Source organism: Populus alba, chromosome 13 (assembly GCF_005239225.2).
Source record: "Populus alba chromosome 13, ASM523922v2, whole genome shotgun sequence".
NCBI lineage: Eukaryota > Viridiplantae > Streptophyta > Magnoliopsida > Malpighiales > Salicaceae > Populus > Populus alba.
In genome coordinates this window covers 15,524,178-15,667,688 of record NC_133296.1, presented here as the reverse complement: position 1 = coordinate 15,667,688, position 143,511 = coordinate 15,524,178, and the positions used below count along the sequence as shown (strand labels likewise).

The window sequence follows — 143,511 nt, the reverse complement described above, 5'->3', positions numbered from 1 at the left end:
TCTTTTAAAAAACAATAGTATCTTCCCATTTGTAATTTTATCGATTTTAATTATTATTCTTTTAATTATCATTTATTTTGCTTTTTATGCTTCTTGAAATTTAGCTTTTTTTTAATTTTATCATTGAGTATTTTATTCCATTTGATTTATCCGATTTGGTCCTCCTATTGTTAATTGTTTTTTTTCTATGTTTAATATACTTTTCTTGATTTTTTTTTTATTTTGTCCCTTATCATTTTATTGCATATGTTTTTTTAATTCGATTTTGGTTCTTTTTATTTTGATTTCTATTTTTTTTTTATCTTTTTCTTGATTTATCTTTTTATTTTTATTTTTTCCCTCAACATTTTATTTCATTTTGTTTGTTTGTCTTTTTTTAAATTTAGCTTTTTTTCAATTCTATCCCTGAATATTTTATTCCATTTGATTTATATGAATTGATCTCCTACTTTTGATTGCTTTTTTTTTTTTTGTTTCATATACTTTTTCTTGATTAATTTGTTTTTCAATTTTCCCTTACCATTTTATTGCATATTTTTTTTTAATTTGATTTTGGTTCTCTTTCTTTCGATTTCTATTTTCTTATCCTTTTCTTGACTTATCTTTTTATTTTTATTTTTTCCCTCAACATTTTATTTTATTTTGTTTGTTTTTCAATTTTGGTCCTCATTCTTTCAATTATGTTTTTTTTTTATTCTTTTCTTAATTTATTTTGTTTTTAAATTTAGCCTCTAATTATTTTTCTTTATTTTGTTTTTATACCATATTATTTGAGTTTAAAATTGTTTTACAATTCAAAATTTTACTTTATATTTTTTCATGATTACCTTCTTACAGGGTAATCATTATCTCATGACTAGGGCTCGATTAAGTTTGGCATTTTTGGGGTTGTATATTAAAATTAATTTTTTTTTTCAAATTCATCATTTGATAGTTTTGTTACACTTTTTTTTTGTTAATTTATCTTGATTTTATATTCCAAATAACAGATTACTCAGGCTGACTCGGTTTTTTTCCTTTAATTTCATTCTTTTATTATTGGCCTTTGAGTTTTGTGATTTTTTTTTTTTTGTTTTCTTTCTGTTGGGTTATCTTGAGTAGGAGTTAGTCAGGTTAGCTTAGGCTAACTCATGTTTTCTTTATCAACATTTTTTTACTTAAATTTGATTTTTTTTTTTTTGCTAGGACCTTCTTTTAGAAATCTATTTTTTTTTATCTTAATTTCATGTCGTATATGGCGGGTTAGTCGAGTTAACCCAGATTGACTCGAATTTATTCCCCTCGACTTTTTTTATGACATTGATTTTTTTTTTAATTTTATCATTTGACATTAAATTATTGGCCCTTGACCTTTATTATTTGTTGCTTTTTTTTTTTTTTTCCTATTAGGTTATCCTAAGAGTGATTAAGTAAAGTTAGCTCATGTTAGCTCGGATTTTTATTGAACTTTGGTCTTTTTTGTACTAGGTTCTTCTTTAGAAATTCTTTTTTTTTTTTTTTATAATTCTAACCTCATATTGTGAGGTATGAGTTAGTCAAGTTACCCGGGTTAAATCGAGTTTTCTTCTTTGATGTTATATTTTTTTTAATTTCATCTTTTGGCATAGATAGTTATTAGGACTCGAGTTCTTGAAATATCACCTTATATTTTAAGTTCTTAAATTAAAATAATTCATTGAAATAATGCTTTATAAACTATGAAAATAAACCATATAAAAATTAATCGAATGAAACTTATGTTTTTAACTTGGGAAAAAATATCATACCCCAACCATTTTGCTACAAAGCTAGCTCCATCCACTTGTGGGAACCAAAAATTTTAACAGTATGATGAGAAAGACTTTCATAACGAATGGCACTATTCAATTCTTTTTTTTCACTGATGAAGATGTTCTCAACCTACTTTCCCATGCATACCATGTACAGTAGCTTCTTTCCTAAACAAACAAAACTCTCTTGTTGATTAACGTTTGACAAAGATATATCTCAACTGTCGGCATTTTAATAGAATGGAAAGAGATTACCAGCACAGAAATGGAGTTCTTCGAAGAAATGGGAGTGATTTGAAAAGATATAAGAAATGTGTATATTTCTATAAATTTCTCACCATAATAAAATATACTTCATAAGTTTTTTTTTTTTTAATGTGTTTGCACTAAAATAATATTTTTTATAAGTTGGTTATAATATATATCATTATTATTAGAGAATAATATAAATTATATGTTGAAATATTCATTTAACAGTTTAAGCTATTGCATTAAGATGATTATTTGACATGATATCTCACTATTTTATTTATTTAATAAAAATTTAGTATAAGATAATGTGAATTTGTGCAAGTTTCAAGTTTAAAAAAACTTTTTATTTAATAAAATATATTAAAAAAATAATATAAATTATATATTAGAATCTTGTTTAATAATTTAAATTAGTGAAATGAGATGAGTTTTTTTTTTTTTTTTTATCATCATGCTGATATTTAATGCATGGTAGTAGAATTTTGTAGTTCGATTATTTTCACTGTGTGATTACCCAAACTTGTGTAAAGGAACAATATGGATCATTGATATCGCACACAATCGTGCTCGTACACAAATGCAAAGGACTTGTGAATTTGACCTCTCAACAACTGATCAGTTCAGTACTTGAGCTTTTACCATTTTCTATGCAGAGCCATGCTTCATTTTAATACGCAGCAACTAGATTAGACAATTTACCAAACTTTTTTGGATCGATTTGATACCGACATGCCCAAGAAAAAAACCATGAATGTTGAACATTTCTATGAGAGGATTGCGAAGCCAAATTAATGACAAGTATTAAAGTGGTAGCTTTTTATGGTTGTAATTTAAAAAATTAAATTTTTTTTAAAAATTTAGTCTTTTAATAAAAATTTCAAAAGAGGATTTTCAATAAAATAATATAAAATAAAATACTTTCAAAACTATGATCAAAGCAAAATATAATTTTAACCGTATCAAATCATATTCCCAAGTAAATCCTAACATAGTTAAAAATCACTACTATCATATCAAGATCTCTAGTTTAAAAATCTTCCTCTTCCTTCTCTTCTTTTAATTTCCACGGTTGGATGGTTGGATATTTAGGTTTCAAGAATCTTTTTATACACAATGACATAATCAATCTTTTTAAAATTGATCCAGATAATGAACTAATCAAAGTATTAAATTATGAGTTAGTGATTAAACTGATGGGTTATATATGAGATCATAACATTATTTAACTATAATATACCATATTTTTTTTTTAAATGAAGGTACCAAAACAAAACCCACAAGATATAATTTCATTTTAAAAAAAACAAAAACTAATAGGTCCAACTAGCTTAGGTTCCATCAGATTTGGTCAAGTTTTCACATGTTTAAGCTTGATTTGATGAGTTATTTGATTAGATGGTCAAGTCACTAGATTTTCAGTTGAATTGAATCTAGGCTTCATAACACTACTCATACACGAGAAAGAAGTGATTTTAGTTTTTTTTTTTTTAATTCAAGTGGTATATGATGATTAACTAGAAATACATTTAAATTTTACATGCAAGCTAAATTTGAACTCAGTAAATAATAATATCAATATCAGTAAAATTAGCACTAGTTATCTAAGCACCTTCCTAAATATAATAATACTTAGGACTAAACTTAGGACTAATTAACTAATGGAGAAACCTCAATCCTTAACCTATAACCCAATTGTCATTTAGCCCTTAAATAAAAACCTTTTATCGAATGAGTCCTTCATGTTTCAAATTTAATTTCTCCATTGGGTACTTGTGTCCACATCTTTTAATCTTTATGAAATAAGAAAAAATGCCATTTTGAAAACTATTCTACGAGAAATATTAATGGAGATGGAGAAAAGGACACAATTGAGAAACACTTGAAACATTAAGTACCCAATTGATAAATGTTTTGGCTGATAATGAAATTAAGAATTTCTCAATATATTAGTGACTAATTTAAGATTTCCTTCAACAAATCTATCCAGCACGCCACCCATAATTAAGGGATCTTCAAAGATTTGATTTATGTTTTTATATGGCGTGGCTTGTACTTCATTTTTTTTTTACCAAGTTCATCGATCCTTTCCATGATTACAAAAAACTTGTCTTTCTTACCAGGATAATTATAAATTGTTCAATGGCTTCAATTTTAACATGCATGATGACAATAATCATGCAATGCCTTCCTCTCTTTGATTCTCCTATAAGTTGATTCAACATTTTGGATGATAATTATGGAGTTAATGATCATTACTTTCTTGATATTGCAATACCTTTTCTTCCTGGTGGGTTGAATGGGTACGTGTTGGTACCTGTCTATGTCTAGTAACTGTTCTTGCACACTCTTGCCTGTCATATAGTCAACCGCTATAGAACCCTAGTTCGAATAACAAATCAGAATTACTCTTATGCGTATGATATTGGTAAGTTTTCTAGAGTACTACCGCCGGACAAATATTAAAGTAACTATAACCCGAGTTAGATGAGAATAATTTGATTAACTTATAATCTAGATAATAAATTTGGATAATCCCATAAAAATTAATAAAGTTTAAGGTTCAAGAATCTAATTTTCAATGATAAAATTAAAAAAATAATAATAATAATAAAAAAAAAAAACTTAGAATCAACTCAAGCTTACTCGACAACCTGTTACCCACAATATGTAATTGGGCTAAAAAAAATATTTGTTTAGTAAAGTATGTGGAATAAAAAATAAAGTTAAATCAATAAAAAAATAGAATAAAACTTGGATTAATTTGATTAAACCACAATCCATGTTAACCATGCAAAAAAAGGGAGGGATAACAAAGTTCAAGGCCAGTTAATCTAATGTCAAAGAATGAAAATTAAAAAAAAAAAGCAATATAAAAAAAACATTGAAAAAAATACACTAAGTCAACCCGGATTAACTCAATTATCTCACGATCCGTGATATAAGATCAGAATAAAAAAAATTAAATTTAAAAATAACAGCCTATAAAAAAAGACCAAAGTAAAATAAAAAAAAATTAATATAAAAAAAAATCATCGAGATAGTTAACCAAACATTTGTCTATTTAGTAAAATGAAGATATAAAAATAAATTTGCCTATAAAATAATTTTAAAATGAATTTTTATTATTTTAAAATAGTAAAGATACGAGGACATGTCCTCTCTATCACAATTATTTTTATCTCTACTATTACAACACAGTAACCAAACATTGTATGTCAACGGTTTTTAGGTTCTTTGAGCCACCCCAAAGATTTTTACCCCGGTTTGCCTGTGGTCATGAACTTTCGTTCAGGCATCGTGGTGGAGGAGGAGGAGGACTTCTCGAGACTCCCATGGACAAGAATTATTATCTCTCGTCATTATCAATGGGAGCATTGAAAAAAGAATGGAGGTTTTGAAGCAGACAGATTAAGCATGATGATTAGCCATACAAGAAGCACTTTCCAGCAACATTTAAGACTGTCGGCACACATATTGGTGACCCGAACTTGGAACAAAATTAGTGATTAGCATCAAATTAAGGAGCAAAAGATGGATTAAGTATTTCATGCTGAATGGGGTAATACTTATCCAGAATTTGAAATCAGGCATGACTGGATTCGTCCATGTACAAGAGATGAAATAATGACTCTTTTGGATCTTTTTAGGCACAGAGCTATTTAGTTCTAATTCCTGGATTCTTTTGCTGCTTTACTTTGTTTTTGTCATATTAGGGAATAATATAAACCATATAAATATGATCTCATTTAAAAGTTTTAGCTATTGGGTTGAGAATGTTCCTTAACATGGTTTCAGAACTTTGATGATCAAGCGGTTACGAGTTTGAATATCACTATTTTTATTTATTTAACAAAAAATTAAGTATAAGGTGATGTGAACATGTGTAAGTTTCAAGTTTAAAAGGCTTTTATTTGAGACTATGTATTAAAAAATAATATAAATTATATTTTAAAATCTATTTAAAAACTTAAAACCCAACTGAAAATTCCTCAACAACTTTAAACTTTCGATGATTTAGACTAAAGAAGTTTATGGCCAAATTCACCCTGTCGTGTGAGATGTGCCTTTCTGCCCATCTTTTCATGTAGCAAGTTTGGGCGAGCACGAGGGACCGAAGATAGCCAACAATGGCTTGACAAAAAAGTAAGCACAAGCCATCGTTGTCTTTTAAGATATCATTGTAGACATGTGGAGGTGACATTTTCGTTTTTGAGCGAGCTTATTGCGAGGAATTTTCCATGCCCTTTAGCCTTTATTTCCCAGAGATGAAAGACAGCTAGCTAGTGAGACAAAACAATGGTGGGGAGCACATTTATCAAGGAGGTGAGAAGGTAGCATACCCTAACATAGTAGAAAATTGTAACAATAGTGTAGACTATGGATGACCCAAAGTTCCAATACAAATAGTACTAATTAAAAGGGCAATGATCGATTAGATCAAGAATTTTCAGGGTAGAATAGCTTGCTTTTCTAGATACTGCTGAGTGTTACAAAATATCTTGGTGATTTTAAAAATAAAAATAAAACGTCATATTCTAATTTTATAATACCTATAAATTCTAATTGATTTTCAAAGATTTTTTTATTAAGAAGTTAGTTATACTAAAAAAAAAACATCATATCAAAAGTAAGCTGTATTATTATTTAATTTAATTTAATAATAAAAATATATATTATACATATATGCTAATATTTCGCCTAAACTAAGTACTTGTATTTATTAGAAGTAAAAACTCTTAGGATAGTGATTTGGAATTTAAGCTTCATAACAAAAGTCTAATCCTCACACCTAGGTTTTGTCTTGATTATTTTTGTTATACAATTCAGATTAATCCATCATAAATTAATTATTTAACAAAAATATATCGACCATAAATAATAACTAATGTTTCAACTAATTCAATTAATATGAACAAGAATAATCAAATACAGAAAAAATCACATGCACATCTTAAATTTATCCAAAACAACATACAAATCATCGTGTATCTAAAATCAATAAACAAATCAAAAATTAATCTTAAGAAAATAAATCACATATTAAGGTTTAAAATTGAACTTTACAAGTTATTGGAGTCAGTTGGGAATGAGAAAAAACTACTAGAAAAAAAAAAAAAAACAATATTGATGTATGTACTTCACAAATTGTCAGGGTAAAGAGTCACATGGATTACTCCATGATGAGCACGACTCTTTTTTTCCTGTTGGTTCGAGTGATGCCATCCACCTCCATCGGAAATGGGATATTGGAGGCTAGAAAGGCTATCATGCTGTTGATTTTCTAGGTTGTCCACAACAACAACTTTAGGTGGCTAGGTTTTTTTGTGTTCTTGTTCTCTCTTTACTAGATCTTTGTTTGGCTAAATGTTTTGCAAGAGTCCCTCATTTAATCTTGATGTGTGTGTCCCTTCTTTGTTTGAATGTCTCATATTCATATTGATTAAGATCCTCTATAAATTAGGAAAAAACTACTAGGGAAAATTAATGTTGGACTGTTATATTGTTTCCTTCTTGATTATGAATTTCTAATTAATTAAATTTACTCTTCTTAATGTGTAGGATCTCTTTTAATAAAAAAATTTAATTTTGGCTGATCCTTTAATTTATTTTTTCTTTTTTCTCTTTTACATATTTTCCCTATTATTTTTTAGTCTCTTGTTCTCTCTTTCTTTTTATTTCACTTCCTCAACTATTTTTTTTTATCATAATAAAAATTAAATTAAATACCAAAAATTAAATTAGATATATGAAAAGATTGGGGATAAAAAACAGGTTATGACATTGGATGACATGAGAATATTGGATGAATTCATGTAGTCTAAAATTTCTTAGTTTAGTTCTCAACATAATAAAGGCCTTAATAAGGATGTGATAATGATTAGAGTATTTTTATTACTGACCTTTAATGCACCATAACCCAAATTCTTTCACTTATAACAACATCTTAAGATTGCATAGGTATGAATTGTCAAGATGAAATTGTAGAGGCATGAATTTCTTATTTAAAAAATTCTAGTCAATTATAAACCTTGATTCTAGCTTAAAAATCAATATGTAATTAAAATCTAGATACTACTTTATATCTATATATGTATTACCTTGTATTAATAAAAAGTAAGCCTTCACACAAAATTTTTAAAATAGTATCAGAGCATGATTCTGATCTAGTAATCTGTGGGTTATGGGCCTACCACACTTTCATTGCAATTGGATAATTAATTTGATCATATACATAATTTATATATGTGTTATCAACCACAAAGACTATAATAAAGATAATTAATTCAGGATTCATAGACCACATGACATTCAATGCAAAAGATTATAATGACACCATACTATCAAAGCGATCTAGTATTGTTAATTCCAATGGTGTGACTTACACAATTACAGAAGCTAAAACAATTGTCATCTCATCATCTCTATCATTATCCAACTTTTTACTTGTTCCTTTTTCCTTGAACAAATTAATGTTTATTGGACATGTTGTTAAGGAATTACAATATTGTGTCCTAGTGTATCATAAAAACTGCAGAAATTGGACATGTTATTTTCACCAAGGAGATCATTGGTTATGATACTAAAAGCAAAGACTATATTATATGGATGGTCTTTGTACTAGAAAAGCAAATAATGTACAAGGCTCATTACACGTCCAACAAAAAAAAATCTGGTTATGATATTTTATATGAGGAAATCCATCATTTAGCTATTTAAAGCATTTATTTCTTAGTTTATCTTCCAATTTGAATAAGCCAAATTTCAAATATGATACATTTATCTTAGCTAAAAGTCACCAGGTATGATATTAGTAAGCTCTTATACTATGTTGTTTACTCTAATCCACTTGAATGTTTAGGGATTTTCATAAATCCCTACCTTTTCTAATGTTTCTTGGTTTATCACTTTCATGGATGAATGCACTCGTGTGACTTGACTCTATTTGATGCCCGTTTGGCACTGCGGTTGAACCTGCTTTTCGGAAAATTTCAAATTTTTTTTTTTGCTAAAATTGAGTGCGGTTTGTACTTTTTGGATCGTTTTGATGTGCTGATATCAAAAATAATTTAAAAAAAAAAAAAAAAATTATTGGCATGCTTTTCAGCACGAAAAGTTTTTTGAAAAGCAACCGCTACCACACTCCAAACACCCACTTAATGAAAAATAAAAATGAGGTATCAAGTTTTTTTCAAGATATTTCATACCATGATTTAGAATCCATTTTCATCTAATATTCAAATTATCAATAATTATAATTGTAGAGAGTATGATAATCATGAATTTTATAAATACTTCCATACATATTGTTTTCTTCATAAAACATCTTGTGTTTAAACACCCCAGCAAAATGGTATTGTGAAAATAAAGAATAAACATATCGTAGAGACAGTTAAGGCACTATTTATTAGAGCCTATTTTTCACAATATGACTAGAATAAGGTATTTATCACGACAATATACCTAATAAATTGAATGCCTTCAAATATGTTTGATTTTTAGACTTCAACCCATATTAATGCAACTCTTTTAATCTTTAATCATGTTACCTTTATTTATATCGATAAAAACCAACACACAAAGCTTGATCCATTTGTTGTTCGTTGTATTTTTCTAGCATATAAAACATATAAAAAAGGATATCATTGATACCATCCTCCTACCCAATGCATGTATGTCATTATGAATATAATCTTCTTGGAATTAGAATAATATTTCTCATCTTTCTCATTCTATATATCCTCTTTAGAAGGAGATACATAACAAAAAAAAAGGATGAACTTATACTTTAACGGTGTATGAAATAAAGGTATCAGCTTGGGACTAACCCAACAATAGGTTACTAATACAAGAGAAAAGGAACCTCCCCTTTTTATAAGTGCTTGAAGACCAATTTTCTAAGAATAATTCTAGGGAAATACACTCAACATCATCTCCTAATATAATAGATAATTATATTGGATATAAACTACTTTTCAGTTATAATCATGAGAAACTACTAAATCAATATTCTTTAGAATATACAGTAAATCCAAGTACCCAATAACCAACCATATATCTTTCTATAAGCTACCATAACCATTACAAACTTATGTACACTAGTTGTTATCTTATATGTTCCTAGCAATTTGCAATAAGCCCTTTCTTTCAAGAGTGGACTTGGACAATAATGATAGAAATGGAGGCATTACAAAAAAAAAATTCAAATTTGGAGTATGGTTCCTCTTGTAGGATGCAAATAGGTGTTATTTTACCAAACATAGGGCAAATTGGACTAGTAAAAGGTTTAAAACAAGACTCGTGACAAAAATATACATTTAAACATATGGTATAGGTTGTTATGTGACATTCTCTCTAATAGCAAAGTTGAATATAGTTTAGGTTCTAATGTCTCTAATAGCAAATCTAGATTGTCCATTACATCATTTTGATGTAAAAAATGCTTTGATAATATATGTTGATGATATGACATCTCACTTGGATACACTATAGACTCAACAATTGAAGTAGTATGTAAGTTGCAAAAAGCCACATATAGGTTAAACAATCATCTCGTGCATAGTTTAGACAATTTAGTTCAATTATGAAAAAATTTGGATCCAAAAGAAAATAATATACATCATACAATGTTTCTTAAACATAAATGGAAGAAGGTAATAGCCTTTATAATATATGTCAATGATATAATAATTACAGGCAATGATGTAGAAGAGATTTTAAGAATTAAAAAAAAAAAAAACCATAACAGCTAAATTTGAAATTAAAAACCTTGAGGGATTAAAATATTTCCTAAGCTTTGAAATGGCCAAATCAGTAAAAGAAATATTAGTATCATAAACGAAGTATATAATGGACTTGCTTTCAAAGATAATCATGCTAAATAGTAAAACTAGCTGACACTTTAATAATACAAAATCATGATCTTAGAGAATATCCCGATCAAATTCTCGTTAATAAAAAGAGATGTCAACGGCTAGTTAGAAAATTGATCTACTTGTCCCATACACGTCCAAATATTATCTTATATTGTACACTTGATAAGCTAGTTTATGCATATTTTTAATGAAGAAACATATGAATCTAGTAAACTGGATTCTTAGGTATTTGAAACCAGCTATTAGGAAAGGACTAATGTTCTAAAAAAATAAGCACCTAAAAGTTAATGGGTATACAAATTCAAATTGGGCAAGAATCATTACAGATAGGAAATCCACATTAAGAAATTTTACTCTTATGAAGATAACCTTATTTCATGAAGAAGTAAGAAGCAAAAGCAAAGTTTAGATGAATGATCAAAGGGTTGTGTGAGATGTCATGGCTAAAAATGCTACTCATTGAAATTGGCTTCATATTAAGTGGTAAATAGTATTATTTTATGAAAAAAAAAAGAGCCATAGAGTTAGCTCATAATCCAATTCAACATAATCGGATAATTATGTTAACATGTAGATCAAAACTTTATTAAGAAAAAACTCAAAGTAAAGATAATTCAATTCTCATTTGTAAAATCTAAAGATTAGTTAGTAGATATATCTAGCATCGAGGATACGACACCCTAACTCAAACTAGAGGTAGAGCAATATAACAGATTCAAGCCATACAAGTAGGTGAGGAGCACATCCTAATCACAGTAACCTCAAGAAACCACAGAGCATCACCGTGGAATTAGATCGGGCTCCACCGATCTGCTCTGTTTCTTCCCCCGATCTGCTCTGTTTTCTTCCCCCTACAGATCTGAGCTCCACCTCTCTTCCCCCGATCTCATCTGCAGGCTCCACCAAACCAGCCTCTCAGCCACAGTCACCTCCATATTCTTTTATCATCACTAAAGACTGGAGAAAGATGAAGAAACGAAACACAAGCCATCACTAAGTTAGCATGAAGGGAATGACGCGGACATGAAGGGAATGTGAAGAGAGATCGGAGTAAGTCTCTCTCTTTCTGTACTGCTACTTCAAGCTTGAATTGCTTTGCTCGTTGCTAGATGATGCTGTCTGGTTTTCTTTGAGAGTTTGGTTTTCTCTGCTTCTAAGTTACAGCAGCTAGATCTCCTCATCATTGATGTTTATGCGTGTCACTCGCTATATGAGAATCTAGTATGTTTTGCTGAGTGTTATGTTCGGGAACAAATATTGGGCCATTAACCTTTTCAAGCAGTGATGGAGTAGGAGTGCAGTTAAGAACACACCCTAGCTGTTTGACAGAATGCCGATGAAGATGATAGTCATTTTAGTGTTGCTGCTTGTAACAACCCAGGAGGTGGTGCTAACCAGAGAAAGCTAAACAATAATGCTGTAAGCATAGAAACAAACAATAAAAAATCCATAAAAACTCAGAATGCTCCCCTCCAACAAGCCTCCAATTCTGTCTATCCTCCCCTCCCCCTCAAACAAACCTCCAATTATGTCGATCCTCCCCTCCCCTGCTTCCAGGTCTTAGCAACCTGCTTCAAACCTCCCCCTTACAATCCAACCACACAAACACCTGCTAATGCCCTTATTAATCCCGCCACCCTGAACTTTTTGCAACCTATATGTTACACAAACAACAGCCAAAACAACAAGCACTTACCTAAAACAGCTCTCACTCCCTCTGTCTCTGCTAAGATTTATTTGAACGTTTCCCGTCTTGGCTTGATTACCAAGATCTCAAAAAGGCTTTCTCAAAGATAAGTCCTGTCACCAACCTCTTTGTTTCCAGGAAAAAAAACAAAAACAAGGGAGACGGTTTGGTTTTGTATCTTTCTTCTCCCTTTTAGAAGATACAGACCTTTGTGATAGATTGAACCTGGTATGGTTCGACTCTTTTCAAAATTCGTGCTAACCTAGCAAGATTTCAAAACACCTATAGATTCCAAGAAAAAGACAGTCCACTCTACAAAAGCCAGAAATCAAAATCCCACCCAAACTAGCCCTTACAGACAACAGGACCTTTGTTGAAGCTCTTTTTGGTCCAACAACCATCAAAGAAGACTGTGATGTATGAGTCCACTCAGGATGACAAGGAATGGCTGTTGAGAAGTCTGGTCGGTTCTATAGCCACAGAAGTGGACTATGCAAAACTGGAGCATATGGTTTTGAAAACTGTCAAGAAGGCAATTGGATTTCGCTTCCTAGGAGCAAGCCAAGCAGTTATCACCTTTACAGACAGAGAGACTATGGAGAAAGAGAGTTAACAAACAGTAGCTCTGCCTTGGCAAAACTACTTCTCTAGTATCAAACCATGGAAGAGGGAAGTAAAAGCAGTGGATAGATTTGTTTGGGTGTCTATTATGGGACTTCCTCTAATTGGCTGGAACCGAAGATGTATTGAATCAATGGTTGAAGATGCAGGCAAGATGATTGGTTACGATATTTACAAAGTGTGAGTCAAGGTTCACTTATGGGAGTCAAGGTTCTTTTGTGCACAACCTCTTTCACGACTTTAAACAAATAGCTTTCACTGATTCTAGACGGAGAGAAATTTGATATATCAGTCATGGAAATGAAGCCAGGTTTTAGCCCCATGCTTACCACAATTAAATACTCAATGGATACATCAGGCACTGAAGAATCAGATGAAGAGTCATGCAGTAAAATCACACCTTCAGAGGAGTTTCCGCCAGCCATTATAAATGAACCAGAAGCTGACCGAACCTCAACAGAGCAACATGACAAGGACATGCAAAATGACCCCTCTCTCATTCTCTGCACAAGATACACTGAATCACTCAACAACCAAGACCAAACTGACACAACATACAAAACCTTCTGCCTCTTTCCTGAAACTAAGGAAACACTCAAGCTACAAACAAAAAAAACCAGCAACTACACATTGCCTCTCACCAATTGTCCTTTATAGAGCCATGCTACGACACCATCAAGGAAAAAATTCAAGTGGTAGAAAACCAGCTACAGCAACTCAGATGACTCAGCATCAATATCCTTTTCGAGAGTGGGCCTCGATAAAAAACAAACACAAACTAAAGCCTCCTCTGTCCAAGTTACAAGGCCTACCCGAAACAAACCAGACCCATGATACTAGCCAAAAGCCGGAGCCACAATACACATCAGCAATCTTTCTCTGCCTTCATACGTGACCTAGCAGAAGCCACAAGAAAGTAGTGGAAATGGAGTTGGAAGGAAAGATGAAAGATAAAAAGCTTAGAAGAGCTAGAAGGGTTGCGCCTAAATCTTCTTTCAACAAAAAAGAAGAATGTGTTGAAAGTTAAATCTTTTTGCAACTCATATACCTAATGGAGCACCCAACCTTTTTGCAATGAAGGTAACCAACACCCAAAACAACACACCTCTACAAGACACCACACCATCCCCTGCTATTAAGTCATCCAGCATTGGAAAGAACCATAACTATGCCTCCACGGATGATGAAACCAGTGTCATGCATCACCATTTACCACCCCTGTTGAACCCTCAAAGCAACCCACAAACATTTTCAGACGCAACCATTGAAAACACAAACGAGAAAAGCAGCAAAACAAGAAAACTGAAGTTGTTGCAAGCCAGTGGTAGTGTTGCTAACACTATGGAGGATTGTGATTCTTCTGACTCCTTAAACTCAGGAATCCAACAAGGAAATGTTCGGTTTCAGATCACTTGTACGAAGCATCAAGACAATGGGTTTGACAGTGAAAAGGAGACTCAAGAAATGATACAAGATGTTGTGGCTCTAGGTTTGGGAAACCCGCAAGAACTAAAAGGGTTCAAAGAAGAAATAATGAGAAATATTGATAGAGAAGTTGATGAGTGGACATCAGTTAACCAGTTGTAAGTTCTTTATCCTGATAAGTCTAGCCTGCCTTGGTCTTTTGCTCTTTTTATGAATATCTTTGCTTGGAACAGCTGTGGTTTAGGCATGTCACACAAGAAAAATTCAAATCCGGAATAGGCTTTATAAAAAATAATATTGGCATCTGTTTTCTTTTAGAAACAAAGAAAAACAAACTGTTGTGACTCCTTCATTAGAAATCTGTGGAATATTTGCAACTGTCAAATGGGCTTTTCTAGAATCTATAGGGAAATCAGGAGGGATTATAGCAATGTGGGATAGCTCTGTCTTTGAAGTTAGCTCGGTAGAATTTGGGGGGCAGTGGATCAGCCTATGCGGCACGCATATTCCCTCTTCCTTTACTTGTATGATAATTGGTGTATATGCTGCATCTTCAGTGAAGGACCGTGCTAATATGTGGGAAGAAATCACCACTCTTAAGTTTGCTTTCGAACTGCCATTGGTGGTGCTAGGCGACTTCAACGAAACTTTACACGCTCATGAGAGAAGTAGTGGTCACCTCAATTCTTCAGGTTCAACTTCATTCCGCAAATTCATATCAGACTGTGAACTGGTTGAATTCAATTTGCAAGGGCATCGGTTCACTTGGTTTAGGGGTGGTTCTATGAGCCGCATTGACAGAGCTTTCGCTTCCCCGGACTTTCATCTACAGTTCCCGTCTCTATCTCTCTGCCGCTACCCTAGAGGGCTGTCCGATCACTGTCAGCTGATTCTCCAAAGCCCGGAGGTAGACTGGGGGTGGAAGCCGTTTCGTTTCATAAATTGCTGGCTGTCGCACCCTTCTTTCTTAACAGATTTTGAGGCCCTCTGGTCTGAAAGCTGCAAGGAATTTCCAGGTGAGTTTAGTTTGATTAAGAAGTTGGGGAACATGGGAAAAAAGCTGAGACAATGGAATAAATCCACTTTCGGGGATCAAAATTTAAAAAGCTTGCAGACATCCAGAACTCCATCACAACGCTTGAGAACTTAAGCGAAGTGCGTCTCTTATCGGAGACCGAAAAAACAAAGCTCCAGGGGCTGAATTCTGAGCAATGGGAAGTTAACAGAAGGGTGGAAGATATGTGGAGGCAAAAAATCTCGTCAAAATTGGTGTAAAATGGGGGATAAGAACACTCGTTTTTTCCATATATCAGCAAGTCTAAGGAAGGGCCGCAACTACATTAGTAAGATTGATCATAATGGCAGTCATCTAGTCTCCTCAAATGATATAAAAGAAGGCGCTGTCAACTTCTTTTCATCCTTGTTTCGCAAACCAACATGCAAAAGAATTGAAATGGGAGGTTCGGGGTTCTCTAAAATTTCAGAAGCCAAATCAATTTGGCTAGAAAGACCACCTTCAATGGAAGAAGTGAAGCAAGCTGTGTGGGACTGTGATGGTTCCAAAGCCCCTGGCCCTGATGGTTTCACCTTTTGTTTCTATAAAAAGGTATGGAATATCATCAGCTCAGAGGTTTTATGTTGGTTAAAAGTTTTTTCAGAACTGGTAAACTTCCAAAGGGGTATCAACTCTTCTTTTGTAACTCTGATTCCGAAATCAAAGGAGCCGAGCAGATTCTCCCATTTTTCGTCCGATAAGCCTGATTCACGGGCTATACAAAATAGTGGCAAAGCTACTGTCCACTAGGCTTCGTCATGTCATGACAGATGTGATCAGTGTTAACCAGTCTGCATTTATTGCTGGGCGTCAGATTCTAGACGGGTTCATGATAGCAAATGAGGTTGTCCATGGTGTGCGTAGCAAGAAGAAGCATGGTCTCTTATTGAAGGTAGATTTCCATAAAGCCTTTGACTCAATTTTATGGGAACATATTGACACAAAGTATGGGATACATGGGTTTTTGGCTCACACTGGAGGAAGCTGATATTCGAATGCTTATCCACTTCAAAATTAGCCATCTTGATAAACGGTTCTCCCTAGTAGAGAATTTAGTTTGGAGAGGGGTCTCAGGCAAGGGGACCCACTCTCTCCATTCCTATTTGACATTGCAGTTGAGGGATTGACAGTTTTTATTCAATAGGGCATCAGCTTCAGGTTACTTCAAAGGCTTACAGACTACCCCAGGTCATTACTTAACTCATTTGCAATATGCCGACGACTCTCTGATTTTCTTGCCAAATGATTTTCCCTCTCTTCTACATGCCAAGAGGATTCTACGTTGGTTTGAGATCATTTCCGGACTGAAAGTTAACTTCTATAAAAGCTCACTAATAGGTATCAACTTGGACAACGACTACACCTCTAGCCCTGGCAAACTCAGTCTTCTGTCGTAGTGATACTTTCCCGGTTAGGTACCTTGGACTACCTCTTGGAGCCAATCCCAGCAGAATCTCTACTTGGAAACCAGTGTTGTCCACTATCAGAGCAAAAGCTACTCACATGGAAAGGGAATTTTTTGAGGCATGGCGGGAAGGTTATGTCTAATTAAATCAGTCTTGAGCTCTCTTCCTCTGTTTTACATGTCAGTTTTTGCTATGCCAAAGGGTGTTACTAAAGCCATCTCTTCTCTAACCCCGGTCTTTCCTTTGGAAAGGAAGCTCAACTTCTCATGGCCTTTTTAAGGTGGCTTGGCATAAGGTAATAAAGGATAAATCTTCTGGTGGTCTCGGGTTTGGGATCCATCCACAACAAAAATCTGGCTTTGCTCTTTAAATGGATATGGAATCTAGACAATGGAGTGGCAGGAGGCTGGCAAGAACACATTCTTCTAAAAATACCGACCTCACTTTATAAATGGTATCCCTGAGTTTGCAGGTTCTTTATCTCCAACTTGGCATGGCATTGTTTCGGCAATCTTCTCAACACAAAACATAGCCAATCTTTTTACATGCAAATGTCGGGTTCAAGGTGGGTGACGGGAGGAACATCCGGTTTTGGACTGACTCTTGGCTCGGCTCTGCAACCAATCTCCAACTCTTATTCCCCAGACTTTATAACCTCTCCTTGCAGCAAAACACCAACCTTGCAGATATATACAATTTGACAGATGCATCTTTAAACCTTTCCTGGAGAAGAACCCTTCGGCCTCGTGAGATCTGCCAAAGGGAGAGCTTGATCGCAGAGGTGCAGCGTGGTCTCCTTTTCTCAGATGGTGCAGACTGCAAGTTATGGAAATTCCACAGCTCTGGCATGTACTCAGCTCAATCAGGTCGCCTCTTCTTTGATAGTCTATCGGTCACTGAAAATAATCACTCCCTTACTCTGCTATGGAATGGTTTATGCCCCCCCAAAAGTGGATGTGTTCATTTGGCTTCTTCTTCATGGAGGTTTGAGTACAAGAAGTTTTTTAGCTGAGAGGAGAATCATAAATTATGAGGAATCTCACTGCCCATTCTGCTGCAAGGAAACCGAGACAATTAATCATCTTTTCCATTGGTGTCCTATAACATGGTCTCTTTGGGGTCGTTTCTTGAAATGGTTCGGGTGCTCAGGTTGTCTACACAAAGACCCAAATCAAAATCTGCAGGAATGGTCCGGATTGATTAATGGAAAATTTCAGCGTCGTGCTATTACACTCCTCTGTAAAGGTCTGTATTGGTCAATTTGGATAGCGCGCAACCGCCTAATCTTCGAATCCAAGGCTCCTGATTGGGATATGATTTTTGATCTCACTTTTCACCGTTTGGCTTTCTGGTTGAAGTCCTCAGTTACAAATTTCAGCTATACAGGCTCAGATCTTTTTAGAAATCCTGAATGTATTATGAACTGGACTAACTAATTAAGTCCCTCATCACTTTGGTCTTTTCTTTCTTCATATTCCCATTGTATTCTATCTTTCGTTCAGCCCCACTTACTTGATGGGGCTGCTTATTTAATATATAATTATCTCGTTTACTATCAAAAAAAAAGTTAGTAGATATATCTTCAGTAAAAAAAATTTATAGCTCACTTTACAAGTTAGACATTAATAAATATGTAGGCACGGAGTGTTAGAAAGAAATGTCAACATTGTAAGGTTTGAATTTTTTATTTAGAAGATATTAATCAATTTAAAGATCAATATGTAAAAACTATGTAAAACCTAGATAGTACTTAATTTATAATCTCTCTCTCTCTCTCTCTCTACATATATATATATATTGGGAGACAACATGGGTTGACTGTATTTGACAAGTAAATCTAAAAAGAGAGATGTTGTGTGTCTTTTTATAATTGATTCCGATAGGATAAATGTAAAAGGGTAACATAATTATGTTCGTTTGTGTAGCCTCCTTTATTTTGTCCACAAATTGGATGTCCTAACATTCATAGATTTTTTTTTTCTTTTGGGTAATGATGTGATAATATCTTTGAATTAATTTCAAAATTTTAAATACATTATTTCATATAATTTCTCCATTTAATACAAAATGATAAAATAAAAAAATGCCACCAACATTATAAATATTAACTCTGTTTATCCTGTAGAAAGGAGTTGGATTTTATTGCTATGAATATTCTTTTGACTAGCAACCCCATGCACAAAAGGTAAGGGGAGAAAAAATGGCAGGCAAATCCCATCGATAAGATCATCCAATGCCATATCCAAGATATCTTCCAGAAGTTGCTGTGGCTTTGAAACGACTAGACGAGGCCTTCGTCGTGCCCCTCTCCCAATTGGCTACATTGCCATATATCCGGTAAGATAGAAGTTGTCATTCATCATTTTCTTTAATTTTCATTTCTTTCTTTATTTATTACGATAATTAAAAAAAAATTATTTCATTTTCAACCATCAAAAACCCAGAGTTCAAGCCATATATCAGATTTGGGTAACAAGACATAATTTGATTAATTGGTATCAAAATAGATGAAAATAGACAGAGAAAAAATATTCGATTGAAAAATTTAAAAGTAAGCAGGACCAATAAAGATAGTAAGGATATAAATATGTTTTTATCACCACTGTTTTTTTTTTTATTATTTTTTAAGAAAACAACTAAATACTAAGAATACAGAGGATTTAATAATGTGATTTATTTGTTTGGTATGGTAATTTGGTCTCCAAATAATTTATGAAGAAATAGGTTCAAAAGGGAAATCCCTTTTACATACGGGCTAGCAAATAATCTATATGTGATCTAGAAATTTGAAATGAATGAATCCAGTCATCCAGCCCAGTTACTTCATTGTTAGAGTTATGAACCACTTTCTCATAGTTCTTGGCCCAAAATCATCGAAGAAAATTTGCTCGAAAAAATTATTTAGAGACAAAATTAGCAAGAATTTGAGACTCCATTTCTTGTTCATGTTTCTTCTTGTTTTGAGGGACAATTTCATCCATACTTGAAACTTACAAAAATCACTTTATTGTGCAATTCAATCTAACTCAACACTTATTCCATAAAAAAAGAAAAAAGAAAAAAAAGATATACGTATATAAGAAGGAAACATAAACAACAAAAAAGAATAAAATTTTTTTTATTATTTTTATGTAGTCTGAATATAATTGTCTCTTTCATAGTCTATTTATCAATTCAAAATGGACCTATGAAGTAAATATTGATAGTTATTCCAAGAATACTCTAAGATTTTCGGTATATTTTGGCCCGACTTATAGCATGTTTTTTACAATCACATATTTTGAGGGATTATTTAACAGTTAAAGTTTAAAATACCTTCATAAATGGAATTAATTAAATAACTATATATGTCAATTTTTTTTTAAAAAGAAACCAACAAGATCTGAATATAAAATTTAAAATTGAAAAAAAAATTTCAAATATAAAAGCATGAAAAGACATTATCGTGATGATCCAACTCATTTGTGTTAACGGGAGGATGAAGAAAAAAATCTCATAAATACGCCAATCTAGATATAAACAATCTATTTAAGAAAATTTAATTTTAGTATGTAAAACTTAATACAATGATACCTTAATTATAAAATAAAATAAATACTTTTCAGTAGTATAACATGATGTGAGAAAATTGAATAGATATTAGGGAAAATGTGGAAAATACATTTGTTAAAAGAGAAATTAAAAGCTCTCCTTGACTTTGACGTTGTAAACGGCTTTCACAACACAATGTTCAAAGTCTTCAGAAAATAACAATGAAGAATCCATAGTTTGCTTCAAATTTCAATTTATAACCACCCGGTTATTTATTGTAATTTTCTCAATCAATGGCTGCTATTTATATATTGATTTACCCGGGTCAGAAGGAAGAAGCTTGTATTTTATTTTTCCACGTAAAACCATGGCAGAAAGGGATGTGAAGATTGGCAGAATTTAATTGACTCGATTAGTTAACTCGTAATTCAATTAAAATTTAATTTGATTATAAGTTAAGAAAAAATTCAGAATAATTTTCTTTAAATTTTAATAAAAATCTTGAAATAAAGTTATTTTATATTGATTAAGGTCAATCTAGATTAATTCTTTTAATTCATTACTCAAGTTTTACATAAAGTTATGGGTTAGGTCAAATTTAATAACATAAATTTAAAGGAAAGAACGGTGGAAAATGTATGGAAGTAAAGTGATGTATGTATAAGAATATTCATTAGGTATCTTAAATAGTGGGTTAAATGATTGATTAAAGATGTTTATTTTCTTTTTCTTTTTTATTATTTTTTTGAATTCAAATTTTAAGATAATATTTAAAATAATTTATTCAAAAAATATATGATAAATTTTATGATGCTCCTATCCACTTTAAAGAAAAAATAAAAATAACTAGGAGAGAAAAATTCTAAGTGGAGATATTATTACCACTTTTAGTAGGTCATGGGTTTTATTTTTTTTTCCTCTTATTTATTTATTTAGTTAAATACGAAAGTGCTTCTGACTTTTTAATTAAAAAAAAAACATTATGAAAAATCTAAAACCCTCATTGACAGCAAGCTTAACTTTTTTTATTGTAAGGATATTTTTGTTATTTTACTATGCATTTTAATTGTTTATTATTTTTATATTTGATCAAATATCAAATTGTCCCTCAACTTAAATTGTAATAATAATAAAAAATAATAATGAAATATAAAAATACCACCTGACACAAGATTTTTAATATTTTGTTTTCATCTTGATTGTTTTACGTGCAATCAAAATTAAAAAATTTACTTATTTATTTTGTTTGTGATAAATTTGAAAATGATAAATGAGCCATTAAAAAAAATATTAATACCCTTAAAAGCTCGGCAAAGTTTTTTTTTGGGTGAAGTGGTAAAATTACCTTTACACTATTCTACTAAATAATAACAATGAGTCAAGAGCTATATTAATTTTTTAATGCCAAATAGGTTACGAATGAATTTTACCTTCTATAATAATAATAATAACAATAATAACAACATTAAGGGATGGAAGGAGGATGGAACTTGGTGCCAATTTGACCAACAATCTTGGATTTGCTGTAGCTTTTAGGTATTTTTAGGAGTATAGTTGTAATTGGTTTTTTAAGTATTTTTTATTTTAAAATATATTAAAATAATTTTTTTTTTAATTTTTAAGATCAGCGCATCAAAACGATCCAAAATATATATATAAAAAATAATTTTTAACAAAATAAATTTTTTTAATTTTTTTTTTAAAAAACACAAATAGACCCACGTTTTGAAATGGTATATTTTGTCGGCCTACCTCATAACAACCACACACACATACACACCGACGTATAATTTAAGCTTATTAAAGTTATACGGATTGAATAGATCATCGATTAAAGCTTCCAAGACGTCTATATATTCTTGTGGTCTCTTGCCCCTTAATTTCCCATAAAGATACATCCTGGAAGACATTTTCAATTTATTTCCTCCTTAGTTAATTGTTCATCCTACCATACCTTCCACAAAGTAATAGCCCGAAGCATGATTGCATCACAAAATCAAATCTACAACCCTAACTTGAAAAATCAAATTAAGGTTACCGTAGAAGGGAAGCAAGAGAAGAAAATCACTTCCAAAATATAGCCCTTATCATCATGACTTGAATCCTCTTGAAAACTGTCTGTGCCCCGTGTCTTTTCTTCTGGGCTTGTCAAGCAGCACAATATCGTAAGCTAATGATTTGGGTCCCTGGAGTTTTGTTTCCCTCAATTAGGTCCCAACCGTATCTGGAATTTTCAATTAAGTCCTTCTGCCTAAAAGTCAGTTGATAAAACCATACTTTAAGAACCTAGTTGGGAATTGTGCTCTAGGCTGGGTAAATATGAGTAAATGGAATGGTTAGTAATTAGTGGTCAATGTTAGTTGTTGGCATTAGGGACCAATTTGACTACTACAAAAAGTTAAAAAGACACCTTAAAAAAAGGGGCCCTGGGCAGGTCTAATCTCCCAAAAAGAGATTTCGAATCCCACTAATGGCATGTTTTGTTAATTGTAATAGTGGATTAGTGGGCAATCGTCTCTATTTCTTTTTATTATTATTTTAAAACAATAGCCTCATAAAACTATGAATTGAGAACAACACAAACACCAAATTTCCCTGCAAATAATGCTCTGTATTTAAGTATTTTTCCTATCAATTTTGAACATCAATAACAACAAATTAGAAAACAAATAACAAAGAAACTAGACTGAAGTAGTCAGCACCATATCAAGGCGGTGTTAATTTTTATTTGCATACAAATCTTTGCAATGGCAAAAGAAAACCCGTAAGAGACAATGATGATCATCACCAGCAGCTAGCATGGCTCAAAGCCCATCGCTCTTGAGCTCCTCCTCGAATGCTTCTTCAAGCCAGAATCTTGATTCTTGCATCAACTCAGGACTCAATCTAAACATCAAAACACAAAACTCCATTTGATTTAAGGCCCCGTCACCATCAAGATCACCTTCTTTCACCATACTAGCAAGCTCATCATCACTCAAATCTTGCAAGCCCAAGAAAGACGAGTTTCTTCTCAAACTCTCCATAGTGATGACCCCTCTATCTTTGTCCATCAACAGCTGAAACCCATTACACAACTCGTTTATCAAACCTTCGCCACCTAGCTTGTTCGCCATTGCAGGCAACAAGTCTTCGAAATCTGCTCTAATTTTCTCAACTCCTGGCATTCTTGATCAAGACACTTTTGAAAACAAGTGTGAAGATTGGATTCTTATGTGATTTATGAGTGGAAAGGTATGCATTGGTGCATTTATATAGGAGAGGAGAGGAGGAAGAGGATCTTCTAGGAAGGAACTGAAGGGTTAGGGTCTTACAATGAGTGACAGCGAAGGGACAGGCAATTTGGTCGGCTTTGATTCCTTACACGGGGTGCAGTATCATCTGTTTCGCAGAAGGTTGTCTAGGGCTGTTTTGGTCATTTAATATAGTTTGCGTGAATCTGTGCTTTTCTTGAGTTTTGACTTCATTACGGATTGGGAAAAGCAAAGAAAAAAAAATAAAATTGCACGACTGTTTCCACGAGGGTACCTTTTATTCTTATTATCTTTTTTTTTTTTTTTTCCTATATATAATTTTCACCATTAAATATCTTCTCTCTTTCTAATTTTTATATACCAAAACTATTATTTTTCAATCCAGACTTTATTTACGCTAAATATTATTGTATTAATGAAATTATTTCTTCTATCATGGTCTTCCCATTGATAGTTTGTTAAGAGTCATAAATATTGTCCTCTCTTTAAAATAAAAAATATTTTTAGATGAAATATATATATTATTTAAAATTAAATTATTTTCTCAGACAATTATAGCTCTGTTTATTTTTGTGTTTCAAAAAATATTTTTTTGTTTTAAATTAAATTAAATTTATTTTTTTACTTTAAATTAATATTTTTTTGATGTTTTCAAATCATTTTAATGTGTTTATATTAAAAATAATTTTTAAAATATAAAAATATATTATTTTGATATATTTTTAAATAAAAAATATTTTAAAAAAATAATTTTACTCTCACTCACGAAAAAAACTTTTAATGTATCTATAAGAATAAGTTTTTATAATCTTATGTAGATGCGACGGGGATTTGTTTTAGATAAAAAAAAATGATGCGATGTCGACACAACGTTTTTTTATTCGAGAGTACAAAATAACCCATCTCTCTCTCCATCTTTAGAAACCAAAAAATAAAATAAAATAAAATAAAGTAGATCCATTAATGCAGGGTAGGAAGAAATAGGCAGGAAGGAGAAAGGACAGCATCAACTGTTCATAAGTGCATCTGTATCTTGTCTGAACACAAGCATTGATTATCATAGAAAATCGAGAGAGATGACTCAAATTTGATTGTTCTTTGTTGAAAACTTTTCCTAAAATCACTTTTGAAAATGTCCCGACCATTGGATTTATAAGATAAATCAGTTAATCCAACCCGGTTTTTTGAAAAGTTATAACTAAAGATTGTTTTTTAGAAAGTGCGGTTATAGTTGCTTTTTAAAGTGTTTTTTATTTAGAAAAGTATGTTAATAATATTATTTTATTTTTTAAAAAATTATTTTTAAAATCAGCACATCAAAATGATTTGAAAACATAAACAATATATTAATTCGAAAAAAAAATTTTCAAATTTTATAAAAAATGTTTTTCAAACGCAATCCCAAACGGGTCAATTTTTCATTATTCTACGGGAGAGAGGGTGTAAATTAATGTAACAAAAGGGTTTTATTCCCCGGTAAATTAGTGTATGATCTCAAGGATAATAAAGATAAATGGAATGTTTTTTTGCGTTTCAAAATGTAAAATTCACTGTAAAATTGGTTTAAAAATAAATTTATTTTTTATTTTTTTAATTAAACATGTTTGTATTTATTTCATATCTATCTTTTATATTATATGACAATAACCGAGTAAAAATTACCCATTAAATACATTTTAAAAAAAAGAACTATTTTCTTCATTCAATTTATTTATTATAAGTAGATAAATAAAATATATTTTTTACTTAATTGTGTTATAGTAAATAAAATAAATTTAATTAAAGTCAAAGAAAGAACGAACAAATGGCCCAAATCTTAATTCCAAGTGAATTCTTGACACTCAATTAAAGTATTAAACAAAGAATAGGTTACCTTCACATTTCACATAATAAAATCAATTTCAACTTAGTCATATGTGAATATGAAAATTGGCAAACATCTTCTTGACACATTCACGCATGATTTCATGGAATAAACATAAACATTGGAGACAGAGAGCAGATGTCAATTTCAATTTCCTTCTTTGGGAAGGAACCAGCCATAAAGAAGGGCCGTGTCGATGACGCGTGGGCTGCCGTCGACCATGGTGATGTCATACGCAGAAACGGAATTGGAAACTTCAACTTTTGGAATGCTTTGGGCAGGTAAAGTAGATATGCAAGAGACAAAGATACAGATGATCAGCAAGTTTTCTGACCAGGACTTCCAAGAAACTACGCATGGCTATGGTAGATTACTTCCAAGAATCGTTATCTTGCTGTGAAGGTTTTCTTTCTTCCATCCCCCTCTTCTGTTTTCTTCTTTTTTTCTTCTTTTATGGTGGATTTAAGGTAGGCCTTGAGCAGTACTCTCAATGATTCGTAAACAAGTATTCAATCTAAGATAGAACTATTTCCATCATCGCCAACTGCGTATAAAATTCACTGAAGCATTTGTACAAATACATTTGGCTCAGTGCAAGTGATGAGAAAATACAGAGCAAAGCTCCATTTGCATTACATTTCGATATTGCGTTTGCAGACAGTACTACAGGTAAATTGAAAGGTCAATTCGTAAGCATCTCAAGTGAAATAAAAAAAAAATGAAAATGAAAAGTCCTATCGAGCCTGAGGCAGGGTAATTGTCAACTCATTGTTAGAGCAACTACTTAAGGTGTTGTGATCAGAAGAAGAAGAAGAAGCAACATTGCTAGATTTCCTACGCTTAATACTAGAAAATGCAGGTTCTTCTGGAGAAGGAAGTGATGCGTTGTCATTTCCCAGCATCAGAACGACTAATGGCATTGCTGGTCTATCAACTGGAGATTCCTGAACACACAAAAGCCCTACATGGATGCACTTGAGAGCTCTTTCAGGACATTCAGAAGTGTCCCTTATCGACAGATCGATAAGGTCCAGTCCTCTATCATCATTCCACATTTCCCATGCCTGAAAACATGTTAAAGACATTAATGTCTTGTTTTCCTAGCTTATGGAGAACAAAGAAGGAAAGTCAATCACTTACCCATCCTTGAAGGGTTAGAGGGAGCTCGGAACCAAAAAATTCACTATTTCTCTTGCCGGTCACAAGCTCTAATAAAAGAACTCCAAAGCTGAAGACATCTGATTTTTCTGAGAATTTTCCATACAGTGCATATTCAGGTGACATGTAGCCGCTGCGGAAGTAGTTGAGCTATGAATTAGTAGCAGCAAAATATTAGCAAAATCAGTAGAATCAGATTGATGTCAAAGGAAGTTTATGTGCAATCTGTGAACTTACTAGGTACCGACCACCCGCTTGGTAACAGCTTCGGTTTGATCTGAACCAAACATTCTTGCCATTCCGAAATCTGAAATCTTAGGATTCATTGCTTCATCCAATAATATATTACTTGCCTTTAGGTCCCTATGGATCACTTTCAATCTAGAGTACTTGTGGATGTAGAGGAGACCTTGAGCAATGCCCTCAATGATCCGAAAACGTTTGCTCCAATCAAGATTTGCCTTTTCATATGGATCTGATAGAAGAAATCACTAAAAAGAATCAGTTCTGAATTTGTATAGCAATGTGGAACTGCAGAGAAAGAAAATGATCATGACATTTCATTATGATCTGCTAAATGTAGTGTTTAAAGTGTTCAATCTATTGATGATGTTCGGACCAGGTTAATCTTCATATTCGAGTTGTTTCGACAGAGAAAGAAGTTTACCAAACAAAAACTTGTCCAGGCTTCGATTTGGCAGGTATTCATAGACCAACATTTTTTCCTCCCCTTCAACACAACAACCTAAGAGCCTCACAAGATTAGTGTGCTGAAGCTTTGCAATAAGTTTTAACTCATTCATGAACTCTTCAATCCCTTGTTCAGATTTCTTTGAAAGCCTTTTTATAGCTACTTCTTGATTCAACAAGTTCCCCTGTAGACCAGATTCACAAAAAACCTTCACAGCTTCAGTAAAGAGATCAATAGAACAAAAAAGAAAAACAGAAATCAAGTAAATTTGAAACTTTGGATGCAGAATTTCCTTGAACTGGAAGTACTACCTTATAAACAGGGCCAAAACCTCCTTTTCCCAGTTTATTTTCTTCACAGAAGTCATTAGTGACAGCCACTACTTGGTTAAAGCTAAATATGTTCAGCTCTGTCTCACTCTTTCCGAGTTCAATGCTGGTGTTCATACCAGTACAAGTCTCTTCAATTCTCTCTGTCAGAAATCAATTAATGTTAGGCCAAATCAGAACAGCTAACGAGCATCATCTTTATATGGAGTGTGTGTGTGACGAAAACAGACAGAAGGTACCTTGTTTTCCAATGCTTTTTCTCCAGATGAAATAGCCAGATAGAACACAAACAAGCCCTATAGAAACTGCAGCTACTGCAATTATAATCGAGCGCTTGTTTTTACGTGTAAATTTAACACTACTTTTAACATTTCCAACTGCATATAAAAGAAAAGGTTTATCAGTTTGTTAACAAAATTTAATGAACAGGACAAGTAGCCCTAATCCTTTCAGCTCGATGCAAATGTTGAGCTAAGCTACTTGAAATGAGATGATCATACCCGGGTCTCCGTCATGAAGACGAATGTAAAGATCTGATCCATCAAAGTCCTGTACAAGATCCATCAAATCCCCATACCAGTTCAGGCATTTCCCTGAAGCTCCATCACTCGCGTTTAAATATGCATAAGCTGTGCAAGAGCAGTTCCGTAGGCATCTGGATTCACAATCATTGGTACTCATATTTCCCAAAATATATGAATGATCTGGTAATTTCATATTTACCAACTCTAAGAACCCATCATCCTTGTCACATCTCAATGCCTTTTGCCTCACACAGGTGCCATCAGTCCAATTCCTCGTATCCCACTCTTGCTGAACTTTTGGCTGGAAACCTGGCAGACATTTGCAATGATCCTGAGACCCTTTTTGGTAACAGCTACTAAATGGACTGCACTGAGCATAGAATTCACAGTAAGTAGAAGGCCACTGCCACATAGAAAGCCAATCATTGTTTATCTCCTGCCATAGCAGCAACTCAATTCGCCCGTCTGGGACTAGCGTGACCCTTAATATCGCCGAGTTTTCTGAGGCACTGTAAGTGACATAAATGTCATCACCTTTTAAGTTTAAAGTAAGGTAATAAGCAAATGGCCGCAACTTGGATAACTTCGCAAACGACACAGAATTGATGTAGACATCGCTTCGGCTATAAGGATCATTATCCTTCCAGATTAAAAACTGTGGACCTCCAGTCGTACCTATCCCGAAAGAGAACATTCCCGGTTGTGGATCTTCAGAATCTGTCCAAGAAGTAAGCTGCCTTCTCTGATTAGTTTTGCGATTATAGCCAAGTTTCATGCCAGGCAAGAATGTATCAGAGGGATGATCAAAGCTCTGCCACAAGACGGCTTCGTCACTTTTCAAAACAAGGTTTCCATTATCCATCAGCATACCCGTTGTGTTAGCTATAGCAGAATCAGCAACCTTTACATTTTTTGATGACCAAACAGTCTTCTTTGCTGCATCCAAAACCACAAGATTTCCATCAACCCCGAGTGCAAAAGTTCCTAGAGAATCAGTTGGGGATTCTCTATTGGCCACCCAGACAATAGTTTTCTTCTGAATTTTGTTATACCAAATGCCAAGATAGTACCTTGGAGTTGAATTTCTCATACTGAAGAAACCTAATGCAAAAGTTCCACTAGCAGAAATTATGGGTTGGTGCGCACTGATGTATTTTCCTGGAGCTATAATGCCTTGACTTGCACAGAATGGCAATAGAGAAGATGAGATTGACAAAAAGAGCAACAGAACACACAACCACATCATGTGACAGTAAGATAGTAAGAGATGCTTGCAGTGCAGAAAATCCTTCGATTACCACAACAAACTCCGCTATTAGCTGAACTTTTTGGCTGCCAAAAAGACAAAAGCCAGTACCATATTTCAAACCAATGATATCTCACCATTCACCACAAACTAAAGTGTAATCTTCATAATCGTTTCTTTTTTGCATTATAGTGTAGGTAGGCATCATGTCCACCATGGAAAAATCTCATTCTCCATAGCCATTTGTCGGTACCTTTTGTTGACAAGACACCTAACCGAAGAAAAAACTACTGATAACACATTTTACACTTGTTGTGCACAAGGCATTTCTATATTCTGAAAGAGGACATGATTTTTCAGTATAATTCTCAAAGCCCTTCGTTAATGCTACGAAGAATTCATTGAACCAACCATCTCCCATGTGGTCCTCATGCATGTACCGTACCTTCTATCATTTTTAAGAAGGCTCTTTCAGTAAGTTGCAGAAATGCTGGCAAGCTAAAAGCCAAGTTCAAAATAAAAAATATGAATACGTCTGCAAGATGCATGTGCTTAATTCCTTGATTTGACCAACTTTTTTTTTTTTTTGGGGGGGGGGGGAATCAAGCTCTCCTTTAAATCTTATATTTCTAATATTTGTGGCCGCAGAAGCAATAAGATTCGCAAGTTGGATATGAAGCACTATGAGCCTTACAGCAAATAGAAATCTGCCAAAATGGTGTCAGCTCCACAGGCATAAAGGACCTTTAGTGGCAGAGCAGGCCCTATATTGTGAAGCACTTACTTGCTTTTATAATTTAGATAGATTATCCATAAGACAGTACTATCCAACAACTTTTAGATGATTGAATTCATTAACTTCAATTTATAAACCTGTCAAGAGAATTGAGAAACCTAAAAAGTCCTATCGAGCCTCAGGCAGGCTAATTGTCAAATCATCGTTAGAATATCTAGTTGATGTGTTGTGAAAACGAAAGGCAGCCAAATTGCTAGACATCCTACGACAAAGACTTGAAAATGCAGGTTCTTTTGGAGAAGGAAGTGATGCATTGTCATTGCTCAACATCTGAACCACTAATGGCATCGTAGGTCTATCAGCTGGAGATTCCTGAACACACAAAAGCCCTACATGGATTCACGTGAGAGCTCCATCAGGACTTTCACTTGTGCTCCTTGTAAGCAAGAACCCAATCATTATTAACGATCCATTCATCTCCAAGACCAAGAAGGCACTAATTTCTTCACCTCCAACATTAGGAAGACACCACTAATTTCTCCACCATTGACAACTCTGCCAGAATCAACAAATTCCTTAACTCTGCCACCAAGAATATCAGCAAGAACATAATCGAAGCAAACGTAGTGTAAGAACAGCAGCAGTTGACAAAAAGTCAGGAAAAACTCAATTATGTCATGACATTGCGATTGAATTCGTCTTTGTTGAAGTTGTTCAGATCAAAATCCCCATATTATAAGAGCGGAATAAGTAAGGAAAACATAAAACAATATATACAATCAAGGACAATAATCAAGCAAGAATGAAGATCATATATATATATATATATATATATATATATATAGTAATTATGTTGTTACGTGTACCCAAACTCAAGTTTAGTCCAAACCCAAGAACCCAACCTAACCCATGTATTTAAAGAGAATTTTGCCAAAGAATTGATTTACCCTTCTCCTCTTTTATTTCCCTCTAACGTGACTTTTCTTCCTATACCAAGGAATTCAGTTCTAAACTTAAGTTTTGGTTTTAAAAAATATTGAAGAAAAAGTATTTTCGTTTTTCGTTATTTTTCTATTAGGGATTTGATGGTTGAAAGACTAAAGTAAGAGTTTAGAATTTTTATTATGATTTGATGGTTAAATGATTTAACATATTTAATAGATATTTTATTATGTTAGTTGGTTTAAAACGAATTGATGACTAGAATTACAAGTCTTGAAGAGCAAATCAATTGTTTTTTAAATTTACAGATTTGAAGAATCGTAAATCGAGATTTTAGAAATCAAAATTAACCAGTTAACCAATTGGTTTGGACCGGTTGACTAGTTAATTTGATGTTGCCAGTCGATTAGTTAACCCAACAGTTAGGATTAATCAGGTTTATTAGATTTAATTAATTTTAAATATGTTTGGCATGGATTGGATGAATTAAATCGACTTTATAATTACATTTTAATTTCTGAGTTAAGAGTTTCAATTTTTTATATTAATTCGATCGAGTTGTGTTTTAGTGTTTTTTACTGTCTGGAATAGGTTATGTTGGCATTTCTACTAAGAGATCCTTGGCAGTTAATTTCCTCCGTTTTTCGGTGACAGCTTGAAACGATCAGCGTGTTAGTAACAAGAGGGACACTCGTCTTTTACATTTTTTCAATGCATGATTGACATGTTCCAAGTGTTTCATTGAATGTGTGTAATTGGTGTTACTGATTTGTTTAAATATTCAATATTCGATATTCGATGTTCCATGGCTCTCCTGGCAAGGTTCCATAACTCTCTGAGATTATTGTAGCAAACCATTTCTAAACACTACTTGTTGCAACCCTCTGAAATTTATTTTATGGATTATGAGCTATTTTAACGAACACTAGACCTTCTAAAATTTGACCTTTCCCCTTGCTTGAGAAATATTGTTATCTTGCTCGGATAACTGCGTTGTGTAAAATGTATGGGCACCATTACTCGCTAAAAAGTGTAAAAAGCTGATGTAAATTATGACAACTGTTCTTGGTACAAATTTGTTTTTTCTTGCTGCAACATTATTTGTTGAAAAAATCAGTGACACCTTTGATATACATATTTCATTTTGCATTTGATTTATGTAATCATATTTATTCATCTTAAAATATATATTAGCATTTATTATCCTCACTAAATATTTAAACTCACCCCTCCATTCACCATTTATATTTTTCAGATATTTAATTCAGGTTTAATAGCAAAAAAAATTTGGTTGTGTTTTTTTTTTATTGAGTCAATATGTTTTTTATTTGTTATTCGTAGATACTCCACATAATTATTTTAATTATATTTTGAATTATTTATGAAAAAACCGGATTTTAATTTATTTATTGAATTTTTTATTTGAATATTTTGTTTGCTATTTTATGATTTGTATGTTATTAAATATACAAGTTCTGAAGCTTAGCCAAATGAGATATTTTGAGGTGCTATATTTGTGTTACCGGTCATGAGCTCAGAAATCGGGTTGTGACGTTAGATGCAGAGGACTAGGGGAAGAAAGAAGATGCCTTGCCGTGGAGTACGTTTACCATAGCCGACATATGCCAGCATCAAAGTGACGCTTGCAAGGTTGCGGCATAAATTGATTGGAACATGGTCGGAGAAAGTGATATAGGTTTGGTAGATTAAGGGCCCAACGGGACGACATATGATAGGTAGAAGTATCTTCAAGCAGCGGCCACGCCCATCATCATTTCTTAGTTCAAATGCTGTTTCAATGGAGTGTCGGCAATTCATGTCGTCTATAGACTCACCGTCCACTAAAACATCTATGGGACTGTGGGGACGATGCATGGATGGACTGTGCAGAGTGGAGTGTAGACGGAGACTTTTTATCTTTCTCTGGCACTCTTGCGTCTCCACTTCTAGCACTGGGATAGAATATCCAGGACCTGCATATTAGTATCCTGACAAGGAATAGTGACTTGTTCATCTTTCAGGGAGAAGAACAGGAAAATCTTGATTACAATAGATGAAGATTACTGGCAATCCTGAAATCAATGATATTGTACAGTTAAGTAAGAATAAAAATGAAGAACACATAAAGCGGGCTAGAAAATATTCTTTATCAGGAAAAACACAGCAACAGAGCCTGATAATTAGTGACAACTCTTTCTATCTGCCATCTTCTAGGGTGACTGTTAACCCATTATTGGAAACTGTGTCTGGTTTGCTAGATGAAGAAGCTCTGCTGGAAGGGCATCGCCTAAAGACAAATGCAGGTTGCTTGGGATCTGGAAGAGTAGGAGTTTCACTTCCAAGCATGAAAAGGATGTTGGATACTGTGGGGCGATCGCCAGGGTCTTCTTGCACACATAATAGCCCAACATTTACACACTTCACATATTCATCTGTGTTGCATGTTTTGCTTAATGTCTGGTCCAACAGCTTCATTGCCTTGTCTTCTTTCCAAAGATTCCAGGCCTGTGAATAGTTTAGAAACAGAAAATGTCATTATGTTAGTTGATGAACACTTGGACAGTAATCATTTTAGCAGCGCACATTTAACATCTCAGCAACAATTTCTTTAGGCTAAGCTGTACTAGCTCAATTGCTGGTTAACATCAAGAAACTTACATGGCCTAGAAGGCTTAAAGATTGTTCTGGATGATAGCATCCTGTGTTCCTTTTTCCACTGACAATCTCAAGTACAACAACGCCAAAGCTGAACACATCTGATTTGAAAGAAAAAAGGCCATCTAATGCATACTCAGGAGCAATGTAACCACTGCATAAAAGGCAGAGTAGAAGTCAAGGAATAGACATGAAATTGTCTAAATAAAGTAGAAGATCTTACAATCAATGTAGAACTTACTAGGTTCCAACAACTCTGTTCGTGTTTGCGGCAGTTTCGTTGCCTCCAAAAATTCTTGCCAGGCCAAAGTCGGAGATCTTGGGGTTCATTTCTTCATCCAGCAGAATGTTGCTTGATTTCAAGTCTCTATGAATGATTCTCAACCTGGAATCCTGGTGAAGATAAAGAAGCCCTCGAGCAATTCCAACGATGATGTTATAGCGCATCTCCCAGTCCAGTGACACACACAGCTTTCGATCTTGCAGGGTTTCGTTTCAAATCAAGAGCATGACTTTAGTTCCAGTCAGTCAACATGTTAATGTTATGCAATGTAAGGAAGATAAGTAGGTGGAACAAACCAAATAAGAATGAGTCTAAGCTTTTGTTTGGCATATACTCATACAGTAACATCTTTTCATCTCCTTCAACACAATAGCCCAGAAGCCTCACAAGATTCCTGTGTTGTAGCTTGGCAATCAGGACAACCTCATTTTTGAATTCTTCTAATCCTTGACCAGAACCACTTGATAGCCTCTTGACAGCAATTTTTTCTCCTCCTGGAAATGTAGCCTAATCCCACAGACATCAAATTTTTGAAAGATGCATCTATCAGTGAACATATTTTGAGGTTTCTGATAAAGAAACTGTGATCAAAAGTATTATATCTTACCTTGTAGACAGGCCCGAAGCCACCTTGTCCTAGCTTGTTTGCATTTGAGAAGTTATCTGTAGCAGCTAATAGGCTTTCCAAGTCAAAACATGGCACATCTATAGCCTTTGTGTCATCTTCATTGAACCGATCTGAGTCAATCAAGTCCTTGACAAGCCTCTCGCTACCATTGAAGTGAAATCCTAAATTTCTTGGAAAAATTCCCTTGTTTTCTGAACTCATATATCAATGTCATGACGTGTTAGTAGCATCATATCCACGTTGAGAAGGCTTCCAAGATAGTGTTATTCTCTTGGTAGAAGAAAACAATTGACATTGTTGAATAGATATTGCTTACCTCGTAGCTTCGGCATCCTTCTTCTCTGTAAACATATGCAAACAATGGTGCTTGAGAGAACAGCTAAAGCAATGAGACTAATCAAAGCTACTGCAATGATCAGAGACAATGGAATCTTCCCTATTGAAGAACTATCTTTTTTCTCACTGTAATGACCTGCTGCAATCACAAACAGAAAACAACTCGTAAAAGGCATGTCGTTCCATACTTATGAGCAATTCTAGAATTCTTACCTTCAGTACATTTCAACTTCAAACCATCCCATTTAAACTTTGCATTACAAAGGCACAATTTCTTTCCATCTATTCTTGCACTGCAACTTGAATTTGGCCAATATTTGCAGTCTGAAGAAGAAAAACAAGTTGGCTCGGGTGGCGGATCCCAACCTATCTCAACCTCGTCTCCACCCGTGAAAGAAATAGCTGAACTAATGTTACCCAGATCAACATTGCAAAATCTAATCACATGAAATGGAGATGATTGATTGAGCTGTAAGAGATTTCCATTTGATTTTATGGACTTGCAACTATCTGCAGTTTCAGTTTGGATGACAAATGTGTGCGTTCCTGGATTGATTTTTGTGACTCTGTAGGTGTCGCCTCTTGCCTTAAAGTTAAGCTGGCCTGATGAGAGGTTGCAGTAGAAATTAAGGTATGCGGGATCACCACATTTTGGTCCAGTGCTAAGGGGATAGGGAATCATGTTAGTTCCACAAGTCCCACAAGCTGTTGCTGCTGATTCTGCAGAAACAGAAGTTCTGAAAACTCAAAAACACTAACCATTGCAATCTAGTTATATACTATCAAAGCGCATGTTCGACAAAGGAATTCATTTCATTTCTCAAACCTCCATGATCGTAGCCTTAAGAAAGGTTAGCAAGTGTAGGATCAAGCAAACTGCAGAGACTAGGATCACCATCTTTTTATCCTTTTCTAATGGTTGGATTCGGATCACTTTTAGAATAACAGTGAGGTTGGTAGTGTTTTTGGAGTCACTCATTATATCGTAAGGTGTAAGGGCAGCCATAGCCCAGTGACCTCATCCGATAGGGGAATAGCGAAATCAAATTTATAGAGAGCTCCGATTGAAAAGCAGATCCACATCAAAAGCTATGTTTGCAGAAATTAGACAACAAAGAGTTTTTACATGTTTTAGAAAGGGGAAAAAAACTTACCTGTATCAGAGACTGATACGCGTACATGGAGATCACGGCCACCATCATACTCCTCTTGAATGTCCCTGAGATCATCGGTCCAAATCCAGCAGGTGGCACTTTCAGATTCACCCCCGTTAGTGGTTTCAGCTTCTTCATATGAGAAAGCCTCACATTGGCAGTTGTTGAGGCACTCCATTTTACATTCCTCCTCACTGTTAGCCTTGAATTGTGCATCCGGATTTGCTACTTTCATCATCTTTAAGCTCAAAAATGTGTCACTTGTAGCACTGCTGCTGCATAATGGTGATCTTCTGGCGCATCCTCTTGAATTATCTCCAGAATTCCAGTACTCTGGTGAGACAGGCTGAAAACCAGGCAAACATTTACATACCACTTCATTATTACTATTGCAGCTACCAAAATTACCACAAGCATTATAGAGACTGCATCTAGTCCTAGGCTGGGCCCAGATCACGGACCAAGTCTTCTCAGTATTCAACTGCAGGTACTGAATTTGGCCAGCAAAACTCATCACCATTCTTGTATTTGTGTACAAAGATGAAGTGATATACGGAACAGAATCATTGCGGACTGAAGTCGAGGTGAAATTTGACAGGAAGTAAGATATTGCAGAAGGCATTTCACTTCTGGAGCTGCCACCATTGTCCGAAACTCCACTTCTCCAGTACCTAATGGATCTTTTCCAAATGACAAACTGGTTTGCTTCTCGATCTAGCTGAAAACTGAAGTTTCCAGATGCTGGGTCATCATAACTTTTCCATGAAATGAGTGCCATATCTTCATCCAATTTCATCCCTGGAAGAAATGTTTCAGTTGGATTTTCAAAACTCTGCCACAGAATTCCTGTCAAGTGCTTCTCATCATCTTCATCGCTGACGACCAGGTTACCAGTGTCCATTAGCTTGGCTATCCTGTTCATAGAGGATGGTTTTTCAAGATTTATTGACCAGAAAGATCTCCCCCTCCCGTCCAGTATCTCAAGGTTTCCATTCTCGTCAACAGAGAAGACTCCACTGTGATCTAAAAGTGGATTGTCTCTATTTGCAACCCACACAACCGTGCGTGGACTAGACTTGTAAAACCAAATGCCAACATATCTTCTTTCAGTGCTTCCATTAGGAGTAAAGAAACCAAGTTCAAATTTTTCTCCATTAGAAACAAGAGTTTCTCCTCTACTGTCTCTAATAGGACTGTTTCTTGTTAAGCTATCTCCTGCCAAGCAATGCAGAAGCAAGGAACAGAACAAGAACACATACAGAAAGAAAGCAGGGGGTAGCATCTGTCTTGGAAAGTTGGTAATTATGATTATTATTCTTCTGATATTTCTTTTTACCTATGATTAGGAAAGAATGTCAGTTGTTAGATTTTTCCTCTTAACTAGACAAAGTCTATAATGGTAGCCAAAGATCTAATTATCTAATCTCTACTGGATCTTCTATTAAAGTTCGCACGTCTTGTCATATCTGAAAATTTTGCCTTGATGTTGATTTCCACTATCAACAATGCCCTCAAAAAGTTGAATTTAGTCAGCATGTCACAGGGTGCATTGATCAAATGACTCGTCAAGGATTGTTGCATGATTACAGTACTAGTGACAAACTTGTCTGTCATGTAAGAATTATTGATCTTCAGCTTATTTTAATGTTTAGTCTAAAGCACGAGTTACAATCCACATGAAGCTTCGCATCATAATTCCTTGCAAACTTGCTTTACAAATAGACCAATCTTTAAGCCTATATACATGTTCCAAATCGGATTGGCTACCGGAAGAAATTTACAATGCCTGGACTCATCATTGAGAATGTTCAGGTCTGAGTCACTCCACCTCAGCCTGGGGTTTCCATTCCCCGATTCCTCCCTCTCTTGTAAGGGTCTGTTTAGCACAATGATGAGGAGCAGTTGAAGCTGCGTATTGAAAGTGTTTGATTATTGTAATTTTGCATAAAAAACTCTTTTGAAATCTTGATTACGAAGAAACTACTTTTTCAAATTACAACAGTACAAACTACTACAACACCAAACACGTACTAAAGTTTTCAAAACTTACATAAAAGCTGACCTAGTTAAGCTAAATTAACATAACCCTCTTTTTTTAACAATAATGAATATTCTCTGATCAACTTGTGCTTCAACAAATACTCAATCCCTTTGTATCTAGCCCTCTATATGAACATCCAAACCAATACTCAGATATTATCAATGCTGTGAAAAACCTCCGGCAATTATAGATGAATATTGCAATAAAAGAGAAACTGGAAAGAGCACTAAATTTAGATTATAAAATATGTATTTATAATCGATCTTAAATAGTTCAAGAAATCCTAGTCGTTTAAGAGTATTAATAATTTTTTTCATAATATTCCTTTACCAAACTGCAGGAGCAATCGATTAATCGCCCTCACAACAAAACAAGAAATAAATCACAAAGAAGCAGATGTTGTCTTTCTGCTTCGCTCGAATATGCTCCCCTCCACTCCGGTATTTGCAAATCCAACAACTAAAACAATAAGCTTCCAAATGAAAGAAGTCACCACATTCAGCATCAGAGCAGAGAGGGTAAAACAATAATAAACTGTAATTTGAATGGTAATTTAATAGATTAAGTTGAATTATTGAGCAGGGAAGCTGTCATGCTAATGTGTGACAAAGGTCAAGGTCTTCGGATTTACGTCTATTTCATCTTTTTATCTGTGGCCCAGTAGGTTTCAAATTTCTTCATCTTTATGTTAAAAATAATGAAGAATCTATGATGACGCGGGGCTCCATAGATTAAAGCACGTCTGGCTTTTTAGGTGCATCTATAATCTAAATATTTTATCCTATGATGGTGACCTTTTACGACCATTGTCAATGTGCATGGATTTTTATGCTCCATGGTTCACTCACTGTTCTCTCTTTTTGACTGGAGACAGTATGTAAAACTAAAAAATAATGATTCCACCGCTGTAACGTTCAAATTATATTAGAGGAAATCTGTGGGATGAGTGTAGTCGTCCTTGAGCCTGCTAGGTTTTCCTTCAGAACATTGTTTAAGGCTTGAAATCACACAATGCCTCGTAAGCTGAGGCCCTAATGACTTCTCTACATTAGCATTTTGTTCTACAATCCATTTCATTTTCCATCAACCTCGTGATTCAATCTTCATTATGATTTGTGAGAATCAACTTTTTTTAATTTCATCTCCATTTCTGTTTACATCATCATTGCAGGTACACAAGAAATTGTGAAACTTTTGACGCAGGTGATTCTGATTAGTCAATTTACTAAGCTACATGAATAGCCTTTATCAAGGATATTTATAATCAAATAGGACAAGATTAAATCCAAGAAAAGGCATGGATTGTCACAAAAAAGTCAATTGATATGTCTATTGGATTCATCTCGAATTTTTTTCAGTAGATTCTATATGTACAGTTTTATAGTGGGTAGGCTAGGGTACCTAGCAAAGATGCGGAAGATCTCCAAACTGGACACAAACACTTATTTGAGTTAATTTTGTTATTTTTCTTTTTTATTTTTTAATTTTTCTAGTTTGTTTAGTTCTAGTTTTTTAGTTTATTTAAAAAGTTGTAAATCTTTTAGAAATATAAAGTATTTTAAGAAAAATATTCAATAATAAAATTTTAAATTAGATTTTTTGTATTGTAAACCGATTCGGCAGATTTCTATGTTCTTGTGTTTATTATATTTCTTAAGTTTTTAGGTTTGTCAGCTTTTCATAAATAATATTCCATCTTTGTAATTTATCCTTTCATATTGCTTGATCCGAAATCACTTGACAAATTTTAAAGACAATGCCTCTGAGTAAATGGAACCAGACAAAAAACATTAAATTGATCAGAAGTATGACACGCCCTGCTAGATTGATGCAGACGAGAAAAGGATTTCCAAAAGGGCCCCCCCATTATCGTCCATGCTCCAAGGTATTTGTTAACTCGACGTATGAACTGCTTTACTAGAAGAAGAACCAGTGCTAGAAAGGGATCTGCTCACTGCAAATCCTGTTGCTTAGGAGTTAGTAGAGATGCAGTTTCACAAATTCTTTGGCATCACAAGTTTCGCATAATCCTCTATCCATACAGTACCTTTTCCTCTTTCCACAACCTCCATGCCTGGGAAAGCTTCAAAAATCAAAATTAGTACGTAGCAGAGACAACCAAAGAGTGGCTACAAAGATCTTGATTACTCAGATGAGCTGAAAGGCTAAAAGTTATGATTAGACTTGTAAGACACCGTATTTCTTTTCCCACAGGGTTCCAAGTACAACTAAACCAAAGCTAAAGACATCACCCTTGATTAAGAAAACGCCATCCAATGCATACTCTGGAGACGTGTAGCCACTGCACGACAGGAAAGTGTGCATCGGGTTAGCTAACTCAGACGTGTGATCAACATTTTAAGGTATCCCATGGTTAGACAAACAGTAAAACTTACCGAGTCCCAACTCCTCTCTGTGTTCTGTCCTCTGTTTGTTTGCCTCCAAAGATCCATTCCAAGCCAGAGTCAGAAATCCCGAATTATTTTTCCTTAACCATTGTATGTCTAATCCCAAAAAAGAAAAAAAAAATTCGTAACTAGCAACAGTAGGAAACTTGATCAAGGAAGGAGACTACATCATGACCCTGTAGTTGTATTTGTGAGAATCTCTTTGATCATGTTTGGATCAGATATAGCCGACAACCTGGGCTTGACTCCAAATCAATGGAGAAACGCACGGCTTCCCATTCCTCCTTGACCATTCTTGTATAGTAAATGGAGCCAGTCTGTAAAGAACATCACAGTTAAAATTAGACGATGGCTTGGACACACCCTTAGCATTTAGAAGATTGGATGGCTGGCAGGGCCAGTTTTTTAAGAAAAAAAAACTTCTTTGTTGCTTATGTGCATACAAAAATAAAGAAAAAATGATCCCTTTTCTTGAAATTATTGGGATCAATTATTGATGGAAAGATTGACGACGACTGTGCAGTGGGGTTGCTCGGTGAGGGTGGTTGAAGATGATATTGTTTTATATTTCAACTTTCTTAATTTGCTTAATAAAATAACGAGGAAATGATCTATCTTTCTTTTCATACACTAGAAGATCTACAGAATTCATTGGATGCCATTTAAGTAATATTTTACAAACAGTTTTTTAACAGCATCCCCATGTTTGAATTTGTCTTGGCAATAACTAGATCGGTAGCACCCGTTATAGCGAGGGCCGGATAAAAATCTTTTCAATGTAAAATAAATGTTTAGACGATGTAAATATTTTTAAAGAATTAAAAAAAAATTGATTCTCATATCATTAACTCAATTTAATTCAATAAGCTTATTTAATTTAATAATATATAATAAAAAATGCAACAATAATAAATGAATTGCCAATTCAGTTTAAAAATGAATGTTTGTTGATATTGCGGAAAGATATCCTCCTAGTATTTTTTAAAAGTTTTTATGATCTTATTTGATACTAAATAAAAAATTAAATGAGAACATGATAACATCATAGAAATTAAAAAAAAAATTAAAGCTCAACTTTTAACAAATTAAATATTAAAAGATAAAATTTTAAAAAAAAACAATTAAAAAAAGAAGTTAAAAACACCCGACTTGAGCCCATCTAAGTTAGCATGTCAAATCTATAATTTAGTTGTGAGACTAGAGTAATATCTTATCAAGCAAGTTGAATAAACTACGAAACTAATCCAAAGTTAAAGAGGGAATCAAAAATGCAATTTAGAAAAAAAAAAAAAAAACAATGAAAAAAAAAATTAGTTAATTTACTAAGCTTGCAATCCAAAATATAATATTGGGATAATTTCATTGAAAAAAAAAACACAAAGATCAATTGTGAACCAATTCAATATTAAAGAAGGAACAATTGAAAGAAAAATAGGTAATCGGTGAATTACACAAGCACAATAGTGAAATTCTGAGAAAGGTTTTGTTTAGAATTGCTGAACGGAAGGATTACGCATGAATGATGTCATGGAGACACATGAGGTTTTACCTTAAAGTGACAAAAAATAAAAACCTTCCTATGGAACCGATTGACGTTTGAAGATTGAGAAGCTTTGCAAGATTTTAAGCTGAGTGAAAAAATTGGATTTGTGTCAGCAAACCCAATCCATGGTAATTTTATTTATATTAATTAGATAATATAACAAAAAATGATGAAAAGTTATATCGTAACAGCAATTTCTCAAGATTAATAAATTTTCATTTATAATTTTAAAACCTGATTCGGTTTAAGATTCAAATTTCAAGTTTATAATATTAGAAGTTTAAGAAAATAAAACACATAAAATCTATTTTTTATAATCCTTTACTTCATTTTTCTATCATAAGGAACAACGAACAAGAAAACTTGTTTTAGCAGTGTGATTATGGTTGTTTTTTAAATAATATATCATACCAAAATGCATGTCAATAATATTTTTTATATTTTTAAAAAATTATTTTTGATATTAGCACATAATTTGAAAATATTAAAAATATATTAATTTAAAGTTAATAAAAAAATAAAAAAAAATTAAATTTTTTTAAAAATATTTTTGAAACACAAAAATAAAAACATACTAAACATTATAATAAAATTTGACATGGGCGGACGTACGGTCGGCTGGATCGTCTTGTACGCATAAAAGTGCACCATTTACACACCTCAAAAGCTCAGTGGTGTTGCAACTTTCACATAATGTCTTTTCCATTAAATGTATAGCTTGCTCCTCTCCGTAATCTCCATGCCTGAAATTTTTCAAGTTTACGCCAGCATAAGCTATAAGACTTGGGGCTTCTTCAGAATTGAGATATCTTGTGTTCCTTTTCCCACTGAGAGAATCTCAAGAACAACTACGCTGAAGCTAAAGACCTCAGATTTGACAGATAATAATCCAATCTAATGTGTACGCTGGCGACTGTAATGTTTTGAAATTTATGAATGGAAAATACAATAAAGCCCTTAAAGGCTTAGATGTAAGAATAAATTAAATGAGGGGTATAGTAGTAATTGGATAAATAGTTGATATATAAAAAGAAAAAAAAAAAAAAAGAGAGATCTGAAAATTTTGAGAGAGAATCGGCAGGAGAGAAGGAAGGAAGAAGAAGAATAGAAAAGAGGGGAAAATAAGGGAAAAAGGAAAGGAGTTGAGGAAATAAGTTAAAAAGGTAAGATTTAGGTTGTTTAATGTGTATAATATGTTTTAAGTAAGCTTTAATTTGATTTTGATGAATGTTAGGGTTTTGAGAATTTGTGTTTTGGTTTAAATTGATGAATTAAATTGAATGATGGAGGTTGATTGTTGTGTTTAATTGATGATTTAGTTGATTATGAAGATTTTGATGATTTTGAGTTAGAGTTTTAGTTAAATGGTGAAATTTGAGTGAGAAATCAGGGGAGAACAGTGGGGTTTCTGTTACAATTCTGGAATGGAGGTTGAAGATGACAAAAATTCAATTTGGTCCCTCAATTTCCGAAAATTACAGTTTAGTCCCCGAACTTTGAAACATTACAAATTGGTCCCTGGAGCATATTCCGAGATTCTGAACAGAATAACATATAAATTATGGGTAGAATTACTGTATAGATAAGATAATTTAACACTTTCAATTTGGTCCTCCAATTTAACAAAAATTACAATTTGACCCTAAAATTTGGTAAAATTCCAGAATGGTCCCTGAAGCATAATGATACATCCTGGACAGAATTGAGGATTAATTGAGGTCATAATTTCAGTATATTCATGGATTTATGACAAATTTCAGTTTGGTCCTCCATTTGACAAAAGTTACAATTTGGCCCTAAAAATATGGAAAAATTTCAGATTAGTCCCTAGCTGTAATCCTAGCTTTTTCAGATTATTTTGATGAATAATTAAGGGTTATTTAGTGAATTATTACCAATTTTATTAGTTGTTTTTATTATGGGTTAGATTTCGGGAAAACCGTTAGATTTTGGGTTTTTAAGAAAATTGACTAGTTAGTTCAAAAACATATAGGATTACGGAATACACACTTAGTTAAGTGTATTAAATAGGTTATATGTTCTTTCGAGTCATTCTTGAATATGTCTCCTTTGTATTCAGATAATCCTGATATTCTACTGGCGGGACGTCAGTAGGATTTTCTTCGGTGTTTGCTTTTGAGTGTTATTGCTTTTGAGTCAGGTGAGTGGATAATTTTCCGTATGCATGAGAAATAGTATAAATATTTGATTTGTTAATATGAATTGAGTCATGCTTCTTGATAATATATATGCTGATTATTATCCTTGTTATGATAAAGCATGATCAATTATTGAATTTGAATTCTTGATATGAACCAACATATATTTTGAATTGATTTCTGAATTGATAGCTCCTCATTTGATTGATGTAATGAGTTGAGCTTTGAGATATGAATATGTTTGTTTGATTACGATTATGAACCTATGGTATATCAGTCAGAATATCCATGCTAACAGGGTAGTGTTAGTCTTTGTGCACATCGTATCTGAACCCTAGTTGGTCGGGGGAGTCACCAACCTGTGTGGACTGATCATCCCACAGTACGGAGCCTCATGCTCATTGCATTTTGATTTTCTGACGAGCTTTACCATATAATCTTATCATCGTGTGTGTGTGTATATTGTATATATATTCTCATTGCTGTATTACCTCGTGTGTGTGTGTATATTGAACGTTATCTACTCGCTGAGTTGTTGAACTCACCCTCTCATTATTTATCCTTTTCAGGCTTATAGCTTGATAGCTGGTCACTTTTGTTGAATCTTCCGAACCTGCTTTTTGGTTGTAATTTGTACCTTCCTTTTATGTCAAGTTAGTGCTCCAAAACTATGAATATATATGAACTCTTGAATTAAGACAATCGAATTATGTTATAAAGTTAGTTTTGTTGTTACTGCTGCGTTGAACAACTCTGATTGAGTTTTGAAGGATAAGTTTGTATGTAAGTTTGGGTTCGCATAGGTACGAAACCTTGGAGGGGAACCTTGCCTATGTGCCGGTCACGGATCCGGGATTCGGGTCGTGACAACGACATTTAGCCACTGCTCGTTTTGAATAATCCTGAGTCTAAAATCTTGAAGAGGTTTAAGAGTCTAGTAGTTTATTTTGAGAAATAATCTGTAGAAGCTAGTATGCTTTCTAAATCAAAGAAAGATACATCTATTCCCTTCTTATCTTCTTCCTTCAACTCTTCTGCGTCTATCAAGTTTCTGACCCGTTTCTCAGTGCCATTCAGAAGAGCTGCATTTCTTTCAGCATTTTCCTGGCTTTCAGAATTTCAAGAAGACAACTTCTAATTACATGAGGAATCCCTTAAGAACTTCAATCCCAACTTAAACACGGAAAAGTTGTCTAGTTACCTCGCCTTTTGGCCTTCTTTCTCATCAAAATGCATATGTAAAGATCGATGCTTGATAGAACTGTGACACTAGACATAGTAACTCCTGCAATCAAAGACAATGGTTTCTTATTTCTAGAAGATCCTCCTGATTTCCTATCGACAACTACAATGAAGAAAAGGGAGGGTGCAAATTATAACAAATCAAACTAGATGAAACATATGGTTTTCACTACCTCTGCAGTTTGGTGCATGAGGCAGAGTCCTGAGCTTCAGTGCAGTTAGAGCTATGTAATCCCGTTGAAAGTTTGAATTGCAGAGGCATTTCTCTGTGCCATTTCCCGTTACACTGCAAGTTGAATTAGTCCGATCATTGCAGTCTGAAGATGCTGTACAGATTGGCTCTGGAGGTGGCTCCTAACCAGTATCTATTTCAACCATAACTTGAGATGAAACATCAGAACTAAAATTTCCTGCCGCGGTATCACACCAGGGTTTCATGGAATTCACCTTCAATGGAAACGAGAGGTTGAACGTTTGAATTTCTCCTCTTTTCTCTTGGATGACATGATTTTGTATCTGGAATTGATGGTAGTGAAATTATAGGTGCCAATGTGTGTCTTAAAGCTGATTTTTCCGGTGGAAATATCGCAGTAGAAACTCAAGTACATGGGGTCACCAAAATTTGATCCATTACCTAGAGGACAAGGAATCACATTTTTTCCACGAGGCTCACAAATTTTAGCCTTCGATTCTGCAAAAATATAGGACCTTTGTCAGGACTGTTTATTTTCAGAACTGTATTTTTTCATTGTATTGATTGAATCGGAATGATACAATTTATAGGATACAAACCTATATCAAAAACAGGAAATTAAATATACAAGGAAATCTGAAAACTAATTACAGGAATCAATTTTCCTAATTCAAGGAACAAATATAGAATCTTACACCTACACAATCCCTGATTAGACGAGATAAAATCTCAACAGGACATGGAAGACTGAAATTTAGTTCAGTTATGAACGAAGTCCACTGCTTGTCTGCGATGCTCTATCCGAGAAAATCATCCTTCCATTATTTATGTAATAAAAGGATAAGAATTACGAGGAAGAGCAAAGAAGGAACACGAACAAGGAGATCGTGACCACCATAAGAATATCCTTCCTAAAGATCTTTAAGATCATCAGTCCAGATCAAGTAAATGCTGTTGCTAGGTGGTCAGTTCCTTCGCGTATTGAGCCCCCCCTTAATCATCTGCTTTGATTTTCAGACACGAACACAAGTGGCAAGCCTGGTTGCCCAACCTCGTCATCTTCAAGCTCAAGAAGGTGTCATTCTTCCCACGTTCATCAGAGCTTCTGATGCATCCACCAGAGAAATCTCCGCTGTTCCAATTTTCCGGTGACTTAGGCTTGAACCCCGGCAAACATTTACAAGCCAACTTATTGTATAAATTGCAGCTACCATCGTTCCCACAGGCAAGAAGCACACTGCATTTGTCTCTGCGCTCCCACCATTGCAAAGACCAGATTGTATACACATCAAAACTCCAGTGCTGAAGCTCCCCTCTAATATCCAACCTCATCATTATATTACAATAATCTGAGAGTAATAGGGCTGTTCTGTTGATTCCGGTGAAGTTTGATAGTGATAAAATCATAAAAAATCTTCAGATAATTAAAAAATTAATTTTCTCAATTCGCGAAAAGGTTGACGAGTGGTTCATCAGTCCAGCGACCGTGTATATTTATTACCATATACATATATATACATACATATATGTATGTATGTATATTTTTGGGTTCATCAAATAGAAAATATACAGTGGTCTAATTCCAATTCCTACATAGCTTCTGTAAACATGATTTTCTTCCAGGGTAAAAAACCCTAGTTCAAACCCTTTTCTTTTTTCTTTTTTTGCCTGCTGAAACAAGAGTTTCTCCACTTCATCATCACCAAGCAAACTGTTCGTTGTGATGGTGTCTCTAGCGAGAAGAGCATAGGAAGAATGCATAAGAAAAGAAAATGGTAGACAGCATGTCAAGCACAGAGTCTACTCCTCACCATCAAACATGTATGGATCAGTCAAGTCAGCTGCAAAGCAAATTGTCACCGGGCATGTTCTGGGTTGATGCCGACAGGACTGTAAAATGTGTTGCATTATTGGATTTCTGAAGCTAGATTACTTTAGAAAAGGCAATCCATTTAAACAATCATAATTTTTGAGAAAAAATTATGTTTTCATACATATTTTTAGTGTTTGGAAACACGTTTTTGTATAGTTTAAATTTTAAAAAAAAAAATTAAAAAGATTATATTTTTAAATCGTTTTGATATGGTAATGTTAAAAATAATTTTAAAAAAATATAAAAAATTATTTTAATATATTTCTAAATAAAAAAAATATTAATACCATGATCCTAAACAAGCAAGCAATATTGGCATCCACCAAAATAACAACCAGTCTTCTTAGACATTATTATCAGGGAACAGTGCACATCAACACTGTTATTATTAAGATTATTCAAAGAAAACAACATTTGAACTACGTTGATGTCATTGAGATTGAGTGCCTCTAAAGTAAATGGGTGTTTTCGGGTCATCCTTCACTTTCACCGAGATTAAAAAGGTATTTGGTAGTATAATAATGATTATGCTTTAAAATATTTTTTTGATATAAAATATATTAAAATAATAATTTTTTAAAATTAATTTTTATATCAGCACATCAAAACAATATAAAAACATAAAAAAAATTAAAATTTTTAGGAAACACGGTTTTGACCACGTTCTCAAATATTATCTAAAAACCCGTTTTTTTTTTGTGTTTCAAAAATATTTTTAAAACAATTAAAAATTCTTTATTTTTTTCTGTAAATTAATTTTTTTACAGTCAGATTATTTTGATATGTAAAATGTAAAATTGTACCGCAACAACAAAATTAGAGCCTAATTGCAAACAAAATCGTGTGACGTAAATTCTATTCTGACCCAAAAAAAAATGTAAAATGCACGAAGCAGTGATGAGAACTCATTTGTCATCCAATTAAAGGAAAAGAAAGAAAGAAAAAAAAAGCATTTAAGGTGGAAAATGTTTCCCATAACATTATCCCATCAAAAGGAAAAGTCATTGTTGATGATAAATAAATTTACCTTTTCTTCGGCTATGGTCGGCAAGGAGAGTAAGGCCATGTGCTAAAACTTTTGATTTGATTAAAAAATACATTGTTTTTTTATGTTTTTTTTTTAATTCCAACTATACTTTAAAATGTGTTATACTATATGATTAAATTGAAAACGCGGTTGAAATTGTGTTTTTTAAAATATTAAAAAAAATTATTTTTTATATTTTTTATTGTTTTGATGTGCTATGTCAAAAATAATTTTTTAAAAATAAAAATATATATTATTTTAATATATTTGTAAATTAAAAAAAAAATTAAAAATATTGGTAATCTGTCTAATTGACTTGCCACTTAGACTAAGATCGGTGGGGTTAAAAGTTTTGAATGACTCTCCTTTCTGATATAATTTTCTTTAAAAAACATTATTTTTTCAAATTCCAACTATGCTTTAAAACGCGTTATACTATGTGCTTAAATTGAAAACGCGGTTGAAATCATGTTTTTTAAAATATTTAAAATTAATTTTTTATATTTTTGAATTGTTTTGATGTGCTGATATCAAAACTAATTTTTAAAAAATAAAAATATATATTATTTTAATATATTTTTAAATTAAAAAAACTTTAAAAAAATATTGGTAATCTGTCTGATTGACTTGCCACTCAGACTAAGATCAGTGGGGTTAAAAGTCTTGAATGCCTCTCATTTCCCATATAATTTTCTTTAAAAATACATTATTTTTTCAAATTCCAACTATGCTTTAAAACGCGTAATACTATGTGCTTAAATTGAAAACGCGGTTGAAATCATGTTTTTTAAAATATTAAAAAAATACTTAAAATTAATTTTTTATATTTTTGGATTGTTTTTGATGTGCTGATGTCAAAAGTAATTTTTTAAAAATATAAATATATATTATTTTAATATATTTTAAAAATAAAAAAAATTAAAAAAATATTGGTAATCTCTCCTGTCTAATTGACTTGCCACTTAGACTAAGATTGGTGGGGTTAAAAGTCTTGAATGTCTCTCCTTTCCCATATAATTTCTTTAATTAAACATTATTTTTTCAAATTTCAACTATGCTTTAAAACGCGTTATATTATGTTCTTAAATTGAAAACACGGTTGAAATCGTACTTTTAAAATATTTAAAAAAAATACATAAAATTATTTTTTTTTATATTTTTGGATTGTTTTTGATATACTGATGTCAAAAGTATTTTTTATAAAATAAAAATATATATTATTTTAATGTATTTTAAAATTAAAAAAATATTAGTAATCTCTCTCTATCTAATTGACTTGCTACTCAGACTAAGATCGGTGGGGTTAAAAGTCTTGAATGCCTCTCCTTTCCAATATAATTTTCTTTGAAAACAAGGGGCCATCAATGCATTAGCCAACGCTAGGTTCATTATCAATATATAACACCAAAAAAGCAACTACTTATAAGATTTCAATTCATAATTTGATGTGGAGCCTCCGATCTTGCATTTCGAAGGTTGCTATAATGTCTATATTTTAAAAATAAATATAATTATAGTTTTGAAACCCGACCCGGAGCTGGAATCGAGCAGAATTGAAGAAAAAACTAAGGAAGGAAAACCTGATGTGATCTAGGGGGCTGACCCAATGACCCGGTAAGAGCCAACTACAAAGTTGTTGATTTTGTTTTTTTTTTTTATTAAAACGATGTTGTTTTGATTTTTTTATAAAAAAATTTGACCCAACTAACTCGATTATCCGATCAAAACCCGGAATCAACGCCTTGGATCGGGTTAGATCTTAAAACTATGTGTATGATACATATATCATTTGAAACCACTCAGAACTGATTGGTTTTGCATTCAAACAACACTTTTGAAATATATATTTTTTTTAAATTAATTTTTTTATTTTCTTAAATTATTTTGATGTGATAATGTTAAAAATAATTTTTTTTAAAAATATATTATTTTAATATATTTATAAATAAAAAAACACTTTAAAAAAAAACCTTTTTTATTACTGTATCAAACCCTGCCTAAATTTATTTTCTATTTAAATCCAATGATTCAAGCATGCATAAACTTCTCTAGACTTAACCTTGCATGTTTCCTAATGGTGTAATCGTGCTCGTCATTGCAGGGACAATATTTCATTGCCTGCCTTTCGAAATTTAACTGGCGGGTGTGCGCGTGTATATTTCGAAAAAGACAAAGGCAAACATTTAGCAAGAAAACAATTTTTATATTTTTTATTTAAAATTAATTTGTTTATATTTTGCAGATTAGTTTAATATAATCTTAAAAATAATTTTTTAAAAATAAAAAATATTTTAATATATTTTGAAATAAATAATATTTTAAACCGGCTATAAGAACTCAGCGCGCGTGTGTATAAATTAAAAAATATAGAGGCAGACATTTGGCAAAAAAAATTATACATTGCAAGGCCAGAATTAATTGTACATTGGAACTCGTGCACAAAATATTGATTAAAAAACATTGGTGAACGAAGCAAGATAATATTATTAATATAGCATGATGAGCGATTATTATTCTAGAGCGTCGATATGTCCGAGTGGTTAAGGAGATAGACTTGAAATCTATTGGGCTTCGCCCGCGCAGGTTCGAACCCTGCTGTCGACGTTTTGCCGTTTCTTTATCTCCTCCTAATCACCTCTTTCTTTTTCCGTTAAAAACAAATTAATCAAGTTTTTATTATATTAATATATGCTCTTTATTCATGAAGTTATTATCTTGAGTATTTATTTATTATTTAATTGTGTGCGTTCATTATCTAAATATTATTTATTTATCAACATAAAATAATATATATATATATATATATATAAAAGTTAAGTTTTAATCAGATTTTAAATTGATTTTAACAATATTTATACTTTATATATTATTTATTGAATAAAAACAAAATGCTGATTAGAGTATTTGTGGGTGTTTTGTTGTTTTTTAAAATATATATTTATTTAAAAATATATTAAAATAATATTTTAATATTATGTGGAACGCGCGTTACCAAACGTGTTGAATGAACTTTTGATCTGGCGTGTCGTACAACGCGGGAACCAGACCAGTACTTGTTCTATTTGTCATCTAGCCCCCAGGTGCCCGCACCATCACCACAACATTGTTGTGGTGGCTATCAAATCAAGCTAAGCTAAGCTAAACTAAGCTAGCCAGCCCAATCTCCATTTCTTTAGTGCCCAAAAGCCTGGCCAGGGAGGGAGGAGAGGTAAGCTTTAATAAAACCTAGTTTTGGAGTCTTTTCTTGCTATCATGGCATCTGATTTCGACGAGGTTTATGAGGGACCATCAATTTCTCTCGTCAGTTGGATATGTTTTCTTCTTCAAACAGAAAATTAATTTAAAAAAACATATTAAGAAAAAGATTGTAGCACCAAAACAAACACTCACGCCAATACGCGAAAGAAGATGATGTTATAGATGATGAGAAGGGCATCAAAGATTGGGTAATGGACATGCAAGCTCGTTGAGATCAAAGAAACTTCCCAAACTTGTTATACCCTTTCTTTTCATTTCCCCAATAAGTTGCTAAAGTTGATTGGAAGAAATTGAGCTCGAAGATTCCACTTCAAATCTAACCTTTTTGAAATGGATCTTTACAAGGTTAAAATTCAATTGGTACACAATATTGTGCTGAGTAAAATGGTTGCAGGTTTACCAGCTAGCTATCATCTCAACGAGCAATACCCAGCCTGATTCATCAACAACTTCGAGGGATTTCTTAGAATGATTTTAGCTTTTTATCGTGATTTTGGAGTGACTTTGTCGACCATGTAGTAAATCTGTGCTAGGTCTTTTAGATTACATTTTGATGTGGTTCTTCTCTCTTTGCTCCCATGCAAGGAGGTTGTTTCTGGTGATGATGATCTGCCTAAGAGAGACAATAGTGGAGAAAGGAGGAGGAAGCATGATCAGCTTACAGTGTTGGCAGTTACTGGAAGCGCTGAACCGTTTGGTAGTGAGTTTGAATATGTGTTTGTCGAAATTTTAATTTTTTTTTATTTTTATTAAAATTGAGTTCGGTTTGTACCTTTTGGATCGTTTTGATGTGCTAATATTAAAAATGATTTTTAAAAAATAAAAAAACATCATTGATATGTATTTCGACACGAAAAACTATTTGAAAAGTAACCGCTATCACACTACCAAACACATGGACTGAGGTCGACGCTACTTGAATTAATTGCGTCTGAGAATGAACTTGCGATGGTTGGATCAGAAGCATATATATACAGATCTTGCTTGTTATTTCAGTTTGCTCTACTATGCTACTGCATGTGTTTGATTTGGATGATCGGATTCTAGCGAGGAGAAGAGAGAGTACTGTTGTAGTTAGGGTTCTTGTTATTTAATGATAAAATTGTAATATTTAGCATAAAAGTTCTTTGATTATTAATTAGAATATACTAATAATTCCATTTTTTTTTTTATCCTCGACAACTTGCTCTATATCTAACCCACAAGAACTGAAATTCGGTCTTATCCTCGACAAAGAAAGGGATGATAACAAGAACTGAAAATAGAAGGCAAAAATCAAACAGGAAAACTCGGGGCCTAAACCACGAGCAAAGCAGTTCCACACCAGGTGAGATCCACGTGGATGGGTCCCATTAACTTCAGCCAAATCCAACCACATAAGCAAATCGAATCTCAGCTCTTTTACTCGCCACGTGGGCGCCACGTCACAAGAATCCCAAGAAAAAAATCTAAATCTAAAATTCCTCTTTTTTTAAAAAGAAAATCTGCTTGTTGCTAGCAAAGGCTTGGGGATGCAGAAGGGTATGGGACCACGGAAGCTAAGTGTGGGTCCCATTGACCCAACACCTGGCAGTGACGGACACCACAAATTCTTGGGGTCCGTAGATTTGATCAAACAAACCCCTAGGTCTTTATCATTCTTGTTGAGTTTGGTCATAGACAACTTTACCCCTATACACCGCATATCAACTCAAAAATATTTTTTCCCTCTAAATAATAATATTAATAGCAGTTATTTTGTTAATTGTGTGCTTGTTACTGTGGTTTAGGGTGTTTTTAAAAGTGTTTTTTAATTAAAAATATATTAAAATATTTTTTTTATTTTTTATATCAACATAATAAAATTATACAAAAAATATATAAAAAAATTAATTTGATATTTTTTCAAATAAAAAATATTTAAGAAAAACATGTTATAATATAAAAATAAACATTCATTGAGCTTGATTAGTGATTATAGTTTAATTGGGCCAAAATAGAATAATATTCAATCATTGATCTGATTTTAAACTTATTTAATTTAAGTTATGGTACTACCACTTATTTGTTCTCACTTTTATAATTATAGAATATATCTCAATAATACCAGTTAATCTAATATGGTATTTATGCTTAAACTATTATTAGAATAATATTGATTGAGAATTTTAAATTATGATAGAATGCATAATTATTTCAGATATTAATTAGATTTAAAAAATAAAATTGTGTCTATAAAAATTACATATTTTTAATTCATTATTATTAAAATCTATAGAAATTTATATTTCAATATATAAGCTTGGGCCTTAAATTATTCTTTCCAATTTCCATAAAAAAATAATTTGGCATAATTGGACTGAAAAAATTGGAGAGCGAACCAAAGCCCACTAAGGTAATTTCCCTAACCAAAGCGAAATTAGTTTAAGACCCCTCCATTTCTCTTGCTCCTTCATTCTTACCTTCCCTCACCCACTCCTTCCCTGCCCTTAGAAAGAGAAGAAAAAAATCCACAAAAATCAAGAACTCAAAGCTCAAAACTTTGTGATTTTCTAGATCAAACCCAATAAAGAATCCCAAGAATGAAGAAGTGTGAGCTATGCAAGAACCCAGCAAGAACATACTGTGAATCAGACCAAGCAAATCTTTGTTGGGACTGTGATACAAAAGTCCATGGAGCCAACTTTCTTGTTGCTAGACATGCTCGAGCTCTTCTTTGCCAGTCTTGCCAATCGCTAACTCCTTGGAAAGCCTCTGGGTCTCAACTAGGGCACACTGTGTCTGTCTGTGAGAGATGTATGATTTCAAATGAGAATAACAATCGGGAAATTCAAGAACAAGAAGAGAATGGCAGTTCAGATGATATAGAGGAAGATAGTGACAGTGAAAGCGATAGCGATAGCGATACTAATGATGATGACGGTGGCGATGAAGACGGTGGTGATGGTGATAATCAGGTGGTGCCATGGTCACCAACAACACCACCTCCACCGCCATCTGCAAGTTCTTCTTGCTCTTGTACCAGTACTGATGATAATGATGCAGATTTTGTTGAGTCTATTAATGTTCTTTCCTTCAAAAGACAACGTCTCCAGGTATTCCTTTACCCAAATTTGCAGGAATTAGTTGATCGATATACCAATTGAATTGTCGTTAGTGGGTAGTTTTTTATTTTCTTAGTGTTTATGATGCATTGTTTTTAGCTTGATCGGAAAGGTGAGCCATTTTCTTAATGAATTCTTACTTCAACGTCAGGGTTTTTCAGATCATTATGCGCAAAACTGAAATCTCTTCATGATCAAATTATAATAGCTCATCAACTGATATCCGTGTTCGCAGCACTAGTTACTCCCCGAGCACCCGTTTCGAGTTTGAGATTTTTTTATTTATATATATATAAAATAAGCAGCTCATCCACGCATCAGAAGAATTGTTGCATTGTCCAAGTAGGAATTGGAACTAGTATTTTCTTAGTGGTTTTTGATTATTGCAGGACGATCTCAACCGTTCGTATTCTCTACGGATGTACGGAAACACAGCCACTACCGTCGAATGTTACAGTTCTTCTACGAGGGGATCTTTGAAAGAAAAGAGAAAGGAATTGGACCCGACGGCTTAAGCCGGGTGGAGAGAACTGCTGAGTTTGATGAGAGATTGAGTGGAGGGTTCGAAGCCATTGATGTTGATTTGTAGAGGTGTATTAGCCGTACGATTTGAGGAAGATTAGGGATATCCTTACTAGTACTTAGTAGTTTGACCTTTTCTAACAAAGATATTAACAGGAGGTTAGGGCTGTTTAGCTGTGGATCTTTGAGACTTTGATTGACCATTTGGTTATTTAATTGTGTTGTTAAATCTTAATTAATTATCTCCATGATTTCTCCATGTTGAAGCCAAAGCATAATTAACTTATATCATGTTAGGAGTGAGTGCTGGCTCGCAAGTTCTTGGAATGGTGTTAATGGTAGGGACTTGGGGTTTCTTCCATGATTAGAGGAAAAAACAGGGATGTGACATTTATTTATTTATTAATATTATTTGTCTCATTGATATTGGACTATCTACGTTGGAGTCATTTTGATTTTCTTCATGGTACAACGTCTTTTTTTATTGTGTAGGAAATGTTTTGGCATCCACAGCCTTGTCTTGAGACTAATCTTTAAGCTCCATTTAGGAGTTGTTTAGATAGAAATTAGGTTATATCGGTCGAGCATTCTTTTTTGTCTTTTTAATTTTGTTTAGGTAAATAGTTTTGAGATGTGCAATTGGCACTTGTAGATTATTGTTCAAAGCACTTGTAGTCATTTTACTGGTTTGAAAGTATATATATTTATTCTCATGTTTATTTTTATTTATTTAGATTATGTTTGCTTTTGTGTTTTAGAAATTTTTTAAAAAAATTTAAATATTTGTTGGTGTTTTTAGATTATTTTGATGTGTTGATGTTAAAAATACTTTTTTAAAAACTAAAAATATATTATTTTGATATATTTTTAAATAAAAAATAAAAATAGTTATAATTATATTTTTTAAATACACTAATAAGCATGCATTATTTCTTTTCTATCACATAATATTAAAAATAGGTTTCATCCTTCTTGTTATTTTTATTATTGAAAGTAATTATAGAAAATGGGAAATTGAAGATTATTTTTGTGATGAAGCGTAGCATAGTGATTTTCAAGAATATGTAGAAGGCATATGGAATCATAGAGACCGACTTTTCGTTTCCTCTATGCTGAGAAAAGGAAAGAAAATTGCTGTAGAAGCAGCTTTGAGTGTGGTGCACAGAAGGTATTTTGAAACTTTAAATTCCAACCACTTGATTGAGAGGTGGGTTTTGCTCACTGATCACACGCAAAAATGTCAGGTGTCAGATAATCTATGGCCAATGTTGAGTCACTTTAGGGGAGACCATAAGCCACTCTGGGGACCTCTCTGCAGCCCTGAGCCTGCGTCTTGTCTCTCCTTTTAATTCCCAGTTTTTATTTTTTAAATAAATATTTTTTATTTAAAAATATATTAAAATAATTAAACTTAATGTTTTTTTTGTTTTAACTTAAATGTTATATATATATATAGAAGCTCCTTCTGAACAGGATCAAAATACAAACAACCGCCTCTGTCTGTGACCTAAAGTCTCTGACTGCCTGTCCTGCCCTGCTCTTGAAGCCTCACAAGTTACAATCCTGAGAAAAGCCCCGCCAACCAAACCACTTGATTTGACAAGTGTCGTAATGCTATTTAATGTTTTTTAAAATTATTTTGTGATTTAACAATACATGAAAATTAATTTTTTTATATTAAAAAAGTATTGACACGTGTTTTTTTCCTGTATAAATATATTTTTAAAACGATTCAGTTTGAATTTCATGCACCGCGTCTGGGGAGGAAGTTGATCGCGAGTCCAATTCATATCACTATCACATCTTGCTTTGTTCACGATCATAAGGCGTATTGAAATTGAGGTGATTTCTTCAGTTCGATTAAAGAGATGTTGAAATCTGAAAATTCGTGGGAATCTTGCTTTTTAAGTACAAATAAAAGTTTATCAGGAAAAATCAAAGATAAAAAGATTTGAATGTTACCAGCAAAAAGGAAGAGTGGGGGAAGAAGCCTTATCTCTTCGGCTAGTAGTTGTGGCCATGGTTAACTCTTTATCAATTATTAGAGTAAATAATGATGTTTAATTTGTGTGGTTAACCTTTGTTGTTGTTATTGTTTTTATTGGAGGATAATGGTAATTATCTATCTGCATCAACTAAGATTATGTTGTTTTGAAAATATCATGTTAGGGAATAATATAAATCATATCCTGTTATCTTATCTAATAGTTTAAGCTATTAAGTTGAGATGGTTCTTTAACATGGTATCGAAGCCTTAATAATTAAGTGGTCACGAGTTTAAATATCATCATTCTTAATTATTTGATAACAATCAAATACAAGATAATGTAGGCTTGTGCAAGTTTAAAGCTAATTTTTTTTATTTGAAGAGATGTGTTAGAGAATAATATAAATCATATATTTAAACCTTATCTATTAGCTTAAGCTATTGAGTTGAGATGATTCTTTAACATGCCATCATATTATTTTAATGTATTTAGAGAGATTTAATATATGTTTAGTAGTATGGTGAGATATGATTGAATTGTTTTTTTTACTTGGATTATAATTTTAAAAATATTTGGTTAATTAATATATATTATAATTTTGTATGGATTCTATTGATAACTCTTCTCTTGAAATATTGGTTGCAAAAAAGCTACAATTTATAGTTTTTTTTAAACAGTTTAAATTTTAACTATAAAATCTATTATAATATCAAACACGTGCTTAGAATGTGTTTGAGCCTTTATTTGTTTTTATTTTTTAATGTATTGCTCTAAAACAAAGCAATTAAAAGTACAAAAAATAATAATTTGGTAATGATTTTAAAAATCAATTGTTTAACTTTTGAGAATGGGAGATGATATATATATATATATATATATATATATATATATATATATATATATATATATATGTTTAAAGTTATATTAGCTTTTACTTTAAAAGGTATTGGGGAATGACGCTTTTCAAGATGAAAAATTGCTTTAAAAAAAAATTAAAAGAAAACTAATATTAAATCATAAAAAAGTATCAATATAGCAATTTTATTTAAAACAGTCAAGTGATTTTATTCATAGCACAATATATCATTTCATTACTAAACATTTCAATATATGTTTATTCTTATAACACAATATAGCGCAACACTTACAATACAATACAATAATTTTAATTTTAATATAACACAACAAAACTAATGAAATTATTTTAATTATTAAGCTATTAAACCCGGTTTAGACCATAACTTCAATTATGGATTGAATTGGTTAACTTGGATAAAAAATTATTTTTTTTTAAAAAAAGAGTTACAATAGATTTTGATCGAGTTATGAATTAATCTAGCAAATCATAGATTGACTTACCAGATCAATTTTCATATTATTATTAAACTTGGTTTGGATCATGATTTAGATCATGAATTTAGTGAATTAAGCTGGATAAATCAAAATAATATCTTTATAATTATTTAAAAAAAATTAAAATAACTTTATTATGAGATTTTACTGGATTAGTCAAGTTGTGGTTTAACCTGCCACATCATCGGGGTCAACTCCAATCTAAACCAGATTTCAATAACAAGGCTAGCGAGTAACCTATGAGGATTAGACACGCAGATTTTAAAATGTCAACATTTGTTAGGGAGATATCCAAAAAAAAAAAGATATCTATGAGTTATTAATTGTTTTCTCTCAAAAATATCAGAGAGCATATGGTCTTCATGGCTCGCCTGCCAAGTTGATGTAAACAGAAGATAGGCAGGCAGCATCTTCACTTCACCTTTTAAATAAAAATAAATAAACATATGGTTGTAGTAATAAATACTAAATAGTATAAAGTTTTTGGCCGGCCATCACATCAATCAAGAACATCTTTATGTGTTCCATTCAACTTTATTTAAAATTTAAAACCATAATAAATCTTTAAAATAATTTAGTCTTGCGAGAAATTGTGGCCGAGGAAAGTCCTCTCACCATAGAACATGCTCTAGCCAACCAATCAAGAGTCTTAATTGCTTTGGTAATTATATATCAAAAAATAATAATTGGGATTAACGGTTGCCAAGGAAACTTCCCTTGAAATACAACAAAAAAGAATCACTTGAGAGAAAAGAAAGAAAGGAAAAACCAAGTGGGGTTTTGTGGTGGAGATTGATTGAGTGTTTTGAGGTGGAGTCGGTGTTTTGTGGTGGTGGTTGGTGGTGGTAACCTCCTGAGAATTTTCTTGACAACCGCGTTGATATTGTTATGGGGATGGGGGCTTTGATTGATCTTTCAGTCCCTGTATTTTATGAAAGTAATCAATTAATTCTTCATCTATTTTATTTTTATTTAAAGAAGTAGATACGATGAGGGGAAAAAAGTATTTTCAAAACAAAATACTGTTAAATTAACTATAGTCAATGCTTGTTAAGGGACCATTTAATTATTTTCGATAACATAAAAAAATAGTTTAATAAAGTTATAATTAACTATTGATCATAGGATTCTGCTGACCGTGATCCCATGACCTTTGATAATGACCATATAATTTCCTTTTTATTTAAATGTTTGTGGTTTTTTTTTTTTATATAATATAGTAAAATGCAATTTAATTTATGTATCCATCCACCTTGAGTGATAGAGGATCATTTTGGCATCACTCCTCAAATTGGCCCTTCAATTTTATTAATTACTTAATAAATAAATAAAAATGTCCTTTGCCCCTCACTCTTTATGTTAATAATAATAATTAAGTGCAATTGTGGCTAAGATCCATTCCTCATTGGCTTTTTCTCAGATTAGTGGTTTGCATGGCCAAAATCAATAATTCTTGTTTCTTTACGTTAATTAAAACTTACTAAATGTTTGTTTTTGCGTTATGATTTGTTTTTTATAGTGCTTATCAAATTTATTTTCACCTCAAAAGATATTAAATTGATGTTTTTATGTTTTTTTAAAATAATTTTAATATACTGATATAAAAAATATAAAAAAATATATTATTTTAATTAAAAATTATTTTTAAAAAACATATACATCGTAATAACAAATAACACTAAGTATGGTGGTCTCACACCATTCTTTTTCACTCCAAGTCTAATAATTATAGCACTTGATCTTACAAAGCTGGATTTAGACTCATACTTGCTTAATTAAAATCATGTGCTAGACATTATGGTCCAATCATGCTTTTTAAAAATTTTAATTTTATTATTATTATTTTGATTTGCTAATATATATATATATAAATATTATTTTAATATATTTTTAAAACAAAAACATCTTGAAAGGCAATTCCCACCTAGCTTCCGAAGGCTTTAAAGCAAACATAACATGCGGCTAAAACACTTATACTGCGAAGAGAGAAGGACAAAGAGGCAAGCAAAGATTCGACACTGCAACTTCCTAATCCTATCTTCACTTGCTTGTGACAAAGCACTTCTACTATCTGTAGCTATCATGTTAAGTTCCATTCCCTCTAAAGATGGGCTAAGCTAATATATAGTTTCAATAAATTGTGTTTTCAATGCAGCAAAAATCCAAATATGTATGTACATTGGAGGATCATAGCTATTATTAAACTTGATCTCGGATTAATACAATGACTTTTAAAATTAAAACCTAAATCTTAACACAAGCTAAGCTTTAGTTTTTTGGGTTTGTAACCCAGTTAAAAAAATTAATAATGTAATTGAAGAAAATATTTGGAAAAATAGGGCAAATATCAATTGCGACTCGAGTTATAAAAAACATGTCCGGCTTGTTAAACTGTGTTATTTTCTTAAATATTTTCTACGGCAGGTTTACCACAGTTGTTTCAATTCACTTTCTAATTTTTTTTAATAAAATTGCTTTCATCGATCTATAAACTCGAACTTGGAGCATTTCGAACCCAAATCAAATCTGGATGAACCACTGCATGAAAACCAGAGTGTACCTGCCAGGGGAGAAACAAGAAATCAGTGCCAAGATAACTGAATTTTCAGGGCCATGAACATCCTGATAATGCAAGTGGCTTCAAGGGAAACAAAGAGAAAAATGCAGGTGAGCTTGCTAGTGCAAAAGCATATTAGATTAAGATGAGTGTTAAGCTTACAAACATAAACAGTCTGCATTAAAAGCCTATCCAAAAAGAAAAGAAATGTCACGAACTTTGTTTTCTTTTTTTCTTTTTTGGTACCAAGAGGGAAGTAGCAAGCAGAAAGGATAATGGTGACGACAACTGTTTCAGTCATCCTAATTTTACAGTAGTACTGTGCAAACCCTAGGATATTCAACTTTCTAAGCAGAACTATAGAGAGATGATGAGAATGTCTCTCCGTCAAAATGCAGAGAAGGTGTATTAGAAAGCAATGCCATAAGAGTGCACCACAGCTAAATGTGGCTTGCTGCTCAGGTATATCCATGCAAGCAGCTTAAATTTCAAAACCTGTTATAGAGGTAGCAAGATCGGCATTGGCCTGAGGCAAGCAACCAATCCAGAAGGAAAACTTGGGAGATATGAAGATAATAAGATATCAAATCCCAGAGATTGAAGAACAAAACAAACTGATATGTTTGGAGAAAGGCACAGTTTTGAACAGCAAGGCAGTCGTCATTTACTTCTACACTACTAGTTTCCTTGCAGAGAAAACCAACCACCCTCGGAAATTGGCACAATGTTCAAAATGATCCTCAAGTGAATCAAATGTTTATCAACCAACCATGTATAAGCAATTTATCTGATATTTAGGTCTAATCAATGTTCTTTTACCATTCAATTTATCTGATATTAAGCTCTAATCAAATTTACAAAAACCTACCACGATTTCTCTTGTTTCTCAGCATGTAATCAGATTTTCTAAAACCTAGATTCACGTTTGTACAACCGAAAGTATGTTTACGTAGCTTCAAAGAAAGAAATCAGGTAAATATCAATGCAAGTGCCAGAAAGAGTCAATTGAACAAGGCAAACTCAAACACATTTGAAAGCAATCACACATCATGCCACAAGAAACGCAACATTTGAATCACATTAGCATGGTCAAATAGACAAGATAACAACCAAAACATCAAGCCTAACACAACCATACCTCACTGGAGAAAGTGACCAAAGCTTCCTATGTGTGGTCTGCATATTCAAAACACAAGTCTCTCAATCTCCTGAGCTTTCGAGTCAAAATCTCATTCGACAAAAATTCCGTACACCAGAAACTGTCTGACAACAAATCTCTATTCAAAGGGAACCTTAAACACTAATCAACAAAATAAAACTCTCCCCGTGTCAATATCAAACCCATCAATTTGAACACTAGCATCATAAATTTTTTTTTTTTTAAAATGAAATATAGCCAGGCCAGGTAATTCTTGTGTTTGTTTTTTCTTTTCCAACCACTAGTCACTCTGTTTCAGTTTTACTCGTTATAATCTCAGATCATGTAATATATAAACTAAAACAAAGCTTATAGCATGTAAATTCATTATATTTCTACTTGCTTGAAGATTCATAATTCAACTGACAAAGAACGCTTGAAACATTGATCAACAAGTTTTACAACTAAAACCCATTTCTTTTCCTTTTTTTTTTTAGCAACAAAGATGTTGGCACACATACAAATCTCTTTTCTCAATCTTAGAGACGAGCCTGCATTTCAACAACTATAAACATTCCCCTCCTTATTTGCAGTTGTTAAGATGCAGTAATATATTTCTAAAATTGAGAAAAGAAATAAGTCTATGAATCCACAGCCCTTTCAGGACACAAATAAGCGCATTTTTCAAAAGATAGGGAAGCAAACGGTTAGATGTAAAACTTGGTGATTGATGTTCCGGCTTATGGTTGAATCATGAACCCATTTGTTTCCATCACTTGAATTATAATTTATCTAACAGATAAAATTTAAATTTGAAATCTACACTATATGAGCTATCTTTTGGTGTGTGCATATCTTGCATGGGCTTGATTAGAGTACAACAAGTCATACTGCAATAAAGTGGCTATTACTGTAGTCATAACAAAAACCAATTTTGAGGTTCATTTCACTAGCCACAGAATGCTGCTATGAATAATTCTTAATTTTTAACAATCTATGTAGGTACTGAAGCCCTTGAGCAATTCTTTCAATAATGCATATGTGATCATGTTCAGGAGAGAATTTCTGAAATGTTCCAAAGCTAGAAGCTAATGCAAGAATGACGTTGAACTAAGAAAGTAATGGTGAACGTAAAGAGGATGGAACTTAACTTCCTAGTATACAGGTCCATACCCTCCCTGTCAAGGCTTGTTTTCTGCTGAGAATTTGTCAGATAGAGCTGGTGTTCACTTTTATCAATCACCCATCTCGTTATGGAAAAACGACACTAATACTTTGTGGGAAAAATGTAGCAATTTCTAAGAATAAAAATGAATATGTAAGAATCCCATGCTATCATTACCAAAGTCCAGGAAGTGATTCAAATGAAATTTAACGAAATCACAAGGGAGCCATCTAAATACTGCTTAGGCAACTTGGCATGCTTTAGTTGCATTATCAATGGCAGGCCACAGGTCAAGAAAAACAAAAGTTGTGGTTTCTATATCAGACTAGTAACTGAAAAGGTTCTCTCTGTACCCTGACACTCATTTCTTCTGCTATAATTAGACTTAAGACTTTACTTTTCTCTTTCTGTCCAGAACTCACAGCACGAAATAAGATTTACCTTCGTGTCTGAGCTTTCTCTTGAACAGGCAGCAGGTCAATGACCTGATTGTTCATACTGCAACCACTGTAAGTTCTACCATAACAAATGCACATACTCTAAAAAAAATTTCCTGAAATTTACCACATTAATCATTGTTTTTACCACTCAAGTTTTGAAGCTCAGATGCAGCATGTTGATGTAATCTGTTCCAGCAGCACCACCTCCTAACACCGACTGATGTAAATTCACGAGAGCATCTTTCCGTACAAACCACCCACTGGTGATGAACGTGCTGTTCATGAGCAAATTTCTCATGCGATCCAGTTAGCATCTTGCAGCACTTGTTTCCTAGTATGCTTTTGAATTTGCAAAGAATGTAAGACTTGACATTTTTAACCACCGACCTTCCTGTGCATAACCTTCCTTATTCGCACACTGCAATGATCTTCTAACAGAAGCTCTCGAGCAATCATTTAGTGCAAGAAGGCATGTGACCTTGGGAGCACTAACAAAGGTTCAGTGAAGTCTCATGAAGACACAGCAAGGCCCTCAAAGAGTATAAATACCATCTTGGTCTCTCATTTTTACCAAAACACATCCAAAATCCAGATCACTAGGCCACAATGCTAGTTGCTCGTCCTGTCCTGGGATATTTATCACCAGTCTTGAAATTATAAAACTATTGTATACAGAGTAAGTGAGATAGCTTCATTTTCATTCCACACAAAACTAAAATTAAATATATGAACATATTGTTGAATCTCATCTCACAAATCAAGCTAAAAGTAGTTCGTTCCAAACTCCAATGCTCCAATACCTATACGGCTCATTCCATTCTATGAATGAATGCCTCCATATAAGTGCATCACATTTGAGAATATGCCTGCTCCATCTGCTGAGTTTCCATGAAATAAGAATCCATAGTATAGCTTAGTTGCCATGCTACGAGAAATTCCTATTTGGACCAGCACACGCCATTCAAAAACTACCAATCTTTAGGAATGCATGCCTAAACAGGATAAGAAGTCAAAAAACTTATTGTCTGACAAGAGAGAATTTCCAATTTCTTATTTCGGATGAGAATTATAGGACCAATAAAAATGTTGGAAGGAAACTCTGGTTTACTAGGGTTTTTTTCTCCCTACATTAAACTGAAAAAGGAACAATACAGTAATGATTTAGAAAAGAAATCAAAGCACAAAAACAGTACATATAAATTTCCAGGAAAAGAAATTCTGCAATGCATCTTATAATTCAATTAGCAACGTTTCTTAAGCAAGTTTGATAGGTTCACCAAACAGTTGCCCCATTTCACTTTCCAAGACATTTAACAAATTTGCTTTCGTCCGTCTATACACCCAAGCTTGAGCACTTTGATCCCAATCAAACCTTGATGGACCACTGCAAGAAAACCAGGTCGTAACAGTCAGATCACAAACAAGAAAAACAGGGTGGAAAAAAAAAACTAAATTTGGCAGCGCGAATATCTGATAATGCCATTGACTTAAATAGATAACATAGAAAAAAGTTAAAGAGAGACAAGCATTAATGCAAAAACATTCTAGCTCAAGATAATTGTTCAATAAAGTACACTACTAAACAAAACTTTCAGCATCGAAAGCTCATCCTTAAAAAAAGAAAGGGACACGAATTTTATACACTTTCTTTGGTTCTGAAAGTGAATCAGCATGAAAAAGGATTACAATGATAGCATGGAGTTCTTTTGTTGTGGTTTTAATAGCACATTACTTGCTTCCAAACCTACTAATATATACAACTTAACCAACAATGTTCTCTATTTCAACTTAGATCCAGATTCATTGGAACATCCAACAATTCTTTCGCAAGTCCTAACCAACTTCCTCCAACCTAATTTCACAGTCATTTGACCGCCCACAATTATAGTAACATGTTCAATTTCACTCCAAAAATCAAAAGAAAGAAACAAACGAGAGAACATCAGCACAATAATCCCCTTCAACCGAAGGACATCAATCATTTACACAACATCACATGGTACTTAAAACACAATCCTAATCAAACATATAAAAATGTACGAACTGAACTAGCTAGCAATAAGAAAATTCCACACCTCACAGGGGAAGATAGCCAAAGTTGCCGATTCGGGGTTTGTTTATTCAACACATAAGTCCCTAAATCTCCAAGCTTTAGAGTCAAAACCTCATTCTACCAAAAACCACATAAAAAACTTCATTAACAACAAAACTCAAATCAAAACAGAACCTCGAAACAATAACGACCAAAGAAAAAAAACAACTCACCCCATAATCGATATCAAAGCCATCAATTTGAACACTATCACCATATTCCTGTCCAAAAACCAAAAACTCATTATTAAAAAAAAACAACAAAAGCTTCAAACTCCATTAATTTGAAAGCCGGGAAAGTTAAAAATTAACCTCAAATTTCTCTTGAAGGTCATGAATAGTTGAATCAGCTAGAGAGTGAAATTCATCCTCCTGTAAAAGCGAACTGTATCCCACTTCAATCAGTTAAAAAAACCATAAAAAAGCCACCTTTAACCAAACCAAAAAAGACCCAGATAACGAAATCCGACATTAGGTTCCCCTTAACCGGACTTGCAACGAAAAACCTACCGGTAATCAATGGCAGCAGGACCTTCAGTGTCGGTTGAGTTGAGATTTAACAAGGGAGAAGAGTAGAAGGTTCTTGAAAGAGGAGGAGAATGACTGCTTGAATGGTGGTTGATAGCTCTTGAGGATTTTATAAGAAGAGAACGTGACCTGACCAAGAACGAACAAGGAGATGAAGATGGAGAAAGAAAGCAGTGCTTTAGAAGTGTGGAGAGCCTTCTGACAGAAAGTTGCAGCTCTGAAGCCATTGATGTTTTGCTAAAACCTGGTACTTCGGTTTTCTTAAGTTTGGATTAAATTTCTTATTGGGCTTGCATCCAATGGATTTGTGCAAGGGATGGACCAAAAGCATTGAAAATTATATAATTTTCGTATGATTGACAAACAATATTTTGTTACTTCTTGAAATAAAAAAAATGAAGATGATGAAAATTTATTTAGTTAAATAAATAAATATAAATATATGAAATAAATTTATTTTTTAATTTTAAAATTAATTTATATCCTTTTAAAATATAACATAAAGTACATGAAAGACAAATCTTCCATGTTCTAATTAGTGATAAAAATTAATCTCAAAATAAATGTGTTTTTTTAAGTGAATATTTTTTTATGCAATTGATTTCAAAATTTGAAGGAAAAAATTTGATCATATAGTTTTTTAAATTATTGAGATTATAAATTAACAATGACGACAAATATCATATTGTAAAATGAATTTTTTTTCCAATTAAGCTGGTTTTGAAGAGGTTGAAATGTTCAAGATTAATCACACTTAGTGAGACTTTCTTCCATGTAAAGATAAGGGAAGATTCATCACTATAGCCTAAGTTTACAACTAATATAGATGACAAAAATTAAATTTTAATCCACAGCCAAGGCAAAAGCTATTGAAACTTAAATTCTGATTGTATTGTTATTAAGATTGTTTTTTTAAAGTATATTTTGATTGAAAATATATCAAAATAATTTTTAAATTTATTTTTAATATCAACACATTAAAATAATATAAAATATTAAAAATATATTAATTTAAAATAAAAATAAATAAATTTTTCAAAAACATTTTAAAAATAAAAATAAAACGAGCTCTTAAACACAAAGTTGAGTTTAATTATGAATAATTGATTGTTTTTAGGATGCTGATTTTTTAATTATATTTATCTTTAGTATACCAAGTTTTGAATTATATTTATTTATATTAGATTAGTTAGACTAGTTGATTATGTTAAATTAATCTGGATTAACACAAAAAATATACTGAAATTTTCATTAATCTCTATATTCTAAAAATACATAATTTAATTTAAATACAAAATGATTATAAATAAGATAAATTAAAAATATTATTTTACTTTTAATAAATAAAACAAGATAAATATATATTTCTTAATGGAATAGATTATACGGGTGTAATTTTTCTATAAATATATTTATAAGTGTAAATTAATCAATAATTTTGGTAAATTCCAAATACTTGTGTGTATTTTGTTCAAGTATTAAAGCTTAGGTTAATTAGGAGAGAGAAAATGCAACAGCCTTTCTCTCTTTAACAGTCGAAAAACACAACAGTGTTTTTGACAGCAGTAGATGAGCACAGCAGCAACTCGATTACAGTAGCAGCAACAAAACCTCCAATCGCATCAGCGAAGCAGCAAGTTTTTTTTTTTTTTTTGTTTCCCAGCTCCCAACTCAGCAACACGCAACAGTAGCTGCAGCAGCAAACTTTTTTTTCAGCAGCAGACCAGATACAGTAGCAATGTTCTTCATGTAACAGCAGTTCCAAACCCTTGCAGCAGCTGCTCTAGTCTCTTTTCAAAGCAAACAGTAGCTTGTAGCAATTATATTTGTTCAGACCCTTCCTCGCGCAGCTTCCGTTCAAGCAGCAGTTTTTTCACGTTTTTTCTTTCTAGTGTTTCTCTTTTGTCTTTCCCACATATAATAACATAAATTTAGCTGCTTTTGAAAGTAAGAAAATTCAAACTTCAAGTGATGGGTATTGGTTGATAGTTGGTGGCTGCAAGTGGTGATTGGATGGTTGATAGTTGGTGGTTGGGTGATGGTAATTGATGACTGAAGGTGGTAATTGATGGTTGATACACCTTACGGCAGCACAGCTTCAGTTCTATCACAGCTTGAAGAAGCAACGTCTACACATGTTTTTTCTTGTGATCCATTGAAAAGCAGCATCGATCCTTCTCACTTGTAATCAACAGGCGTGGCGGCAATAGACCACCACCTAGTCAAACAAGCAGAAACTTGATTTACAGTAAGCAGCTACCTCATTAACCTTTCTGAAACAAGCAGCAGACTTTTCACTTATTGCTGACGAATAATATATATATTTTTTCAACAGCTCTGACCTTATTAATTTTTGCGAACTATCAACAGTTCAAACAAAATAAAATTCGTGGCTTCCCGTAATTTTGTTGTTGGTAGAAAAGATCACTGGATGTGTCTTTTAAATACTAAGAGAAGATAAAACATACTGTTTTTATTTCAAAATAACAAAAAGTTTACAAGCTCTCAAACTCACCAACTCTTTCTCTATTATATTTTCCACATACATTGCAATGCTTTTTTGATGTCTATTTATAGGCGTGAATGTTAGAACAAAAGGAAAAAACCAGAAAACATGTCGAATATATTCCACCAACTCATATTTCCATTTTTAGTAAAGTAGATGAGTTGTTCCACCTTGTTGCTTTAATGGAGTTGAACCACTCACATGATAACAGCTGGACCTTATTGAGTTTACAACAACATTTGTTTATATAACCGGATAATCCATGCTTTGATGGTCATTACAAGGAGCATGCTAATGGAGAATTTTGCTTAACAGCAGAAGAGTATTGACAACTCATTCCAACGAATAATTTAACCACTATTGGATCAACAGTAACGAATGAATAGAAATATAAATTGAAAAATTTTAAGCCAAGAAATTATCTTTTCTAATTAATTCAACCATCAATCTTAGAAACTATTATTTGTCGATATTTGAGATTTGATGAAACATAATTAATACACAGAACAGCTAGAGCAAAGAAAGATAAAATCAACTAGAGCAAATGTAATTCAAATTACTTAGGAGAATTAATAAAATCCATTAAAAACTTAATTAATTCTTGATTGACGTTAAAATTTAATACTCAATATTTATATATATATATAGAGAGAGAGGAGGGGAGTACAAGAGGAATAACGTCTCAATTAAAAACCCAACTATATATATATATCGATCAGTGCATGTGAACCAAGTGTTTGAGAACCTCACTGCCCTATGGATTTGAAAAATTGGTGTTTCACTCCAACGCAACTATCTGTATAAGATCATACACTTGTCCAGGGAGTGCATGCATGCACTTAAAAACATAGAATGGCAAGCAGACAATTGTTGACAGCATAACACTACACCAGTAGAGCTGTAGTGTCTCAACTCTCAATTATATCACGACGGTTGAAATATTTGTGTTTAACAATTATATATTCATGATAAGCACCTTTACCTTAATGTGTATTAATTACTTATTTTTTAAAAAAAAAAACACTAGCATGCAACATATATAGGCTAACTTCTATATATATATTAATATGCAAGTACAGCAAAGAAGCATATCCTTGAAACTTGTTGCCTATGTATCCCGATATGGAATCAGACAACATGGTTACTGTCCTTCAACACTGTCAAGTCTCTCCACCACCTGGTACCACCTCCGAGAAATCACTCCCTCCCACCTTTTTTGATCTTCGTATGGTTGACTCGTCAACCAAACATCTCTTCTTCTTCGAATGCACCAGTATCTCCAAGAACCATTTTCTCGAGTCCATCATTCCAAGCCTTAAACATTCATTGTCCCTCTCCCTCAAATACTACTACCCTTTTGCTGGAAACTTAATATTTCCTCCCAATTCTGGTAAGCCTGAAATTCGTTACTTAGAACGTGATTCTGCCTCATTAATCTTCGCAGAGTCGAGTAGTGATTTTATTCATCTCACTGGGAAACAGACACGAAATACGACAGAATTCCTATCCCTTCTCCCTCAACTTCCACCAGAGTCGATGTCACATGACACGCTAGTGGTTCCAATTTCTAGTTTTCAAGTAACACTCTTTCCAGATTCGGGCATTTGTGTGGGCTTCCACCTCCGCCATGCAATTGGTGATGGCAATTCAGTCGTCAAATCGTTCTTTAAAACTTGGGCTTCGATAACAAAAGCTGGAGGAGATGCAACATTTTTGAGTGGTGAATTCGTGCCATATTATGATAGGACTCGGTTCAGGGACCCTGAAGGGCTTGAGTTCGAGACCATTGTTTGGAATGATCTCGAGAAAATTACAAAGGAAGAATGGTCACGACCTCATCACCCGAAGCCTAACAATAAGGTTCGAGCAACATTTGTAATTAGTCATGCCACCGCTCAACAGCTCAAGAAACTAGTGCTAGGTCGATACCCCTTTCCGTCACATATATCAACTTTCACTGTTACATGTGGATATGTATGGTCTTGCTTGGCAAAGGCTAGAGCAGCATGTGGTAAAGATGATGATGAAATGGTACATTTTCTTACTGAGGTGGATTGGAGAACTCGACTGGACCCGCCTTTGCCTGCAACTTATTTTGGTAACTGTGTGTTGCCTTCCTTAGCTTGTGCTAAGACGGCACAATTGAAGGGAAGCGATGGTTTTGTGTTTGGAGCGAAAAGCATAGGAGATGCTATTCATAAGAGCCTGCATCACACAGGAGTATCTAAAACTATTAAGAATTTGGCGCGACAGCTGGCAGCAGCATCCAAAGGTTGGTTACTGGAAAGTTTTTCATCACCCAAGTTTAAGATGTACGATATTGATTTTGGGTGGGGAAGACTTAAAACGAATGAAGAACTTTCCATTGATGACTGTGAAGCAATTGCAGTAGGTGATGGCCAAAATGAGGGGGAGACTGAAATCATCGTATCAAATCCCAAGCCTATAATGGATGCTTTTGTATCCATTTTCAGCTTAGGACTTCAAACTCTAGACGAAAAAGTTAAGAAGCTTGGAGCAAACAACTTCATAAGGAGTACGATCTAAGGTTGGAAACTGAGAATTTGTTTAAATTTTTAATTCCACTGTCAATATATATATATATATATATAACCTGGTGCGATTCTAGCAATTAGGGGACATACTCCTTTTATAAACTATCAACTTCACATTATTGTGAAGTGATTCTAGTTTTTTTCCCTTGAAAAATAAACCTTTAAACACACACTGTCACCGGGTTAAAATCCATTAGGGTGTAGGCTAGCAAAGAGCATTGCTGAATCGTAACTATGAGGTGGCAGCTCGCGTGACAATAGTGAAAATCAACAGAGTGTGTGTGCAGCAACACACAACAACTAACACAGCAGTATATGGACGAGAGTTGAGACTTGGGCAAGGATTGTCCAAGGCTTGACGAAACAGTGCTGGGATGACACAATGGGGAATTCAGCAGCATTGATGAGATCGGCAGTGTTGATATATGGAATTCGGCAGCGTCGACAGAATCGGCAACAGAGGCTGACAATAACTTGGACAGCGGACGGTCCAAGGCATGCGAGGCAATTACACTGGCAGCATGTGTGCTGGTAGTGGGCAGTTGGCTTATGGGAGAACATGCCAATGCAGTTGCAGCAGTTCTGGGAGCAGTTATCGGCAGTTCAACAATTTCTTATATGGGGAAGAAAATGGCCAGAACATGGGATAATAAGAGCTCAAGCTATGCAGGAAGTTAGAGATAGTTTCTACTTGTAACTTCCATTAATTATCTTGTAAATATATAGGCTGTAAAATGTGTAGCATGCAGAACGGATTGGGCATAGCACACAAGAAGGACTTTGTGTAATCCTTTAGTTGAGTTAATGAAAAGGTTGAGACTTGTTCCTGTAATTTGTTGTGTAGTTTGTTCTTTTCATATTCATTAGTGTTATTCCACTTGCTTGTGACAATGAAAGAGTATGGGGATCTCTTGACTTTGTGGAACAAACTAGTCGTAGGCAAAACACGAGTGAATCAGTGAGGTAAATGTTGAGTCTAACAGGAGTACTAGACTGCCGTGCGAGGTCTGTTTTTGAGAGCGAAAAATTGACCTCATGACACACACTCTCTCATAGCTTTTCCACTCTCACACCACACAAATCCTAAAACTGTCTGGATTTTGATCACTCAATCACCTACTGTTCAGCTTCTATACTTTGATTGTTATATTTACATGTCTTTAACTTGTTTTCAAAGGTTCTGATATATAATCTTTTCTCTATTGTTCTGATGAGACTAAGCTGTATGTTTTAACCATGTATTTCGTGAAGCAAATAGCTCTACAGATAAGATAGCTACTGCCAATTTGTTTACAGATGTGGGCTGCCTCAAATCTGATTCAGTTTTTGCTTTTCCGGCTGTTTTTTACACTTGCTGGTTGCATCAATGCTTCTAATCTTGTTTATCTTTGTTTTAGTAATGCTATTATTAAACCCGACTTGCCCGCGATAAGTTAATTTAAAGCTTGCCATCTTTAAATCTAATTCGAGTTAAGTTTTAAATTAAATTAGATAAAAATTAATGTAGTTAAATTTTATTAATTTAATAAATTAATCTATGATCCTATTAATTTAATTAAAAACTCAATTTAATTTAATTTTTTAAAAATAAAGCAAAGTTGTTGTAACTTTAAAAAGAAAAAATCTTAAAATATATATTATCAATTTTAATTAATTTAAATTAACATATTTAACTCCTGACGCGGACCTCGTTTAAATTTTATTAATATTATTTAATTTGTTTACTATGGTTATATCAATGTTAGGGTTTTGTAAGAGCCTGGGACAGCCGGGGTTTTACTCGCTTATCTGGGCCCATAAAGTGCGCTTTCCGGAGGGTGGGGTTTCCTCAAATCCAAAAAAAAAAAAAAAAGTTTTGTTTCTTTCTCCTAAGCTGTTGTTTAATTTTATTTTTTCAACTGCAATATTTTTAATTTTAATTGATTTTTACACCCCCCCCTCCCGCGGGAAAATGTTATAGCCACAACAAGTAGCTACAGAAATGGATGATTTTATATAGAGAAAAAAAAATTATATTATTGTTTCAGTTTCGTCATCTGGGTTCTTGAATTTGAAGTCAAAAGTAATTAATTCTTGGTTTGTAACTCTATATTTGTTTTCTTTGTGGTTTAATTTGATAGATGAATTCTATGCACCTGATTGACGGCAAGTGATTTTCCGTCCAAAGCTCTTTGTCAATCAGTATTTCATTCTCTATAAAATCCACAAATTTTATCTTTTTAAACGTAGTTTTGAAACCTGATCTGGCCTTACCGGTCGATTTAGGATCCGATCGATCTGAGACTAGAACCAAGTTGAGTTGAAGAAAAAATAGAGAAAAAAAAACTCGATGTGACCCAGCTAATCTAGCGGGTTGACCCGGCGACCCGGATAAAAACCTGATTGTAGCTCGTTGATTTTTTTTTTTAACTAAAATGATATCATTTTGATTTAAAAAAAAATTAACCTGAACAACCTGATGATCTGATCAAAACTCGAAACCCAGATTTTAAACTGGACTGGATCTAAAAACTATAGACAGTCTAATTCCTTAAAGAAGAACCTCCATAATAAGAGCTTAGAGAAAAAACCAAGATATTTTAATAAGAAGATGGTTAATTAACAATATTTAAGGGATCAGCTTGTTAGTTTTTGAAAATAAAGGGTTGGGTTATAATTGGTCTTAAAAGCAAGGGACTAGACAATAATACACTCTAGAATCCAACTTCTAACGAACAATGTAATGTACAATGAACATTACAAGCAAATATATAACTTGGGGCATATTTGGAATATGATAGCAATTATTTTATAAATTGTTTTTTTATTAGAAAATATAATATTAAAATAATATTTTTTATTTTAAAAAAATTATTTTTAATATTATTATATTAAAATAATCTAAATATATTAAAAAAAATTAATTTTAAAAAAAATTAAATACAAATATAAATACAAGCTTAATCTCATTAGGTGGATGGAACGAGGAAGAACTTCAGGATTCCCAGATGAAGCCAAAAATGGTGCTTGAGGTGGAGTAGACCTACTGATGAACTCATTGGTCAGGACTTTCAAGGTTGTATTTAATTACTAATAGGTGTAGTTTAACTATTTATATTTTAAATTTATTTTGTAAAAGTTACTGATTTGAGTTAGTTTTATAGATTTTAGGATTACTAGAAAATTATATGGTTGTTAAATTTAGAACCCGTGAGATTAATCGAAATACATACAAGCTGATTCGGACATGTATCTTAATAATAATAAAAAAAATTATTTAATTATTGTTCTATGATAAAATAGAAACGTACTTAATTAAATTAACAATAAAATAATGTTATAAAATTCATTTATTTTTAAAATAACTTTGGAATAAATTTATAATTTTTAAAAACAAGTAATATCTGGAAACATATTATTATTATTATTATTATTATTATTATTTATCTTGGAATAAATATCTGAACGCAATTCAAAGCACCTATAACTTTAGATTTGATACTTCTTTTAATTCTTTTTTATCATCAAACCAGCTTTTTTTATTTTTTTTAATTGGAAATACTCTCTCAAGGATTGAGGAATGGTTACGTCGTCCCATCCACCACTGCTTTAGAATATTAAGGGTGGAATCCACATTACCTAGCTAGCTCAGTCACATGATTTGATTGGGTGATATATAAAGGAATGAAATAATTGATTGATTTTTCTGTTTCCCTTTTTTTTCACTTTTTTTTTCTTCTGTCTCATCTCCACTAGGCTATTTGTTTTTTTTTTTTTTTTTTAATATAGATATTATGACCAACTTGTATCTATCTCAATTAATTTTATAAACTCTGAAATTGATTATTATATATAAACTTTAAATAACTTTAAAATTTATAAAAACTTGAATTAATAACTTTTAAAAAATAAATATTACATCCTTCACGATTCCACATATTTTTTTATTAATAAGAGAGGTGGAAGCCTCCCTGGTTAATGTTTCTGTTTTGAAGATGATATTCTACAGGTTATTTGTGATGGATTTGCATTTTCCCTGCATGTATAGATAAAACACCAAACTATTTTAATAATCTTCTAAGATTATAGTTTATTTTTTTCCAATTGAAATATATGCCACTTCAGACCATAATTATAAAACCTAACTCGATAATTAAATTAAGGTAAGATCTAGGATAAGAGATTGTAGAGTCGGCCACCCAAAAAATATTTTAAATAATCAAAATAATATTATTTTTAATTTAAAAATTAATATTAAAAAATTAATTAATTAAGGGTTAGGTTTTGACCATATCAACCAAGTAAACAAGTTAATTCAAGCTTTTTGACAGGGTTGATTAGCTTTTTAGTACTATTTTCTTTATTTCAAACCAAAAAAAATAAAATAAAAAAGAGATAACTAGAATAGAAAAGACAAGATGAAACAAAGAAATTGATATTGAATTAAACTACAAAAATGAAGAAAAAAAAAGTTTTCCTTTTCTTCATATTTATCATCATCAAAGCAACGCTTTCTTCAAGTATCAACATACGTATATATTTATGTTCTTTTTAGAGGAATAGAAAATTGATCTCTTTGTCTTCGTAGCTGAACATGTTTCTTTCTAAGCTATCTTTGTTTATTATGTCCTATGATCGCAAGCAAGAAAAACACCAATGAAGGCTTTAAAGATTCAATATTGATACGCATATTGTTTTCTTCTCGTTGGAAAAGAAAATTAGAAAAAGTAAAAATAGTGATGCGCATGAAAAGCAAATCACATGACACTTGTGTGTTTGTGTTACATTTGAAACTATTTTAAAAATATATTTGGTATGAAAAATCATTAAATTTTTGCTTTTTAAGTATTTTTTTTTATAGTTTTGATGTGTTGATATTAAAAATAAAAAAAATATTATGGTTATAAATTTTACACACACACTAAAATATATATAGAATGATGGTTTTTTTATTATAGCCAAATATATTGTTTACTATGGATTGCTATGGTGAAGTTACCCATTTGCTATTGAATATATAAAAGAAGTTTTAATGTTGGAGGTGTTTTGGTCTTTTCTACTAGGCCATTGATCATTAAAAGATTGATCAAGGGTAATTTAGGTGTTTTTTTTTTTAATTTTTGTACACAAATAAAAATATTTTTTTTATCCTTGAAATCAACAAAATTTAAAGTTGTTGATCAAATTTTTTTGTTTTTTTACTTTTTATAAATTTTTAAAGAGTAAAAATATTCTAGAGATCAAAAAATCATTAGGTTGTTGAGCAAGGAGGGTTTTTTTTTTTTTCATTATACATGTTCAATAAAAGCATGTTTTTGGCCTTGGATAAGACAAAAAAAATTAGGTTTGTGTTTGGTAATTACAATGTGTTTTAGTATTTTCACATTGATTTTTTAATTTTTAATAAAAAAAGTTGCTAGCGTGTGCTGAGTGGGTGGTATCAGCACTATTTAGGCAACGCATGTGACATTACTCGATGACCAAACTTAACCTTTCATCGTTTCATTGAATGCGTCATCATGTTATCTTCCACATAGTATGACATGTGACGATGTGTAGTGGTTGGATGGATTGTCATCGACGATCATTTCTTTCCCCCCCTTCTTTTCTCTTTCTTTCAAGATCAATACATGATTGTCATTTTTTTTTGTTTTTCAATTTTAGTCCTTATTCTTTTAATTTTTTAATTTTGTTCCTATTTCTTTTATAGAAGTTTGGTTTTGTTTTGTTTTTTAAATTTTTTACATTTCGTGCACTTTACAAAAATGAATGTTTTATTTTGTGTGATTAAATATCTTAATCTACATTCATTTCTTAATTTTTTTTTCTCTTTTGATTATTGTTAATTATTTTTTATTTATTTACATAAATAATTATCAATTTATTTAATTAGAAGTTTAGATATACCTTTTAATTTATATTTTAAATTTTTTATGTAAAACAATTATAACCCGCAGTAAAAACGCAGGTTAGATAGTGTATGTATATATATATATACTTGGCCATCAAATAAAAATATATTTAATAAAGCAGAATCCAGTTAAACTTGTGTATTTGTTCTTTCCACATATTGGAGTAAAAAGAAAAATCATCAAAATTTTATTTTTAATCACAGCCATAAAATATTCTTTGGCCTATAAAAACCTCAGTCACAAATTACAAACACACAAAATCTTAGGGTTAGCCAAGTTCCAAGCTTTACCACATAGCCTCTCCTTTCATCAAATCTCTCTCTAAAAAAATTATTTTTACCCTTTTTTTTCGGGTTTCCCATTGTAATAACGATTTCTGTTTATTTTGGTAGCCCAAGAACGACACGCGACGTTTTTTTTACCACCTTTTTTTTTTTCTTTTTTCTTTTTATTTGCCATTGTAATAACGATTTCTGTTTATTTTGTTAGCCCAAGAACAACACGCGACTGCAAAATAACAAGAAAGCTTTTTTCTCTTGCTAAAGGACCATTGTCTTTATCAAAACCTGGCTAGAGAAAGGTAACATATTTCTCCTTCTCTTTTAGTTTTCTGGGTGCTAGTTGCTTTTATTTTTGTTCTCTCAAATTGGGTTTCTTTTTTTTTGTTTTTTGTGTATCTCTTGGTTTTGATTCATATAATTTACAAGTTTGTGGAGATGGTTTTGGTTTTTTGTTTGAGAGAATGAATTCCTCTTGCTTGTTTTTGAGAAAAAAGTTAATTGTGCTTGATATCTGTGTTCTTGAATATATGGGAAAATATTACTTTTTCTTTGTTTATGCATAGATTGGTCTCCTGTTTGTTTGAATAACAGCAATGTGTCTCTGCTTCATTGAGTTTTGTTTTCTGAAATATTGGATTTGCTATGGTTGGCTGAAGTTTATTGGATGCTGCTTTGGCGTTATGTGATTGCTAAGGACTGATGGCTATACAGTTTTTGTGAATGCTATTCTTGGATTTGGTTCTTGTTTAGAAACCATGTTTGAGAAAGAAAGCATCTTTAATGCCATGTTTGTTTTCTTATTGCAGAAAATTGTTTTTGTTTCTTCATGTTTGCCTGTTTTGATTGAAACAACCCAATGTGGGTCTTGAAGTGTTCATGATGGGTTGCCAATTGTATCACCCCTGCAGATTATAAATATCCAGGACATTTGTTTGAACTTTTTTCCTTAATTTCAGGCCAGCATTTCCTATGCATAATAGGAATTGGGTTTTCCTAGTTGGCAAAGATATTGGTTCACTCTGGCCGCCGCAACAGATTTAAAGCATTCTCACACCTCTAGGAGTTTGTGGGGTGATAACGAGGGTGTGATATTGCTTTGTGTTTTAAGGCGATCAAGATCATCTTATGTTTGGAGACTGTCCCATGTTTCAAAGGGCTTGTCTCTTGATTTTGGCTAAGGTTTGCTAGCTTTCTGGAAGCTTGTTGGTAGTTGAAGATAGTCAGGTATCAATTCTGTACTCTAGGAGTCTGGACGTTAAGAAACAGAAATAGTATAGTTTTTTACTGATAGCATTCTTTATTCAAGTTTAGGCCAATTGTAGATGTAGCTTGCATTAGTATTGTTACAATGGTTAGGTTCTCATGCTTCAATGCTCACATCCTTTCTCACAAACCAAAGGTATGTGGAGAAATCACTGACTTGGACTTCGAATCTTTGTATTTATCGTTTCATGGCTTTTTTTTACCAGAGTTTCCTTTCTCCTTCAGAAAACAGCCCACCTGTCACGACCCGAATCCCGGATCCATGACCGGCACATAGGCAAGGTTCCCCTCCAAGGTTCCAAACCTATGCGAACCCAAACTTACATACAATCTTATCCTTCAAAACTCAATCAGAGTTGTTCAACGCAGCATAAACAACAAACTAACTTCATAACATAATTCGATTGTCTAATACAAGAGTTAATATAATTTCATAGTTTTGGAGCACTAACTTGACATAAAAAGAAAGATACAAATTACAATCAAAAGCAGGTTCGGAAGGTTCAACAAAAGTAACCCGCTATCAAGCTATAAGCCTGAAAATGATAAATAATGAGAGGGTGAGTTCAACAACTCAGTGAGTAGATAACGTTCAATATACACACACGAGGTAATATAGCAATGAGAAATATATATACAAGTATGGCTTTAGTTCTTATACGAAGGTTTATCAAATAGGCCATAACAAGAATATCATATGGTAGAACTCGTCAGAAAATCAAAATGCAATGAGCATGAGGCTCCGTACTGTTGGATGATCAGTCCACACAGGTTGGTGTCTCCCCCGACCAACTAGGGTTCAGATACGATGTGCACAAAGACTAACACTACCCTGTTAGCATGGGTATTCTGACTGACATACCATAGGTTCATAATCATAATCAAACAAACATATTCATATCTCAAAGCTCAACTCATGACATCAATCAAATGAGGAGCTATCAATTCAGAATTCACTTCAAAATACATACTGGTTCATATCAAGAATTCAGATTCAATAATTGATCATGCTTTATCATAACAAGGATAATAATCAATATATATTATCAAGAAGCATGATCCAATTCATATTAACAAATCAAATATTTATACTATTTCTCATGCATATGGAAAATTATCCACTCACCTGACTCAAAAGCAAACAGAAACCAAAAGCAGACACTGAAGAAAATCCTACTGACGTCCCGCGGTAGAATATCAGGATTATCTGAATACAAAGGAAATATTTTCAAGAACGACTCGAAAGAACATTTAACCTATTTAATACACTTAACTAAGGGTGTATTCCATAGCCCTATATGTTTTTAAATTAATTAGTTAATTTTCTCAAAAACCCAAAATCTAACGGTTTTCCCGAAATCTAATCCATAATAAAAACAACTAATAAAATTGGTAATAATTCACTAAGTAACCCTTAATTATTCATCAAACTAATCTGCAAAAGCTAATATTACAGCTAGGGACTAATCTGGAATTTTTCCATAGTTTAGGGCCAAATTGTAACTTTTATCAAATGGAGGACCAAACTGAAATTTGTCATAAATCCATGAATATACTGAAATTCTGACCTCAATTAATCCTCAATTCTGCCCAGGATGTATCATTATGCTTCAGGGATCATTCTGAAATTTTACTAAATTTTTAGGGTCAAATCGTACTTTTTGTCAAATTGGAGGACTAAATTGAAAGTTTGAAATTATCTTATCTATACAGTAATTATGTCCATAATTCATATGTTATTCTGTTCAGAATCTCGGAATATGCTCCAGGGACCAATTTGTAATTTTCCAAAGTTCGGGGACTAAACTGTAATTTTCAGAAATTGAGGGACCAAATTGAATTTTCGTCATCTTCAACCTCCAGTCCAGATTTTAACAGAAACCCCACTGTTCTCCCCTGATTTCTAACTCAAATTTCACCATTTACACAATTCTATAACTCAAAATCATCATAATCTTCCATAATCAACTAAATCATCAATTAAACACAACAATCAACCTCCATCATTCAATTTAATTCATCAATTTAAACCAAAACACAAATTCTCAAAACCCTAACATTCATCAAAACTAAAATTAAAGCTTAATTAACATATTATACACATTAAACAACCTAAATCTTACCTTTTTCACTTATTTCCTCCAATTCTTTTCCTTTTTCCCTTATTTTCCTCCCTTTTCTCTTCTTCTTCTTCCTTCCTTCTCTCTCCTGCCGATTCTGCTCTCTAATTTCAGATCCCTCTTTCTTTTTCTTTTCTTTTTTTTTTTGTTTTACTTATATTTATCAATTATTTATCTAATTACTATTATACCCCTCATTTAATTATTCCTACTTCTAAACCACCAAGGGCTTGGTTGCCTTTTCCTACTCATTTAATTCAAAACATTACACCACCCTTTTGCTGAAGCAAAGCATAAGAGTTTGGAAGATTTTTCTCAAATTCAAGCTCCTAAGGCATTGACTAACACTTCAAGCTTAGTACTTCCAGATGCACGAGTAGATGCTCAAAGTTGGAATGGTATCAGGGATGTTACAAGCTCTGATGTATCTGTTGGACAAAGCTGGATTTCAGACAAAATTGAGAACAAAATCAATGTCAAGAATGACATAGGAGCCCATCAGCCAAGGCTTATTAGGAAAAGTCAGTCTCTCGGGAGTGGATTATGCCTCGAGGGAAGGGATCTATGTGACAATGATACTGAGGAGGAGATAGATCAAGGAGTATATAGTGATTCCCTTGATCAAAATGGGTTACTTAGACCAAATGGCAGCAAGGATTCAGGAATAAGCCCAACTAGTGAGGATATGAAAGCTCAGCAACTAGAATCTGTTAATAAGAGTTCTGAATTTGTCCAGAAGGAATCCATATTCTCAATTGGTGATGCTCAGCGCTCTGAAAAGGAAGACCCTGAAAATTCTGATACTCCATTATCTGGTGAAGGTGGCAATGTCTCTGGTGAGCAGTCACCTCACAGCCATCCCATCATTGAAAAAGCATGTACTTTTTCAGACATGGGGTCTTATGCACCGACTTTTCATAGACATTCTTGTGAATATTTAGCACCTCGGTCAAGATCCTCTGAGGACCTCAATGCTCTAGACTTGAGGTGGAAAACGATTTCAATTCATGGGAATGAAACTCAAAAAATGAAAGAAAAAGAAGGGGATGTTGATGTGCCTAAAACTGAGGAAAACAATTCAGAAAGTTGTCTCGATGAAGGTTTTGATTTTTATAATTACTCAGTTTTGGCAAAGGACTGGATAATGCCAGTTATAGACGAAGTGAACCTGGCAAAAAATCTCCAAGGGGAATCCTCCATTCAGCTGTGGGAAGAATTGCCGAGTAAGGATTTTAAAATGAAGCGTATCGTGGACTGGGTAAACAAACTTCAACACTATGATTCTTTGGAAGAAACAAATGGATTGCCTGATGCCGATGACCCAGTTGAGGGAGATTCCAATGATTTGACTTCTGCCAAGGTTGATAATAAGGACACTCCTGGTATAAAAGCTGCTAAAAGATACATCTCTTCTCTGAGTGTCTCTGCTACCACAGCTCATATGTCAAACCTTGGGCTGGAAGTGATCCCATTTCTTAGTGTATTTGTTAGCCTGAGGATGCTTAATTTATCAGGAAACTCTATTGGTTTGTTTCTCCTTCATCCCATTTTATTTCTTTCATTTTTTCAAGTGCCTTGGCAGAATAGTCTTGAACTCTTGAGAAATTTGTGCTTGACATTTTTTTGTTTCTTATATGCCTTGCAGTAAGAATATTAGCTGGCGCCCTCCCTCGAGGACTTCATATGCTGAATTTGTCAAGAAACAATATTTCCACCATTGAGGGTTTACACGAGTTCACCGGCCTTCGTGTACTGGATTTGAGCTACAATCAAATATTCAGAATTGGACATGGTATGTTATATGCTGGATTTTTATTTGATGGTTGTATCTTTCCTATTCGTTCTCTTTTCCGAATTAGTGTTGAAATCTTCTCGCATTAGTCATGTTGATTCTTGTAACACTACTTTCTTTTGTTAAAGGTCTGGCATCGTGTTCCTCCCTGAAAGAGCTATACTTGGCTGGAAATAAAATAAGCGAGGTAGAGGGTCTCCACCGTTTGTTGAAACTGACCTTGCTGGATCTGCGTTTCAACAAAATCTCTACCGCCAAATGTCTGGGCCTTCTTGCAGCTAACCACAGTTCCTTGCAAGCCATCAGCTTGGAAGGAAATCCAGTGCAGGAAAATGTTGGAGATGAACAACTCAAGAAATATCTACAAGGCCTTCTTCCCCATCTGCTTTACTTCAATCGGCAGTCAATTAAAGCCAGCACTTTGAAGGACTCGGTCGATCGATCAGTTAGGGTAGGCATCAATGCCCATCAATTAAGGTCAGAGAGCAAAGCTGTGAGAAAGGTTAGCCATGGTGTAGCTGGTTCAAGGCCATTACCTTCATCAACTCATGGTCGTAAAAGTCAACCTTTGACCTCAACTAAACGGTCAAGTGGAAGGTATATCCGCTCACAACCAGGTAGAACCCAATCAACAACAGGCCATCATCATCATTTCATTGATCCTGGTAGCAAACTCCTGAACTTTAGATCGGAGTTCTTAGTTCATAGGAGTCAAAGTGAGGGGACTCTGAGAGCGTTCTAGGAGATTTTCTATTATGCTTTCCAAAGTCTGGTTGGTGCATTACTTTGTTAGGACGTACGGTTTTCGGTCATTATTATTTGTTACTCAAAGCAGTAGAGGTTGTTGTAAAAGAACCAGCCTCTTACTAGAAAGGTATATGAGAATCAAGTTGCAGCTTGAAAATGGCTCTAATGTGATGGAGAACGGAAGGCAAATTTACATTTTATGAAGTTGCAGAAAGAAAGTGGTTGCCTGTTTTTTGCAAGCTCCATAACCATGATAACTTTCTTTCTGCCTGATCTGACTAAAATTGATGCTTTTTCAGCCAAATATTTGAGAAGCAATTTTAAACGCAGCCTTACCAGACAGAAGTTTATGCGAGGTTTCCTCAGGACACGTTGACAAGGAGCCAATGAAGAAATAACATGGGCAAGGCCATGGCCTGATTCCCTAAAGGCCATGAAAGTGTATTATACATCATCATGCAAGGTGCACACTTTTTACATGTACAAAGAAAAGAAGGGATGCAAAAGATGTCCAGAAACCAGAGTATGCAACTTTTAAATTTGTACAACTCTAAAAGCCAGTTCTCATAAGACATTGGAATGCTAAAAACCTATTAACATTCTCAGAGAAACTGGGTGAAGATATGTAACTACCAATACATCGCATCTGAAAACAAGCCAGTTGACAAGGAATTCTAAAGAAACCAGGACACAGAGTAATTCTTGACAGTTCACAGCCTTCAACTAGTTTGGGGCCTTAAATTGTTAGCTGCACAACGTGAAGACATATATATCAGATTTGGCCAATAGATCACAATAAACCTCGCATCTTAGTATATAATTCTCACACTCAAACGTGAGGATAAAATTACCAAGGAGTTGATCAAATAGAATGTACAATTCACATGCAAAAAATCTGAACATAGCACCATACTGCATATATAAATTTATTTCAGTTACAGTCAACAACCTTGTGCTCCAAGCAATCGATCAGAATTCAATCTATGTAATATAATACAGCATTGATGAAAACCTTGGAACATCTTAATCTAAAGAAAAAATCCTGGCAAGTCTTACTTGTCATCTAAATTAAACTTTTTTCTCCTGTGCAAAACAAAGGGGGAGCGTAAAAAGATTTGCAATGAAAAATGACCTGCAATTAATTGTCACCTGGATTCAAGAGGGGGCTTGCAATTGCACTGAGCACTTTCTAAGCATCTGTTACAAGAGAGATTAAGAGTTATACAACCATGAACTTTCATAAACAGGGTAGGAAGTCAGGCACTGGGAAACATAGCTACTCTCAAGCGAAGAAAATACATAGTTAAGAGCAAATAAATCCACTGACGTAATTAATAGAAACATTAGAAGAGCACCAGACCGAGTCAAAGGTCCCAAGTCTCCTTGCCAGAAGTTCCAGAAAACAGAAAACCTAGTACTTAAGCACCAATGCAGTCCACATATGTTCTAAGCTATCGGATAAGACACGTTAGCAATGTTTAGAATAAAGAGCAGCAGCAAGAAGAGAAAGAGCAAGGGGATATAGCAATTTCCTACTCAAAACAGAATATAGATATACTTCATCTTGGTCAAAAATAAAATTTCTTTGCCCATCCTGCGCTAAGCAGAGGACACGTAGGCTATATGAAAAAATTATCTTAATTCAATAGCTTAATTTTTTAGATAAGAGCTCAAAAAATAATTTATATTATTTTCTAACACACCCTCCTAACACACCCTCCTTCAAGTGAAATTTTTATCAAATAAATAAAAATAGTAAGATTCAAATTCATGACCACTAGATCATTAAAGCTCTAATACCATATCAAAGAACTATATCAATTCAAATATTTAAATATTTAGATAAAATTTTAGAATATAATTTATATTATTATTTAAAACTATAACCCTCCCTTTCCTATATCCTTATCCCTTGGCCTACCACGAAGCCCCCAAAGCTTTATCACTACTCCGCCCATTCCTCATAATAGATCTCCTAGGCAAGGGTGCCCACCATATTCGCCAAAACAACAAACAAGTTTGGGTGGCTACTCCTCCATTAGAAAACTGGAACAGCATCTATCAGTTCAGAAACTCTAAATATTTAACTAACCTATACAAAGATTTCTGTTAAAAAAAAATAAAAAATGAAAGAATTAATCCCCGTCACCAAATAAACACAAAACTCACATCGGTAAATCAAAAACTCATCATTTCATAACTAAAAAAAGACACAGAAAGTTCTAAAGAACAAACCTTTCAGCTCATCATCAACACACTCCTCTTGATCCTCCTCAGGCACAGGATGGAGACCCTCTTCAACCCCGTCACCAACACCACCTGTTTTCACACTCTCTTCTTCTTTACCATCATCACTACACCTAACAACAACAACAGGACAAACACAATGCTGCACACAATAATCACTAACACTCCCTAACCTCCCACCACCAACACTTCCTCCTTTACTAATCCCCTTCTTTCTTGTAGCACCAAAACCTCTACTTCCCATTATCACGGCACTTAACCCCAATCTCTCAACTTCCAAACAAAGCCTCTCCTTCATGTCATGATCTTTCACTACATGAATCTTGAAAGGAACATTAGCCTCCAACAAAGGTTTAGCCAACAAATTGGTTTTGTTATTAGTAAAACAATCAAAATCATCCTCAAGTTTCTGCCTTTCTCGATTATCAGGACTGTTTGAGCCACTTAGCTCAAAAGGGGTGTTGTTGTTATTGATTTGGAGTTGAATTGACCCCCAATCAGCGCCATAGAGGACGGAAGTTGGCCGGACGTGGAGGAGGATCACGGCGTCGCCTGGTCGGAGGTAGTTCTCGATTGCCCATTTGACTGCATATGCACTCTCGTCGGAAAGGTCCACGGCTATGGCGACACGGCGGTTGGAGGTGGAATTCGGGGTGGTAGAGGAGTGGAGGCATGGAAGGGTGGGGAGTGGTGGGACTGGGAGGTCAGATTCAGATTTGTAAAGTTGTTTTGAGTTCATTTTGATCAAAGAAATGGAATTTTTTTTTGTTGCTTTTTTTTTTTGTTGTGGTTCTGACTTTTGGAGGGAAGGAGAGAGTTAATGATTATGGTTCATATTTATTCATATGATAGCTCCGAATAAATTGACCGCTCTAAGTCCCAGTCCAGGCTGGACAATTCAATCTCAAGATAATTTAAAAATAACATAAAAATTTGTGTTTAAGTTTTTTTTTAAAAAAAAACTATTTATTTTGAAATAAAAATTTTTAAAAAATTAAATTAAATTTCACTTGAGTTTTTAATAAAATTAAATAAATTATGAATTACTCCAGTTTGATATATGTCAACTTTTTATTTAATTAATTTTACATTAAAACCTAGCCTGACCATATTATAAATGGATGAAATTATTTATTGATTTGTTTGACCGGGCTTGGTTTTATAGTCAATGCTAAATTGGTTATCTTTTAGGTGGGGGCTAAAGTTCCTCATATTTCTTAAATTAGAATGGTTAATTGATATAAATATATTATTTTTGAAAAAAATAATAATTATTGGATTCAAAATTGATTATATTGATTATATAATTAATCCACTAAGGATTGCAAAAAATTGCAAATATTTTTATTCAGATGAAAATAAGGTTTTTAATAATGTATTTTTATCATGTTTAATTTCTAATTAAAAAGATTAAATAAAATTAGTATTTTTATTTTTAAAACTTAAAGCATCTAAATTTGGCAATGGTAATGTATGTCTTTTGTTCGAATAATCAAGGACGTGTTCACATGTTACTTGTGTTGAAACTTATATATTGAATGATTTAGCATTTAATTTAATTGGTAAAATTGTAACTATTTATTATACTCATCTACTAAAACAGAGAAAAGAGAATTGTTTTTAGTAGAAAAAAACACTACTAGAAAATCAATGAAAAACCAATGAAATTACTGGATGAAGTTTTTTTATCAGTAAATTTTACCGACAAAAATAATTTCATCTTTAATTCTATCTGTATGTATTAATAGAAATTTTCGACAATCAATATTTTGACAGATTGATTTTATTGATAAAAAATTTACCGATAAATTTTGTATTTTATATCGATGGAACGAATACATAAGTAAAATTGTTTAATAATGTAATGAAACAATATGTTCCTAATTTCTCAAGGTGAGAGTTTCTTGCCTTCTATGCCATGCACGGTGGGCAAGCGGTGTAAAGATTAATTGCCTTCATCATCCATGCTTGACCCTCTAATGGCTCTAAATTCTCTCTTCCATTATTATAGGGTAGCTCGAAGCCATAAGATATGTGTCTTTTTGGCAGGTTTATGTTCATTCCTCGCTTCACTTCTTGTGCAAAAATGGTATCTTGGTGGTTTTAAGCATTGCTATATTGATAGTTTTGTTGCCCGTGCTTCGCTTGGATATGGATTTAAGGTGTTAGTAACGTTCTTGCGAGCATTTTTTATTTCTCGTTTGTTTGTCAAGAAAAACTATCTTTTATATTCAAGTTGTAGTAAATCTCGTAATCAAAAAGAAGAAAAGGAAAGGTTTTCCAGATATAAAAACACCATACAAACCTCAAAGTCCAAGTAAAATTATCAAGATGCTTTGCAAGCTTGCCATACACACCAAAAACCCAGACATTAATGCTCTTCTTGTTGTTTTGTGATTGAAAGCGAGCTTTGAGATTAAAACCATACAAGAAGAGAGGCCAAGAGTGAGAGCAACAGACAGCAAAAGGCTGGACATTAAACTCCAAATAGGCCAAAAAGTTTAGGTCATTTGTGTGTGATTCATGCTTGGGATAGAGACGAGCGATGCTCGAGGAAAATGAGAGAGAGAGAGAGAGAGAGAGAGAGAGAGAGAGAGAGAGCTATCAAATCATTAGCTGGAAAAGTAGTTGTAAGTTGTCCATACTTTATGGCACTTTCTCTACGCGTCTAGCTCTTTTCAAGTGATCACAGACAGTGCCTAAACATAAAAAGTCAGTCTTGCTTCTATTTACACGAAATGAAAAGATCACTGGCTATTTGATTCGTACTTGTTGATAGAGGCGTAGTTTTAAAACTCAATCTGGCCAGGTGAGTTCACCATGTTATTTTGAGGTTGGAATCGAATCAAATTTAAAAATAAAATAACAAAAATAAAAAACTCTATTAACCTAGTGGGTTAACTTAGAGTCAGCAAAATTCAACTCGGTTGCAACCATTGACTATTTTTTTCTAACTAAAACAACTTCATTTTGATTTATAAAAAAATTAGATTTGACTCGGGTGATCCGATCAAAACCCGATGATTTAAGAAAAACTTGTGACTCGGGCCTTGGACGGGTCAACTATTAGGTCGGGTTTAAAAAATCTTGTCACCGTGTTGTATTTTTTCTGGTAAAAAAATAAAATATATACTAGTTTTTCAATATATTTTTATATAAAAATATTAGGTATAAATCGAAAAACTTATGCATACATCTAATTAAATAAGTAAAATAATTATTTGTGTCAATAAAAATAAAATAAAAATATCATTAATGATAACTAAATACATACTTGAAAATTTAAAACATTGATCTAGATCAAGTTATTTTATCTTGCAACACAAATTATTTATCCAATTATATTTAATGGTTCTATTTATTAAAATTAATTTTTTATTTAATCAAATGATAGTAGAAATAGACACTCAAATAAAATTGATCGAATACAATCAAAGAAAAAAAATATCTCGCAAGGTTTTATTTATTAGAAATATCATCCAAAAAAACATTTTTTAAAAAAAAATTTTAATTGTATAAAAACATTAAAAAATTTATAAATGTTCAAAATTTAAATACATACAAGATAATTAAAAAACAACCAATATTTAAAAAGGCTAAATACAAAAAAAATCTAATTTAAATATAAATTAAAAAATTATTTTAAGAAATACATATAAAAAAAACATGATTTAAAAAAAATATAAAATTACAAAAACAAAAGAGAGAAAGAGACCATGTTCTATTTGGCTTGACAAATCTAGAAAAGGACCCGGGCATGGGCCTTATTTTTTAAAAAAATGAAATAGGAGCAAACAAACACTAGTCCATGGTTTTTTTTTTTTTTTTTAAATTCCAATTGTCTAGTTTTTCCTACATCCTAGCCACAAAAATAAGACAACACTTAAAAAATAGCTCAAATTCCTCAACAAATCTATATATAATCTTAAAAAAAAAACTTGATAAAAAATTAGAAATTAGCCAGAAACAAAATTATTTCAGGCTTAGATTTAGTTTTTAAGGTAATTTGAAGGTGAGAAAATACTTAAATAGAATTTTCCTCATCAAATTGGATTCGTTGACACTAATATCAATTATTTTGGTTATCGAAATTGATATCAATGTTGATTTTCTCTTTACCACTTAAAATCCAACAATTTCTCTTTCATTTCTCAAACCATGGACTAAAAAATTAAAAAAAAAATCAATTTTTGTACCAAAATTGAATTATTAAATATTAAGGGACCTAATAAGTGTAATTTGTAAAGTTTGAAGTCTAAAATAATTTTTTATGAGAACTTTGAAACCATCATATATTTAGGATGTTTTTGTTAAAGATTCATCCCCATAACATGAAAAACATTTCTTCTGATAAATCATTGTGAAGGTTTGATCTCCTTTAGGTTTTTGTTAATTAGGGTTTAAAATCATATGAGAAAACTAGAAAATTTCTTAGGTTTAGGGTTCATCATGTATAAAAATAAAGCCTAAAAACTTAAGAAAATATAAAGAAAGCCTAAAAAAGACCCCAAATATTAGGTTTATATAAATTCCGGACCCAAATAATTTTTGAATCAATTTTGTTTCCCTCGATTCCTTGATTTAGGCCTTCAATGACACCATTTAAAGAGATGGTAGACAAGTAGTGCACTTGGCCAAATGTCCCCAACACATCATCCCTGAGGCCTTTACGCCTCCACTTGGCACCAAATAAATTATAAAGTTTAACATGTTACGATTGTGTTTAATATTACGGCTTATAATATTTTTTATTTAAAATTATATATTAAATAAATTTTATTTTAATTTTAATTTTAGCATTAAAATATTAAAATATATTAAGAGGAACATCCATTGATACAATTTCAAATAAAAAAAGCAAAGAGTGAATTCCTCATCTTTCTCCCTTTTTAAGAGGAGTAAATATTCGGTTAATTTAGATAAAAAGAAATATTTATAGTATTTTTTATTTTAAAATTTCAAAATCCTGTAATTAGGGTTTCAATATATCTATTGTCATGATAATTAATATATTGCGAAGTTAGCAATAAATTTATTGATATATTCTACATCAACATTCTACTGTCTTGATTTTATATAATACATAGCACATAACTTTTAATTTTTTATCTCAAAATAATAAAATAATAAATAAATAACAAATACATTGATTTTTTATGCTGTCAGGGTTTTTTTATTTTTTTAAAAAAATTATTCTAAAATTATTTAAGAAAAAAATTATTTTCTATTTCTATATCCATTATCTTAATCAATCATAATAATACTTATGGAATGAAAACTATATTATAAATTATAATTTTAAAAATTTAACTTGAAATCAATTTAGAGCAAGTCTCATTATGTTATGAGTGGAAATGAATAACTGAAGTTGAGCTAATTTTTTTTTTTAAATTAAAATAATATATATTTTTTTAAATCATCAAGTTAATAGCTAGATTTTTTACCGATTGATGGTTTGGATTTTAAAAACAATATTTTAAATCATTAAAATGCTTTTATAAAAAAATTCTCGATAAATTTTTTTTAAAAAAGGAGTTTGGATTATTACTATAAGCCTCCCACAAAAGAGGCCCATAACTTCTCCTAAAACCGAAAAACCAGAAAAGGGGCCTAACCCTAAACCAAATTGGAATCAAGAAGTCGTCAGAGCCAAAACCAGGCCACAAAGTGGAAAACAATCAAACAGGGAGAGGGAGAGGAGAGAGAGAGAGAGCGAGAGAGAGAGAGAGAGAGAGAGAGAGAGAGAGAACGCTACCACTGGCGATGATGATGATGGCAACGAAAAAGCTAAGCTTTTTGGTCGCTACTTCATCTTCAGCTTCAACCTTCATTGGGTTTCATCTTCTCCGCCAAATCGGGATGGGTATGATAATTTTTCCTTCTAAAATCTCATTGTTATTCTACAACAACATAAACAACAACCCCATTTGCTGCTGTCTTCATTCTTCCAGTAGTTATAGACATAGAAACAGAACATTTAGGAACATTAATGATGCCTTGTCTGCTTTCAATCACATGGTTAATACGAACCCTTTGCCTTCTATTGTTGAGTTTGGTGAATTGTTTTCAGCACTCGTCAGAATGAAACACTATAAGACTGTGGTTTCTTTGTCTAAACAAATGGAAATGGCTGGGATTAGTCATGATGTTTTATCTCTTACCATTTTGATCAATTGCTTCTGCCGCTTATGCCATGTTGATTTTGGGTTCTCTGTCTTGGGGAAAATTATTAAACTTGGTCTTGAACCAAATGTTATTACATTTTCTACCTTAATTAATGGGTTTTGTATAGAGGGTAAAATTGGTCGAGCAATAGAATTGTTTGATGTGATGGTGGCAAGAGGGTATAAACCTAATGTACATAGTTATAGTATAATAATTAAGGGTTTATGTAGAGTAGGAAAAACCACTGAGGTGATTAAATTGCTTGAGCATATGAAAGTAGTAGGTTGTGAGCCGGATGTGGTGATATACAATACAATTGTTGACAGACTTTGCAAGGATAGATTAGTTAATGAGGCTGTACATATTTTTTGTAAAATGAAGGGTACAGGCATTTTACCTACAGTTGTCACATACACATCTTTAATCCATGGTCTACGCAATTTAGGCCGGTGGAAAGAGGCTTTTGGATTGTTAAATGAAATGAAGGGTGGTAATATAATGCCAGATTTAGTTGCCTTTAGTGTGTTGATTGATATAATGTGCAAAGAAGGTGAGGTTTCAGAGGCTCGAGTTATATTGAAAACAATGACTGAAATGGGGGTGGAGCCTGATGTTGCTACCTACAATACGCTGATGAATGGATATTGCTTGCGGATGGAAGTTGTTGAAGCTAGAAAGGTATTTGAGGAGATGATAAGCAAGGGCCGCATACCTGATGTTTTTAGTTTTAGCATCTTAGTGAATGGATATTGTAAGGCCAAAAGAATAGATGAGGCAAGGCAACTTTTTGATGAAATGACTCATCGAGGCTTAATTCCAGACACGGTTAGTTACAACACTCTAATAAGTGGCTTGTGTCAAGCAAGAAGACCTTTGGAAGCAGAAGAGCTTTTCAAGGACATGCATTCTAATGGATACCCCCCAAATTTAGTAACTTACTCGATTTTACTTGATTGCTTAAGCAAACAAGGGTATCTTGATCAGGCGATGGGACTGTTTCGAGCAATGGAAAATAGTGGCTTGAAGCCTGATTTAGTGACCTATAATATCATGATTGATGGCATGTGCAAATATGGAAAGTTTAAAGATGCAAGAGAATTGTTTGCAGAACTCTCTGTCAAAGGGTTGCAGGCTAATAATTGGGTTTGTACTACAACAATCGACGGAGTTTGCAAAGAAGGGCTGCTGGATGAAGCACACAAAGCTTTCAGACAAATGGAAAAGGATGACTGCCCACCAGCACAAGGATGCATCAGTGGTCGTGCAACTTATTAACGAAATGGCAGATAAAGGATTTTCTGCAGATGCAGACACCACAGCGTTGGTGGTAGATGACAATCTTGTCCTGAAAAGGCTGCTTGGCTTTTGTGAAGGTCATCAAGGAGAAAAGGTGAAGTAATTGTTTCATACTCAATGATGCTAATTATAATGCCCAACATCAAGTAGCTTTCTGTTCCATTGTAAGCTATTTTCACTTCGTTCCTGTAACCATATTCTTCTTCTCATGTATTGCTGATTATAGAGGCATCAAATCTGTAGATGAATAAAATTTTACGAACTCCTAGCAGGCAAATTGCCATTCATCTAGATTTAAAGGAGAAAAGAGAGATGAGAAAACAGATCATCAATGAAGCTGAAGAGTACGGGTTCTTTCTGTAAAAAGGAAAAATTGTGAAACCCACAAATCTCATAATATATACAGAGAGAGAAGGTAAAATTTCCAAAAACCTCTTTTCCATGTGTCCTCGTTTCTTTTGAAGTGCATGCATGCACTTATATTTTCCACATTCCTTCCAGCTTTATTATGGAGGTAAAAAATGCATGTGTTTGTCTGCAGTTGTACTAGGCCAACCAAGAGAAGCTCCATAGAGGCAAGCAAACATTACTAGAAAGCTGTTGTGGAGTGTGGAGATCACTTCTAGAGGTGGTGAAATTGAAAAGAGGAGGGGTAAGAAAGATGCTGAAAATAGACCTTACATTGTCGTAATTGACCAAAGCCCGGAAAACCCGCTGATGTTCAAAGGATGAGGCGCCTTTTTTTGAAGCCGAACCACAACCCTTTACCTTATGTAATGTCTCGTCAGCTCTCACCTGCCAAAGATGAAAGGATGGGAAAGATGCCAAGGATGTGAAAAGTGAGATGGAAAGGGGAAAATGAAGGGAAAGATGACGATAATGGGAGAGGGCCCACACTATCTGCAACTAAGCTGCCGCTACTGCTTTCACCTATTAAAGATGGTTATTGGATACACTTGCTGCTGAGGATGAGCAGGCTGCTTCCATTGAACTAGCTACTGCTCAGTGAAAATGCCATAAATTCTTTTAGTAATTTCTTTTCACCATTAAAAAACTTGGCTTAAATATTCATTATGCAGAATGAATATAGATGCAACTCTCGATAAATGTTATCAAGCCTGTGGCATGGCCTGTGGAAAGCGTACTTCTTAACTATAAAATTCTTGGCAATAAATGCAAAAAAAAATTCTTTTCATTCCAAAATTTGTCAAGATTTATAAACAAGCTAATCTGTTTTTCAGCTCTGAATATGATTGTTATATTCATGGATGTGTCATTTAACCAATCATGATTCATAGCAGGGAAGCCATAAGCTTTTCAATTTTGCGGTGAAAAAATGTGGTAATTCGTGCCCCAAACTAGCATATTCTTTTGCAGGTTCTTATTAATCTGTATTATGAATTACCTGACAATAAATAAAGAGGGGAATTAATTCTGGAAATGCACTCTTTCGGTTGTGCCACAAGTGCTCAATCGGCATATACAAAAGTCCAAGTCATAAGCAACGCTGAAAGAGAGATTCAGCCAGATAATGATCTGGTGAAAAATATAGAACTGCCAGAAAAATTTGCTTTCCTTTTGGTCAAAATCCACGAAAAATTGTGCATAATCCTCCGTGTAGAACTTTCAAAAATAAATCCAGCCAAACGGCAAACTCTTCAGGTGATGGCCTCTTTGGTTACTCATCCATTCTAAAATCTAACAAACCTTGAAGCTTTGAGGCTCCTCTCTACTGCACCTGACAGCTTGAATTCAACTTGTTTGGATAGATTGACTCGAACTTGGTATGTTTAGCATAACATGTCAAGCTGTTGCTACAATTCATCGCCCCCTATGTCTTCAAACCCCACGATCACATTTCTGCACCTCCTTTGCAGGGTTTTGGCATGGAAAAGGCTGTTTTAGATCCCAGTTGCATCTAATCAACCCAAAACTTGTTACGTCTGTAATGTCTCTTTTTCCCATGCATCCTTCGAGGAGTTTTTCTTGCTCATATCCTAATGATTCGAGCTCAGGGCACCTTTTCGGTTTTCTTACTTTTCAAAATTCAACTGCTCATGGATAACCCTACTAAGATAGGTATAGAACGTCTAAATAGTTCAATGGCACATCCGGAAATGCAGAAATCAGATGCAAAGCTCAAGCAAAGATATAGCTTAGATAATTACACAAAAAACAAGTAACAGATCCTTTTTTCTTTTTGGCACATAAAGCCAGAAAATCCTACAGTTAAAAAGAAAGCTCTCCACAACACATGCTGCAGACTCCAGCAACAGAGAGCTCCCTTTTTTCTGATTCTGCAAAATGAATGGGTAAGCATGATATTTAAATGGAAAACAGGACTTAATAGCAAGAATTACGATGTGTCATCACCAAGCAAAAGCTGGTTCCGTTGTAGCAGCTTTTCTCATCCTCAGCAACAGCAGCAGGAGCATATAGTTATTCAACAAGTCAAGTGCACCACCATTGGCAGCATCTTTAGGAGTGAAGAATGCTTATTCCAGGGGTAGAATCAACTGCAGTAGGATTTGCAGGAGTAGGACTTTTCCCATTCTTGGCATCTTTCCTTTCATTTGCATCCTTGCTATCTTTCCTGCCTTTTGCATCCTTGGCATCTTTCCCATCCATTGCAGTGGCATCATATGAGGTATAGGGCATTGTCTCAGCTTCAAGATGCATCATCATTGGAAGACAAGTGGGGTTTCCAGGCTTTGCACCAGAATTACCACTAGAAGATTGTTTTTCGGTATCTATCCTACATCTCTTCTTTTCAACATTCAGCTCCACTCAAGGAATGAGCTCGGCAATGTCTTGCCGGTAATTTTGTTCAGCTTCTTTATGGAATGTCTCATGGCTGGCTACGTGCAACTGCAGAAAAACACATTTGTCTCGAATCATAATAAAGGTGAAAGGAACGTGTGCAATGTGCATATACGTCAAGAGAGGGCTGAAAGGGCACAGAAAAGTGGCTTCCTAGAAAAAAATTACCTTCTTTCTCGGTTCTGAGCTTTCTTAGTTTCACAACTTTGCTGTTTTTTTCTCATAAAAAGCTTGTCAATTCTCTTCAGCATAATTTATGATCTGATTTCTCATCTCCTTCTCTGTGTTCTCATTTTCTTCTAAATCCATCACAGTGTGCCTGCAGAAAGCGGGTGTGAAATGTTTTATTCAGGTATAAATTTTGTGCAAAAAGTTTATCCACAACCTACATTTTTTATGTCTTGGTTGTAGTCAATAAATAAGAAAAATAATAACATGATTTTTAAAAATTCTTTTCACTTCAAATTTATCATCTTATAATCATGCAAAGCAAATATCATTCATGACCCCAAGGATATTTCACTAGATTGATGCAGGCTTCCCCTATGTTTTTGTAGTTAAATATGCCACAAAAATTATATAGAAACACCAAAACTGAGATACGGGATGGTTGTTTTTCTTTTGAACAAAAAACACATGATACTTGATCAGGACAGGAAAAAAAAAAAACGACACGTTAAAAGATTCTGGATTCACTCGAGAGAAAATGGAAGCTAGTCAGTAGCATCTGCACATGTTATTGACATAAGGAAGAAAAAGAGAGGTCGCTTACTGAAACGCACACAGCTGTATTTCCAAGCATACATATATTATAATTATAAGTCGTGTTAGGATATTGAGGTGATGAATAAGCCAAAATGCAGGTATAGATATGGGTGAAGTAATGCAGAGCAGCAACATGTAAATCAAAGAAGTCCTGTTTACTTTGTAATTTTAAAGCAATCAATTTTATAATGTTATTTTGGAACTGATCAGAAGGGTTGAACAATGAACAATCTCACCTTTTCATTTCATAAAAAAATTATGACCAAGAAAGTTCTACTATAGCACTACCTATGCCCCTTCTTCAATAATTATTAAAGATCTCAACTCTTGGTTTCAACCTACCTTCTCAAAGGTATTATTTTAACAAAGGCTCAAAATGACAAAATTACTACTACCTCCCTTTCTCCATGACAGATAACCATGAAATGAAGAAGTGATTCAATATTAATTTACCACTATTCTTATTTGGTTGAAGCAGAGACATCTTAATTAGGATGATGAAGAGAAAACTTGAATAGCTTTCATCAATTAAATCTAGTAAACCAAATGTTGAAAGACACATAAATCCACATGTATCGATTTATAACCCACAAGAACCAAATGCTAGTCCCAGACAGGTAACTAACAACCACACAAAAGAAAAGCAAGTGATTGGCGGCTTGGTCCAGACTTTGACAAGACTACCTTTTCCCCTTGATGAACTTCACAAGAGCCAAGCAACTGTTTGACAACTAGATCATCATCTACCACCAACTCTGTGGTGTGCACATCTGCTGAGAATCCTTTGCCTGTCATCTCACTGATAAGTTGCACTGCCCTTGGATCCTTGTGCTGGAGAAGTCCTCGGATAAAAACATTATAAGAACAATTATCTGGTGGGCAGCCATCCTCTTCCATTTGTCTGAAAGCTTTGTATGCTTCATCTAGCAATCCTTCTTTGCAAAGTCCATTGATTATTGTAGTCCAAACCCGAACATTAGGCTGCAGCCCTTTGACAGAGAGTTCCAAAAACAGCTCCCTTGCATCTTTAAGCTTCCCAGATTTGCACATGGCATCGATTATGATATTATAGATTGCCAAATCAGGCTTCAAGTAACTATTTTGCATGTCTCGAAAGAGTCCCAACGCCTGATCAAAACAATCTTGTTTGATTAAGCCATCAAGCAAAATTGAGTAAGTTATTAAATTTAGGGAGTGGCCCTCGGTATACATATCCTTCAAAAGCTCTTTTGCTTCCAAAACTCTCCCTGCTTGAAACAAGCCACCTATAAGATTGGAGTAACTAACAGTGTCGGGAATTAGGCCTTGATGAACCATTTCATCAAAAACCTGCTTCGCATCATCTATCCTCTTGGTCTTACAGTATCCATTGATCAGAATACTATAACTAAAAACATCAGGTGAACAACCCTTGCTTATCATAACATCCAATAGTTTTCTCGCTTCAACAACTTCCCTTCGGAGACAGTATCCATCCATCAATGAATTATAAGTAAAAATGTTAGGCTCCACACCTTTTTCTGTCATTTGTTTTAATACACCTTGAGCCTCTGAAACCTCGCCTTCTTTACACAGTGTATCAATCAACATGCTGAATGTAACTACATCCGGCATGATATTCAGACCCATCATTTCATTTAACAATGCTGAAGCCTCCTTCCACTGGCCTGAATTGCATAAGCCATGCATTAAAGAGGTGTATGTGATAACATCCGGCTTAATGCTTTTACCCTTCATCTGACAGAAGATATCTAAAGCCTTATTGACTAGTCTATCCTTGCAAAGGTTATCAATAATTGTATTGAATGTCACAACATCCGGCTCACAACCTGCCTCGTCCATTTTCTTGAGCAATCCAGCAGCCACAGAGGTATCTCCAATCTTACACAAACCATTGATAATCGTATTATAAGTATGTAGATTAGGTTCATATCCTCCTGCCACCATGTCATTAAAGAATTCCACAGCTCGAGCAATCCTACCCTCAATACAAAGCCCATTAACTATGGTAGAAAAAGTGACAACACTGGGTTCAAAACCAAGTTTAATGATTTTGGCCAATACAGAGAACCCAGAATCAGCATGTAAGTGGCAGAAGCAATTAATCAAGATGTTAAAGGTATAAACATTATGAGAGATTCCTGCAAGTTCCATTTGTTTGCACAAAAAGACCACAGTCTCATAATATCTCATTCTGACAACTGCAGACAATAATTTACTGAATTGGACAATAGAAGGCTGAGGTTGCAAATGAAGCATGTGATTGAAGGCAGACAAGGCATCATTAATGTTGCTAAAAGAACAACCTTTTTTGTCTTTACCATGTCTGTAGCTACCACTACTACTGCAAGAATGAAGGCAGCAAAAGGGGTTGTTGTCTTTGAACAACAAAGAGGGTTTAAGAATCATACCCATATTTCTTAATTGGCTTCGTTCAAAAGGAAACCCAAGAAAGGCCGGAGAAGCTGGAGATGCAGCAGAAGATGGAGCGAGCAGAAGGCTTAGCCGCTTCATTGCCATCGTTGTAAGAATTTTTACTCCCGCTCTCTCTGTTTTTTCCCTGTGGTCTTTCTGCTTCGTTATTAGGAAACGTTTTGGGCTTTAATGACCATTTCATATTTGGGCCCGTGGCTCCTAATGGATCGGGTTTATCCGTTTCTTTTTTAATTGGAGAAATTATATTTTAAAATATTAGATTTTTTCAAGAAAATAAATAAGTCCATTCAAACCTTGAATATAATTTAATTTTGGATGAAATTTTTTTATAAAAAATTAATTATTCATGCAATTTTTTTTGTTCGACTAAAACATGTCTTTTTTTATACTAGTAGCTTTTTTCTTTGAATAAAAAGTAAAGGTGGGTAAAATATTTTTTCTTTAAATTTTAATAATTATAAATCTCATTTATTTATGTTTTTTCTCAAGATAAATATATTTTTTTAAATAAAAAAATTATCTAAAAAACATTTCAATAAAAAAGTAAAAATCATGTTTAGATATTTTATATGCAATTGAAAGAATTTTTTTATATATATAATAAAATTATGTGAAGAAATTTAAGAATGTATTTTAGATATTAATTTAGTAAATTCCATTCAATTTTTATTTTTTCCTCAAATAAAATTAGAGTAACTTTTTATAATACTAGCACATATTATTTTGGTATAATCCATCATTATCATATATATTTTTTTCAATTATATTAAGTTGTTTTTATATAAGTGTTTATTTTTATTATCATTTAATTGAATAAGATAATAAAAATAATTTTAAGAGACAAGTTTATTAAATCTAAAATAATTTCTATTTTTAATTATATCAATTGAATCGAAAATATAGTCGTCTTGGTCTCTAAATTTTTTTCTTAAAATAAATGTGGATGCAAGTATACAAATGCTCTTAATCATCATGTTATTATATTTAAGTCTGTCATCAAATATTAGGTGAATTATAAGATATGAGGAGGCTGCAATTTTTTCCTATGGAGGCTGAATTCTCTCTTTTATTGTCATCGGGATTTAGAGATGACTATTTATTTTTTTAAGTCTATTATTATGTTATTTTTATATATTTTTATATTTTTTTAAAATTATTTTTTGATAATAGTATATCAAAACGATTCAAAAACATAAAAATATATTAATTTTAAATATATTTTTTTTAATTTTACCCAATTCTATTTGAAACACAATATCAAACAAGAACTTAAACAAACTAATAAAAGTGGTGGTGTAACTAAAAGTGTCTAGAATTAATTAGATAAATCATTTCATTAAAAACTTGCTTGGTATCCATTGATTAGAATATTATTTTTATTTCTATCATGTGAAATAAAATATTAATTTACATAGGAAAATGGAAATATTAATTAAGAAACATGATCAATTTTGAACCAACAAATAATTAGTCAAAAATAATAAAAACTTGAAATGATAAATTATTGCTTCACGGGGAGTTTGGATGCTTGATGTATACGGGGGATTTTTTATGGGAAGTTGATAGCAAGAGGGCAAAGGATGCGAGGAATAGGCTACTTGATGTTCTTAAGAATGAGACAATTGATGTTCTTTACTTGGATAATACGTATCGTAATTCGTCTTATGATTTTCCCACTCGAGAAGTTGCTGCTCAGCAGGTAGGGTTTTACTTATTTCTTGTTCACATAGCAGTTCTTTCCTTGAGTGGTTTTTGGCAGGTGTTAACTATTAATGTGCATTGCGGAGAATGGATACTGGTTGATAGGGATGAAGTATGAATAAAGAGCTAAATGTTGGTGCTGAAAATGAGAAAATATAGTGAGTAATTGATTAATATTTGTGTCTTTGGAATAGTCATGAAAGTAAGTAGATTTATTTTGAGTTTATGGGCTTGGTGAAGATTACAGTGCTTTAAAATAGGAAAAAGATCAATTATACAACTTTTTTTATTGGTTTAATTACTTGGTAATGATAGGTTGTTGACATCATTGCTTCTCACCCGGAACATGACATCGTCATTGGGATTGATACTTTGGGGGAAAAAAGAGCTTTTAATTCACATTTCACGTGTGCTTAACATCAAGGTACGATCATCGTTGATGTTGATGGAAGATTCTGATCTTCTAAATGCGTGGATTATAAAGGATGTGTTCTGTAAAGCATAGAACCAAGTTCTTAGCTCAGTTACCACGCATGTTTATTTTTTTTATTATGATTCTAGTGCACCCATATTTTCTCATTGTTTTACAAGAAAGTAGTTGTTGAATGAAATTTAGTGAGCTACATGCAAATTACATTTGCGAACTATTTTTGGTTCAGGTTTGTTTTAGCTTTAATTTCCTTTCCTTCTTTGAAGATTTGGGTGTGGCTAGAACGTTTACAAACCATGTATCTTCTTAGTTCCACGACACATTCACAGCTAAAACTTCTCTAATAAGAGTCCGAGTAGTTCCTTGTTATAGTTTCAAAGTTGAAACTTTAGAGGGATTAAACACAATGCGGCCAACAATAGGAATCATGCCATCTAGTCTTCCATGGGTGCTAAAACTTGTTAAAGGAGACAACAATCTCTTCAATTCTCTCTTAACTTTTCATTACAAAAAAAGACAGCCATCTGATAAGCTGGACGATAATTTAGGATATGCTAAAAGGTACCACTAATACATGTTTTCAGTTCCTTACTTTGATCACTCATGCTTTGTAGAGATATAACAGTTTATTGAACTTGTCCAACCAACTAACATGAAAGGTATTGTGTTTTCATCATCTTGTTATGTTAACCCATTTTACTACTTCGGTCACCTTTGTGGTGTAAACTAACAACCAAAGAGGTTCGTCTACAAGAATGAAAGGAAAGAGGGAGGAAAAAAACAGAGTTGTTGTATCTTATTTTGAAAGTGGTAATTCTCCTGAGGCAGGAAGGAAAAAAAAAAAAAAAGGCCAGTAAGAGTGGATTATAAAAGAGTTAATGTAAGTAGAGTGAGCGCATCAAGAAGAGTACGCCGTGGGGCCAAAATTATAGAAAATGATTGTTTAGATTAAAAGTGTTAACTTTTATGATTGGGTGAGCAAAGAAAAATACTTGTAGAAATACTTGCAATCGAGCATATATAAGTAGAACTCTAGTATGGGTATCACGTGGTACCGAAAGTTGTTGGAAATGATAATTTTCCGTGTTTTCAATATCTCGAGTTTTACTGTGCAGTAGTTGATGAACTTCATCATAAAGGATACATTGATCCAAATTCTTCAGGTATTTTGTTAATGCAAAACTTATGGGATTTTGTTTGCCAGTGCACCCCTTATAGATATTCAAACTCTTTCAATTAACATCATCATACACTAACTGTGAGACTTTCAGTGCAGGCATTCACCGAGCTTTATAAGTGATTTGCCTCATCTCATTTTTCATGTCAAACTTTATTGTATAAGCTGAAAATGTTCATTAGTAGTGTCATGTGTTGAAGAATCAAGAAATGGGTTGTAGCCTTGCTGGGTCCTTTGTTAAGGTGACTTTGGTTTGACTGGAAAGTCACTACTTTTTGCGGTCGACAGTCGGCCAGAACTCAACACGGTCCACCCTTGAAATGATGCCAAGAAAAATGGCCACCTAAGTTTGAATTGGTGGTGATTTTGTGTCATGTTGCAGAAAGATGTGAGAAATTCATGGAATTCTACGTAAATTTCTTAGGAAAACTCAAAACTTTTGTTACCTTTTGGAATGCCTTTGCAAGAAACACCTTTTTGGTTATGTTGAGTTGATGGTATCTTAGTTGTTTTCTGTCAATGTTGGCTCTAGCTATTTGAATGTGGCTGCTGTGCATGCTAGTGCACTTACTTATGTGTGATTGTGTTGTTGTTTGTACTTGTTCATGTTGCTGATTCCCTAGTGTCTTTGCTTAACTTTTGTCCTCTCAGTTGCTGTTTTGGCACCAAAAAACCTTTAATGATACAGGATGCAAATGCAACAACATACCCAAGACCAATGTTTTTACTCTTACATGTCCATGGTAATCCATGATACTCTGTCATATATATTGTAACATAGTTGATATTTACACCATGTAATGGTAAAAAATTTGAGAAAAATCATAGATTAGGAAATATAATGCCAAAGAAAATAAGAAAACTGTACAACTAACCAGGACTTTACCTGTACAATGACCTAAATAAGGGTTTCCTGCAAAGCCTGCCATACTAAAACATTGAAGTATACTCACGTGGAGTGTTCATTGAGCACTATTATATATTATTCATTAGAATCAAATCGGCTGCCTTGTTTGAGATGTGCCAATGCTACTAATTAGCCTCCTCAATTTCTAGAAAAAAGAATTCATACTTTTCTTTCTTGTTTGTTGTATATGACTGCGACATCAAGACTATAAACTGTGGTTAAACAGATTGCATAATGTTTATATGGATACACATTTCACACCTATTTTCTGCAGAAGAAATTAATTCCATCAATGAAGCCAATGAGGTGAGCGTTTAGGCTCTTAAAAATCACTTTTCCATACTCCCCTCTTCCTAGCATTTACTTTCGATCATTTGCTGGTGCGTGCATACACTTTCCAAGCATACATATAATAATAAGAAGTAATGAAGTAAAGTTAGGATATTTAGGTGTTGAATAATTTCTCGAGTGAATTTAGAATCTTTTATTGTCTATGTTTTTTTCTTGTCCTGTTCAAACATGTTGTATCTGTTGTTAAAAAGAAAACAACCATCATGGCTATTAGGTTTGGTGTTTCAGTATAATTTTTGCATATGTGGATAAACATTTCAGATTCGTTTTCTGCAAGCATAATACTATGCATCTAGAGAAAAGAAGAAAAAGAAGGCGGGATATCAGATCATAAGTGGTTTGTTTCACAATGTTAGTTATACCATTTTTATAAGTGGCTTGTTTTAGGCAAGGAGAGTTTTGGAAGTAAAAGAGCTTTTCAAAGATATATGTGCCTAAAGCCATTTCCTAGATTTAATGACCTACTCAACTTTGCTTGATGGCTTAAGAAAACAAGGGTATCTTGATCAAACATTGGGACTATTTCGTGACATGCAAAAAAAGTTACTTGAAGCCTCATGATTTGGTGATCTATGATTTCATAATCATTGTCATGTGCAGATCTAGGAAGCTTAAAGATGCATTGGAGTTGTTTTCGGAACTCAGTCAAAGGGCTGCAACCTGATGCTCGGGCTTAAACTATAGTAATCAATGGGCATTACAGGGAAGGATTACTAGATGAAGCATACAAGGCTTTCAGACAAATGGAAGATGTTGATCGCCCACCAGATAATTGTTATTATAATGTTTTTACCTGAGGATTTCTCCAGCATAAGGAGCCAAGGACAGTGCAACTTATCAGTGAGATGAAAAGCCAAGGATTCTCAGCATATGCGCAAACAACAAAGTTGGTGCATGGTAGATGATGATCATGTTCTCAAACAGTTGCTTGGATTTGGTTAAGTACGAGTTTTGACTAGCATTTGATTCTTATGGGTTATAAATCGATACATGCGGACTTATGTATTTGTCAACATGTGTTTTGGTAGATTTAATTGATGAAAGCTATTCAAGTTTTCTCTTCATCATCCTAATTAAAAAGCCTCTTCTTCAACCAAATAAGAATATTGGTAGATTATTATTGAATCACTTCTTCATTCTATTGTTATCTATCATGGTGCATTTCTGCATGGAATACTACCCCTTTTATTTTTTTCTTAGTTTTTGGATCTTTTGTTCTGTTCATTTGAAAGTCAAGATGATGTAACTATTTGAAAGAAATGTTAATGTAATTTTGATTGGTATTGTCATTTGTATGTGAAGGTATATGGGATTGCATGTTTTGTCTCTTTAGCAAATTTCTTGTAAGATTATGCTTTGAAAGTGTTAATATGTTGTAATTATATGATGGTGATACATGTGTGTTTCATTATAGGATGTGGTTTAATCCTAGAAATAAATGTTAGTTTACTATGCCCTGTAGGTAATTGGTTATTTATACATGTTATTATTATATTCATGTAAATACATATTTATTATTAATAAAAGTTTAATTTTTCTTTAATATTGATATAATACTAGATTAATGAATCTAGATTAAAGATAAAGTTTATGAGATAAATATGCTTTGCAAGGAAAATTGTAAAGCTGTTATACTTATGACATTCCTATTATATTAATGCATTGTTTCTAAAATGTTCATGGTCAATACTCTCTTATATATTGGATATTCATTAGAGTTATAAAAACTGATACATATATTTTTTTTTATGAAAGGAAGCAACTGTTCATATAAACTTGAGTATAAGGGATATGTAGAACTAACATGTAGGTGCTTGTCATAAGACATGTACACTGAATTAACTTGCATGAGAATTCTATATGGAGAAATTACATATGTTTATGGAAAGGCTCACGTGACAGTTGAGTAAGTGATCCTTAGACTTGAGATTACTAAGTCATCTTACATAGAGAATGTTATGTTATGATCCTGTTATATGTTATCTTAACCGATGTAATGAAAGGTTAGACAATGAGTATAACATGAAATATATAAAGGTATTTGAGTGATCAAGAGAGGATTTATCACCCCAAGTGAATTATAAAAAAAATATTTTATCTATTATTAAATATTATTGACTGAGAAATCTTTGGCTAAGGTGGAATGAGATTTGAAAAAAATTTCAAATCTTATTCAAACAATCTATAAATATTATGTAAAGAACAAACATGATTTAACATGGTAGATATACTATATGCTTTAATGTTAAATTAGACCATTATTAATGAAAATATATTAATTACACTTAAAAACCGGTCACTGAAATATAAAGCTAAGCCTATTATAGGGTTTTTAATATTCCCTGTAAATATAAAGCTAAGCCTATTATTTTGTAAGTGAAAGAAAGGAGTGGTTGTCTGTTAGACAGAAAACTATGCAAACACAATATTAGAGCTGACACTGTAGGCATAACAATTTCTCTTTTCTAAATAGAGATTTATGAGATTTTTCATAGGTGGTTCATGTGGATTATTTTTGGAGATTGGATAATTGAACGGCTTGTGATTTAAAACAACTCAGTCTTTAAGGAATTATTCAAACCCAGAGAAGATCAAATTTCAGGTAATAAATCCCTAAACAACTTTAGATTTATCTAACAGAATCCTATGGACTTTCAAATAATTTTGTTTCATAGTTTTTGCTGTGTGTATGATATTCATGAAACCAATAGTTATATCAGAACCATCAGTAGACAATTGAGGATGTTGATTGCATGTTTTAATTGTTATTGATGTTAATTTGAAATTAATTTTATGTGAATTTTTTCAAAATTAATTTTTCTTTTCTATTTTTTTTTAAATAATTCAATTATTATTCCGGTCATATCTGACTGGAATTTTTCCTAATCTTCTTCCTCGTGGTCAAGACTGATCCAATTTTCAACCTTTTGGAATGGATTATTTTTAGTCTTCTTGATTTTCTCTCTTTCGAGACGTGATTGGAGTGAGTTTTCCACACGGCAAATGAGAGCACCCAACTCGATCTTTGCTACGTGGCCTTTCTTCCTTCCATGTTGACCAAGCTTAGTCCCCAGTCCTCTCTCTGGTCATGAGAAATTCTCATTAATTGTCTTTCACATAATTCAAGTTCGATCTCTTGAAGGTTGCAAGATGGAACTTTGAATTTTCTGTTCTTGGCACGATAATGACTTTTTTATCGTAAAAATCACGCACACTGGATCTCAAATGATGAAGGGTGTTTCAAGGGTTTAGTTGAAACTATTTTTTAAAGTATTTATTTTTTAAAATTTATTTTAAATATCAATATATCAAAATGATTTAAAAATAAAAAAATATTTTTAGGTTTATTGAGATTTTATTATTGAAATAATATAATCAGTAAATGGAAATTTAACCAAATTTAATAGATATTGAAAAATAGGTTTAACTTTAAATTTATATATATATATATATATATTATTTGGATTTAAAATGAAAATAGATTGAGAATATCATATGGTAATAAAATAAATAAATAAATAAATGACGGGGAGAACCATGTTGAATGTGTCCAAAAGAAAGCTCGGTTGACTTATGGTTCAAAACAACAGACTTTGAAGTTTCTTTGCAAATGCTTACGTAGCATATTGAAACAAAGTCTTGTTTTCTCTCTTTATATTGCACCTGATTTTTAAATATGAATTAATTAATTATTAAATTAAAAATTAAATTAAATTATTTTATTTATTTATTTTTATTTAATTAAAATTATAATTTATATTTGAACCAACATATTAAGAATTTAATGGGTCATACCATTAAGAACCATTAATCAGAAATTAAATTGGGATGATTTAATTAAATATAACTTGATTAAAATATATTTTAGAAATTAAGAACTAGAATATAATTATTACATGGATTGTATTTCTAGATTTAGAAAAAATCAAGTACGGATTGATTGATTAACTTTCTAAAATTATTCTTCAATAATATATGTATATTATTTAAGAGACAAATAAATATTTTACTATTTATAGGGTTTTTAGAATTCCCTATAAATATAAAGATAAGCCTATTATTTTGTAAGTGAAAAAGAGGAGCAGATGTCTATTAGACAAAAAACTACGCAAACACAATATTAAAGCTAGCACTCTAGACATAACAATCACTCTTTCCTAAATAGGAATTTATGAGATTTCTCTTAGGTGATTCACGTGGATTATCTTTAGAGATCGGATAATTGAACAACTTGTAGTTTGCATCAACCCAGTTTTTAAGGAATTATTTAAACCCGAAAAAAGATCAAATTTTAGATAATAAATCCCTAAAAAACTTTAGATTTATTTAATAGGATCCTAGAAATTTTCGAATAATTTTGTTTTATAATTTTTGCTGCATGTATGATATTTAGGAAACCAACAATTGTATCAGAACTATCGTTAGACAATTGAGGTTATTGATTGCATATTTTAATAGTTATTAATGTTAATTTCAAATTAATTTTATGTGAAAAAAAATAATTTTTCTCTTCGGATTTGTTTTCAAAAAATAATTCAATTATTATTCCGGTCAGCCGAAATTTTGCCAAATCTTCTTCCCTGTCGTCGAGGACAAGCTTTCGAGTGTATATACGTCAAAACCATGTCAAGACTGATCCAATTTTCAACCTTTTGGAATGGATTATTTTTAGTCTTCTGGATTTTCTCTCTTTTGGTTTATTTTTATTCAATTTAAATCAATTTAAACCCAAATCAGCCGAATCTCGATATGCCTGCCATGCATCGTAAAAGAGACGAACAAAGGAAAAACATTGTTTCATTAAACATGTAATGAAGGACAATTTTTTAATCATAAAAAATCACGCAAGCCAACAATATATTTTATATGTTCATGAAAGTGATCGGAGTGAGTTTTCCACACGGCAAATGAGAGCCACCCAACTCGATCTGAAAATAAAAGAAACACTTTTGGTTTCTCTGGTCATGAGAAACCATAGATTGTCTTTCACATAATTCAATTGAACTTTGAATTTTCTTTTCTTGGCACGAGAATGACTTTTTTATCATAAAAAATCATGCTCACTGGATTTCAAATGATGAAGGTTGTTTTGAGAGATTGGTTGGAATTGTTTTTTAAAGTATTTTTTTTAAAAATATATCAAAATAATATTTTTTATTTTTTAAAATTTATTTTTGATATTAGTACATTAAAATAATTTAAAAACAAATAAAATATTTTTAAATTTATTGGGATTTTATTATTTAAATAATGTAACGAGTAAATGAAATTTAACCAAATTTGATAGATATTGCGATATAGGTTTAACTTTAATTATATATATATATATATATAAACTATTTGGATTTAAATGAAAATTGATTGAGAATATCATATGGTAATAAAATAAATAAATAAATAAATGATGGGGAGAACCATGTTGAATGTGTCCAAAAGAAAGCTATGGTTCAAAACAACAGACTTTGAAGTTTCTTTGGCAAATGCTTACGTAGCATATTGAGACCAAGTCTTGTTTTCTCACTTTAACTAGCGGCGGTACTGTACATACTTGCACCTCCAACATCTCAATCTTACCTGCAAAATTCTTTAGCAGCAGCCATGGATGTCCGAAACAATACATGGATCATGTTTCTTGTTATCTTTTTTTGTTTTCCTCTCAACTCTCATGTCTCCCTAGCAGCCGATACAATCTCTGCAAACAGTTCTCTCTCTGGAGACCAAACTATTGTCTCAGCACGAAAAGTCTTTGAACTTGGTTTCTTCCATCCAGGCAACTCCTCAAACTACTATATAGGCATGTGGTACTATAGAGGTAAAGTGTCTAAACAGACCATAGTTTGGGTAGCAAACAGAGAGACACCCGTTTCTGATAGATTTTCTTCAGAGTTAAGGATTTCTGGCGGTAATTTAGTTCTCTTTAACGAGTCCAAGATCCCAATTTGGTCCACAAATTTGAGCTCTAGTAGGTCAAGTTCTGTGGAAGCAGTTCTTGGCGATGATGGAAATCTTGTTTTGAGAGATGGGTCTAATTCATCAGTGTCACCACTATGGCAGTCTTTTGATTTTCCAGCTCATACATGGCTGCCTGGTGCTAAAGTTGGATTGAACAAAATCATCAAAAGGAACACACTTCTCATTTCATGGAAAAGCGAAGATGATCCTTCACCAGGTCTTTTCTCTCTTCAGCTAGACCCAAATCAGAGTCGATATTTGATCTTTTGGAATAGGTCTAAAGACTATTGGGATAGTGGATCATGGAATGGACAGATTTTCAGCTTTGTTCCTGAAATGAGACGCAACTATATTTACAACTTTACTTATGTTAACAATATTAATGAGACCTCTTTCACCTATTCATTGTACAATGAAACACTCATATCTCGGTTTGTGATGGCGGCTGGAGGACAGATTCAGCAACTATCATGGTTGGAGAGTACCCAGGAATGGCTTTTGTTCTGGTCTCAACCAAAGACGCAATGTGAGGTTTATGCTTACTGCGGGGCTTTTGGAAGCTGTAATGGGAATTCACAGCCTTTCTGCAACTGCTTGACAGGTTTCAACCCGATACAATTGGAGGACTGGAAGTCGAAGGTTTTTTCTGGTGGATGTGAGAGGGCATCAAATTTGCAGTGTGAGAATTCTAGTGTTGTTAATGGGAAGAGTGACAGCTTTTTCTCCAGTAACAATATGAAGTTGCCTGCAAATCCACAGACAGTACTGGCAGCCAGGAGTGCACAGGAATGCGAATCAACTTGCTTGAGTAACTGCACTTGTACTGCCTATGCTTATGATGGCAGTCGGTGCTCAGTTTGGTTCGGCGATCTTTTGGATATGCAACAACTTGCAGATGACTCAAATAGAAACACTATCTATATCAGGCTTGCAGCATCTGAGTTTTCAAGTTCGAAGAATGATAAGGGGATAGTTATTGGTGGTGTTGTGGGCTCAGTGGTGATGGTGTCTCTCTTTGGCCTTGTTCTGTTTGTATTTTTGAGGAGGAGGAAAACAGTCAAAACGGGGAAAGTAGTAGACGGTTCACTGATAGCTTTTGGGTACAGAGATCTACAGAACGCGACAAAGAAATTCTCAGAGAAATTGGGAGGAGGAGGTTTCGGTTCGGTTTTCAAAGGGGTGTTGCCTGATACGAGTGTCATAGCTGTGAAGAAGCTCGAAAGCATCATCCAGGGAGAGAAGCAATTCCGCTCAGAAGTGAGCACAATCGGGACGATCCAGCACGTCAATCTTGTTCGCCTTCGTGGGTTCTGCTCGGAGGGTAATAAGAAGCTGTTGGTCTATGACTACATGCCGAATGGTTCTCTTGATTCCCATCTTTTCTCCGAGGACTCGAAAAAGGTCTTAGACTGGAAAACTCGGTACAGTATTGCTTTGGGGACAGCTAGAGGATTAAATTATCTCCATGAAAAATGCAGGGATTGTATCATACACTGCGATATAAAGCCTGAGAACATCCTTTTAGATGCTCAGTTTTTCCCTAAAGTGGCAGATTTTGGCCTGGCGAAGCTTGTCGGCCGGGATTTTAGCAGGGTGCTAACAACCATGAGAGGGACAAGAGGTTATCTTGCTCCAGAGTGGATTTCAGGTGTGCCTATAACTGCCAAAGCAGACGTTTACAGTTATGGAATGATGCTTTTTGAAGTTGTATCAGGAAGGAGAAACTCTGAGAAATCTGAAGATGGAAAAGTGAAGTTCTTCCCAAGTTATGCTGCAAGCCAAATCAATCAAGAGCATGGTGAAATCCTTAGCCTATTGGACCACAGGTTGGAGGGGAATGCTGATCTTGAAGAGCTAACAAGAATCTGTAAAGTTGCTTGCTGGTGCATCCAAGATTATGAAGCCCACAGGCCATCAATGGGTCAGGTAGTTCAGATCCTGGAAGGGGTTGTGAACGTGAACCCACCTCCGGTTCCAAGATCTCTCAAAGTGTTTGTTGACAACCAGGAGAGCATAATTTTCTTCACAGAGTCCTCCTCTAGCCAAAGTTCACAGGCACAGAGCCACACCTCCACTGCTTCTTCTCAGACCAAGAGCACCACATCAAACACAAGTTCCAAGTCTCAAAAAGAGAACCAAGAAGGCATTTCGAGAAATCGGGTTTGAGTAACTGTGTAATGCTGCTGTTATATATGAGAACGCAAGAGTCTTGGGTGATTGTACTAGTTAAAATTATCCACTTCAAATGGTTTGTATATTATTTGAAAGCTAATTTCAGAATATTTTTGAGAATGGCAAAAATGCTATGGCTTCTACTGTTGTGATAGCCTGTTTCTAAATGTATTTTATGTTTCATGCTTCATGACGTCAACCTCAGCTTGTAACTGGTTTTTGAGATATCTTTGACAAGGGCAAGCAGCGGCTGTTAGCAAGTCTAATCAGACCATTTCATCATCCTCAATCCATGGTGCTATCCAAAAACTTGTCTTCCTAAGAAAAAAAACTGGAAAAAAAAAGACAACAAAATTCTATTATGAAACATGATCTTTGTAAAAGAGGTAACATATTAAGCATTACTAGTCCACAACTACCTTTTCATTCATCACTCCAACAACATCGCCCAAGTGTTTGCTATGAAAAGAATGGATAATTATCGATTATATATACAATCCATCCACACATAAGACAACTCATAAGTCTCAAACAATGGCCATGACAATGTCATGGATTTTTCACTTCTTTCTATCATCCATCCATGCCCTTAAGTACTAGCTCTTCTTTTCGAACCGGCGGGCTATCGATGGATTCCATTAGCCCTCTCGTTGAATATGGTGACGCGTTTTTATTCTTGGTGAGAGTTGGCATTGGAACATTCAATGCAATATCTCCTAATGCTGAAAAGTTCAAATCACACTATTTCCGGACTGACATGTGTGATATTTAATGGATCCACTACGATGGTTGCAAAGAAAAAAGCAACATGTGTGCTTCCTTCGGGAAGATCCTCTCTATCCTGATACTCGGTCCACATCTTACAAGCCTTTAGCCAAACCCAATCCCGCCGCCCCATGCACCTTCAACAAAACCCTCGGTCAATCTAGGCTCTTAAACAGGTGGGGTACTCTTTCAATTGAAACTATCACTTCATCTTCTAGCAATGGCAAGCTACAAGCTCTTGAAAACATTATCTTGGGATCTGGCATTGATACTAGGAACACAAATGGGAATTCTTATATTTCTATAATATCTATTCAAGGTTTGGTAATGATGTAAGGCCACCAAAAACTCCACAAACTACTAAACTGTTACCGGTTTAAACCTCCTTAACTTATTATGTGAATTTGCTTGGCATTTGTTTTAATGGGTTTAAGCTCAACATTTTAAAAACCGATTTTGATATGAAAAGTGATGAAGCCTTGTTGTAGAAACACGTCAAAAAGCCCTTGAACCCTTTTTTAGCTGAAGAAACACGTCAAAAATGTTAGAATCCATGAAATTAATTTATGAGAATCTGCCTTGAAGATAGAAACTCAAAAACCTGTGACCTAGTCTTTAAAATCACTGTTTTATAACAGATTCTGCTGCAAGTGTTACTGATTTTTTGTTATTAATAGTAGTCCAATAATCTCTCATAGTTGTTGAGATTTTTCAGCATTTATTCTAGTATTTTCAGTTTAGTTGTAAACCTTTAAGTAGGTATTCTCAATTTATGAAATCATTATCTTTCTACCTCAACTCTTCAATTTCATAATTCTCTATTCTTTATTATTACTGCTATTGTTATACATTTATTTGCAGCTTCAACAGTGGTATCATATATAGCTCACTTCTTACAAGCTATGAGGCAAATGTTTTTTTTTTTTTTTTTTTGAGATTGAGTGCTAAACACAGTGAATGTGAGTGCAAAGTACTAGTTATGTTGAGTGATTTATTTTAGGAAGATTACACTTTCCAGCTTGTTTACAATCTTCAGCTTCAATCATGATCTAATCTTTCACCTCTCTTTTCTCCCTTTCCCTTATATCCATTGCATCTTGCCTGTAGAAAAAGGATATGAAATGTTTATCCACACATGCAAGAATTATACAGGAACACCATAGGATGGTAGTTTTCTCTTGAACAACAGATACAGGATACTTGATCATGATCATGAGATTAAAACCAAATATTGACAAACATATAAGTCTACATGTATTAGTTTATAACCCATAAGAAACAAATGCCAATGATTGGTGGATTGTACTAGACTTCAACAAGACTAATAATACCTTGTATAAAGCAATTACATCACCCTTTCCCCTTGATGAACTTCACAAAAGCCACGAACTGTTTGTCAAGAATCCTTTGCCTTGATTAGAAATGTTTGAGAGTCTAATAATGATTATTTTTTAAAAAACATTTTACGGGAAAATGGATCAAAATAATATATATTATTTTATTTTTAAAAATTATTTTTAATACTAGCATATCAAAATAATAAAAAAAAAACATAAAAAAACATTTAAATTTTGCCTAACCCTATTTAAAATACAATATCAAACGAGAGATAAAAGTTGTGTAAGTAAAGATATCTAAAACTAAGCCTCAAATCATTTCACTAAAAATTTGTGTCCTATCCATTGATTTGAATATTATTTTTATTTCTATCATGTGAAGTAAAATATTAATTTACATAGGAAAATGAAAATATTAATTAAGAAACATGATCAATTTTGAACCAACACATAATTAGCCAAAAATAATAAAAAATTGAAATGATAAATTAACAACAAATAAATATTTATTAATTTAGTTATAAAAAATACAATTGGAAAGAGAAAAAAGTTTAAGAATCAAAATGAAAAAAGAAGAAGCAATGAACAATATGTGAATAGTAAAACAGTGAATGAGTAGTGAAATGTGTCTTAACACACAACAAATAAACATGAATTTCTTGTTTTGTTTAGGGTTTTTTAAGATTAGATTTAGATAATACAAAATTCTTATATAATATATAAATATTAATTAGGTTATAATTATTGATTTTTTTATTCGAATATGATGAAGCACATCTTATAAGATTTCATTCTTCAAATTTTCTACCTTCGAAATATAACAAACACCTGCACTGTGTCTCTCAATAAGATAAAATAAATAAATAAAACAATTTAAATAAAATCAAGTTTCCTAGCCAAAATAAAAAATCAAAAACCTCCTTCTCCGCTCTCTTAAATGTCGATGGAGAAAGGTTTGATATCAGTGGACCGATTCACCGAGTCAAGCTGTTAAGGTTTCTTAACAAGTGAAGAAGAAAGGAGGTAAAGAACAAGAAATGAAGAAGAAATGAGGTGAAGAACAGAGAACTGTTCTGAGAGGATTTGAGAGAGAAGAAGTGAGACTGAATTTTCTGTGTATTTTCTATATATCCAACCAATACCCCTCATGTGTGTTTTATAGTAGCATAAATAACTACTAACTGATTATTCTAACTGACTATAACTGTTGTAACAACCAGCTAACGAATTATTATTAATCAACTAACAGAATTAACAGCATGCAGTTGTTATCAACTCTGCAACACCCTTAGTTCTTCTTCCCATATGCTGCACCCTTCTTAGAGACTAGGTACGTAACACAAGCCAGGCATACTTCTTGACTCACTTACCCATGGACCACACTCAAGGCTTGACCTCAAAATGGGGAAAAGGTCCTCTCGTTTGCTCCAAACTAACCGCTAAGCTCTTACCTTTCAAGTTCCCTGATTTCAACCTCTTTTTACTTCGCATCATCGATCATCACATTTGGCATTCCTTTTCTCTCATTTCTCCGACCACTGGATCTCAAATCACCTCTCATGTCATGGCTTTTGATGCCCACCATTGCCCTGGCAGGCCAATTTTTATTATGTTTTCTTTTTTATCTCGGGACCCACTGGCCGAGTTCGCTTGCTTATTCAATCGCAATGCATGAGATATTTTGGGAATCGATTTAAAAAAAAAAAATAATTACCTTTCCAAAATCACTTTTTTGATGGTTGGCTATGGAGATTTGATGGGATTGAATTGTAACAGGAGGGGTCATGTTTTTGTTTCGCGAGGAGTTTGGATGCTTGATGTATATAGGGGAATTTCGATGGGAAGTTGATAACGAGAGGGCAAAGGATGCGAGGAGTAAGCTACTTAATATTCTCAAGAATTAGACGGTTGATGCTCTTTACTTGGATAATATGTATTATGATTTTCCCACTCGAGAAGTTGCTACTTAGCAGGTAGGATTTGCATATTTCTTGTTCGTATAGTAGTTCTTTCCTTAAGTGATTTTTGGTAGGTGCTGATGATTAATGTGCATTGCGAAGAATGGATACCAGTTAATAGGGATGAACTATGGATAAAGAGCTAAATGTTGGTGTTGGGAATGAGAAAATATAGTGAGCAATTGATTAGTATTCGTGTCTTAGGAATGGTCATGAAAGTAAGTAGATTTTTTTTGAGTTTATGGGCTTGGCGGAGATTACAGTGCTTCAAAATAAGTAAAAGATCAGTTATACAACTTTTTTTTACTGATTTACTTACTTGGTAATGACAGGTTGTTGACATCATTGCTTCTCATTCGAAACATGACATTGTTATTGGGATGATACTTTGGGGAAATAAGAGCTTCTAATTCATATTTCACGTGTGCTTATTAACATAAAGGTACGATCATCGTTTATATTGATGGAAGATTTTGATCTTTTATATGCGTTGATGATGAATGATGTGTTTCTGTAAAGCACAGAACCAAGTTCTTAGCTCAGTTACCATGCTTGTTTATTGTTTTTATTATGATTCTAGGGCACTCATATTTTCTCATCATTTTACAAGAAAGTAGGTGTTGAATGAAATTTAGTGAGTTACTTACAAATTACATTTAGGAACTATTTCTGTTTCAAATTTGTTTTAGCTTTAATTTCCTTTCCTTCTTTGAAGATTTGGGTGTGGCCAGAACGTTTACAAACCATGCATCTTCTTGGATTCCATGACACATTCACAACTAAAACTTCTCTAACAAAAGTTCGAGCAATTCCTCGTTACAGTTTCAGCGTTGAAACTTTAGAGGGATTAAACACAATATGGCCAACAATAGGAATCATGCCATCTGGTCTTCCATGGGTGCTGAAACCTGTTAAAAAGGACAACAATCTCTTCAGTTCTCTCTTAACTTCTCGTTACAAAAAAAGACAACCATCTAGTAAGCTAGATGGTAATTTAGGATATGCTGAAAGGTACCACCAGTACATGTTTTCAGTTCCTTACTCTGATCATTATGCTTTGCAGAGATACAAGAGTTTATTGAACTTGTCCAGCTAACTAACATGAAAGGTATTGTGTCTTCATCTTGTTATGTTGACCCACTTTACTACTTTGGTCGCCTTTGTGGTGTAAAACAACCACCAAAGATGTTCGTCTACAAGAATGAAAGGAAAGAGGGAGGAAAAAAAAAGTTGTTATATCTTATTTTGAAAGAGGTAATTCTCCCGAGGCAGGAAGGAAAAAAAGCAGGCCAGTAAGAATGGATTACAAAAGAGTTAATGTAAGCAAAGCGAGCGCATCAAGAAGAGTGCGCTAAGGGGCTAAAGTTATGGAAAATGACTGTTTAGATTAAAAGTGCTAATTTTTGTGATTGGGTGAGCAAAAAAAATACTTGTAGAAATACTTGCAATCGAGCATATATCTGTAGAACTCTGGTATGGGTATCACGTGGTACTGAAAGTTGATTCTTCAGGTATTTTGTTAATGAAAAACTTATGGGATTTTGTTTGCTATTGCACCTCTTATAGATATTAAACTCTCTCAATTAACATCATCAAACACTAACTTTGAGACTTTCAGTGCAGACATTCACCAAGTTTTATAAGTGCAGGCAGTCAAACTATATTGTATAAGCTAAAAATGTTCATTAGTAGTTTCATGTATTGAAGAATCAAGAAATGGGTTGTAGCCTTGTTGGGTCCCCTGTTAAGGTGACTTTGGTTTGATTGCAAAGTCACTACTTCTTGCAGTCCACAGTCGGCCAGAACTCAACACACGGTCCACCCCTGAAATGATGCCAAGAAAAATGGCCACCTAAGTTTGAATTGGTGGTGATTTTGTGTCATGTTGCAGAAACTTGTGAGAAATTCATGGAATTCCATGTAAATTTCTTAGGAAAACTCAAAACTTCTTCTACCTTTTGGAATGCCTTTGCAAGAAACACCTTTTTGGTAATGTTGAGCTGATGCTATCTTAGTTGTTTTTTGTCAATGCTGGCTTCAACTATTTGAAGGTGGTTGCTGTGCATGCTAGTGCACTTACTCATATGTAATACTGCTGTTGTTTGCACTTGTTCATGTTGCTGATTTCCTAGTTTCTTTGCTCAACTTTTGTCCTCTCAGTTGCTGTTTGGCACTAAAAAACCTTGGATGATATAGGATGCAAATGCAACAACATACCTAGGACCACCGTTTTAACTCTTACATGTCCATGGGAATCCATGATACTCTACCATATATAACGTAACATAGTTGATCTTTACACCATGTAATGGTAAAAAGTTCGAGAAAAATTATAGATTAGGAAATATAACGCCAAAGAAAATAAGAAAATTGTACAACTAACCAGTACTTCATCTTCACAATGACCTAAATAAGGGTACTTTCCTGCAAACTTTGCCATACTAAAACGTTGAAGTATACTCACAATGAGTGTTCATTGAGCACTATTATATATTATTCATCAGAATTAAAGCGACTGCCTTGTTTGAGATGTGCCAATGCTACTGACTAGCCTCCTCGGTTTCTAGAAAAAAAGTCATACTTTTCTTTCTTGTTTGTTGTATGTGATTATGACATCAAGACTACAAAATGTGGTTCAACAGCTTGCATGATGTTCACATAGATAAACATTTCACACCCAATTTCTACAGGAGAAATGGCATCAATGAAGCCTAGGAGTCTGACAGTAAATTGTGAAACCAACAAAGTTCAGAATAGAGTAAGGGAGGAGATGATCGTTTAGATTTTTAAAAATCACTTTCCATGCTCTCCTCTTCCTAGAATTTACTTTTGAGCATATGCTGGTGTGTGCATACACTTTCCATGCATGCATATAATAATTACAAGTAGAGTTAGGATATTCAGGTGTTGAATAATTTCTCAAGTGAATTTATAATCTTCTAATGTCTGTACTTTTTTCATGTTCTGTTCAAGCATCTTGTATTTGTTGTTCAAAAGAAAACAACCATTATGGATATTAGGTTTGGTGTTTCTTTATAATTTTTGCATATGTGGATAAACATTTCAGATCCGTTTTCTGCAAGCATAATGCTATGCATCTCGAGGAAAGAAGAAAAAAGAAGGCGAGATATCAGATCATGAATGAAGCTGAAGATTGTAAATAAGCTGCAAGTGTAATATTTGATAGAGAATTGTCTGTGATTATGGAGTTTTTGTTAGCTTTTTCTATGTTGCTTTGGTCTATGATGTATTTACTTGTATAACTTTTTCCAGTGCTAGTTTTGGTCTCTCGAGAATCTACTCAAGTCTTTATCTTGCTAGGTTCTATATGAAATATGCTTTATTTTTTTCTCTAGTTTGGTTTCTGGTCTTGTTTAATTACACCATTAAAATCATGTTTTTTAAAATTTTAAATTTTTTAATAATGTTTTTAAATTTTTTAATGCGTTGATGTCAAAATAATTTTTTAAAAATAAAAAAATATTATTTTAATATATTTTCAAAATTGTTTTTTTAGAAATTAATCAATACCACAGTTTTAAACATCCACTTATACACCCTTTGGTCTTTACTTTGAGGTTGCCTTATTTTATTTTATTTTTTATGCCTTTTGCCTTTTTATCCTTACCTTTTCTAGTTGTTATTCAATGATCATTAAACTTTCTTTTAAAAAACAAAAGGTACCGCGAAGAAATTTATTTTCAAGTTTTATAATATATTTTTGTTTGAGTTTATTCATTATTTACGATAATGATAATAATAAAAGAAATTAAACCAACCAAAAACCTTAAACCTTAACCTTTTCTATATAAATACTACACCGTCTCTCTCTCTCATCAATCCCTTTATTATCTCCTCTCTGTGTGTTTTATTCTCTTCTCTTCATCCTTAACAACTTACAATAACAATGGCGGCTTACAAAATCTTGGTGTCTTAGATGCTTCCTGCTCTCTTTGCTGGCTCAGGCACCAGCAGCCACACCAACAGCTCCACCAGCCAAATCACCATCTCCTGCACTAGCTGCTCCAATAACTCCAACTCCCGCTCCATCTGTCCCTACTCCAACTCCCTCTACTGCTCCATCCATTCCTCCTTATTCATCTCCAGCTAGCTCACCACTATCTCTCGTTACCCCTGGCCCCTCCCTATCTATTCCTCCAAACGTTGTTTCTCCTTTGAACACCGCTGACTTGAACAAAGTCATTGTCTTCAATCTATTATACATACAAATCAGTTGTCTGAAAAATGTTTAGTGGGTAAGAAATTTCTAAGAGTTTTCGGAAAGAGATTACACCAAGAGCAAGTCAACCAAAAAAAAAATACATGTTGATGTTTGTAGTCTTATCAAACCATGTTTGTTTTGTAAAAATATGTATTTTTAATTTTTGATTAACGATTACAATAGAACAACTTAGGTATACTTTTAAAAAAGAAAAGTCTAATGTATTTAGTTGTTTTAAGAAATTTAAGGCATTAGTTGAAAATGAAGTAATTATTCTATAAAATCACTTAGAATAGATAGGGAGTACATTTTATTCTAATGATTTTAATGAGTTTTGTAAAGATTATGGTATAAAAAGACTTCTAACGATGCTTAAATCCCCATAATAAAATGGCATGATGGAGATAAAGAATAGAAGCATCCTCAACATGGCAAGAAGCATATTCAAAACCAAAAAGTTGTCTAAAGAGTTTTAGGCTGAAGCTGTAGAATATGTTATCTACTTGTCAAATAGATGTCCTACTAAAGGTTTGAATGATATGATTTTACAAGAAGTATGGAGTGAAAGAAAGCCAAGTATTTCTTACTTGAAAGTTTTTTATAACATTGTCTATGTGCATGTAGATGATTAAGTAAGGACCAAGCTAGATGACAAGAGAAAAAAATATGATTTTTGTGGGTTGTGATCAAAAGAACAAATGATACACGTTTTACAACCCTTATGGAGGAAAGATGGTGATTTGTAGAGATGTTGAGCTCAATGAAAAAGTACTTTATTGGAAGATAGATTATAGTGAGAAATATGACTTCATATTGATTCTTGATGAAGATGAGTGTCATAACCCAATTATGGGTTATTCCTTAAAATTCACTTTTTTTTAAATAAAAATAAAAAAAAATAAACCAAAAGCTAACAATGTGGAGAAAGTAGGCCGGAGAATACAACTGCAATTTTAAAGAAAATTCAAGGCATAATTGTACTCAGTTATGCCAAAAAATGAAGAAACAATGCAAATTAAAGGTCATGTTAAATGATTATTGGATGAATTTGCATAAAAATTAAGTCCAAAGACATAATTAAATTTTTAATCTAACAATTTGATTTAATCATGGGCCAAATTGAATTTTAATTATGTTTAAGAATTAATTTGGATCCAATTAAAAGATTTAATGAAGTGCAAGGATTTACTTATACTATAAATGAGTCAAATTAATTTTATTTGGGGCTTAATTAGTAAACAATTAAGTTTGGGGGCCCAATTTAGGCTTAATTGAGAATATTTGAATTTTAAGAGATCAAATTTAATTTTTACCAAGTTAATTGATTGAAATCAGGGGTAAAATCGCAAAACAATTGATGTTTTGAGGTCAATTAAGGTTAAATTAAAAAAATTTGCAACCAATGACTAATCTGTAAAAGACGCTGAACTATGGAGACTTAATTTATTGAAACTGGGATAAAATTAAGGAAATTGAAAGTTTAATGGTCAATTGGGGATCGAATTGCATAAATTCAAAACCAAGAATCAAAGAGAAAAAAGCGCACAAATCAGGGGCTTAAATTGAAGTTCATGGATCCAATTGCATAAATTTTAAATTTTGAAACAGAGCAAGGGTATATAGATTAGATAAATCAGAAATCAAAGGACCAAACCAAACGTTACCAAAACGACGCTGTTTTGGTTGCTATTTATCATCTTCTTCAATTTTCTCTGAAATGATAGGTCAAGAAAGCTACATTAAAGGTGCATTTAATACCTATAACATATAGGAAAGTTGACAAACTTGCACATAATTGATCACCTGTCATGTCTCTACAACTCCATATGGTCCGTTTAGACTGAATGACAACACAACGGCCCTAGCACCGGCCTAAATAGGCCAACTCATGCAGCCTCTTCCTATAGATTTGACAGCTCACGATGCACATTTTGAACCAACGGTTAGGATCCTTCCCAGCCTAATCAAAGGCCAAGATTTGGCACCGTTAAAGAAAACATATCCCTCTTCCACTATCTATAAATAGATTTGGATTTTATGGCAAGAGGAGGAGGAAAATCGAGTCGAAAGTTGACAAAAAACCAGCCACCCTCCCCTATTTTTCTCTTTTTCTACAATGAGTTCTCTCTCTTCTTTCTCTCTCTCCATCGCTCCTCCTGTCGTTACCACCATAACACTGTTGTGATTGAAGGTAGCTCAACCTCTTCCACCAACCCAGCTTCTCACTGGCAGCATAAAACCATCACCATATCGCCAACTTTTTCTTCTTCTTCGTCAACTCTCCTGTACCACGACAACTGTTGTTCCTGCCTCCAGCTCCACCTTGAACCACCACTTCTTCTCCAGTCACACTAAGTGCCACCAGTCAAGCTACCAGCAACTCCATCAGCCCAAATGAACTCCGTTAGCCATCCCTACCTGCAGCATGCCTTTTGTTCTTCTTCCTTCACTCAGAGCAAGAGGACGTGAATTAATTCACGTTCTGCACTGCTGGAAAGCCAGCAGTTATGGGGAAGGGCTGGACCTGTTTCCAGCCCCGCCCAGATGGCTGGGCTGGGTCTAGCCCGACCCTAAAAAAGATATGTTGGGCTGATATCACCTAACTTTTATAGGCTCGACCAAGTTAGTTGGGCCAGCCCAACCCATATATATTTAGTATATGTTTATTTATAATAATATATATTTTACTATTATTATTTAAAAATATATAAAAAAACAAAGAATTCAAACAAAATTCATTTTTTTATTTTCTCGCGTGTTTTTCAACCAATTTTGCATAATATCAAGTTGTATATTTACACTATAAAATACAAATTTGATATTAAAATACTCAATTTTCTCCTAAAATTTTCTAAAAAAAATTCTAAAAAAATCTTAAATATTTTAAATTAATTTCCCCTTTCCAAAAAAAAAAAGTTTTGTTTTCATGTATACGGCCAAATCCTAAAATATTTTCCAAATATAGTTTCATTAAAAAGTTGCATTTTTTAATGTTTTGAAATCCAAAATAATAAACATTATAACCAGTTTATGATCATCCATTAGGGTTTGACCAAAATATCAAAAACTTTTTTCTGACCATTTTTTTAGTGTCTGGATGTAAACTTTGATATCTGTGAGGTGCAAAACTGCACAATAAATACGATGTTATAATTTGAACTTTAGAAGGGTTAAGATTAAACCCGATGAGGTAGAGACTCTCTCACGAAGGGAGATCTGTCTTAAACTTTAGAAAAGACCAACAAATAGAAACTCGACTTAGAAAGACAATCAAACAACAATACAACTTATCTTAGGTAGGGTGTACTAGGGGTGATGTGTCTTCGCCTAGCACAACTAGTCTCTTACTCAGACTCTCGCAAACCATAAATTGCTAGTAAATATAATACTAGATGGTGACTCCTGAACATTAATCATAATTTTATAATTAAATCTAAAAACCCTTCCCAACACACACCTCATCAAGAGAAGATATAAAGCCTCCATTGTCGCCGACAATGTTGCAGCGTACCTCGCTACAATGAGAAAAGATATGAAGATCATTAAGAACATAGTTACACCTCCATAAAAACCAATGGGCTCAATTTCTTCTTCTTCTTCTTCTTCCTTTTCTTTTAGTGGAAGCTTAAGTAGAGGCACTCCTCTAAGTCCACCAAGAAATATAGGGAGCCTTGATGACTTATATTGAGTAACTAATCTTATTCATGATGTAACATTATATTGTCACCTTGTTATATGTGATTCTATAGTGTTTAAAAAAGCAATAAATGATGAAAAGTAAATAATTGTTGTGGATGAGAAGATTGCATCAATTGAGAAGAATGACATAAGAAAATTGGTTCTTAGACCAAGTGGAAATAAACCAATAGATGTTAAGTAGATCTATAAAGAAAAGAAAAACATCAAATAAAAGGCGGAGAGGTACAAAGCAAAGTTAGTGGTAAAATGATATATTCAAAAGCATGAGATTAACTATGATAAAGTATTTGCTCTAGATATGCAAACAACAAAGTTGGTTGTGGATGATCATGTTCTCAAATAGTTGTTTGGACTTGGTGAAGTTGTAATTGTTTCATATAAGTTATTACTTATTATTATTAGTCTTTTTGAAGTGTGGACCAAGCCACCATTCACTTGCTTTTCTTTTTGGTGGTTGTTAGTTATGTGTTTGGGACTAGCATTTGATTCTTATGAGTTATAAATCAATATATATAGATTTATGTGTCTGTCAATATTTGTTTTGATAGATTTAATTGATGAAAGCTATTCTAGTTTTCTTTTCATCATCCAATCATGATGCCTCTTCTTCAACCAAATAAGAATATTGGTACATTATTATTGAATCACTTCTTCATTAATGGTTATTTGTCATGGTGCATTTCTACATGTAATACTGCCCTTTTTTTTCTCTTTGTTTTTGGATCTTTTGTTTTGTTTATTTGGAAGTCAAGATGATGGAGTTGTTTGAAAGAAATGTTAATATAATTTTGATTGGCGTTAAGCCATTTGTATGTAAAGTAATATGAGATTGCATGTTTGGTCTCTTTAGAAAATTTCTTGTAAGATTATGCTCAGAGTTGAAAGTGTTGAACTGTTGTAATTATATGATGGTGATACCGTGTGTTTCATTATATGATGTTGTTTAATTGTGGAAATAAATGTTAGTTTAATATACTCAATAGCCAATTAGTTGGTTACACATGTCATTATTATATTAATGTAAATATATATTTAATATTAATAAAGACTTAATTCATCTTTAATATTCATATAATATTATATTAATGAATCTAGAGTAAAAATAAAGTTCATAAGACAAAAAAAGCTCTGCAAAGAAAATTATAAAATTGTTATAATTAAGAAATTTCTATAGCATCAATGTATTGTTCCTAAAATGTTCCTGGTCGATGCTCTTTTAGATACTGAACATTCATTAGAGCTGTAAAGACCGATACATATTATGTTTTTTCTTTTATAAAAAGAAGCGATTGTTCTTATAAGTTGAGGTATGTTGAGGTATAAGGAATACCTAGAATTAATATATAGGTGCTTGTTATAAGACATATACACTGAATTGACCTGCATAAGAATTCCATATAAAGAGATCAGTCATGTCCATGGAAAGGCTCACGTGATTGTTTTGTAAGTGATTCGTAGACAATCACTAAGTCATCTTATATAGAGAATGTTATGTATGATCATGTTACATGTTATCTTAATTGGGTATAGACATTGGTATGACATGAACTATATGAAGATATTTGAGTGATCGAGAGAGGATTCATCATCTTAGGTGAATTAAGAAAAATATTTAATATATTATTAAATAGTATTGACTGAGAAATCCTTAGTCAGGGTGGAATAAGATTTGAAAAAAGTTTTAAATCTTATTCAAACAATCAATGACTATTATGTAGAAAACAAACATGATTTAACATGGCGGATATACTCCATGCTTTAATGTTAAATCAGAACATTATTGATGGAAGAATATTAATTATACTGAGAAACTGATCATTGAAAGGTTAAATCAAACCACTAATGAATTTTTAATATTTGAGAGATCATGACACGTTACTAGACGATATACATGATCATCAAATATAAATTAATCAATTGTTGAATTGATCATAAATTATATTGTTTAATTTATTTAGAATTATAATTTATATTCAGGCCAACATATTAGAAACATAATAAGTCTCATACATTAAGAACCATTAGTAAGAAAATAAATTGTCATGATTTAATTAAGTATGACTTGGTTAAAAAATAAATTAAAAATTAAGGACTGAAATATAATTAATAAAAGGATTATATTTCTAAACTAGACAATTGAAAATCTTGTGATTTTCAAGTAATAAATCCCAAAACAACTTTATATTTATCTAACGGGATTATATGAACTCTCGAATAATTTTATTTTATAGTTCCTGTTGCATGTATGATATTTAAAAAACTGATAGTTATATAAAAGCTATCATTAAACAATTATAGTTGTTGATTGTTTGCTTTAATTGTTATCATTAAACAATTTTTGTCTTATGATTTTTTTTTTTTTTTTTTTTCTGAAATATAAACGCTTTGATTTAGCAGATCAAAACTAATCATGTCCTTGGATTCATTGGAGCAAGATTTGCTGTCACTCGCTGCTGGCGTGGGATGTAGAAAGAGGAGATTGTTTATTGTTGGAAAACATTAATTCTTTGGATTGTTTTTCAAATAACTCGGTAAAATCGATAGCTATAAAACTTTTTTTTTTTTGGACTGTTGACATAAAAGAAATGGACAATTCATTGTGGTCAACCCACCAAATCTTCTTCCTCGTCGTCGAGGATAATTAAAAAAAAACTAAAACTACTCAGTGAATCACTGTAGATTGTGTCTAAAATCACTGTGGATTGCACTGTTTACGTTTAAAATTCATTCTCGCTATAAGTTTTGGCCAGTTTTCTTTCGCTATTTTTTCATTTATTTTGTTGGGTACGTGGCAGCCTCCCTGCCATATATCTTCCTGTCTTTTTTTGACAAGTTACATCTTTCCCATCTTCTTTTTTTTTCTGGCACAAACGCACCAGCGAACGCCTCACAAACAAGCCAAAGAACACGTTCACAGTTCCAGATCCACCTTGCAAACACCACCGTGCAGCCATTCTATCTCCCTACCCAAAACCATCAATGTTTTGTTCTGCTTCTTGGTGGTCTTCTAGCGCGATGTGAGGCTGCCTGGTGATCTGCTTACGTGTTCCTTTGTTGGCGCGGGGTGAGGGTTTCTTTGTTGGTGTAGCTCGGTTGTGGGGGTTTTGGTGGCTTTGTGAGTGGCTTCAACATCTTTGTGCAACGATGGTTCTTCTCATGAGGAAAAGTGTCTGCATAAGCCAAGCTGGTGAGGGTAGATGGGTTTTGGCTTGGATTCTTAGTTAGGCTTTGTTTTTTTTTAGATTATTGAGTGTTGCAGGATTTAAGGCCTCCAATTTTTTTAATATTATTGGGTATTTCAGGATCTAGCGCGGGTGTTGCAGGGGTTTAGGGCCTCTGTTTATTTTCAAATTGTTGAGTGTTGCAAGGTCTAGCATGGTTGTTGCAGGGCCCCAAAACTCCATCCATTAGACCTATTGAATTTTTTGTTTGGTTCATGAGAAATCTTGAAAAAAAATAGTTTGTTAATTTTGATTTTCTTATTATGGGTCTCTTTGAATTAATATAAAGTTTCTACATGTTGTTTCTTGGTTTTTTTTTTTTTTTTTGCAATTAAATAATCTTATTAATGGGTTTGTTTTGATTTTTTTTGTTCAGGTTGAAGAAGTAATTAATATCCTTTACTGTATGTAAAAACCCTTCCTTTTCAATTTCTTGCATGTCAGAAATTAAAATTTTTTTGATTTTAATGTTTAATTGGGTCATCGGTCTTGATTATATATTATTTCTTAATGGTTTTTTTTTTTTTTTTTTTTTGCAGTGTAATGATCTTAATGGGTTTAGTTTGATTGTTGGGTTTTTTGGTAGGTTGAAGAAGGAATTAATATCTCTTATGGTATGTAAAAATCCTTCTTTTTTATTTCTTGCCTGTAAAAAATTATGAACCTTTTTATTTTAATATTTAACTGGATAATCTGTCTTGATTTTATAGACATATTTAGAACTGTTGCACTATATAATGGATTATTGCATTGTGTTTTTGATTATGAAAATGGTTATATAGAAATCCCTTTAAGGGGGATTTAAAGGGGTTTGTGATGTACTTACAATTGCAAAATTACAAAATCAAGTTTTTGTTTTTGCTGTGTCAAATTATGATGGCCCAGACTTATCTCACGATATTATATAGAAGCTGGAAGCTTTACAAGAGACCAGTTGAGAGAGTGATTGGTCTATTGACAAAGATACTCAAATATGATTCGAGAGTACTACTTCAATAAGACTGTTTTAGTGTTAAGAAGGCTGCATTGGAGAAAGTTATAATATTTTCTCAATTTCTTTAGCATATACATGTGATTGAGCAAGTAGTTATTAATTGTATTATGAGTTTTTAACAAGTGTAGCTTTATCTTTCCTCAAGTGTAATGATCTTGGACTTCTTTTCTTTGGCCAGTTAGCATTTGCTGGTATCAAATTTATTTAAATGTATAGTCATTGAAGTTAGTTCTTCTTCATTTCATTCATATATTTCTTATTTTTTGCCCTTTCCTTTTACATGATACATTCTTGGGCTGATCAGATGAAATCACTGGTCACCTTCTAGCATGATGCTGCACGAATGACTCTATTAATGGATGGCAGTGTTGCTTGGGTCTTGATTTGAGCTTTTAACTTATGTATTCTTAATGGAGCAAATTTGGGATAAAAGGTGATATTTTTGTTTCAAACCCTAAATCGAGGTGATATTTTTGTTTGAAACCCTAAATTGCTCACTATCTCTCTTTTCCATTCTTGCAAATAAGCATCTTACATCATGATTTCAAATTTTTTAGCCAGATGTTATTCATATGTTACTCCTGGTTCAACGTTTTGTTATCTAACTACAATTTTCGCTTTCATTTTCAAGCTAAAATTATAGCGTAAGTGTATTGATAAAAAAAAAATTTTTTTTAAATCCTATCATCATATAGGAATAAGTGATTGGTCAAGCTTATTGAATGGGAGTTAATTGCCGTGTCAGAATGGAGACTTTAGCATTGCATGGTACAATTGAGGAGCAATGCTAGAATTCCTACAAGTCTAACTTATTAGATTGTATTTCTATAGCTATACAACTTAAAAGCACCTTTATTATTTTTTTAATGAGTATACAAGCCAAATTGTTGAAGGAATTTTGTTGTTGTCTCTTTGCCTGCTTTATTTGTCTTTTGTTTACTATATGTCTTTAAGGATTTTTCTGCTATGTTGAATTGAAATCCTTTGCTTTGTTTTCCCCTTCTTTTTCTGTTTTTTAAAAAGCTTTTCTACTGTGTCTTTTGGTTCAAAATTTATTTGATTTCATGATGGTTTTGTCAAGCTGTTGGGTTTTCTTCTTTGCTAATGATATTCATTTATGCGTCGCTCTTTGATTCTTTTTTTTTTTGGACTCTATTAGGTAGTCTGCTTTTAGCCAATAACCCTTTTCTTTTATGAAGCTATTTCTTCAAATTGCAATTTCATTATTCTCTACTAGCAGCAGGTTTGTAGGCTCCCTTTTCATTCTTTGGGTTGTTTCTTTTCTCTCATTTTAGCATATATTGTTTCCTCATTTCAACATATCTATAACCTATACTATATTGCAGCTTTATGGCTTTGCATATTTTTTGTGCCCTTTTTCCATGTTTTAACAATCCACAGCTCAGTTAAGGGACATGCAAAGGTCTTTTTGGCCGCTTTCACTACCTTTCATCAAGGTATATTCAAGGAATTTGTTTCCCACCTTAATCTTTTGTTTCCTTTGGTTATTTTCTTAGTTTTTTATTTTAACATTTGTGATTCTTCATTTTTTTTTCCTTTTTTGATGTTCATACTTTACTTGCGATGTTATTTCTAAACTTCCCATCCATTCTCTCTGTCTATTAATTTGGTTTTTCTATTTTTCCCTGCTTTCTATTACAGCCCCTTTTTTAGATTGATCTTACTATCTTTAAGTTGCTTCAATTCTTTTCTGGATTTTTGTAGATGGCGACCTCCCTATCCTTTTATGGATAGCTATTTTTTCAGTGTGGCTATCTTTAAGTTGCTTCAATTCTTTTCTGGATTTTTATAGATGGCAACCTCCCTATCCTTTTGTGCATTGTTATTTTTTTCATTGTGTATTTTAGTTACAATAATTATGAAACATTCTGTGTTATGCTAGGATGACTTTACGCATGCTTGAGACTTTTGGAATGTTGCCACATCTGCAACATTTGTTTTCCTTACCATTTATGCATGCTTTCCATCTTTTTTTCATCTATTCATGCTCATGCCTTGGGATGTTGGTTGTTTTGTTGGATTCTGGACTGTCATAAGGTTTTTTTGTGTTTTTTTTTACTATGCCTGCTATACTTAAATCCTTCATGTGATGGAGAAGATGGAACAACCTTTTCATGCATGTTTGGTTATCTTTTCATACGATAAGTTTTACTGTGAAAAGGAAATTTAACAGCTGAGTTTCAACCATTGTATCCTACCTTTTTTTTCCCACGCCTTCTACCTTTTTTCCCTCGCCTTTTACCTTTCCTTATGGCTTACTAGGGAGTGTTGGTTATGTTTTTTTCTCCATTGACATACACTTGATTTGGATGCTTATCCTCTCAATTTACTATTCTCTTGCTATATTTCACTGTATTAAAGTTTGCTTCTTTGTGTTCAAATTGTTTGTGTAAATGAAAAAATGCTGATGATTTCTTTGGTGCAGGATCATTGATCATCCAACCTTTCCAATGTTTTGGCAATGTCGTGTGTAACAATACACCGTTTCTTAACAAACACTTTTGTTGTGATTTTAACTTTCTCTGTTGCAGAACAATCTGTATTTTTTTTTACACACCATGGAGGTTTCAGAGTTTTGGGTTTTTGGATGTACTGTTGCAAAAGTTGTTTTCTTCTATCAATCTTTTGCGTGCCGACTTCTCAAATCTTAAAGGAGTTGTAGGATTTCTTTCTCGCATCCCAAATGACAATTTTGGGTTTTGTTGGTCAAATGATATATAATGAAGTTTCATTTTATGCTTGCTTTTATTCCCCCCCAATAAAACACCACTTTAATTTATATTAATGCACGTTGAAAAATAATGCCCCGCAGCGTAGCGCGGGTAATGTATCTAGTCTTTCAACTGTATACAGTCAAGGTCTCCGAAACTGATCCAATTTTCAACCTTTTGGAATGGATTATTTTTAGTCTTCTTGATTTTCTCTCTTTTGGTTTATTGTCAACAACTCTAAAATGCATGGGAAGACCCTACATGTTTTTTTTTTCCTCTTTAATTTTTTACATGCTTGTTTTTTCTTTTTCTTTTTTCAAAATTGACTTCTTCTATTTTTACCTTGTTTAATTTTTTTTTGTTTTTGTTTTTTTTTTCAAAATTATCTTTACAAATTTTTTTATATATTGTACAGTGTTTCCCCACGTGCTTTTTACCTTGCTACAATGTTTCCCCACATATTTTTTTTAATCAATTTTTTTTAAAATTTGTCTTTAACAAAAAAAATTTTTATACTGAGCTAGTTGAAAATTTAGCTTTGTAGTTTTTTTCTTTAAAACATCATTGATTGCTACAATTTTTCCATACATGGTTTTTTTTAATTGTTTTTATCAATTTTATTATTTTTAATATTGAGCTGGTTAAAAATTACAACTATATGTTTCCTTATGAAACATTATAGATTGCTACAGTGTTTTCATGTATGGTTTTTTTCCTTTTTTTTGTGATATTTTCTAAAATTATCTTTGTTGTTTTTTTATTTTTTTTTAATATTGAGTTGATTGAGAATTAAATTGTATATTTTTAAAAAAAAATTATAAATTGTTATAGTATTTTTTTAAATAATTTTAATATTAAACTGTTGGAGAATCGTATATTGTCTGGTCATGACAAACCATTAATTGTATCACACAGAATTCAAGTTCGATCTCTTGCAAGATGGAACTTTGAATTTTCTTTTCTTGGCACGACAATGACTTTTTTTATCATAATAATTCACGCCCACTGGATCTCAAATGTTGAAGGGTGTTATGGGAGTTTAGGTGAAATTAGTTTTTAAATTTTTTTTAATATATTAAAATAATAATATTAAAAAATATATTTTTAATATTAACATATTAAAATTAAAATGATTTTTAAAAAAAAAATAATTTTTAAAATTTGCTAAAACTCTTTTAAGCCCCAAACGAAGACCAAATATTTATTGAAAGAAAAAAAATGAGACATATATTTACCTATTAAGTTCAAATTGTTATTTTCGTTCTAATGAATGCGTCAACCACCACATGTAAATAATTATAAATGACAACAAATACTTTTAGATTTATTGGGATTGAATTATTGAAATAATGTAATGAGTAAATGGAAATTTAACCAAATTTGATAGATATTGAAAAATAGGTTTAACTTCAATTTTAATATATATATATATATATATATATATATATATATATATATATAATTTGGATTTAAATGAAAATTGATTGAGAATATCATATGGTAATAAAATAAATAAATAAATGATGGGGAGATGGCATTAGGAAAACCATGTTGAATGTGTCCAAAAGAAAGCTCGGTTGACTTATGGTTCAAAACAACAGTGTTTGAAGTTTCTTTGGCAAATGCTTACGTAGCATATTGAAACAAAGTCTTGTTCTCTCTCTTTCAGACTCTATAAAATTAGCTGTAGTGTCCGTTCTTGCACCTCCAACATCTCAATCTTGCCTGCCAAATTCTTTAGCAGCAGCAATGGATGTCCGAAACAATCCATGGATCATGTTTTTTGTTATCTTTTTTTGTTTTCCTCTCAACTCCCATGTATCCCTTGGAGCTGATACAATATCTGCAAACAGTTCTCTCTCTGGAGACCAAACTATTGTCTCAGCACGAAAAGTCTTTGAACTTGGTTTCTTCCATCCAGGCAACTCCTCAAACTACTATATAGGCATGTGGTACTATAGAGATAAAGTGTCTGAACAGACCATAGTTTGGGTAGCAAACAGAGAGACACCCGTTTCTGATAGATTTTCTTCAGAGGTAAGGATTTATGGTGGTAATTTAGTTCTCTTTAATGAGTCCAAGATCCCAATTTGGTCCACAAATTTGAGCTCTAGTAGGTCAAGTTCTGTGGAAGCAGTTCTTGGCGATGATGGAAATCTTGTTTTGAGAGATGGGTCTAATTCATCAGTGTCGCCACTATGGCAGTCTTTTTATTTTCCAGCTCATACATGGCTGCCTGGTGCCAAGGTTGGATTGAACAAAATCACCGAAAGGAACACACTTCTCATTTCATGGAAAAGCGAAGATGATCCTTCACCAGGTCTTTTCTCTCTTCAGCTAGACCCAAATCAGAGTCGATATTTGATCTTTAGGAATAGGTCTAAATACTATTGGGATAGTGGATCATGGAATGGACATATTTTCACCTTAGTTCCAGAAATGAGATCCAACTATATTTACAACTTTAGTTATGTTAACGATGCTAATGAGAGCTATTTCACCTATTCATTGTACAATGAAACACTCATATCTCGGTTTGTGATGGCGGCTGGAGGACAGATTCAGCAACAATCATGGGTAGAGAGTACCCGGCAATGGTTTTTGTTCTGGTCTCAACCAAAGACGCAATGTGAGGTTTATGCTTACTGCGGGGCTTTTGGAAGATGTAATGGGAATTCACAGCCTTTCTGCAACTGCTTGAGAGGTTTCAATCCGAAAAAATGGGAGGACTGGAAGTCGGAGGTTTTTTCTGGTGGATGTGTGAGGGCGAAAAATCTGCAGTGTGGGAATTCTAGTGTTGTTAATGGGAAGAGTGACAGATTTTTCTCCAGTAACAATATGAAGTTGCCTGCAAATCCACAGACAGTGGCAGCCAGGAGTGCACAGGAATGCGAATCCACTTGCTTGAGTAACTGCACTTGTACTGCCTACGCTTATGATGGCAGTCTGTGCTCAGTTTGGTTCGGAGATCTTTTGGATATGCAACAAGTTGCAGATGACTCAAATGGAAGCACTATCTATATCAGGCTTGCAGCATCTGAGTTTTCAAGCTCGAAGAATGATAAGGGGATAGTTAAAGGTGGTGTTGTGGGCTCAGTGGTGATGGTGTCTCTCTTTGGCCTTGTTCTGTTTGTATTTTTGAGGAGGAGGAAAACAGTCAAAACAGGGAAAGCAGTAGAAGGTTCACTGATAGCTTTTGGGTACAGAGATCTACAGAATGCGACAAAGAAATTCTCAGAGAAATTAGGAGGAGGAGGTTTTGGTTCAGTTTTCAAAGGGGTGTTGCCTGATACGAGTGTCATAGCTGTGAAGAAGCTCGAAAGCATCATCCAGGGAGAGAAGCAATTCCGCTCAGAAGTGAGCACAATCGGGACGATCCAGCACGTCAATCTTGTTCGCCTTCGTGGGTTCTGCTCGGAGGGTAATAAGAAGCTGTTGGTCTACGACTACATGCCGAATGGTTCTCTTGATTCCCATCTTTTCTCCGAGGACTCGAAAAAGGTCTTAGACTGGAAAACTCGGTACAGTATTGCTTTGGGGACAGCTAGAGGATTAAATTATCTCCATGAAAAATGCAGGGATTGTATCATACACTGCGATATAAAGCCTGAGAACATCCTTTTAGATGCTCAGTTTTTCCCTAAAGTGGCAGATTTTGGCCTGGCGAAGCTTGTCGGCCGGGATTTTAGCAGGGTGCTAACAACCATGAGAGGGACAAGAGGTTATCTTGCTCCAGAGTGGATTTCAGGTGTGCCTATTACTGCCAAAGCAGACGTTTACAGTTATGGAATGATGCTTTTTGAAGTTGTATCAGGAAGGAGAAACTCTGAGAAATCTGAAGATGGAAAAGTGAAGTTCTTCCCAAGTTATGCTGCAAGCCAAATCAATCAAGAGCATGGTGAAATCCTTAGCCTATTGGACCACAGGTTGGAGGGGAATGCTGATCTTGAAGAGCTAACAAGAATCTGTAAAGTTGCTTGCTGGTGCATCCAAGATGATGAAGCCCACAGGCCATCAATGGGTCAGGTAGTTCAGATCCTGGAAGGGGTTGTGAACGTGAACCCACCTCCGGTTCCAAGATCTCTCCAAGTGTTTGTTGACAACCAGGAGAGCATAATTTTCTTCACAGAGTCCTCCTCTAGCCATAGTTCACAGGCCACACCTCCACTGTGTTGACAATTGCCTCATTTGCTGCTGAAGAAGAGGTCTTCGGTGCTGAGAAGGCTGAGAAGATTTAGTCAAGATTAGCTCTCTATTATATTAGGATGTTTGTTGCAAATAAAGCTGTAATATAACAACTCTTTTTCAGTTAAGATTTCATCATTATTTTTCTAAAGTTTGTTATTAAAACTCTTATATAAAAGAGTGATTTCATTAATAAAGAATTGTGCTTCCAGTCACAATAACAACAATTCTTATTGCCGGTTTATTTTTTTATTTCTTTTGTATCTCTATACTGTTTTATCAACTTCAAATTGGTATCAGAGCACATTTGATCTTGCGGGACTAGCTTGAGAGAAGAGAGTAACTTGTGAGAAACCTTTTACACCAAAAATACGAACACAAAAACCTCCTATCTTTTTTTAATGGCATTAAATATGTATTATCTTGCATCACCACCAGTATTTACTGGTGAAAACTATTAAATGTGGGTTGTAAGAATGAAAACATACTTGCAGACCTGTGATTTTTAGGATGCAGTAGAACAAGAACATAAATCCCAACCACTACCTGCTGATCCTTATTGCTCAAATCAGAAACCATCGTGAGGAAAGAGCAAGAAAGTTCAAAGCAAAAACATGTCTCTACTCTGCAGTTTTAGAAGCAATATTCCCCAGAATAATTGCACTTGATACAGCCAAGCAAATATAGAATTATCTTCAAGAAGAATTCCATGGTAATGAGAGAATAATTCAGATGCAGGTATTGAATTTGAGATGCAGAAGATGAAAGAAACAGAAACAATTAGAGATTTTTCTAATAGATTACTTTCCATAGTCAACAAAGTAAGACTATTAGGAGAAGATCTTCCTGATAAAAGAGTTGTTGAAAAAATTCTTGTAACTTTACCTGAAAGGTTTGAATAAAAAATTTCTTCCTTAGAAGAATCTAAAGATCTGTCAAAAATATCTTTGGCAGAATTGCTCAATGCTTTACAGGCACAAGAACAAAGAAGAATAATACGGCAAGAGGAGTCCATGGAAGGAGCTTTTCAAGCCAAAATGCATGTTCAGAAAGGAGACAAAGGCAAAAAGAAGATCAACAAATATAATGGAGTCAATAGCGGCAAATGATCTAGAAACTTTCCTCCCTACCAACACAGTAAGAAAACAAATCACTTATAGAAATATTGTTGGTAGAGACCTAATATTAAATGCAGAAAGTGTAATCAACTGGGACATATGGAGAAGATTTGCAAAAGCAAAACTAACCTGCAAGAAGATGAAGCTCAAGTTGCAAATCAACAATAGAAGGAGCAGCTATTTGTGGCTACTTGTTTTGCTAGCAAACATGCAAGTAATTACTGGCTTATAGATAGTGGTTGCATAAATCACATGACAAATGATGAAAATCTATTCAAGCAACTTGACAAATCAAGTGTTTTTAAAGTCAGAATTGGAAATGGTGAATATATTCCTGTCAAAGGAAAAGGAACAATTGCTATTAAAGGAAATTCAGGTATAAAACTCATTTCAGATGTTCTTTTTGTTCCTGAAATTGATCAGAATCTGTTGAGTGTTAGTCAGCTTCTTGAAAAAGGATACTCAATTGTGTTCAAAGACAAACATTCAATTTATGATCCTGCTGGATTAGAAATATTCACTATAAAGATGAAAGGAAAAAGTTTTTCACTAGACTAGATGGAAGAGGAGTCAACTACTTTTCTAAGCACAACAAATCAGTCAGAATTGTGGCACCAAAGGCTGAGGCATTTTAATTAAGCAACGTTGATGCAGATGCAAAAAAAAAAAAAATGGTGCAAGGAATGCCAAAACTAGATGAAGAAATCACAGTACGTTCTTCTTGTCAATATGGCAAACAAAATAGAATTTCATTTCCTTTGAACAAGGCCTGAAGAGCAATGAAAAAGCTTCAGCTTATTCACACTGATGTTACTGGACTTCTGAAAACAATATCACTGAATGGAAGCAGGTATTATATTGCTTTCACTGATGATTATACAAGAATGTGCTGGGTCTATTTCCTAAAGTTTAAGACTAAGGTAGCAAGTGTTTTTATGAAGTTTAAAAACTGGATTGAAAATCAAAATGGTCACAGAATTCAAGTTGTAAGATCTAATAATACACTGAATACACATCAAACAAGTTTGCCAAGTTTTGTCATGATGCTGGGATTGAACATCAATATACTACATCTTACACTCCTTAGCAAAATGGTGTAAGTGAATGAAAAAACAGAACAATCATGGAGATGGCAAGGTGTCTGTTATTTGAGAAAGATTTACCCAAGAAGTTTTGGGTAGAGGCTATGAACACTATTGTGTTCTTGTTGAATAGGCTACCAACAAGAGCATTACAAAACAAGACTCCATATGAAGCTTGGCACAGTTATAAACCTTCACTCTAAAATTTAAAGATTTTTGGTTGCTTATACTTCACCTATGTTCCTCAGGTAAGAAGAGATAAACTTGATAAAAAGGCTGAAGCTGGCATCTTTGTTGGCTAAAGCAATGTTACAAAAGGCTACAGAGTTTTTCAACCTCAAACAGAAAAGGTGAAAGCTAGCAGAGACATCAAATTCATTGAAACCAAAAAGTGGAACTTCAAAGATGTAGAAAAAAGTGCAGGTACGAAGATTGTGCAGGATATTGATGACATTGATGAAGCACCAGTTAGAGGAACTAAGTTGCTTACAGATATTTATCAAAGCTGCAATGTAGCTATATTAGAACCTGCGGAATTTGAAGAAGCCAAAAATGATCCAAAATGGATTAATGGAATGAATGAAGAGCTGGGGATGATTAAGAAGAATTAAACATGGGAATTGGTGGACATGCCAGAGCACAAAAAACCTATTGGAGTAAAATGGGTTTACAGAACAAAATTGAATGTTGATGGCACTATCAACAAACACAAAGCCGGATTGGTGGTTAAAGGTTATGCATAGGTTTTTGGTGTTGATTTTTCAGAGACATTTGCACCAGTTGCACACCTAAATACCACAAGAATGCTACTAGCAATTGCAGCTCAAAAAGGTTGGAAAATCTTTCAACTTCATGTGAAGTCTGCATTCTTGAATGGTTATCTGCAGGAGGAGATTTTCGTTGAACAACCTAAAGGATTTGTTGTAAAAAGAGAAGAAGAAAAGGTTTACTTATTGAAGAAAGCTTTATATGGATTGAAATAGGCTTCAAGAGCCTGGTATAGCAGGATTGATGAGCATTTACTCAAACTTGACTTTAAGAAAAGTTTGAGTGAATCAACCTTATACATCAAAAATTCAAATTCTAATTACATTGTGGTTTCACTTTATGTGGATGATCTTTTTGTTACAGAAAACAATCCAAGCATAATAAACAAATTCAAAGCAGAAATGATGAAGGTTTTTAAAATGACAGATCTTGGTGAAATGTCTTATTTTCTTGGTATGGAAGTGCAACAAAACTAGCATGGAATCTTTATTTGTCAACAGAAATGTGCCAAAGAGATTTGAAGAAATTCAAAATGAAAGAATACAAATCAATGACTACTCCCATTAACATGAAAGAAAAATTCTGTAAAGATGATGAAGTTGATAAAGTTGATGAAGCAATTTATAGATGCTTGATTGGATGTCTAATGTACCTTACACTACAAGACCTGATATCATGCATGCTATAAGCTTGTTATCAAAGTTCATTTATTATGCAAGTGAAGTTCACTTCAAGGTTGCGAAAAGAGTTGTGAGATATATCAAAGGTACAATAAGCTATGGCATTCAGTTTAGTTATATTGAAATTTTTGATCTCCAAGGATATGCAGGCAATGATTGGGCTGGCAGTTGTGATGACATAAAAAGCACCTCTGGATATTGTTTTAGTTTTGGATCAGGAATTTTCTCCTGGTGTTCAAAAAAACAAGAGATAATTACTCAATCAACAGAAGCGGCAAAGTATGTTGTAGCTACTGCAACTGCAAATCAAGTTTTATGGTTGAGAAAAATCTTAGCAGATTTGGACATGGAGCATAAGAAAGCTACTAAGGTCAATGTTGATAATCAGGCTGCAATTGCAATATCCAACAATCCAATCTTCCATGGCAAATCAAAGCATTTCAAGCTCAAGTATTATTTTCTAAGAGAAGTTCAGAAAAATAAAGAATTACAACTTATTTATTGCAAGACAGAAGACCAATTTGCTGACATTTTAATCAAGCCATTGTAAAAAACAAGGTTTGAAATGTTAAGAAACAAGATAGGCATCTACAACAAAAGATGCAAGTAGGAGTGTTGACAGTTGCCTCATTTGCTGTTGAAGAAGAGGTCTTCAATGCTGAGAAGGCTGAGAAGATTTAGTCAAGATTAACTCTCCTTTATATTAGGATGTTTGTTGCAAATAAAGCTGTTATAGAACAACTTTTTTCAGTTAAGATTTCATCATTATTTTTATGAAGTTTGTTATCAAAACTCTTCTGTAAAAGAGTGATTTCATTAATAAAGAATTATGCTTGCAGTTATAATAACAACAATTCTTATTGTTGGTTTATTTCTTTGTTTCTTTTGTATCTCTATACTGTTTTATCAACTTCACACTGCTTCTTCTCAGACCAAAAGCACCACATAAAACACATGTTCCAAGTCTTAAAAAAGAGAACCAAGAAGGCATTTTGAGAAATCGGGTTTAAGTAACTGTGTAATACTGTTGTTATATATGCAAGAGTCTTGGGTGATTGTACTGGCTAAAATTATCCTCTTCAAATGGCTTGTATATTATTTGAAAGCTAATTTCAGAATATTTCTGAGGATGCCAGAAATGCTATATATGGCTTCTACTATCATGAAAGCCTACTTCTTAATATATTTTATGTTTCATGTTTCATGACATCAACCCTCAGCTTGTAATTGGTTTTTGAGATATCTCAACACAACTAAATATATACACAATCTTTGACAAGGGCAAGCAGCGGCTTTTAACAAGTCTAATCAGACCATTTCATCAGGCTCAATCGACGGTACTGTTATCCAAAAACTTGCTTCCTAAGAAAAAAAAAACTGAAAAGAAAAGACAACAAAATTCTATTATGAAACGTCTTTGTAAAAGAGGTAACAGATTAAGCATTCCTAGTCCACAAGCTACCTTTTCATTCATCACTCCAACAACATCACCCAAGTGTTTGCTATGAAAAGAATAGATGATTATCGATTATATATACATCGCATGCACAATCAGACAACTCTAGTCTTTAAGGGGCGTGGTGTGGTGGCAAAGGATTTGAGATCTGCACAGCATGTCTTGAGTTCGAGTTAGGGCGTGCACCTCTTGTAAGAGCCTGGGACAGCCGGGGTTTTACTCGCTCATCTAGGCCCATAAAGTACACTTTCCGGGAGGTGGGGTTTCCTCGAATCCAAAAAAAACAAAATCAGACAACTCTCGTCCACAAGTATGATATGCCTTTGGAACATTCAATGCAATATCTCCTAATGCTGAAGAGTTCAAATCACACTATTTCCGCATTGACACTGGTAGTGATATAGCTTGGATCCATTGCGATGGTTGTAAAGAAAAAAGCAACATGTTTGCTTCCTTCGGAAAGATCCTCTCTTTTCTGATACTCAGTCCACATTTTACAAGCCTTTAGCCAAACCAACGCGATCTCGCCGGCTCATGCACCTTCAACAAAATCCTTGGTCTAGGCTCCTACACAAGTGGTACTCTTTCAACTGAAACTCTCACTCCATCTTCTCTAGCAATGGCAAGCTACAAGCTCTTGAAAACAGTATCTTGGGATCTGGTATTGATACTAGGAACATTAAACTTTCTCTTCTTGCTACCATGAATATTTCAAACCCATTTAGTGGAGTTAGGAAGGGGTCCTGATCAATCCTCCTTGGCACAAATAGATTACTTGAGAGTGATGGGAATTCTCATATTGCAATCAAAGAAAATAACACCTATAATATTTGTTCCAGGTTTGGTAAAGATGCAAGGCCACCAAAATATCCACAAACTACTAAACTACTACTGGTTTAAACCTCCTTAGATTATTATGTGAATTTGCTTGGCATTTGTTTTAATGGGGTTAAGTTCAACATTTCAAAAACCGATTCCGCTATGAAAAGTGATGGAGCCTTGTTGTAGAAACGCCTCAAAAAGCCCTTGCACCCCTTTTTTTTTTTTTTTTGCTTTAGAAACACGTCAAAAATACACCACTTTCAAGCCTTGTTGCTTGCTACAAACATTGTACATTCTACCATAGAAAACAACAGTCCTTGCTCCTTATTTGTTGTGGCAAGAATCAAGCCAAAAACACAATCATTTGTTTCTTATACTGGCTGTCATATCCATCTTTTTACTCCATTTTCTAGAGATTTTCCAAAAAATCAAAAAAGAGAAAACCCTAAAATAACGCACTTTCGGCCATTCATATACCCATTTTCTGATTTTTTAACTATTTTTTTCTTGTTAATATTTTTTCAAGAAAATAATAAAAAAAGTATTTTTAACGCTATGGTGCTTTTTTTGTAATTTTTAACTTTGACGTTATTTTTCAAGAAAAATAAAAATTAAAAAAGGAGTGATTGAAATGGGAGGAGGACTAGAATGCATGAAAGAATAAAATTGAGGGACTAAAAAAGATAGGAGACAAGCATGAATCATGGCATGAAACCATGCGTAAAATATGGGACTGAAAAAAGAAAGAAAGGTGAAGTGGGTAATAACAGAGAAATAATACATGAAGACTTTGAAACATGAAAGAAAATGATTGAGGGACAAATAAAAACGGAGGTGGTTGGCACACGAAGCTCCCATTTATTACTGCGTTACCGGAGTTGGGCAAATTTTAAGATATGTTTTTTGTTTAAATTATTTTAATTTATGTTTTTATTTTATTTTGATGTAATGATATTTAAAAAAAAATAAAAATTAAAAATATTATTTTGATGTGTTTTTTTAGCAGAAAACACTTTAAAAAGCAATGACCAGAAAATTTTGGAAAAAAGAACAAATATCAGGCAACTTGTTCTTAGAGGAAAAAATATCTAGTTTAAAGAGTTGTCATTTAATATTATGATCACTAGAAATTCTAACTAGTCAATAGAGATTTTATGATATGTGACTGGATATACGAAAGGAAAGACACTATCACCCCTTAAACGTTATACCTAAGATAGGCTACATTGCTAGTTTTGTTTTAAATTGTTAAGAGTTTGTTTTATTTTATTTTTTTATTGTCTGCTTATAATATTACTGACTCTAGTGCTAGTGAATATTTAACTACAAATACTTTCAACTTTAGCATTGATAAATATTATGTAACAAAAAAAAAAGTATGGTATTCCTGACTCTGACAACAATGAATAAACCAGTAAAATTTAAATTGAAAGCAAAACATATATTTTTTTAATTTTTTTAGAGAAAGAAAAAAAGAAAACAGATATGTATTGTATATTAGATTCACATTTCATAGTATAAGTCTACAATTCAATACTAAGTAAAGTCGTAAAAAAAAAGTGCGAGAAACTCACAAATAAATTCAAAAGGATTCCCAGATTTTTTCATAATTTTCTGATATTGTAAAAGGCCTATTTGGCTAGATATCAAAAAATAAAAGGTAAAAACAAGAGAAAAAATATAAAAATATATTTATCAAATACACCTTTAATCCAGAAAAATAAACTGGCTTGACTGAGATCTAGATCCAGTCCAATCTCAATAAATTTTTGTAAAGATTAAAGCTAGCATGTCCGTACAAGATGGGTTTGATCCACTCAACCTAGCATGATCAGTGGCCCAACCAATGATCACGCCGACTATAGCGGTAG

At 33.2% G+C, this 143,511-nt stretch overlaps 11 protein-coding genes, 5 long non-coding RNA genes, 1 other non-coding gene and 3 pseudogenes across 22 annotated transcripts; 12 read left to right on the top strand and 8 right to left on the bottom strand.

Annotated features, from left to right (window-relative positions):
- Nucleotides 1–23,288: 23,288 nt before the first annotated feature.
- LOC118028156 (calcium-binding protein PBP1) lies at nucleotides 23,289–23,915 on the bottom strand. The gene has a single exon (XM_035031698.2). It carries the CDS (start codon nucleotides 23,783–23,785, stop codon nucleotides 23,423–23,425), a length of 363 nt encoding a protein of 120 aa, XP_034887589.1. The 5' UTR covers nucleotides 23,786–23,915; the 3' UTR covers nucleotides 23,289–23,422.
- Nucleotides 23,916–26,334: 2,419 nt separating this feature from the next.
- LOC118028183 (G-type lectin S-receptor-like serine/threonine-protein kinase B120) lies at nucleotides 26,335–29,777 on the bottom strand. Its single transcript, XM_035031721.2, has 7 exons — nucleotides 28,415–29,777; nucleotides 28,154–28,291; nucleotides 27,897–28,057; nucleotides 27,562–27,769; nucleotides 27,132–27,369; nucleotides 26,877–27,027; nucleotides 26,335–26,800 (listed from the first exon to the last, which is right to left on the bottom strand). The coding sequence occupies exons 1-7, from the start codon at nucleotides 29,682–29,684 to the stop codon at nucleotides 26,471–26,473; spliced, it is 2,496 nt and encodes an 831-aa protein (XP_034887612.1). The 5' UTR covers nucleotides 29,685–29,777; the 3' UTR covers nucleotides 26,335–26,470.
- Nucleotides 29,778–33,384: 3,607 nt separating this feature from the next.
- Nucleotides 33,385–37,729, bottom strand: LOC118028176 (G-type lectin S-receptor-like serine/threonine-protein kinase At4g03230). 2 transcript variants are annotated; one of them, XM_035031715.2, is made up of 8 exons: nucleotides 36,419–37,729; nucleotides 35,478–35,984; nucleotides 35,245–35,403; nucleotides 34,908–35,119; nucleotides 34,597–34,807; nucleotides 34,259–34,496; nucleotides 34,021–34,171; nucleotides 33,385–33,867 (listed from the first exon to the last, which is right to left on the bottom strand). In XM_035031715.2, exons 1-8 carry the CDS (start codon nucleotides 37,698–37,700, stop codon nucleotides 33,559–33,561), a joined length of 3,069 nt encoding a protein of 1,022 aa, XP_034887606.1. In that variant the 5' UTR covers nucleotides 37,701–37,729; the 3' UTR covers nucleotides 33,385–33,558. The 2 variants fall into 2 exon arrangements, with proteins under 2 accessions (XP_034887606.1, XP_034887607.1); XM_035031716.2 differs by having other exon boundaries at nucleotides 35,245–35,400.
- Nucleotides 37,730–39,847: 2,118 nt separating this feature from the next.
- Nucleotides 39,848–41,342, bottom strand: LOC140954396 (uncharacterized). Its single transcript, XR_012167606.1, has 2 exons — nucleotides 40,856–41,342; nucleotides 39,848–40,761 (listed from the first exon to the last, which is right to left on the bottom strand). It is a non-coding gene; the product is annotated as an uncharacterized lncRNA (long non-coding RNA).
- Nucleotides 41,343–43,304: 1,962 nt separating this feature from the next.
- Nucleotides 43,305–45,304, top strand: LOC140954395 (uncharacterized). The gene is made up of 3 exons (XR_012167605.1): nucleotides 43,305–43,573; nucleotides 44,491–44,571; nucleotides 45,139–45,304. It is a non-coding gene; the product is annotated as an uncharacterized lncRNA (long non-coding RNA).
- Nucleotides 45,305–51,426: 6,122 nt separating this feature from the next.
- TRNAS-UGA (transfer RNA serine (anticodon UGA)) lies at nucleotides 51,427–51,508 on the top strand. The gene has a single exon. It is a non-coding gene; the product is annotated as a tRNA-Ser (tRNA).
- Nucleotides 51,509–54,585: 3,077 nt separating this feature from the next.
- LOC118028180 (uncharacterized) lies at nucleotides 54,586–56,203 on the top strand. Its single transcript, XM_035031719.2, has 2 exons — nucleotides 54,586–55,236; nucleotides 55,635–56,203. Exons 1-2 carry the CDS (start codon nucleotides 54,724–54,726, stop codon nucleotides 55,758–55,760), a joined length of 639 nt encoding a protein of 212 aa, XP_034887610.1. The 5' UTR covers nucleotides 54,586–54,723; the 3' UTR covers nucleotides 55,761–56,203.
- Nucleotides 56,204–65,492: 9,289 nt separating this feature from the next.
- LOC118028188 (frataxin, mitochondrial) lies at nucleotides 65,493–67,333 on the bottom strand. The gene is made up of 5 exons (XM_035031727.2): nucleotides 67,010–67,333; nucleotides 66,812–66,884; nucleotides 66,674–66,721; nucleotides 66,484–66,578; nucleotides 65,493–65,792 (listed from the first exon to the last, which is right to left on the bottom strand). Exons 1-5 carry the CDS (start codon nucleotides 67,252–67,254, stop codon nucleotides 65,663–65,665), a joined length of 591 nt encoding a protein of 196 aa, XP_034887618.1. The 5' UTR covers nucleotides 67,255–67,333; the 3' UTR covers nucleotides 65,493–65,662.
- Nucleotides 67,334–70,655: 3,322 nt separating this feature from the next.
- On the top strand, nucleotides 70,656–72,766 carry LOC118028195 (phenolic glucoside malonyltransferase 1). Its single transcript, XM_035031734.2, has 2 exons — nucleotides 70,656–72,069; nucleotides 72,528–72,766. Exons 1-2 carry the CDS (start codon nucleotides 70,656–70,658, stop codon nucleotides 72,764–72,766), a joined length of 1,653 nt encoding a protein of 550 aa, XP_034887625.2.
- Nucleotides 72,767–78,206: 5,440 nt separating this feature from the next.
- LOC140954439 (uncharacterized) lies at nucleotides 78,207–79,659 on the top strand. Its single transcript, XR_012167678.1, has 2 exons — nucleotides 78,207–78,559; nucleotides 79,217–79,659. It is a non-coding gene; the product is annotated as an uncharacterized lncRNA (long non-coding RNA).
- Nucleotides 79,660–79,721: 62 nt separating this feature from the next.
- On the top strand, nucleotides 79,722–84,413 carry LOC118028213 (uncharacterized; the record flags this gene model as incomplete). Its single annotated transcript, XM_073403849.1, has 4 exons — nucleotides 79,722–79,760; nucleotides 81,918–83,169; nucleotides 83,289–83,435; nucleotides 83,564–84,413. Coding segments are annotated over 4 exons (2,052 nt in total), but the record flags the coding sequence as incomplete, so codon positions are not given.
- On the bottom strand, nucleotides 79,895–81,901 carry LOC140954440 (uncharacterized). The gene is made up of 2 exons (XR_012167679.1): nucleotides 80,650–81,901; nucleotides 79,895–80,059 (listed from the first exon to the last, which is right to left on the bottom strand). It is a non-coding gene; the product is annotated as an uncharacterized lncRNA (long non-coding RNA).
- A 156-nt stretch (nucleotides 84,414–84,569) lies between the features above and the next one.
- On the bottom strand, nucleotides 84,570–87,243 carry LOC118028214 (universal stress protein PHOS32). 2 transcript variants are annotated; one of them, XR_004683986.2, is made up of 3 exons: nucleotides 86,418–87,243; nucleotides 85,315–85,379; nucleotides 84,570–84,930 (listed from the first exon to the last, which is right to left on the bottom strand). XR_004683986.2 is itself a non-coding variant. In XM_035031754.2 (3 exons), exons 1-2 carry the CDS (start codon nucleotides 87,166–87,168, stop codon nucleotides 85,372–85,374), a joined length of 759 nt encoding a protein of 252 aa, XP_034887645.1. In that variant the 5' UTR covers nucleotides 87,169–87,243; the 3' UTR covers nucleotides 84,570–84,930; nucleotides 85,332–85,371. The 2 variants fall into 2 exon arrangements, 1 of the variants encoding a protein (XP_034887645.1); XM_035031754.2 differs by having other exon boundaries at nucleotides 85,332–85,379.
- Nucleotides 87,244–92,040: 4,797 nt separating this feature from the next.
- Nucleotides 92,041–94,277, top strand: LOC118028216 (uncharacterized; annotated as a pseudogene).
- Nucleotides 94,278–96,021: 1,744 nt separating this feature from the next.
- LOC118028215 (uncharacterized) lies at nucleotides 96,022–100,029 on the bottom strand. 2 transcript variants are annotated; one of them, XM_073403980.1, is made up of 4 exons: nucleotides 98,160–100,029; nucleotides 96,879–97,029; nucleotides 96,264–96,758; nucleotides 96,022–96,187 (listed from the first exon to the last, which is right to left on the bottom strand). In XM_073403980.1, the coding sequence occupies exons 1-2, from the start codon at nucleotides 99,993–99,995 to the stop codon at nucleotides 97,000–97,002; spliced, it is 1,866 nt and encodes a 621-aa protein (XP_073260081.1). In that variant the 5' UTR covers nucleotides 99,996–100,029; the 3' UTR covers nucleotides 96,022–96,187; nucleotides 96,264–96,758; nucleotides 96,879–96,999. The 2 variants fall into 2 exon arrangements, with proteins under 2 accessions (XP_073260081.1, XP_034887646.1); XM_035031755.2 differs by having other exon boundaries at nucleotides 96,022–96,758.
- An 819-nt stretch (nucleotides 100,030–100,848) lies between these two features.
- LOC118028196 (uncharacterized) lies at nucleotides 100,849–102,994 on the top strand (annotated as a pseudogene).
- A 6,960-nt stretch (nucleotides 102,995–109,954) lies between these two features.
- Nucleotides 109,955–112,761, top strand: LOC118028189 (G-type lectin S-receptor-like serine/threonine-protein kinase At2g19130). Its single transcript, XM_035031728.2, has one exon. It carries the CDS (start codon nucleotides 110,076–110,078, stop codon nucleotides 112,593–112,595), a length of 2,520 nt encoding a protein of 839 aa, XP_034887619.1. The 5' UTR covers nucleotides 109,955–110,075; the 3' UTR covers nucleotides 112,596–112,761.
- Nucleotides 112,762–115,646: 2,885 nt separating this feature from the next.
- Nucleotides 115,647–120,914, top strand: LOC118028197 (uncharacterized; annotated as a pseudogene).
- Nucleotides 120,915–127,316: 6,402 nt separating this feature from the next.
- On the top strand, nucleotides 127,317–131,566 carry LOC118028178 (uncharacterized). Of its 3 annotated transcripts, none has more exons than XR_012167607.1 (4): nucleotides 127,317–127,769; nucleotides 128,180–128,207; nucleotides 128,343–130,254; nucleotides 131,244–131,566. It is a non-coding gene; the product is annotated as an uncharacterized lncRNA (long non-coding RNA). The 3 variants fall into 3 exon arrangements; XR_012167608.1 differs by having other exon boundaries at nucleotides 127,352–127,769; nucleotides 128,343–129,230; nucleotides 129,957–131,566; XR_004683985.2 differs by having other exon boundaries at nucleotides 127,319–127,769; nucleotides 128,343–131,566.
- Nucleotides 131,567–133,144: 1,578 nt separating this feature from the next.
- LOC118028185 (G-type lectin S-receptor-like serine/threonine-protein kinase At2g19130) lies at nucleotides 133,145–135,925 on the top strand. Its single transcript, XM_035031723.2, has one exon. It carries the CDS (start codon nucleotides 133,279–133,281, stop codon nucleotides 135,703–135,705), a length of 2,427 nt encoding a protein of 808 aa, XP_034887614.1. The 5' UTR covers nucleotides 133,145–133,278; the 3' UTR covers nucleotides 135,706–135,925.
- The last annotated feature ends 7,586 nt before the right edge of the window (nucleotides 135,926–143,511 follow it).

What these genes read in the sequence shown, in the direction of transcription:
- LOC118028156 (XM_035031698.2), bottom strand. Translation starts at nt 23,785, where the DNA reads ATGCCAGGAGTTGAGAAAATTAGAGCAGATTTCGAAGACTTGTTGCCT.
- LOC118028183 (XM_035031721.2), bottom strand. Translation starts at nt 29,684, where the DNA reads ATGATGTGGTTGTGTGTTCTGTTGCTCTTTTTGTCAATCTCATCTTCT. An exon ending in TCTTCATGACGGAGACCCGG is followed by an intron (nt 28,292 to 28,414) that starts GTATGATCATCT and finishes TTTTATATGCAG; the next exon opens with TTGGAAATGTTAAAAGTAGT. An exon ending in AAGCGGGTGGTCGGTACCTA is followed by an intron (nt 27,028 to 27,131) that starts GTAAGTTCACAG and finishes CTACTTCCGCAG; the next exon opens with CGGCTACATGTCACCTGAAT.
- LOC118028176 (XM_035031715.2), bottom strand. Translation starts at nt 37,700, where the DNA reads ATGCTACCCCCTGCTTTCTTTCTGTATGTGTTCTTGTTCTGTTCCTTG. An exon ending in GCTTCGGGCCTGTCTACAAG is followed by an intron (nt 34,808 to 34,907) that starts GTAAGATATAAT and finishes CTGTGGGATTAG; the next exon opens with GCTACATTTCCAGGAGGAGA. An exon ending in CTTTAAGCCTTCTAGGCCAT is followed by an intron (nt 33,868 to 34,020) that starts GTAAGTTTCTTG and finishes AACTATTCACAG; the next exon opens with GCCTGGAATCTTTGGAAAGA.
- LOC118028180 (XM_035031719.2), top strand. Translation starts at nt 54,724, where the DNA reads ATGAAGAAGTGTGAGCTATGCAAGAACCCAGCAAGAACATACTGTGAA. An exon ending in TCAAAAGACAACGTCTCCAG is followed by an intron (nt 55,237 to 55,634) that starts GTATTCCTTTAC and finishes TGATTATTGCAG; the next exon opens with GACGATCTCAACCGTTCGTA.
- LOC118028188 (XM_035031727.2), bottom strand. Translation starts at nt 67,254, where the DNA reads ATGGCTTCAGAGCTGCAACTTTCTGTCAGAAGGCTCTCCACACTTCTA. An exon ending in ACCTTCAAGAGAAATTTGAG is followed by an intron (nt 66,722 to 66,811) that starts GTTAATTTTTAA and finishes GTTTTTGGACAG; the next exon opens with GAATATGGTGATAGTGTTCA. An exon ending in GCTTTGATATCGATTATGGG is followed by an intron (nt 66,579 to 66,673) that starts GTGAGTTGTTTT and finishes GGTTTTTGGTAG; the next exon opens with AATGAGGTTTTGACTCTAAA.
- LOC118028195 (XM_035031734.2), top strand. Translation starts at nt 70,656, where the DNA reads ATGGAATCAGACAACATGGTTACTGTCCTTCAACACTGTCAAGTCTCT. An exon ending in AGCAAACAACTTCATAAGGA is followed by an intron (nt 72,070 to 72,527) that starts GTACGATCTAAG and finishes GGAATTCGGCAG; the next exon opens with CGTCGACAGAATCGGCAACA.
- LOC118028214 (XM_035031754.2), bottom strand. Translation starts at nt 87,168, where the DNA reads ATGAACTCAAAACAACTTTACAAATCTGAATCTGACCTCCCAGTCCCA.
- LOC118028215 (XM_035031755.2), bottom strand. Translation starts at nt 99,995, where the DNA reads ATGGCAATGAAGCGGCTAAGCCTTCTGCTCGCTCCATCTTCTGCTGCA. An exon ending in AAGTTCATCAAGGGGAAAAG is followed by an intron (nt 97,030 to 98,159) that starts GTAGTCTTGTCA and finishes CGCTTTCTGCAG; the next exon opens with GCACACTGTGATGGATTTAG.
- LOC118028189 (XM_035031728.2), top strand. Translation starts at nt 110,076, where the DNA reads ATGGATGTCCGAAACAATACATGGATCATGTTTCTTGTTATCTTTTTT.
- LOC118028185 (XM_035031723.2), top strand. Translation starts at nt 133,279, where the DNA reads ATGGATGTCCGAAACAATCCATGGATCATGTTTTTTGTTATCTTTTTT.